This window comes from Oryza glaberrima, chromosome 5 (assembly GCF_000147395.1).
Source record: "Oryza glaberrima chromosome 5, OglaRS2, whole genome shotgun sequence".
NCBI lineage: Eukaryota > Viridiplantae > Streptophyta > Magnoliopsida > Poales > Poaceae > Oryza > Oryza glaberrima.
In genome coordinates, this window is record NC_068330.1 from 11,267,482 (window position 1) to 11,402,147 (window position 134,666).

At 42.4% G+C, this 134,666-nt stretch overlaps 5 protein-coding genes and 1 pseudogene across 6 annotated transcripts; 1 reads left to right on the top strand and 5 right to left on the bottom strand.

Moving 5' to 3' along the window:
• Nucleotides 1-7,171: 7,171 nt before the first annotated feature.
• On the bottom strand, nt 7,172-9,512 carry LOC127774599 (endo-1,4-beta-xylanase 3-like). Its single transcript, XM_052300868.1, has 2 exons — nt 8,873-9,512; nt 7,172-8,500 (listed from the first exon to the last, which is right to left on the bottom strand). Exons 1-2 carry the CDS (start codon nt 9,461-9,463, stop codon nt 7,379-7,381), a joined length of 1,713 nt encoding a protein of 570 aa, XP_052156828.1. The 5' UTR covers nt 9,464-9,512; the 3' UTR covers nt 7,172-7,378.
• Nucleotides 9,513-26,570: 17,058 nt separating this feature from the next.
• On the bottom strand, nt 26,571-35,591 carry LOC127774117 (uncharacterized). Its single transcript, XM_052300396.1, has 7 exons — nt 34,749-35,591; nt 33,877-33,932; nt 33,089-33,198; nt 32,814-32,973; nt 32,636-32,728; nt 30,703-30,834; nt 26,571-27,000 (listed from the first exon to the last, which is right to left on the bottom strand). Exons 1-7 carry the CDS (start codon nt 35,512-35,514, stop codon nt 26,983-26,985), a joined length of 1,335 nt encoding a protein of 444 aa, XP_052156356.1. The 5' UTR covers nt 35,515-35,591; the 3' UTR covers nt 26,571-26,982.
• Nucleotides 35,592-37,274: 1,683 nt separating this feature from the next.
• Nucleotides 37,275-43,212, bottom strand: LOC127774404 (uncharacterized). The gene is made up of 16 exons (XM_052300648.1): nt 43,078-43,212; nt 42,320-42,725; nt 42,114-42,236; nt 41,719-41,860; nt 41,074-41,285; nt 40,727-40,785; nt 40,559-40,653; nt 40,372-40,474; nt 40,164-40,258; nt 40,034-40,096; nt 39,707-39,782; nt 39,502-39,610; nt 39,237-39,349; nt 38,908-38,966; nt 38,053-38,161; nt 37,275-37,974 (listed from the first exon to the last, which is right to left on the bottom strand). The coding sequence occupies exons 2-16, from the start codon at nt 42,708-42,710 to the stop codon at nt 37,840-37,842; spliced, it is 1,884 nt and encodes a 627-aa protein (XP_052156608.1). The 5' UTR covers nt 42,711-42,725; nt 43,078-43,212; the 3' UTR covers nt 37,275-37,839.
• Nucleotides 43,213-57,483: 14,271 nt separating this feature from the next.
• Nucleotides 57,484-63,022, top strand: LOC127774963 (uncharacterized). 2 transcript variants are annotated; one of them, XM_052301258.1, is made up of 12 exons: nt 57,484-57,655; nt 58,192-58,286; nt 59,506-59,563; nt 59,724-59,918; nt 60,294-60,370; nt 60,662-60,744; nt 61,395-61,446; nt 61,559-61,627; nt 61,862-61,948; nt 62,048-62,109; nt 62,405-62,547; nt 62,692-63,022. In XM_052301258.1, the coding sequence occupies exons 1-12, from the start codon at nt 57,529-57,531 to the stop codon at nt 62,733-62,735; spliced, it is 1,092 nt and encodes a 363-aa protein (XP_052157218.1). In that variant the 5' UTR covers nt 57,484-57,528; the 3' UTR covers nt 62,736-63,022. The 2 variants fall into 2 exon arrangements, with proteins under 2 accessions (XP_052157218.1, XP_052157217.1); XM_052301257.1 differs by having other exon boundaries at nt 62,405-63,022.
• A 305-nt stretch (nt 63,023-63,327) lies between these two features.
• Nucleotides 63,328-65,424, bottom strand: LOC127774964 (uncharacterized; annotated as a pseudogene).
• A 4,537-nt stretch (nt 65,425-69,961) lies between these two features.
• Nucleotides 69,962-72,399, bottom strand: LOC127774691 (zinc finger AN1 domain-containing stress-associated protein 15). The gene is made up of 2 exons (XM_052300977.1): nt 70,980-72,399; nt 69,962-70,484 (listed from the first exon to the last, which is right to left on the bottom strand). The coding sequence occupies exon 1, from the start codon at nt 71,503-71,505 to the stop codon at nt 70,981-70,983; it is 525 nt and encodes a 174-aa protein (XP_052156937.1). The 5' UTR covers nt 71,506-72,399; the 3' UTR covers nt 69,962-70,484; nt 70,980.
• Between the last annotated feature and the right edge of the window lie 62,267 nt (nt 72,400-134,666).

A 134,666-nucleotide genomic window follows, 5' to 3' on the forward strand; every position in this document is an offset into this window, starting at 1 on the left:
GGCTACCTTGGCTTTAGTCTTTGTCTTGGGTTTGGCCTTAGCCTTGCACTTGTCAGGTGCTGGTGCTGGTAGTGGCATCAGCACACTCAAAGGTTCCGGTTGGTTGGATCCTGTCACTGATCTTGATCTGAAGATTGACATAAATGTAAGACAATAATCTTTGAAAGGAAAATGTAACTAAAAAACAAAATGATCAGTGAAGATGAAATCTGAAAACCAAAATACCTAATTGAATCTGATGAAGTAATAGTATGTCCTTTTTTCCCACTTTGGCAGCTTTTGGTTGGTGGGTGTGACATTGTTGGAGCTAAGCAAGGATTTTGGGCTGAAGATTCACTAGGAACAGGAATAATGCTAGTTTCAGAATGTTCATTAGTAGCCTTCTTTTGCCTTTTTTTTGGACAAGAATAAAATCTTGAACAACCCAATCCTCCTCATCTCCCTCCTCTTCTTCCTCCCCCTCACCTTCTTCCTCCCCTTCCCCTTCTTCCTCCCCCTCCCCTTCTTCGTCCCCTTCCTCCTCCCCTTCCCCTTCCTCCTCCCCCTCCTCTTCTTCCTCCTCTTCTTCTTCTCCCTCCTCACTAACCACCTCAGGCACATCAGTACGCTCATGCTCACCATCAGCAGTAACCACAAAAATTTCATCATCGGAGTAGATGCCTTCATCATCAACACCAACATGTTCATTTTGTTTAAATGGATTTGCTAAGTACTTATCAACAAGTTGTGTGCTACTGCTAGGTTGAGATATAGTAGCCTGAGATGGCACTGCAAGAGATGGAGTGGATAGCACCTCATGTATGTCAGCCGCATTATGTACTGTCCCACTAGCTATCTTTTCAGGTGTTGGCCAATCAGCAAGTGGAAGAGCTACAACTGGCTCATTGTTGCTATGAACTTGAATCAACATAGATATTTCCTTGGTGGTGGCATTCTTGACAAACATTTCTAGCATACATTGGTCTGAGCACACTTGAGGATAGTTTTTGTTTACTGAATCATAGTAGTTCACTGTTATAAATTCATTCACCCCCCATGGGTACTTCTCCCTAATGTCATCAACAAAGTCCCTGAAGTTTGTCCTGTCACTATCTACCACCTCCTCTGTTTTATAGGTGAAGTTCTCTCTACTATGATGCTCTTGGAGCCTGATTTTCAACAAATATGCTGTACCAGGATCCATCCTATACACGATGCATGCAACAAGATTACTGTATGCCACAAAACTACACCTAACCAGTGCTACCACCATATGCAAAAATCTGAACAATCACAAGAGGGGAAAAAATTGATACATACCCTTCAGGAACCCAAGATTTGGGAGTACATTTTCTTGCCTTCTCTATTTTCCTTGCCATTTTCGTCAGGTCATCACGTGCGCCTACCTCCTCTCACCGCCCGCCTACTCCAGGCGCCGCAGCTCCTGCGCGACCGGCCGCGGGCCGCAGCCCTTCCAGCGACCGCCGCCGCGGCCCCTCACCAGCGGCCGGCCGTCACCGCCGCCCCAGCGACCGGCCGTCACCGGCCATCACCGCCGCCCCAGCGACCGGCCATCGTCCCTGCTCCAGCGACCGGCCGCCGCCGCCCAAGCGACCGGCTGCCGACCTCACCTGCCACCTGCCTGCTCTGACGCCGGCGCTCCCGTGCCGCCCGTCCAGCGACCAGCCCTCCCGCGGTCGCCCCTCCCGCAACCGGCCGCCGCCTCCCTGCTCCGAACTACCGCCCTCGCCGCGCCGCCTGCACAACCGCTGCGCACAACAGAATCGCGCCGCCTGGTCAGGGGAGCCGCGCCTCCTCTCGTCCTGGTCAAGCACGATCTAGGGTTTCCCCTATTGAGGAGAGGGATGTTGGGCTTGGGCCACTTGGCATTGGGCTATTTTCTCAAGTTTGGGCCAAAGGCTATTTTTGTCATTTCTGCAAAAATCTGACAAGTTATTAGATCCTAGCAACAGTCAACACACGGTCAACTCACGTGAGTGGCATGAGAGGGTGCTCAAATTTGACTCAATGGCATATAAGGGAAGAGCCAATTTTGTGTGGCATATCAGGGACCAGACCAAATTTCAATGGCATATAAGGAATTCTCTCTTATATAAACCGTAGACAAGCATGATTCATACAGAAGAAAATAGAGCGAGCCCCCAGCGTTAGACCATAGTTGGCCTAACATCAGAAACGCTCGCACAATAGATATTGTATAAAAGACATGCTCTAGGTAAACATAATAAATTATTGATATGACAATATTGTATGATCTTGAAAAATAGGTACGATAAATTTCATATAAAATATTGCGTACCTTTGTAGATACATGCCGAATGTATCTACGAAATTAGTAGATTAATTTAGAAATCAATCTCACTAATTACCTTCTGTGCACGTGTCCGAGTAGCATAGATGTCTTACCAAACCAATTTGCATATGCACTGTGCAGAAACACGTTGGCTGGTCCACGCATGTATGCATGTTCTCGGTCTTAACCTAAGTAAACAGTGCGCCGTTGATCTCGATATGAATTGTGCCGATGTGTCCGAGGACACCTCGTCGGGAACATGACCAACTCATATTAAATCAATCTCACATGCCGTCGATACCATTGGTTTTGCGCTGCGACAAAATCTTGAACTGGGGTCAATCTTGATGGTTCCGATCTCGTCGGGGCACGTACTCTGGTCGGGTTAGACTTCTCGGATCCAAAGTAGTTGAAGTATCCCTCGTCAAAATATCCATAGTGACGATGACTTGGTGAAGCTTGACGAAGATCCCGATCCATCGGAGAACGCACTTCGCTCAAGTCGTATCACTCAATATACGAAGTCGTTGAGTAGTTTGCTGGCGAAGAATCCATCTCTTGAACCCATCTCGTCAAAATCCTGAAGCACCAAAATCCCCCTACCTGGCGCGCCACTATCGACGTTTGATATCGCGATTCCGGTATTTGCATATTATGGGGATTGTTGGTACTAGGATATATGCGAGATTGTAATAAAAGAGATGGGGACGAGGACTTTTATACAGGTTCAGGCCCCAAAATTGTCGGGTAATAACCCTACTCCTGTTGGTCGAAGCCGGTCGTTGCTCTTATTCACCATAATCACACCAGTACAATATTTGTGGTAGTCTATCTAACTGTTGTCGACTTGGCGATCTCAAGTGCTGACTCGTAGTCGACAACAGGGTAGCCTTCCTCCTCGAATCCGCATCCGGCGATATCAAAGACAGCGCTATGTCTCTCCTGACAGTATCCGTAGACACCGTAGGGGACTAGCCATGCTTATCTCTTAAGTCGATATCCGACGTCTTGTCTTGGCGCATGTTGGCTTGTATGTTGATCTTGTGTCTTGATCTATTGTTCCGTGTCCCCTCTCCTCCTAGGGGGCCTTGTATTTATACCCATAGGTGTCCCCTTGTCCAAGTAGAACTAGGGAAACCAATATGGATACAATCCGAGTACTCCTTGTCGTTTCCATGTAGAACTCCATTCATCCTTCCTTATGCGGAACTCCTCCTATCTCCGAAGGTTATTTCCGTATAAGACATGGTATGTGGTGGGTCATGCCGAGATTTAGTTAACTACTATTAGGTATGTGGTATCCATAACCCTGACAAACTGATGTCATGAAAGACTACCAGTTTGAGTGCTGCTACTTTGTTATCTATGGGTACCTACTTATCTTTAAGTTAATTGGTGTCAGCATGACCTGCTCATGTGCACATGATCTCTTTTTTATTTTAATGAGATGGATGGATTGTCATCTGTATGAATTGCATGATTGATCAAATTAATTGCCTAGGTCAGAGGTTATATATTTGGTTTGTTTTTGACACATTCATATATCTGCTCATTTGGTATGTAACATTTGAATTACTCTACCAAAACGGTGTAGGTTGTTTGCTTGCCACAGCTGATCCTCCTGTGTTAATGTTACATGCAAAGAACTATTAAATTTTCTTCCCCCATGGAAACTGGTATAGAAATGATGCAATGGGGATCTAGTGTCCATATATGCATTTATTGATCTCTCACTGCTCTAGACACTACCCATGGATACCATGGGTTGGGAATGCCCTTAGACTTCCGATTTGCTATTCTGGGGGATAACAGTGAGTCTCATTTTGTTATTAGATTAGCTGTGTTTAGCATTCATCTCGATGTATTGCATGTCAATCTGGCATAAGTCCATAGGAAAATGCAGTTGCACCAATCATTTCTTCACAGTAAATATGCTTGCATTTCCATTTTCCAAGGCCAATCTCAACCCAGAAACTATCAAGTAGTTTCCATACTGGCCATGTCATATAAGAAACTACTCCCTCCATCTACTTTTGATCATCATATTTCATCTTGGCACACAGACTAAGTATAAGTAATTCTACTTATCATCCATTTAAACATGCTACTAGTTATTCCTCGTAAACAAGCGATTCATTAATATTTACATTTCTCGATGCCCACGCAGCCAATCTTGTATGGAAGAATGGAGAGTCACGCATTAAATCCGAGAAAGCTATTAAGAGGATAGGTTGTTGGATTGAAATATGACTATCAAAAATAAATTTATCGGATTTGGAAATATGACTATCAAAAGTAGATGGAGGGAGTATATGCCTAATGGATGGTGTTTTCAAATTAAATTATCATCCAATCGTCTTTTTTCTGTATCCATTTATGCACATATCCCCTTGTTTTAATCCTTAGTTCCTATGTAGAGACAGTTTCTTGCATGAGAAATGATTTCTTTATCTTTTTACCCTTTCTCCTCATTAACTCTATTGCCACATTAGATTTTTGCTTATATGACAGTGGATTTAATGCTGTAGACACTAGCTGAGATGGAGGGCTGGGATGACCTAAAGGAACAAGATTTACCTGTGTTTTCCTGATGAAAGCAAAAATGTGGTCCACTGTTTCACGTGTACTACCTGCTGTTGAGAAATACGCCTATAGACTCCTTGATTTTCAACAACCCATTTTGGCTGCCAATTAGGCTATACAACTCCCTTAGATGAAAACATGGTTAATTTAATTGCCATCGACGGTGAGATTCAAGCCCATATCAAGTTGAGCACAAGATACAATACTCCCCATTTGTAATATACAATGCTTCTCAACCCAAGGGAATAGTTACTGCTCAAGTTTAGATATATATATATTTTAATAATGGATAAAAATCTACCTTCTATTCTACAAATGGATATATACAGGTAAATTTTATAGGAATACTTAGATTCCACCTCTCATAACTGAGGCAAAACAACGACAAAAAAAGAACTAGAAAACTAAGCTTCGATCTTCATGCTGTTTGATGAGTACTACCGTGCCAAACAACCACACTGAGTCGATCTTGATTCACAACCTAAGGTCCTATACTCCCCATCCCCATCCGCATTCCATCCACCACCTTTGATTACCTCCTTCGTCACCACTACCCCTACCGTTGCCCGGATCAAATCGGCCTAGGTTCGACAACTCCTGACCTCTAGTGCGTTTGCTCGACAACGTCATTTATTGGAGGCAAAGAAGAAAGAAGAGACCTCTCCAACGCAATTCACATTGCACGAACAACTTCAAACACAGACACCTTGGATCCAGTGAGAGTTAGGCCCTAGATCTATCGTCACACCCTCTCCACCGCCTTCACCATCAACTCGCCGATGTTGCTCCTCACTTAGCCACCTTGCTCGCCAGAGAGATAGATCTAGACACCCCGGTCGTAGTTGGCACCACTAAAGGAGCCCGCCCTCATCCTCTCGTTGCTCGCCAAAAAGTTACTTGATCTAGCCATTAGATTGTATCCATCCACCTCGGATGCCACCAGCTCCGCCTAGCTAATCCTCCATCCTTGCCACTGCCATGAGCCCACTGCTCAAGGGCATCAAGGTCAGCCTAGCGCATGGTTACCTCCTTGTTGGCCCCTTTGCTCTCAATGATCTGCTCGGTAACATGCCGATGCACGATGATGCCAGTGCTGTTGGCACTACAGTCTCATCACACCACCGCTGATGCTCACCAGCCACAAGAAGAAGGCTAACAAGTTGTACACCATCAACGACTAGCCGCAGTTCACTAGCGGAGATGCGAGTCTAGCCCGCCCTGCCGCCGTTGTAGCCACTGCTCCTCTATGCCATGCCATCCTGTCGCTGCCCCAATCATTCCAAAACACTACTAATGCACAACCATCGATATCACCTTAGATCTACTCAGATGCGGCCCTCGATTTCCCCAGCAAAGTCCTATTGTGCCAACACCATGCCTAACATGGAGTGGCTGGCAGCTGCCGCACTTGCTGTCATCGGATCCAGCCACAACTCTAGGTCCAACGAGAGATACCTTGGCCAAAACCATCCTAAGCGCCAAGAGGGACCTGAATGAGCCCCGTCACCACCATCCATGCGCCCACACAAAACTCCAATGGTGTGCTCGGGTAGCGGTGAGGTGAAGGATGGGATCGGAGAAGGCGAAGGTAACCCTATTATAGCTATTACGTGTAATTTCCATCCATGATAAACATCTACTCCATTCATACTTTAATATAGTAGATGTTGAATTTATTCGGTCTTTGATATGTATGTTAAAATATAATAACTTATCGTTTGAAATATATCATACTCTATCCGTTTCATATTATCAGTCATTTTTACTTTTCCTTACTAAGGCCCTGTTTTTTTCAGCTTTGGATTATTATAATCTAGATTATTGAGTCAGATTACTATGAGCTAGATTGTTATAATCTGTAGTAGAATAAGCGGTTAGTTGTTTCTTTTCTAGATTATTAGAGCCTAGATTATTGGGTTTGCAAGTCTAAAGATGGAGTGGGGTGGCATGGTGGGTAATTTTTCACCCAATAATCTGGAAAAAGCTCACCTAAATGAGTTTATCAGATTATAATAAGTTGAACTCCAGATTATAATAAGTTACTTCAATAAGTTGTCTGTTTCTTTCAGCTTACTCCTAATAATCTAGATTATAATAATCCCAAGCTGAAAGAAACAGAACCTAAGTTTATAGAAAAGATTAACAATATCTACAACAACAAATTAATTTCATTAAAACTAACATTTAATATATTTTAATAATATGTTTGTTTGTGTTAAAAGTATTGCTATATTTTCCTATAAATTTGATCAAATTTAAAGAAATTTAAGTAGGAAAAACAAGTCAAAAGCGACCAACAACTTCTCGTTTATAAATTTTATATCCAATCGTATCATTTTTATTTACTGAACTAATTAATCCATGTTCCATTTTTCCTTCACAATAATGTATCAAGCGCAGTAGTATATGCATGCACGTCATTATTCAGTAGTCCAGCACGATGGAGATGAACTTTAAGCTCACAGTACATTACGACTAGGACGATATCATCACATTAAACCTTCAAATTTCGATATCCAAATCCAACTCGAGAGAATTATCCCCTTTCTCCACGGTGAACGTCTTGAGCATCTTCCCCGTCGCCGTCGTCACCTGCGCGACGTACGTGCCGTGGAAGCCCCTGAACTTGAAACGGCCATCGCCGTCGACAATGCCGCGCGCGTCCGACCTCCACTCCCTCTGGAGCTGGAGGAACCTCTGCCCGGCCTCGTTGACGGTGCCGTCGGCGTCGACGAGGTAGGCGTCCCGGCGCCACATCTGCCCCTCCATGAACCCCCAGAGCACGACGCCCTCCACGGCCGGGTGCGCGTACGCCTCGCGCAGCACCACCTCCAGGTCGTCGGCGCGGAGCCCCACGTCGGGCTCGCTCACGTCCAGCTCGGTGATCCAGATGGGCGCGCCGCCCGCCGCGGCGAGCTTGTCCAGCGCGGCGCGGATGACCTGCCCGGCCACCGGGCTGTCCATGTGCCCCTGCACCCCGATCCCGCCCACCGCCGCGCCGCCGCGCCGCAGCGCGTCCACCAGCTCGACGTACTTCTCCGGCGTCGCGTTGGGGTCGTTCCCACGCAGGACGTTGTAGTCGTTGACGAAGAGCCGCGCGGCCGGGTCCAGCCGCGCGGCCTCGCGGAACATGAGCGGCGCGACGCCGTCTCCCAGCCGGTCGCGGTAGAAGCGGCCGTGCAGCATCTCGTTGTTGACGTCGTAGTGGCGGAACCGGCCGGCGTAGCGGGACAGGAGGCCGTGGAGGCGGCCCTGCACCGCGGCGGCGAGGTCGTCGCGGCCGAGGTCCTTGACCCACTGCTGCACGTCGCCGTCGACGGCCCAGAAGATGCAGTGGCCGCGCGCCGACTTGCCGTAGCGGTGGCAGAAGTCGAGCAGCTCGTCGGCGTCGCGGTAGTTGATCTGCCCGCGCTGCGGCTCCGTCGAGTACCACTTGAGCTCGTTCTCGAAGACGGCCCAGTCGAAGTTGTCGCAGAAGAAGTCGACGAACTTGGGGTTTCGGATGGCCGTCTTGTTGATGCAGGATCCGAACGGGAAGCGATTCTCCAGCTGCGCCACGCGGATTGACGCGCCAACCATGGTCGCGCCGCCGCCCAACTTGAGAATCACGTCTCGCTTGCGAACCTGCATGAGCGCATCCAGGGAATGTCATTTTACTTTGGGCTTGCTAATTCATCACTTAACTGGAGTATTTTTTTTCCCCCTAAATATCAGTCACTTTCTTAAACGGCCATTTCATTTAGAGGTTTTTTCCAAAAAGTCATTTGACTTCTTACCGCGAATTAAAAATCCAAATAAGTGACATGTTACGAATGATTTTGTTCTTTTCAGAAATTGTGATCAAATGTAATTTATATTGCCTACATGGATTGTTAAACGACACTTGTCTATATATGACTGGAGGAAATATTAATTTAGCACGTAAAGCAGTAACGAAGAAGTTGATCATGCAAACGTGCGCGCGGAGTCGGAGTGAGCTGATGATTGCTCACTCACCTTGTCAGTCTGCTCTTTGAGCTGCGTCAACCGCGCCTTGCGGTCCGTCGCGTAGACCTGCAGATCCATCACCTTAACATCAACACCGGCAGGCGCGCCATGGACGTGAACAGCCGCGACGCGTGGGCTCGCCCTGAGCCGGAACGCGCCGTTGATCTCCGCCCACCCGCCGCCCACCTCGACGCGTGCCGCGCCGCAGTCTAGCCAGCTGCCGCGCTCGTCGTCGCCGCCGTCGCCGTCCACGCGGAGGCCGACGCGCACCGCATGGTGCCTCCCGTCGCCCTGGCCCTGCACGCTGACCCACCCGACGACACGGTACGTGACCCGTGGCACGAGCGCGCCCGCCGGAACCGCGCGCCGCAGCCCGTCCTCCTCGTCGGCGCGGCGCGACGCGACGATGTACCGTCCGCTTGATCGTCTAATACGCTCATTCGGCTCCGCGGCCGACACGGCGCCCGAGATCAGCATGGCCGTGTCGCGCTCGGCGTGCGCGGACAGCGCCGTGCGCGTGCCCACCGGCGCCCAGCCGGCGAGGCCACCGTCGTCCTCGATCAGGTTCACCTCGAAAGCGACCTCGTGAGCTAAAGCCATGCTAGCTCTCTCGTCTTGCCTGTCGTGTCCACTGGCTTGACGTGGTGACTGACTGCAGCTAACGATGATCTATCATGCACGGTGGCTGCCCTGTATTTATAGGTGAAATCATCGTCGCCGGATTAACCATATATCTTGTCGTCGATAAGTCGTGCCGAACTGAACTGGTGGAATGCAATAGCAAGGAGTAGAGAGTAGAGACTGGAAGCAACTACCAGATCGATGATATCTCAAATCTCATTCCCTGTGCGACTCTGCGTGTATTTATGAGCAACTGTGTAGCTTGGGCGACGCAACAAATTCTGACTTGTTGGGTTCAGATGCCGCTCTGACTTGTGGCATGAATGGATCGGATCGAGCTGAGCTGACATGGGCGAAATGCAGTAATTGATGCACACGTCGTTTTGGCATCGTCGTCGGTCTGAACTCTGAAACCGGGGAATGTCAGCTTGGCTACTTGCTGTTCGTTACTCGATCGATCGATCTGGGACGACATATATCCACTATGGGTTAAAAGCGTTGGCAGCACGAAGGGCTGAAGGCTCTTCTATTTGTTTCTCTTTGGTGGACGCTTATAGTGTTCATGTCTTCTTGTTAGTGGCACATAGTAGGAAACTAGGAAGTGATGAGAGGAAGAAGGAATGGATATAAGAAACTTCGGCTATGGTTCATTGTTTCGTCATATTCATGTGGACCAAGAAATTCTCTTTTTAGGTCATTTTTCAAATTTTTGATCGGAACTAAGTTTTTGCACCGATTTATATGAAAAGTTTAATCCCCGCAAGAAACATGAAAACATGCCTTGCCAGTTTTTGGGCCAAGCTGGATGTTCATCTTTCTAAGCATCTTGCTCTCCGCTCATAGTACCTGTTGGAAGTATAGTCATAATTCATATGTTGGAAGTATTTTAAACTAGAAAAACAAAATACTAAACATGAGATGTGAATAAAAAGATGATCGAGTAACATGTTTAACACTAAAGTGAATAGAGTGACATACCCGGGATCCAGAGGCGGTGTTGGTGTTGGGGTTGATGTTGGTGTCACCGTTCCCGTTCGTTCTCCCCTCCGTTGCCACTCCCAGTCACAATGATGAAAAGGAAACAAAAAACACTTGGCGCATAGGAAGCAGTGGAGACGTAGCAGAGCAATCGCGCCAAAGAAGCACTTGCCAAAAACTTGATGAGAACCAGAGTATTAGGAAAATGAACAGAATAGAGAGTTCTATGTCTATCTCGGAGATGGGAGATGAAAACTATGACATCCTGGCCCAATTAGAATGAGGCCTGTACGACTCATGTGAGTTGTATACGCATGTTTAGTATACTACCTTACTAGTTTATCAAGGATGGAACCAACTTATAAGGGCTTGTCCCTCCAACCATGCCACTCCCGGATTACCCTTTTACCCGAAGCGAGGACAAAAGTGTAAATGATTTGGTTTGTGTAAGTGGGCCCACCTATCAGATGGGCTGGCTACGTGGTTCTAGAATTACTAGAATTATATTGGGCATATTTCATTTAATTCTAACAGTACATAGAGTCAAACCAGAACAAACCAACAGAGCCTTGGCTAAATGAGACCTTTAACAGTGCTTGGGAGGTATGCCTGGTACGTCCCAGTCTACCGTACATCCACCATTCAGAGGGATAATCTGGAAAAAGTTCAATGTAAATAGGGGTAGTTTACTACTTATTTAGCCAAACCATCGCTAACTCATCCCGTACCTTTTTGACGCTATACTCTCGAGCTGATCCGCTTAATTCTCATCTCCTGCGCACTTAGCTCACATCAGTGTATTTCTTTTAAGTTCCTCTTCTCCCTCTTTCTTGATCTAGTTAGAATGGGCGTTTTCTTTTTTTTTTTTTGCTTTGATAAATGTTCAATGATGATCTTGGACATCTCAAATACCCATATAGCTTCCCCGCCAAAAAAAAAAAAAAACCATATAGCTATACCCCCTAGCTCATGACGATAGTGTGTGAACATTCATTTCCATCGCTGGACGTTTTCATGCATTTTTATACTTTTTAAAGAAAACAAAATCATTGCATCAGGACACAATGAATTTCCGAAGTTTAAACAAAAGCGTCACAACTGCTGCATCTTGGTAATTTTCTCGGCCATCCATAACTTATATGTTTTATTCTCCTGTATAATTCCATCCGTCATTAGCTGCGCAGTATTCTTTCTTGTTTAGTTTGACATAGCTAAAAATGGAGTATATTCTATTGATATATAGTTCGTCTGATGAGGATAGAATATAACCGGCAGCAGCATGAATGAGCAAAGCATAGCGATAGTGAATGTATATATACTATTTACAATGAATTTGTAAATTACGTGAAATTAATTTAGTAAAAGTGGTTATAGTCCAAAGTGAAATCTACTTATTGTTTCTTCATAATATCTAATTACTAAACAGAATGCCTCATAACATGTTAAAGCACATCTTGCGCCTCCAATTTGTAAGTATAGATCCTCGCAAAATACAACACAAACGTGAAAGCTCATATACACGAGCCACACTTATTCATATAAACATACATACACGTCCTACTTCTACGACCACCTTTATTAATGAAAGTTATAACAGATGCCTTACTGATTGATGAGTACTTCACTTATCATCGAAAAAATAATTCTATAAATACAAGAACATGTCTCAAGTCTAAAACTTAAACACATGTGAACAAATTTCACCACAAGAAATCTAATAAGACGAGCCATCACATCCCTTTCCATATTTGAATTAGACACGGACACTTTGACTATAAATTCTACTATAACATATTCGCAAAACACAACAATAAATCTTAAAGCTTAGTATTCCTTCATTTTATTGCAAATATAATAGCCTGCAAATTCTCACAAGGAAGAAAAAACATACTACCTAGATAAGGACATGGTGCTCAGGTGCTGGGAATAGTTTACTGGGCTATTTTCAGGATAGTTGGTCATAAATTTGGCAACTTGCCGAACTCACGTGTTCCAACGCCAATTGAAATGTTGCTTGCTTCGACTGGTCGGTCCATCCATCAAGTTTGTTTGTGCCGTCTAAGAATGATGGGACGTCAAAGATATCCACAGCATGATTCGACATCAAAATGGCTCTCACGTTCTCAGGAGCTGATTTTGGTAGCTTGACGCATGCAAGTTGTAATATCAAGCGTTTCAACGTGGACTCAAAGCTCTAGGCTCACTTGAGCCAGGCGCAGCCTGGAAATAAAAGCCCACAAAGAGCTAGTACAAATTAAGGTTGGTCAAAAGTTCACATTAGGTCCCTCAAATATGGGTTGAGTTCCATTTCATGTCACTCAATTACAAAACCATGTATAAAGTATCCCCTAACTTCTAAAACTAATGTAAATTACATCATTCGGAAGTATTGTGGATGTTATTAAATGACTTGACTTGGTTTTCATCTCACATGGCGCATACGTTGCACTAGATGAAAAATAATAAAAAAATATCAGTTGGACCCATATGTCCAGTGGGAGACTAGCTAGAAAAAGTATAACAATTATGTGGAGTCCACATATCATCACCGACCTTCCTCGTGCTGAACGCCACATCGCTTGCTTCCCCTTCACTCCCACTATTTCCACTCATCGCCAGAGAGCGACAATCTTTGTATCCCGAACACGAACCCTACTCCCATCTCCATGACTCCTACGAACCCTAGCCTGCTCCTCCCCGTGCCCCAACCATTCCCTCCCCATCCACTACTGTTCCCGCCAGCAGCTATTAGCATCACTATCCACCGGCATAACCTCTATGCCAGACTGATTCCAACCTAGAGCACCGCCTGATATGAATCTATCAACATCTAGCGGCCGCATCATTGCCCGAGATCCCTGCATGCACGTCAGGGCCAAGGAGGGTGCATAGGAGAAGAAGGGGAGGGGGAGGAGGACATGGTTTAGACAGGTGGTCAGGGGACAAGGAGAGCTACCTTGTCGACAACGTGGAGCCGCTGCCGATACTGTTGACCGTTCTGGAGACCAAGCCAATATTGTGCAAGGAGCTTGACGGCCACCTCAGCTTAGTGTGCAGGTGGTAGAGAAGATGGGGAGAGATAGAAGGTCGGTGATGATATATTGGCCCAAGATATTTGTTGGCTATCACCTGATATATGGGTCACACTATTGTTTTCATTTATTATTTTTCTTCTAGTGCCACATAAGCATTATATGGGATGAAGACCAAATCAAACAACATATGTAGGCGCTACGTCGGTTAAAATCACCTACAATACTATCGTGGGACACAATTTGCACGATTTTAGAAGTTCGGGGCCGGGTCACTATATACCCGACACTACTAAAATAAAGTTTTTCCAAAAAGCTAAAGTGTATTTTCGCAGACGGGGGTATATATAGCAACTGCTTGCTCCAAGGTGTATGTGAAAATAGGAATTTTTGCGGGGAGCAGCACAACCTCGTGCGAAAAGGGATTTTCCCAAGTGAGCACGTTATGTCGTTTGCCTGCAAAAGGAATTTTTGAAAAAAAAAATCAAAATTCCAAAAAACAAAGATTCCAAAAACCTAGAATAAAAAGGGATGGATGCCGCTCCTGTGCTCTGCGGCCGTCGTCACCACACTGCTCCCATTCCCGATGACCGTCATCACTGTCATCACCGACGCCCTTCCCAGCCTCCCCCCGCTAACAGACCCTCACACGAGGAAGTGGAGAGACGACAGGATCCACGTGGGTAGGGGAGAGCCCACTAGATCTGTACCTCCCGTTGTCACTACTGCTAGATCCATATGCAAGGGAGGTGGGAGACGTTCCATGCATGAGGGAGGGGGAGACGGTGGGATCCAAACCAGAGGGGGAGAGCCATGCCGGATCTGCCCCTCCCATTGCCGCCACCATTGAATCTATGCATGAGGGAGGGGAGGGAGAGGTGGTAGGATCCACGTGGAGGAGAGCCCGGCCTGCTAGATCCATGCGTGAGGGTGGGGGAGGCGGCGGGATCCGCATAGGAGGAGAGCCTGCCGTATCTGTCCCTCCTGTCATTGCCGCTAGCGGATCTGACTAGCTCTCCCACCGCTGCAATTGTAGCTGCCGCCTCACTCGTTGTTGCCCTAGCCATTGCTGCACTTTTCAACGCCCTAGCTGATACTTAGAGGGTATCATATCTGATATCCCAAGTACCAAATCCGATACCTACCTATGGTATCATGCTAATATCAGCATGGTACCTATGGATATTATGTCTTGTCCTGGAGGTACCGGATTAGGTACCTATCTGATATCTACGATATCGTGCTGACATCAGCATGCAATATTTATTTCGTTGGAAAGGTATACCGTTCTATAGTATTTCCTGTTCAGTCATTGATATAACATAAATATATTATATTCTTTTAGAGATAATAAATTTTATATCATTTAGAAGGTATGGATTTTATAATATACCAGTGGAAAAACCGAGTTATATTATATACCATCGAATAACTTGTTTTCTTGCTTATATACCATCCATTAAGGGCGAGAAAATATCCATTTTACCCATAGGGTATAATGGGTACCCATGAATTTCATTTGCCATGATCCACTATTTTTTCTCATCGATGAAAAATAGGACCACTTGTTTTTCTGTTATCCAAGAAAATTTAGTGCGACATGGCATTGTGCAAAATCTCAATTTTATCCACGTCGCACGATAAAATCTCAATTTTATCCATTTTACCCATAGGGTATAATGGGTACCCATGAATTTCATTTGCCATGATCCACTATTTTTTCTCATCGATGAAAAATAGGACCACTTGTTTTTCTATCATCCAAGACAGTTTAGTGCGATATGGCATTGTGCAAAATTGAGATTTGTGAAAAGTAATCTTTTTTTCTCCCTTAACGTTTGAGTAATTGTTGACTTAATGATGATGGCATATAAGAAAAAGAGACAAGTTGTTCGAAGGTATTATAAGAATCAAGCTTTGTTGATGATATATTATAGAACACGCACTTTGTTGGTACCATTTTATAAAACCCGCTTTCAGAAGTGCCTGAGCCAATATAAAATTTCTCGCTGAGTCTCATTGGCTAACTTGTCTGCCAAAAACGGATGCATCTAGCAAAAGGTTCCTCAAACAGTCCTTGTATGCACTGAACGTACTGGTGCGGCTTGCTTGGGCAGTCGTCAACAGTCAAGACGTACTAAAGAGTGGATTAACAAAATGAATGTTTTACTAACTGTTTAGTGAACACAAGCGGGCACCTATAGTCGTAACGACCGCCGCCAAATTGCCCAGTTGCGTACGCGAGAATCGATCGATCGAGCCGATCCGATCAGCTAGAATATTCGAACGGAATAAAGAGAACATCTCCATGTCCTGATACGTGTGTCCACACACACACGTATGTACGTGTATACGTATACGTGTATATATATATACGTATATATATATACACGTATATATATATATATATACGTATATCTATATATATATATATATACGTATATACATATATATATATATATATATATATATACGTATATATCTAATAGGTCAACCTGGACCGGCGATAGCGTGACCACGTCACCCTCAGTGCTGTGCTAGCGGAGGGAATGGTTGAGAGAGAACACGAGTCGACGATAGAATTATCGCCGGCTGCAGCACGCAGTACAATGAAGAAAGAGAAATAAGCCTGATGAAGATTGGTTCATGCTTAAAACAATAGTAAAGAATGCAGTAATTAGTGGGACCCATATCAATTAAAAAATATATTTGCTGTTACCATAAATGATAATAATGACCATTGTTATATAAATAGCCTATACTAACAGACTATATATAGATGATGTTTTATAGCAAGCAAGTTAACGATATTATTAAACCTGCTCTTACACACTCTACCTGTCTAGCTCGAACGATCTGCATGCATTATTTATATTTTTTTTGCGGGGGCATTATTTATAATTAACTGATCCATCATCTTCCAGAGATAATTATCATTGTCATTACATTTACTTAGTGCATTATTATTCTTTTTTTTTCGGGGATACTTAGTGCATTACTATAGAGTACATTTATTTACCTGTTCTGCTTTTCAGCCGTTGTTCATGTCTTGAAGCCATGTATTTGCAAACGTACTACGCCTCAACTAACTCTGTGTTCCTGTACATGTTCGTGCACTACGCGCGTGCTCGTTCATGTGTGTGTAGTGTGCTGCGTGCAGTGCAATGGCATCATGCATGCGGCGGCTGCAAGTTGCCCAGTTGGGCACGCCCCGCGCCGTCATCCTTCGCGGACAAGCCCAGCACTGGGCTTAGCTTCTGCTTTTCCTTTTTTTTAAGACTCATGCACTTTATTTAATATAAAGTTTAGATGCATGGTACATGAGAAAGCACAGCAACGGAAAGAACATCCAGTTTGCAGAAAGGCTCCTCAGAAACGGTCAAATTATTGAGCATACATTGGGAATTTTGCAGAAAAGGACTTAAAAAGAATGGGAAAAATCAATCGGATTCTCTGTCTGCTTCTTCCACCGGACCAGCGATCCTGCTTGTGTTGACGGCGATGGTGAAGAAGATAGTATGGCAAGCTTCAAAACATAGAGCAGGAGCAATCCCAGTTGGGGACTCTCCGCTATGGAGGTTGAAGCTACCATGGTCAAACCAATAAATCAAAGTTGCCCCTTGCAGATCGGCGCTCTTGTGTGAGTGGTTGCTGGAAGAAAGTTGAACGGCTGGCACAACATCTTTGCAATAGAAACTGGAGAACTTCGAGTTGCGTATGCAGAAGAGTAGTAAGGCATACGTAACTCACCCGATGGTCATCAGCCATGTGGCATATGCTAAAGTAAGCTTCAGTAGGTCCATTCATGGCCGAAGAACTCCAGGACAAAGAAGGTAGATGCCACTATCTCTTTTTATTTGAACAAGAGAAGGAAAAGGAAAGACCCACAACGAGATTTACCCGACTACGAGACAAGCTCGACAAGCCCACTTCCTTGCCCCGGCAACCAATGGAGAGGAGAGGGGATCTGGCAAAGAGAAAAGTATCACCTCAAGAACATCTTTCTGGGGAAGTACTGACACGGAGAGACTTCAAGAGAGTCCACCCACTGGGCTAGCTAGCTAGTAGGCCACATGTCTCGATGCATGGGCATATAGTTTCCTTCAACTATTTTTGAATTGACCACGTAAAGATTTAATCAATTAATATTTATTAAAAATATGTAATTACGTCTAGAAATACGGGAGATAATTTTTTTTTTTGGAAATAGCTAGGGAACATACATATCCTTTTTTATTCCATAACTTTGAAGGCTTTGTTTATTTTGACTTTGAGTAAATTCCATAGTACCACAAGTACCATGGTTCAAAATTTAGAGAAAAATTGGGGTTTTAGCATATATTCCCTCCGTCTCTAAAAATAGAAACTTAATCTAGAAGGGGATGTAATCTCTCCTATTACAACGAATCTAGACATAAGGATATCCATATTTATTAACAAAGAGGGGATAGGTTGAGTTTTTTTTACAGAGGGAGTAAGTAACAAATATCTTAGTGTACTAAAAGAAATGTCAATTTTATTTCAATAGACATAAGTAAATACCCGTACGGGCTATAAGGAAAAAAGAAAAAGAAAATAACCTCTCGACCAGAAGAATCTCGCCAAACATCTCAGATAAAAAAACATGGTCAGCTTGATAGCACACATCACACACCACATCCTACAACACCAGTTAACTATCAACTAAAAGCCCTGGTAAGGTACTCTCTATTAGTAGGAGAAATAAATCCAAACCGTTGATCTGTTTTTATTTAAGGGACCGGATTTAATTATACCACCACCTTAATCAATAATAGTAGTATAAATATGAGAGAGCATAATCGTCCATAGAAATATAAGCGTGGACGGTCACACTCGTAATTTTGCAGATCAGCGTATTGGCTTTGTATTTCCGTGATACACGTATCCCCTAGTTATGATGTTCTCATCCACTGTTCCAGGATGTCGTCGTTCGTACTTCCGCAGTCGACAAACGCGATAGTTCGCTGCCATTTCGCGCCATTGACACAAGCGATGCATCTCGCAGCATCTTCGCTTGTGGTGCCGCACTGCCACCTACCCATCCATCGTCGACGCAGATGATCCTTCGAGGCCTCGTACCGTAGAAACAACTATGAATGCAAACTCCGGCAGAACCTTGCCAACAACCATGGCGCCTTGACAATGAAGCATGCATTAATGCCTAATAAACACTGAAAATTCCGGTTTGTCCTGTATGTATTGCGATGAGTTCTTGAAAATCCTAGATATCAACATGCTAGCACACTACTAGAAAATTGATTTTTCGTGACATCACCCTATTTTATTTTCTCTAGTGGTTATACGTGGAAACCACTAGCATAAATATTACGAGGGGTGGGAGGCTACGAACCGCCAGCGAAAATAGATTTTTACTGACGGCCAGATTAAGAGGACCGCTAGCAAAAATATACCTATTTTCGCTAGCGGCTCACTTAAACAACCGCTTGCGAAAATAGGATTTTCGCTGGCGGTTATTTTCAAAGGCGGCCGATAAGAGGACCGCCAGGAAAACTAAATTCCCCATATTAAAACCGTCCAAACTCGCAACCTAGCTAGTCCTCTCCTTTTCTTCCTCCCTCTCCCTCTGTCTTCTTTTTTTTTTTTGCGCAGCTAAGTCCTCTTCATCTTCCTCCTCCCTCTCAGTCGCCGGCGCGCCCCGTCTCCTCCTTCCTCCCTCTCCCTCAGTCACCGGATCCGCCACAGGTGACCACGAGCACGAGCGCGGGCGGAGGAGCTCGAGCGTGGGCGGGGAGGGCGGATCTGCCACCGTCGAGCCGCGGGGAGGGCAGATCCGCCGCTGCCGGGCCGCGGGAAGGGCGCCTCCAACCTCGTCTTTCGGGCCGCGCCATCCACCACCACCGGTACGTCCGTCTCCTCCTCCTTCCTCCCTCTCGGCCTCTCCCTTAGCCGCCGAATCCGCCACGGGTGGACACGAGCTCGGACGCGGTTGAGGAGGGCGGATCCGCCGCCGCCGTGCCATGGGGAGGGCGGATCCGTCACCGTTGGGCCGCGGGGAGGGCGGATCTGCCGCCGCCGCAGGGAGGGCGCCTCCACCGCTGCCTCCAACCTCGTCTTCCGGGCCGCACCACCACCACCCGCCGTCGCGTGCCCGCCTCCGCCGTGCGGTTCGATCGGCGCTCCGCGGTGTTCCCTCCTGTCCGCGGCGGAGACGGGCTTGTGCAGGCCAGGGCGGTCGCCGCCGCCGAGGCATCCTGAGGCATGAATCCTAGAGAGAGAGAACACTGCTGCTGCATGCATGGATGGTTTCAGTGAAGAGCTTAACTAGATGTGATTATCTGCTGATGACTTTGTGGGTGTAAATCAGATTATGTGTTGTTAATCTGTTTATGTGTTGTTGATGATGCCAATGTTGATTCTCTGTATTTGGATTGATGCCAATATTATGTATTTGTGACGCTCTAGATTTGGATTAATGCTTGAATAAGAATGATGTTCATGTCCATTTTCAAATATGGACTGTTTTGAATTTGGTCGAGTGGGGAATTTTGAATTTGGGGTAGGGGGTTTTTGGCGGGCTGGGTTGATTTTCACTGACGGTTATCTTTAAGCAACAACCGCCAGAGAAAATGAGTTTTCGCAAGCGGACGTCAACCGCTAGCAAAAAATCATTTGTCCGCTTGCAAAAATCGATTTTCACAAGTGGACCAAAACCGCTAGCGAAAATCGTGTGTCCGCTTGCAAAAATCTAACCGCCAGCGAAAATCTTATATCTTCACTGGCCTTTTTTTTTGGTGGCGGCTCCAAATTCGGCCAGTGAAAACCCAAAATGACCACCACGAAAGATGATTTTCGTAGTAGTGGCATTTCTAGTAGGCCATATATGTGTGTTCATTAACCATGGTATGATTGAAATCGTTCAATGCAAAAGAACATGGATACAATTTCCAAATCATTTCAATGTGTCGATGCGTGTGTATGGTCGTCGATCCCATGGTTACCATCGACATCCCAAACTTGTCATTATCGTGTACTTTGTGCAAGTTCGCTAGCTACGGCCAGCGAAACGACAACAGGCTGGTCCGCTGGCTATAGGCGCCGATGGCATTGACACCGGGTGACGTTTCTTGGTCATCAACTGTGTTGGCTGGCGAATGGTCCGGTCTCCGGTGGCTCCATGTGCCGAGGGCGTCAGCATTAGCGTGGTTATGCTGTGAGTCACCGGCCACGTCGGATTAACGAAAGGAAAAAAAATAATTTTATAAATTACCCTTAATCATAGAGGTTGTAAAGTTACGATATGTCCTTATAAATCGATGTTTAAGGTCGTTTCTACTGGTAGTGTAATAATATTATCAGTATAGAGCACTGTAGTGGCTCTCATCAACTAAACAAGGATACGGAGCCCAACGACACAGGGCATTGTTATGCACAGCTTGCCAAAAAAACGACACATCAGTTTTGGCTTCACAAACACATATATATGTTATCGTTGTTGAGCTTGTCACCTTAATGACACAGCAACCCCTACCTCATAGCAAACACGTCATAGGTACCAACTACTAAAATGATCAAGCAACTCCAGTTTTCCCTGGCGGACATCAGACAAAGCCAAGTGCCACTTCCTCCACATAGCCAGTACCAACACATCAAGAAAATATTACATGTGTCATTGTTGCTCAACTTCGTTGCACCCCAACAGTAAAGCAGGACCAACTCCAGCTACCAATATCAAACGAAGATGTCTAGTCATCCATCATGAAACAAGTGGAACCAAGTAGGAGATAACCTTGTCATAGGCCTAAAGAGCTTTGCAGCCGGCACAAGAGACCACCAACGACCACCATTGCACGAGGAAGATTGTCTTAAGCGGAGCCCCCACGGAGGATGCAATGTGAAACACCTCCATCATTCGTCCGTATATTGTAGCAAGATTTCATCATAAAAGATTTGGTTCAAGAGGACAGGGGCCATAAAAAAACGCCTGCAAAGAGGGAAACGCCGCCTCTGGGCATTCATCTTTAAGTTGGCCATTGGCTCGGCGAGGTTTTCACCGTTGATTCCACATCGAGTTACATACAAAATCAATCCACACAATGACCGTCGCCGGACCAACATACAGTTCCTCCAACTACCAGGCTCATGAGACGAACACTCATGAGGACCCTTAATTTTAGGACACTCACATGAGCACAAACTATTATGCATAATTTATTTTTTTTTGATAAGGAGTACTCCCTCCATTCCATTTTAAATGCAGTTATTAGTTTCCGTGTACAACGTTTAACCGTCCAACTTATTTCGAAAATTTATAAAAAAGTTACGCATAGAGTACTATTCATGTTTTACCATCTAATAATAATAAAAATACTAATCATTAAAAGATTTTAAATAAAACGGGCAGTCAAATGTTAAACATAGAAACCCACTTAAAATAGGATGGAGAGATAACTGTTTTCTGAACGTAAGGACAGGAGCCCAATCTACCAATCAGAATTAACTAGAAAGCGTTTGCGCCGTTGGTGCACTATCCATATAGCGTGTATAGTGAATTTAATATTATTTATTTGTAAAAGAGTTATATCTTAAGAAAAATCTTTTAGCAGTTTTTAAATTTTATGTCAGCAAGTCCGAGAAAACATTATGTTTGTAAACATTTAAATTACATAGCAGATAAAGCAAAACAAAGGGCGATATTAATTTATGTTGGCTGATGGTCGATTTGATTGTTATTAATAAAATCAAGCTAAAAAAATGAAGTAAACAAATTGCTTGGGACTTTCATAAATTAGAGATTTATATAATAACCCTAACAATTGACATGCTTTTTTAATTGGTCATACTTTATGGGAAAATGGAAATTATTTTGTTCCTTTCCTCCTTCCCATATTTTTTCTATTTCAGCCTATATAACCTTTTCATTCTATTTATTTCTTTTACTTTTAGAGTATTAAATCCATTATTTTGATGGTTGAAAATGTTATCATTTGTATATCTATCACTTTCTCGTTTTCTCTTCCAATATATGCTTATCTGCTTATTACTTACCAAAAATCGTCATGATCGCAAGAGGGCCACGTGGTGCACATGCTAAGAGCCACATGTGGGTTGGCGCCCCGGGGGGGGGGGGGGCGCCTCCATATGTATTTTATATACTTACATAGTTCATTCCCATTAACTTAATCTCATCCCACAATGTGTCACATCACCTCAAATTATATGGCCATTAGATCAACAATCGATGATTAAGATTCACTGATTTCCATTCTAACTACCGATGTGCAATGAAGAACACACTACACAAGAGTCTCTTTGTATGCCAAGCCATTCCATCCAGTTAAAATGATGCTAATCTTTTATGGTAAGTAATAGCCCATTTAGATGATAGAAAATTATATAGCTCTATCATCTCTTAGATCATTCGCAGTACAAAACCCTTCTATAAGGAGCCTCAAAGTGTCTTGTATGATGAGGTAACATGTTTGAAAATTGTTTATCCCACAATACAAAGTTCATGTCAGCTGTCATGTTTCTTAATTCAATCCTAACATTTTCTTTCTAATTTAAAACGTAGTCAATATTTTATACTGTGCATCCTAAAATCTCCCCTCCCTATCCTTTCCCAAATCCATGCTTACCTATTTCTAGAAAATAGGTGCGTCGGTTAGCGCACTAACTTACCGCTATGACATATTACTTATTTAACATAATTAATGTTATTCATGTTTAGAGTTCCAAATGTAGCACTTTAGAATGCTTTTTTCAAAAAAAAAAATTCAACCCTTTTCTCTTCCATTAAACAGAGTAATTGACACCTATTAACAATTGGTATAACTATACGGTTAGAGGACTGAAAACTAAGTTTTTTTTTCAAGTCTCTCTATGAGAAATTTCTTGTGCTAATCTACCCATGTGACCTACTCACATCTCTGGTCTTATATATGATATTCCGTCATCTTAAAATATAACGATCATCGGTTGATTAGCTAATCATAGGTACAATTGTGAGAGCAATATTGTTAACAATTAGAGTAATATAATTATACTTCAACATTTCAAGATATGATTTGTGAATGGGCAATTTACTTGTTTAAGCTTCTCTGTATGCCTTTACCAAGTACTTTGAAAGATGTGTCTTTTGAATTAGTAGGATTTACAAAATTTGTCAAATTATTAGAAAATTTCGAAATTTATGTATTGAATATTATTTTAGGTAAATGACTCATATGGTCAACTCAATATACAGAGACATAAAAATTTACTCTTTACTCTTTGTACATGAGATCGGTTTTGGAAAGTTGAAACTTTCAAGGTCCTGGACATCAATATGTGAGTACTAATATAGGGGCGTCCTTAAAAATATTTAGTACTTAGTGAAGTATAGAATAAAAATAATGTTAGGGGTGAAAATGAAAAATTCCTAGAGTATGATGCCACGTGCAGTGCAGGTGGCCTTTGGGAGCGGTGACCTGCTGCTCCATCCTTCATCATCCATCTCTGCCTTTCCCCTTCAATCTATCAGTTCACTTTGTCTTTTCTGCGTGAGGGAGGCAGCGGAGATGGCCAGCTCTGCATGCATGTCGGAGGCAGCAGAGGTGGCGGCGAACCGGCGATCAACAACGACAGGTTAGTAGGAGTAGCTGAAGGCCCGACACCCTCGCCTATCCCGTCGTGCTCACCGCCGGCCAGCCTGCCATCACCAACTCGGTTGTCGTCTCTGCCAGCAGCGCCGTCTATCCCCTCTATCTCCCCGGCGCCCCGCTTCTACCCTCTCCCGGCGACGCCTTGATCTGGGCGACTAGGTAAGTTCATGTGAGGTCACGGTGGTGGCGGAAGCGGCGAGCCAGCGAGGAGGTTGTCGAGGAGGCGATGTGAGCGATCTATCTGTCGTAGAGGCGGTTGAGGCTGGCGACGAGAAGGATGGTGTCGAGCCGAGCTGTTCCCCATGGATATGGCGATGGCGTGGACCCCCGCCGCCCCTACTCCTCGCTCCGAGGCGGTGCTGACCGGTGAGCTCCGGGGCCGACGCACGACAAGGCACCATGCGGGCCGGCAAGCTCTGGGTCAGTGCAGCGGATTAAGGCTGGGCGGGGCCTTCTTCCGGTGGTACATCGAGCTCGAGGTCATCGTCCCAGCATGGAGATCAGGCGAGGGGAATATACAATCTGTTGTTTTCGCTGGATTTTTCTCGCTCTTTTTTTTTTTGCTTTTTTTTTCTAGGAGTTTTTCCTCTGCTCCCGACTGTTCTAGATGAGGTCGTGCATTTTTTTTAAAAAAAAAACTCTCGTGCAATTTATATTTAGGTCTGTTGGATATATTTTTCACCATTGATTTGTCATCGGACGGTTGCGGGAGTGTGCGAATACGTGGCATGCTTCTCCAGCCGATAATACGAACGGAGCACAGCGCATGTGCCACGTGGCCCAATGAGAGGTCCGGGATTGGACCCAGAAATCGTATATAAAGATTGCCAAATCTTTGCTGCTACTCAAGCTAGATTCACTGCGGTTGCTTCAGGCAAGTTGATGCACAGAACAAACTTTCTGGCCTTTGGATACGTACGCTTCACCCACAATCTAGCACATATCTACCCGTCCAAGATTTGACGGCGCTGGCCGCCGCAACCATGCCGGATATCCCCTATAAATACGCAGCCATCTCAGTGATCCAGTGCACTCACCACCACTGCAAGCTAGACAGCAAGCAAGCCATCGAGCGAGCTCACTCTTCTTGCACTCTTAGCTCGTCGATCACTTTGCTCTCTGTAGCTTGCTGCAATGGCTTGCACTCAGGAGGTTGCTTTCGGCGTGAATCTGATCGGCAACGGCGCCGGCCCCGGCGCCGTCGACGAGCTCCTCCTCATCCTCCGCCGCCGCTGCCTCACGCTACTGGGAGGAGGAGCAGCTCGAAGCGGAGCTCACCAAGGTGCACAGCCTCATCGCCGCCGAGATGGCTGTAGGGTGGAGCGTGTGCCCCGTCGGCGACGCGCGGCAGCACGTCGGCGCCGAGCTCGCCGCCGTGCTAGAGTCCCTGAGGCCTGACGGAGGAGGTTGCGGCGGCGCTGAACTGCCGCTCGCTCGCCGCCCGCATCCACCCCTGCGCCGCACCCGCTGAGAAGAAGAGAGGCCTGGCCGCCTAGATGGTTTGGCTCGCGAGCCTAACGAGCTAGCTCGAGCTTTTAAACAAGCCGAACCGAGCCAGCTTGTTATCCTAACGAGCTTGACTGAGCCGAGCCGAGCCGACTCGCTATCCACCCCTAAGTACACCCATGCAAACGTCACATTCCGACCTCGCCCAAAAATGGGCATGGCAGGCCATAGTGTAAATTTTGTTTTGAAAACTCATGTATTTTATTGATTATAGATAACTAAGTACATATCACATGAGTTATCCCTAGTGGAGAGTCAACTGCAAGTACAAGCAGTTTTGCATAAAGGCCCCTTGAAGATTGTCAAATTGACATAAGCTCATGAAAATTGCTATGGACTTCTAAAGAAACTAGAAAAAACAACCAAGTCCTTCTCTTTTCCACTAGGTTGCAACTTGCAAGCTTGATCATGACGAGGACGGTGATGAAGAAACTATCTACAGATGAAAGTGCAAGGAAGCATACCCAAAAGGGACCTCCACTTGAAGGTTGAGGCTTCCATTGTAAAACAATAAAAACTCTCAGCTTCTCTCCTAGGCTTGCATCCAAGGTTGCCTCGCCGGAGATGAACAAAATGCCCGGCGCAACCGTTTGTGAAGCAAACTTGCTTTACTTCCAGTCGGGGAGCGTTCATGGCAAAACCCAAAGACCACTCCATGGATGGATTTGGCCAGAATCCATGGAAAAGAACTGGGACAAGAGAAACACGATGCTGATGAACTACACAAAAGCACCAAAGAAGAAGAGAAAACAATTAGGGTACGGGAAGAACTATACCCCCTTCCCCATTGCCGGCAACCGGAACCACCGGAATTGATAAAGGAAAGGGGCCGGACGGAGAGGGACCTCCTTTATCGCCTGGAGAGAGGACACCGACAGGGACGGAAAGTCCCCTCAGGCCGTACTGTAAAATGGATCGCGATCTTCAACCTTGAAGGACAATGGCAACTTGGCAAGTACTATCTGCGAGTTTAAAGAAACATCTCGTACCACGACCAAGCACCTTTGTGCTTCTGCACTGCAAAATCTTACAAAAAGAAACTGCTCAATGCAACATCTTACATCCTGTGAAACTGTCAAATGTGTAAGCTAATGCTGTATCAAAATCGGATGCCACGGAGAACAAAATGATGTGTCGGTATCATTCTTTCTTGGGGACAACATGTTCCCCCTGGAACTGTTCCTGTGGTTTGCTTCGCTCCTGAATCAGCATCTTCTGGAGACCTGATGGCTGAGGATGCCAAAATCTCCCACTACCAATCTTTTTTGGTGGCTTCGAGACTCCGAATAGAGTTGTCGCAATTAGAAGTTGGAACTAGAAAAATATGGACAGAATGAGTCCTCCAGCAGCATCTGCATTCTCATTGATCTGGTAAGCTCTGCATGAAAAAACAACCAGATAAATAGCCCTTCTAGAAAATAGAGAAACGTGTTCAAGTAAAACAACAGGAATAGGATTCTTGTGAGCAAAGGTAGGACTCTGGTGAGCCAATTAAAGAGCATATGTAGCGTAAGTTCATGATTGTTGATAACTCTAGCTTGACTGCCCATTAACCTATAAAAAAAAATAAGGAGATGCTGTTCCTCCTGACTCCTGCAAACTCTCTGTTATGAATAGCTTGTGTATTGAATAATAGCCCTAAGGAGGCAATATATAGGGCTACAAGAGGCCAAAATATGTATAGAGATAAACTATACATGTAAAGGACTCTATTTCTTAACATCCTCCCTTAAATGCAAAGCGTATGCAATAGCATTGCAATTGAAAGAGATTACACTAAGTACTAAAACTTAGACAATATAAAGCTAATACATCCAACTCTGTAAAATGTCGTCGAAGCGTGAATCCTTGAAGACCTGTCGAATGAAGCCGAAGATAAAGTCGTGACAATGGCAATGAAAAGTATCCTTGGTCAAGAGCAGCAAGCAAAAGCGGCAAAGAGCAGCAAGATGACAAAGAAAAATGATCCACTAAAGCTACAAAAAGACCTAGATGATCTTGTTGCATAGAAAACGACAAGGAGATTAACCAAACAATAAAATTGGCTAACACTGGAGGAAGACAGCAGATGACAGGAGTATGTGGACGCACAGGGCAAATATGAACTCAAACAGAAAATAGAATGTGGACACAACGGAAGAAAATTCAAAGATAAAAAGATTTGAGTATGTGGACACAGCAGAAACAAAAGAAATTGGAACCATCAAAAATCACCAGGCAACGAGGAATAGAGCCTGACAAAATACGTGGAAGGTGGATTTTCTTTTTCATTATCCTGATCGATCTAGCAGAGATGACAGACATGTAAAGCAGTGCAAACCAAAAGGCGAGGAGCAGCAGATCAAAAAGGTGCACCCTAACCAGAGAAGACAACAGCCCTACACATCCTAATCGATCTGCTCAAAGCAGCAAACTAGGAATGGAAGCAACAAAACCAGGAACCAGCGGAGGAAGCAGCGACGCTGGTTTGATGAGAAAGTGACGCAGAGACAGCAGCGACGCACGACAGCCATACACGGTGGAGAAGCACAGCGGCAATGTCAGAGACCTGGCGGCAAGGATGAGCGGCCAATAATGGGAAGAGCCATCGACGACGAGAGGAAAAAACGAAAATGGGGCCACCCCCAAGAGATCAATCTCCTGGGGGCAGCACGGATCAGATGCTCTGATACCTTGTTATGAATATAGCTTGTAATAATAGCCCTAAGGCAACATATAGAACTAAAAAGAGGCCCAAATATGTAAAGAGATAAACTATAGTACTATACATGTAAAGGACTCTATATTCCTTAACACTCTCTTGCTACTATTTGTTCTTGATATGTAATTGGATCAATCTATGCTGGTTTAGTTCATCCAAAGATTGTTGAGCACACCCTATATATCTGGAAAACATATGTGCAGATCTACATACTTCATATACCCTTTAACTACCCTAGGAACTCTTCAGCCAAATAGTTGAGTAGCATACTTGCATTTGCCACAAAGTTACTTAAATATAACTAATATGCCACAAAGTAAGTGTGAATTTGCTCCTTTGCCACATTGGATACTAAACCAGGAATATGACGAATGAGTTTATGCTCTGGAGGCTAGGGTGCACGGGACAGCATCTGGAGTTGACGCACAAGGTAGTGGCTAGCTAGGCCACAGCCATGGCCAGAATGGATGAGTGAGGGGAGATGATTGGTGCAAAATTTTCATTCCATGGTGTTAAAGAGCAAATTTTCACCGGACATTTTGTGTTATTTTAGCAATGACAATGAACTGTGGAAAATGTGAGCATGCCACTCTCTTATATGGCAAAGTAACAATTTTCTCTTCAAATAATTACTATTGTAATAGGAATAAATTCACTTTTAGCAGCCCAGATCATCCCATATTCTAATTTTCACCTCCAATTTGGAAACCATTTACTACATCCTCCAAATATCAAACCCAGTCTCTCTTCCCGAAAAGAAAAAAAAATCCAGTCAGATTGGATAACATCATAAGGTCAATAAGCTCCAGTTCTGTCAATTATGCCATGGTGGTAGCCATATGGCATCCTAGCCAACCGACCATAAACGGAAGAACATCGTGAATTCGGTAGCAAAGTCAAGGCATGCTGTTAGCTGTAAATACACTGTCCACTGCATCCAACATCCGTCCTGAGTTGCTGCTTTCTTGGCTTGCCTAAGTGTAGCCCAGTTCGGCCCAACAGCACATCACATGACAGCATGGAGGGAAAAGACAAAGTTCATAGCAATGGTGCAGAGAGAACAGAAATCATTGCTCAGTTTTGGCACCGGTTAAAACAAAATAATTGTGTAGCTTATTCATCAATCATGAAACGAGGTCACAAATTCTTGAGCATAGCATGTACCTATATTTTTAGCAATGTACAAAACAACTACTCAAAATGGCATATTCATTTTCTTAAAAAAAACATATTCATTTTGGGGATGTTTCACTTTATGGAAATGAACCTTTGTTTTGTACTGGATGGTGTTATATTACCATTTTAGTAGTACTTCAATACTGCACTTCTGCTTGCAGTATAAAGTATCGCAGTTGGTTCCCGTACATAGCATTAAGTAGCAAGCAACAGCAAAGGTCATCTTAGTAATGAGTCTTTTGGCTTGCTTGCTACAATGGATGTATATTTAGGTAAGCTAAAAATGCAGCAATTCAGGATGGATGTTGGATGCAGTGGACAAATATTTGAAGCCCAACTGCACACTATGAGTTTGCTACCAAAGTCAAGAGGATCCGTTTCCCTCACAGAAGCCCACAAAGCCCACTGGAAGGAGCCTTGCCCTAGACCGGGGAAGTGTCCACAGGCATAAGCATTGCTGCCTTGGAAGTTGGAACTTGGGAAAGGAGAAATGGGGTGTGGAAATTATAGGCATTTATTGTCCATTTCACTTTCGGTTGCTGATTGAGCATGTTTGTTGTATTCAGATGCCACATAGTTGAAAACCAGGTGTGTTAAAAGGTGGGTTTGTTTGATCTGGTTTAAGAATTGAGGACAAAACTTAAACAGTTTTTTTTTATTATTATTTTTTGTTATTGCGGGGAAGAAAAGTTTTGAAGTTGAGGGTGATAGGTATACTTTCAAAAGAGTTAAGGGACCCAAAGTAAACTTTTTCCTTGAAGTATTGGCGTTATGTATCCTGACGTCATCTGCTTATTAATGTATAAATGTCGCTTATCTTATGTATCCTCACGCATTTGGTTAGTTTGTTAGGCTTTATTAGATAAGGTTGTTCGGAGGTTTGTTAGGAGCCAGCTCTATACAAGGAGTGGCACGGCAGTCAATTGGAATCAATCAAGAAAGAAATTAAACCCTATCGCTAGCCTCCCCCTTCTCTGTTCCTCAACCCGGCTCCAGGGTGGCGAGGCTAGACCTCATCATCCCGTTGAAGGCCCAATCCCCACCCATAACAATTAGTTGTATCAGGGAGCTTTAATTTGCCCTAAACAGACAAACAACAGCACACTTTACACTCAGGTGTAGAATTTTCACTTTATTGAGCTATAATATAGCAGATATATTGTTCTACTCCAAAATAAATCATGGGTCATGGCTATTACTTACCAGGCCAAGAGCTTCTGCAGCAGTTCTGATATTACCAGCAGTACAGATGCTCCTATATAGAGATAAGAGATGAACCCTTTCCGCAACTTGTAAATTCTTCTTAAGTCCACCAGCAACCATTTCCATTTCCGCCTGTAGGGGACAAAGAAAAAAAAAGTTGCATAAATATGTTTCCATTAAGAGGATAATATGCAGAAATAACATTGAAAATTGCGAAAAATATAAAACCTGTTTTTTTTTGTTATATTAAGGTTATTTGCATGCATATGCATACAGCACAAAAAATGGTCTCATTCGCTCAAAAAAATTCAGTTAGAATCTGTTCATATAATAGCAATGACAATCTCAGAAGCATATATATCTTTCTGAAAGTAAATTTCACAAATCACAGGTTTTGAGGCACACATATCACAAAACCACAGGTTATACATTTTATTTCACAATACAACAGACTGGGGGGCAAATTGTAACACAAAACCCACTTCCACCAATTCCCGTCAACTAACAGGTGGTGGTGGTCCCTGTTCATTAGCCCCAAAGCCCCCACTTTCTTCCCCATTCCTACCTGTGGCAGCATGGTGAGAGCTAAGGTGTCATGTGAAGTGAGGTCGAACACAGGGTGGTTGCACGGCAGGAAATTGGGAGCTGGACAGCTTCATCAACGACATGGCATCTGCAGATTGCCCAAGCTCAAGCCTCTCCCATCAATTCTCATGTTGGACTACTATCTGGTGAATTTGCCCCGTGAGCTCTACCTCCATTCCAAGAAAGCACTACTGCCAGCGCCGCCGATGACTTCCTTACTGCTCTCGTCCTCCTCGCTGTCACTGTGCATCAAGGAATGACTCCATTGCTTGCCTCACTGCTCTGAAGATTAGGAAGAGGGTGTCTTTGTAACTGATTTTTTTTTCCTTGCAAATGACAACAGTTGATTTAATTCCCCTAAAAATGTGATAGCTAATTCATATATAACGGTTGATTGCTCAATGATTCGCTTCTTGTTGGTTTTCCTGGAGAAATTCCATAAATTGCCTTTTTGGGAGTTCATATTGCACGAGCTGCTAGCTCTGTATACCAGTTGCTGTCGGGGCTAATTTCTTGCTGCTGATGTTTGCAGTGATGGAGAAGGGCAAGTGTGCATAGTGGCAGGTGGCAGAAGAGAGGGAGGGGGAGGAAGGAAGAGGAGCGATGCGCTGACCACCACCTGCTGTTTGCTCAGATCCGATCTGCTAGAAAGGAACGTGAGAAAGGGATGAGGAAGAAAAAGGTGAAGCTGAGAGGTACGGCCCATGTTTACAGCTGACAGAAGTAGGGGTTTTGTTATACTCATGCCTCAAAAGCTGGGGTTTTATTAAAAAAAAATTATAGAACCCTGTGGTTTTGTGAAATTTACTCTATAAAATAAGCTCAGTTATGCTCAGGTACACAGATATGACTGAGGGAAATAACATTATGACACAACTGATCATGAAACTAGCACAAAAAAAAGGCTAAGCTTCATGCTAGAGACATAACCAGTAAGAACAAAGATAACTGTGTAGTACCCAGGTTGAATTAAATTTCTAAAGCATTCACTAAAAAAAACTACTGGTATTATGCACAGGGATGGAACATGCTAAAACATACACCAGACTCAGAAAACAACTGTAGTAAATCGCTTGGCTTTCTATGTCTACTCTTCCAAAAAGGAAAGTTGGCCTTGGTGTTAATACTTGGCTACATTGGAGTTTGGATATATATCAATATGCTGTCAGAATGTAAACAAATTCACAACATAAAATTTTGACCTTATCATGTAAAGGCATTGGGACAACAGAAAACTTGTAAAGGCATCAAGACAAGTTATACAACTAAGGGTTTTACGTGTCTGAAAATGTAAGCAGAAAAATAGTAATGCTCAAAACCAAGTTGAAAACAAAAACCAAATACATACAGAATTTTCCTCTGGAGGGAACATGTTATGAATTCTACAAATCTTTGAGAGCTCCTCTAGAGCCTCTGACCGTTTTCCTTGCATCTCTAGTGCCTGCATGCGGTGAACACATAACATCAGCATGACCATGAGATGGGTAAAAACACAATCAGGTTTGAAAATCGAGGTAAATCCGTACCCAGCATTGCAAGAACAAAGAACGTGTGCGAGCAGCAACTGATGCACAAACAAGTGTGGCAGCACGGAATTTATCCAATCCAATATTGCTAGCAAGACCAGCAAGAAAATTCCTTGGATTCTCCCCACTGATTTGTGCTGCTCCAATGTCTTGTGCTGCTCTTTATTAAGCAGAAATTATCAGCACAGTGCAGATCAATGGAGATGATAATAAAATCAATAGTAAAACAAAAGGAGGTAATAGCAACAAAGGTTGAAGCAAAAACAAAAATACACCTGCTGCAATCATCCAGAACAAAGTTTATTGCCGCCCTATAGAAAGAATCACGAGCATTCTCTGTGTCAAAAGAGACCTTTACACCTGATATCTTGCATAATTGCCTTAGCTACATTCAAAAGAAAGATATAATTAGGCAAGAGTGGAAAGCCCTATCATTAGATAAACTGTAGCAATATTCAAATAACATCTCTGGTGCACCTAAGATTGGATAACTTTGGAGTGTTCTGCCAAAAATATCTTAAATCATCCGTTTAACAACATTTAGAACAGAATAGCCAAGGATCTTAAGATCATGCCTATAAACCATATTACTAGAATATTCAGGGTTCATTTATTGACATGTTAATGCCTAACATTTGTATCATTCCATAAATTCATACAACAGATCAGGGTTGTGATGCTTTCTCCAAAGCTCGAAAGTTCTATAACAGTAGGGAACAAAACAAGAATAAATTGCATTAATAGCCATCATATTCCGATGGTTCAGATATGTCACTGATCTCAGAAACGAGGTAAGTCCACAAATTTCTGTTAGTGCCCCAAGCAAGATAATTCATTTTGTTGGCTGAATAGGTGCTTAAGTGGAACTACATGCTGCCATGACAAACAACATCCACGCAAGAGTCAGGATAAGATGGATGACCTAAAATAGTCTGGTTCTAATCCATAGAACATAGTATGAAGAGGATGCCAATGCCTCTCAATTGCAAGCATAGAAATTATACAGAAATGAAATATCATAACACTATATCCTCTATGGACTACAGGTAAAAAGAATACTAACTTGAATTGCATCATCATATTTGTAATCCTTCCCTGTGATTCTATTATCAATGATTGCTGGCACAAGGAAATATTGAAAGGTCTGAGAAATGAAGCAGCAAGTTTCTCATGAATATGGTGAAAGATGGTATAAATTACCTGCCAACAAAAAAGGTAAGATTATTAGGTATTTACTATTTTGTATAACCTACCACATAAAACCATATTTGTTCAAAAGACAGGGGAAAGAGGTATTGTAGGAGATTATTCAAATGATCATAACAAATCTTAAGGATGAATATTTTCTATTTGGATCATCATACTAACGATGAGTGTTCTTATATTCTATAAAATGCCAAGAAACTAAAATGAGCTAAAAATAAGCTAGTAGCTAAAAACAAACTATTGCCAAACTTCACATATGACAATACAATAGCAGAAGAATTCACATTTCCATTTTGATAGAAATCTTAGAATTGGTTAGGCTCGATGCCATAAAACAATAAAGATTGACTTTTGAAGATTATACCACGATTTGGTCTTGAATCGGTACTGAAGCATAGCAATTGGAAAAGTTATTACTAACAAGCTCTCATGACCTGATCCATTCTCATATTTCTGAAAATTCAAAGACTATGCTCCTAATAATGATGAATTGAATGGGATCCAAAACAAAACCTTTTTGCAGTTTTTGCATTGTTATCATCTATTAGTAACTTAGCATGAGTGATGATCATAACAAATAAAAAGATGTTAACACCACCCTCAGTATCCCAAATGTTACCACCACAAATGAATTATGGATTTGTTCTCAGTTTCCCATATGTTACGCGTATTTAATTTTCAACCAAGGTGCATCCAATGAAAGACAGCTAATATAGAACAGGCATTCACCTCGGACCAATCTATTCGCTAATCTCGCCCACTTTTCCATCCCTGGCCCCTGATCCACCACCACCTCCTCTCTCAATTCCGGCCACCATTCGGGAAGCCTTGCCTTTGGTTCCCTCCTCTTGACCTCTCTTGCCGGCTCAGGCACACGGCTGACTGGAGCCACCACCGGGGACGACGACACGGCGACCACCACCTCCTTGCCACCCAGGCTGCGGTCCCTCCTCCGCACTACGGCCGCGCCTTCCCCTCCGCGCCACCCCAGGCCCCGCCGCTGCCAGGCGCGGACGGCCCACCCCAGCAGCGCCCACGCCGCGGCGGAGAGCGCGAGCGACCAGAGGAGCGCGGCGGCGGCGAAGCGCAGGGACGAGCGGCGGAAGGTGAGGACGACGCGGTCCCCGCCGACGACGCGGGCGGAGTAGCGGAGGTCGCGGTAGGCCTCGTCGGCCTCGGCGGCGAGGCGGTGAAGGCGCAGCTCCGCCCGGCGCTGGAGGCGCCAGAGCTCCGCCTCGAGGGCACCGATGCCGCCGCCGCCGCCGCCGTCGTCGCGGGCGGCGGAGGTGGTGGGAGCGGCCGGGACGGAGGCGCGCCTCCCGCGGGGGCGGTCGCTGCTAGGGTTTACGCCGCGGAAGCGGCGCGCGGCGAACGCCACGGTGGACGCGGCCCGGTGGGCGCGGGGGAGTTGGTAGCGAGAGAGCAATGGGAGTGATGGCGAGAAGGTAGCGGCGGTCACGGAGGTCGCCGGCGCGGTGGCAGCGACGGCGGCCATGGCATGAGCTTGCGAGAGCAGAGGGGCCAAAGATTGAGATGACGTGGCACAGGTCAAAAGATTACTCGTTACATGGTTAGTCGTGTCTCGTGTGCAAACACATTTAACATGGTTAATCATACTTAGAGGAAGTTTAATAGTGTAGCCCATTACTTACTCCAATTTCTTTCACATCATCTTCATCAAACTTAAGAGGCAAATATAGTACAATAAATGGGCTATAATCATGATGCATCATATATTTATTTTATTCCGCATTGATCGTGATGCTGCATCGATCATCCTATCCTCCCGCAACTCTCGTACGCTTGGGCCCACAATTTCTCGGAACACGCGTATAGCTCGGCGACTAATTAGTCGCTCGCTGACGCGTTCTCTCTCCTCCAGCGCACAATCAAAACCAACGTGGAGCCGTTGTCACCGGCAAAAGGATCTTATTGTACCTGCTCTTATACCAAAGACAACTATACTTTATATATAGCTGATACCCACTAACTTTTAAAGTTCAACATGCAAGTGTGCCATATCATCACTCACTAGCAATTATTATATAGAGTATTCTAGATTTCATGCCAACATGATATATCATTTGTAATTTAGTTTGAACTTTTTTTGACGAAAAATTTTAGTTTGAACTTAGCACGCAAGCAATGTTAAATCACCATCTTCACATTATCTAAACATATATACGTCTATCATTTTTTATAATGTATAATATACATTCATCCACATATCCCGCAGTAAAGCGCGGGGCATCAACTAGTTTAACATGGTGCCACAACCCGAAACTCCGAATTGAAATTAACACGGTGCCTTGATATTCTACTCCCTCCGTTTCAGATTAGAAGTTGTTTTGGACTTTAGTCAAAGTCAAACTACTCTAATTTGACCAAGCTTGTTAAAAAAAGTAGTAACATTTTTAACTCAAGACAAATATATTATGAAATATATTCAATTATAGATTTAATGAACTTATTTAGTGTTGCAAATATTACTACATTTATCTACAAACTTGATCAAACTTGAAGTCGTTTGACTTCACCAAGTAAGTTTATTAAATCTATAATTAAATATATTTCATAATATATTTGTCTTGGGTTAAAAATGTTACTACTTTTTTAAACAAGCTTGGTCAAATGGATGGAGTATATAAGTTGCATAGGCTGAAAACACCGAAAGGACCGTAGAGCCAATATAGAAAAGGGCCTCGACATTACTCCCTCCATAATATAAGGAATTTTGGGTAGCTAACTTCAATAGTGCAGGTTATGGGTCCAATTGCAGAATTTCAATCCACCAAAATACTCCCTCCATTTCAGGTTACAAGACGTTTTAACTTTAGTCAAAATCAAACTACTCTAAATTTGACTAACTCTGTAGAAAAAAAAGTAGTAATATTTACAACACCAGCATAATTTCATTAAATCTATAATTGAATAAATTTTCATAATATATTTGTCTTTGGTTAAAAATATTACTTTTTTTTTCTATAAAATTAGTCAAACTTAGAGTAGTTTAACTTTGACTAGAGTCAAAACGTCTTATGAGTAGTATTGCTTCTCGTAATGTTTGACTATCCACCTCAGTTTCAATCTTAACAGGCCAAAAGGAACAAAGGATAGAGCAGCAACCTGTGGTTCTGATTTATTCAGACAGGATATCTCCGCATGTTAGAGATAACCATTGGCCCACATGGAGACTACACGCATTCATGTATATAAACTCACAATGTTGAGATATATAGTTTTACACACAATAAAAGCAGCAGGGAAGAACAGGACACCTTTTTAGAGGTCAATTTGGTCCCAACCACACAAACAATGCTCATGTCGATGCAACAAATGTAGTAATACTTGGGCCCTGTACTTGTTTGGTTCAAATGCTAGGCTACAATGTTGTTGCATGGCTGACACCACACACACTGATACTGTTCATCACCAGCTGCCGTTACAAGGATTACAAAACTGTTTTGCTTTAGGACGAAACCTGCTGCTACGATTTTAATTCCCAAACCCTGTTGTAAAGATTGCATAACTCATGCAGTTCTACAGCAAAAAGGTTATAGAAGCTCACCATCACAGGACACCTTCAACGCAAAAATGTATCCTGAACCAAAGGCCACTAATCTGGACATGACAACTGAGTCGGTATATGGTAGGAAAAGAAGCACGTATTGGGGATTTGAAACCCAGAGGCCAGGCCTATTTAGGAAAATGGATAATCATTTGGCACACCACTGGTCACCTCATGGAATGGCGTATGTGGTTGCATCGAGAAATCAACAAGGCCTCGAGAGCAATCTGCCTGTCACACTCACAGATTGATTCATACAATGGATGTGACCCGGACAGAGTTGTCTGCAGACCCAGTAATGTACATTGGTAGCGTCGGGTGCCAATCCACACTTGTAATAGATGCACTATGAGCAAGTGTCCTCAGCCCACTTTCATGGCCTTGTACCTGAGGAAAAATTATAGACGATTTGCATTGGTATCACTTCTGCAAAATGAACCTGGAAGTTTGGGTGATTGTGGAGACCTGATATATAGGAGCCCGGACAAGACCCGATGTAACCAACAGCCTCTTGCCATCAGAATCCAATGATATCTCATGCATGCGTTTGCTAAAGCTCTCTGGACTGCAAAACCTGGTGATAGAAATGCAATTAGGAAAAATGAGGAAATGGTCTGATAAGTTCACTTTGCAAAATATACTGTGTTTGCAGTCCGTTAAATACAGCATCTCCAATCAGGATTGATAAAATGCAGCTCAATCTGATGTGTAAACAATGTTTCTTTCCAAATAATAATGTATATTGCGTAGACAAATACAACTCTCTTAACTGATAAAACATACAATGTGATAAACTTCCAAATTTTCATCCAGTATCAAGAAATTTACCATCATATCAGATATTAGAATCTTTGTATTCAAGTGGAGATCTCAAGATTACTATATAAAAGGGACAATCTTAATTATCCACACGCTGTATCTAAACTATATCTAAATTCATCACCAGTATATGAGAGTTTCAAGCAATTAAACCAAAATATGTCCACAAATACTTCTGGGACTACTGGGTTTCCTCCACACAAATTTAAAGAAATGGTGTGATGTCCATGTGCCAAGCAATAATGCAATAATTGGTTGCTCAAGAGAACAGAGAGAATGAATAGATTAGCATAGAGATCTTGCCAGGATTCTAGAGCGGCTACAGTAAACACGTTTAATTTTATGCATTTATAAAATCTCAACCCCCACAACTCCCTGAATCATATCAAGTTTGAAAAATATTTGTACCAATTCTAATAGCCCCTAATGAGTAAACCTTATTAGCATTAGTTGCCATTTGAGAATCAGCAATGATTTATACCAAGTGCCACATATTCTTACCTACTGCAATCTCTTGACCAAAGAATCTGGCCTTGATTGTGCAGGCTCCACTCAAATATCTAAGAACCATATAGTTAACATTAGATAAAATAATGGGACTATGAAAAATAACAAAAGAAATAATTGTACAAGTAAAAAATGAATTCATGGACTTGTGACGTCAACATTAACCTTAACAAACGCTAGAGCAGTTAATTTTCTTACACTGATTAAGTATTGAAAAAATAAGAAAATTGTTTTTATAACCAAAGAGTCCAGTCCTTCATAAGAACGTACCACAGTGCTATACAATGTTAGAATCAACGTGATTACTAAAAGGGGCTACATACCTTTCCATCTGAGCCCAAACTAAATATACTAGTTTCAGCAGGCCCGAAAAGAACAGAGCTGACAGGGGAATCATGGGCAGGCCATCCAGTGATCTGAAGACCAGCAGACATGTCTTTGTGCAGTTAAGTAAACTATTGATATGGGATCTCATACAAACAATGCAACAGGTAGTGATACCATATTCCAGATCAAAAGCAAATAACTTAATATATACGTATGATGCTGAATGACTATTAATAAAATAATTAAAATAAAAAAGGATACCAAACATGTGAATCATCCCATCTGTTGCAGAAGCTGCCAAGATTTTTCCATTATGATTGAAGCAAACTGAAGTAATAGCAGGTGGGTCCTCCCCAAGTGGTAGAACTGTCTTCATAATAGAAGAAAAGGATATTATCATGGAGGAAGAGCTTACTAGCCGAATCCACACATAGGTTTAAGACAAGGGGATAAGCAATAGAAGTACCAGAGGTTTCCATGTTTTCATATGCCATACAGTCAAGGAAGCAAATCCTGTTCTGTCAAATATAGTTGATCCAGGCCTGAAAGTAATTCAAAGCTCAAAATAAGCAAATGCCACCTAGATTTTAATCATACAGTGGTGTAGGAAATCTAGAAGATACAACATGATAAAAGCTTTTATAAAGTTAAATGGCATGTACAATGAAAATATAACCAAAGCTTTTGTCACAAAACAGAAATGCAGTGGTCCCTGCTATTGTAGGAAAAGGAAGCTATCAATTTGAAATAACTGGAAATGGATTTCTTATGAAAATAAGGATTCAAAAAGTACCGTCTAGATGCAGCTGCAGAGACAAACACAGGTTCTACAGGGCTACACTTCAAATCTAACACACTGCAAGAGATCAAGAAGCTCCATTAGCATAAACTTAAGTGATAAGCAAGAAAGTAACAGTTGTAACCTGGGAAAGTCTTTTGATGTACTGAGGTCGCAAACAACTCTCTTTGCATCAGCATTCCAAGCTTTAATGCCACCATTAGCTGTGCCTATGAGCAGCTATTGTCAAGAGAAATGGGTGATAAAATGAAATATCTTAAATATGTTTTTTCAAAGGTCAAATGCTGTAAAAAATGATATAACAAAAAAAATCCAATATAGACATCACATACCAAGCGGTCAGATCTGCATTCCCAAGAAAGAGCACTGACTTCAGACCCACAGTATATAGTGGCATTTTTGGATGATGGTGTTGAGGAATCATATGTCCAGATTCTTTTTAAGAATTGTAAAACCAATGGATCAAAATCTAGAAACATCAGTTAGGCAACCAAAGGAAAATGGAGATGGCACAATTACCTCACTGTACCATCAACGGAAGAACTTGCAACATTTGATCCAGATGCAGAAAATCGACAGCAGCTAATTGAACTGTTATGGCCTAAAAATGTTTCCTGTTAGCAGGTTTGATTAGTCATATAGGGAATTAAAAAGGATGATATACTACTAGGAATTGATTATTGTTACCTGAAAATCCACTTTCACTTCTGGAAAGTCATCCTCTGTCACCAAAATCTGCTCGTTCTCTGCAACAAAGAAACATGTGATGCTTCAGTGTTGCCACATGTAAGAATAAATTTAGTATTGTAAATATGAATAAAGGCATCCAAAGTACTGAAGAATATGAAAGTGTGGCAATATTTTTGGATAATGCAAAAAAAACAATCCAAACCATAAGGGCATCAGAAAGGATTATGAAAATGGGAGTAAGTTTTGGTGTAAGTGAAATAACAACAGAACATTGCTCATTTTGCATAACCAATGGTAAAGAGACTTATATGTGCCATTGAAAGAATATAGAACTAAGACGTAACCTGCATTGCTTATCTGAAAAGATTTGTGCAATTTCTCATCTCTTGTAGAAGATTTCACTGAGCTCGAAGACTGTGAATCAAAACCCTGTGCAGCGCTTCTCGAAGCTGAGGATTCTTCGAAAACTCCTGGCATATCTTGTCCTTCAAGAGAAGAGTCAGCTGCACTAGTGTTGGGAACATTCATGTTGCCCAAATCAACACCAGTACTATTCCTGTATTTATCAATTGAGACATAAATTCCTTTGGGCAGAAGGTAGCGTAATGTTGACATTTATGTGAAATCCAAGAAATGAGTTTGAAGTGCTCTGAATCTAAATGCTTGACGCTTGAATATCGAGTTTGAACTGTTCAGCCACTGCGAAACTAACTTGGTAAGGCAAGCGAGGGCATGAAAACAAATGAAACACAGCAGTTTCTAGTTTCCGAGTGTGAGGCTGTGTATGTATGTGGGTGGAGGTTAGAAATCATATTTTACTTCATGCTTTACATTAACTGGATACTGAACGTAATAAGAAATGAAGGTACTGTTAGATTAATTAGTGAACATAATTTTCCTAGTTTCATCCAATCTCCACAAAAGCTACGCATGCATGTGCAAACAGATTAGTTATGCTGCAGTGTAATGTATAAAGAGCATAGATTTACCTTCTCAACTGAGATATTTCAGTCTCCTTCATCTCTAACAATGCTTGTAGCTCTGATAATTTGTTATTCAGTTGCTTTATGTCGTTCTTTAGGCATTTAATGGTATTCTTTTCAGTGCTAATTTTGAGAAGAGCTGGAATTCGTGGAAAAATTAAGGAGAAAACATTGTTGAACAAAACATAATATGTTTGTTAACCCAAATATAGGTAACAATCACATTAACAAACATACAATACAATTTACTTGATGATCAACTAGAATGTGGATAAAGGTGTTATGCACTTATGTTGTATCCCATTTAGGGAGTTCTTGCATATTATAGAAAGCAAACATGTTTACTACCAACTTGAGGAAGAATAGAAGAATAAAACAAATAACATGTTGTTCAAGGATATGAAGACCATTAAATATCCCGCTCAAAAAATTTCGGAATGAAAGAATCAAAGTGTCCGACCATTCTTTGGAGAAATATACACGGAATTGTGGATCCAAGCTTGGGCTCGTGATATATGGCATAGCTGTGTATCACAATTAAGAACAAGAAGATAAGAATGAGGTTGACACTTGATGGAATATAGCAAAAGGAACTAAGAATACGCACCAAACCATGCTTGCCAGTCTTCACGCTTCTGCAGCAGATAATTGCCATTAGCACCGAAGAATTCAACTACTTTGTCTTGTCTTCCAGATTTCAATGCATTGACAACATAATACCGTAACACCGACAGCTCCAATTTAATGAGAGCCGAGAAAAGCTCCGCATCCGCAGGTGAAGTGAAGCACTGCTTAAAAAAGGTAAACAGACCTTGCAACCTATCCAATTGGTACTTTGGTATATACACCGAGAAAACCAAATCTAGGATCTTGTCTACTTGAAAGTTCCTCCCGATCTCGGTAGACAATTCCGACTCGTACGATTGCAGAGTACTCGTGAAGCCTCTGAACACAAGAAATTCCTTGACTAGTTCTTCAGCATACTGCATGTTCTCCATTCTTGTCCAGTTTCACTGAAAAAATAGGAGGAAAACCGTTCAAAAATAGGACAAAGAGTAAAAGCGCGAAATGAAGCTAATGCAACTGCCATCGTTGCTTCCTCTCGCTGGAGCATGTGATTTGCAACCAACGATCAATACTATATGTATCTGCAAGCAGTGAAGCCTAAATTGGCATGGGTGGACCTAGACCAAATTTTCTTGGGAACAAACTAAACTGGGTATTAGTACTAGAGCTAAGGCATAAGGCAACGAGAGAAGCAGCTTCCAGATCTACTCCTGGAAGACAAGCTGCTAGGGCTAACTCAAAATCGAGCAGAAAGAGATGAGGAGGATTTTTGTGCGGAACGGATGGATGGATGCTCACCGGCGGGGCAGGCTAGCGAGGATGCGGTGGAAGCAGCAGACGCCGGCACAGGTGGAGCTCCGGTCGCGGGATGGAGATCGACGCAGGCGAGGCGGCGGCGGCGGCGGGCCAACTCCGGGAGTCGAGTCCGAGGGGTGGGTGATTGCGACTATGGTGCAAGGAGTCATGGGCCAAGTATGGGCTTTTTCTCTAGCTTGGTCTTGGATCGGCCGACTAGTGGACCAGCTGAAACCAAAAAAAAAACGTAAGTCTATTTAACCTCCCTATTCTCTTCGTTAAACCACATCCTCGGTCGCAAATCACGTGTACTCAACTTGGGCAAACTGCCTTCCTGTGGCACTCGCCGACTCTGCAGGGAGCTGGCTTTCGGGGCTTCCGCGGGAATCCATTTCGTTCCGGGGGCGAGGTTCGGGAGCGGTTCGTTGCCAACTTCAAGGCATTTACGTCTCGTCAGGTCAGGTTCTCATTCAACAACGAAAAATCGAGTCATTGAAGGACTACATCAGGGCCGAGTTCAGTTCCAAAATTTTTCTTCAAACTTTTAACTTTTTTATCACATCAAAACTTTTCTACACATATAAATTTTAACTTTTCCATCACATTGTTCCAATTTCAATCAAACTTTTAGTTTACTAATTTTAACGTGAACTAAACATACCCCTAGTGTTTCTCGGAGGCACGCAACATGATCCTGAAAGTAAGGATGAGATCGTTCTCACTGCTTTTCAAAACGGGATTTGTGATGAGTAGCTGATTTGAACATTTTCAAGGAAACCATCGACAACTGTCAAGAAACATTTTGAGATGAAGCTGAGAAACCCAGCTTTTCCAGATTCTCAGAAGCTGGCTTCCAACCAGCTGCTTCTCAGAATCTTAAGCTCTCTTAAATAGGCCCCTAGACCCTCCCTTAAATAGAGAGGCATACCTGTTATAACCGCATGGCAATTTAGTATAGGCAAAAGGTAGCGGTTGCCAACGTCGTCCGACCGAGGGTCGTTTATAACTCTGATACATTATAATCATTCAGGATCTGGGAGGAGCACTCATAATTAGTACCTTGCAGATGTAGGTTTCGACTAAATTTCGTTAGTAAATACTCCCTCCGTTTCAGGTTATAAGATGTTTTAACTTTGGTCAAAGTCAAACTACTTTAAGTTTAACCAAGTGTAATATTGTCAACCCAAGATAAACTTATTATAAAAATATAATTAATTATTAATTTAATAAAACTAATTTGGTAATGTAAATATTACTCCCTCCATCTACTTTTGATAGTCATATTTCATCTTGGCACACAGACCAAGGATAAGTAATTCTTCTTATCATCCATTTAAATATGCTACTAGTCATTCCTCGTAAACAAGCGATTCATTAATATTTACATTTCTCAATGCCCATGTAGCCAATCATGTGTGGAAGAACGAGGAGTCATGCATTAAATCCAAGAAAGTCATTAAGATGATAAGTTGTTGGATTGAAATATGCCTATCAAAAATAAAATTTTCAGATTTGGAAATATGACTATCAAAAGTAGATGGAGGGAGTATTATATTTTACTATAAACTTAGTCAAACTTCAAACAATTTGACTTTAACCAAAGTCAAAACATCTTATAAGATGAAACGGAGGGAGTATCATACATCGCTATCGTCATCCTGCTTGAATCTCTTATGACATTCTTACGTTTAGCTACCAATGTTGATTTTGAGGTAGCCTCGAGCTATTTTAGTAGCCCTAATTTCATCCGACGGCTCCTCTGTCGACTGAAGCCAGTTTGAGCAACGGCGTGTGTTGACGAAAAAATCGAACACACCGGCCTGGGAGATTTGCTTAGCTCCTGTGTAGGCCTAAATCTTGATGAGATGCGGACGTGCCAGTCAGTTTGATCCTGCAACTGACAAGATATGCAAATAGTATATCAAAACAGCCGATCAGCTGACAAGCCGATGGAGTAGTTCAAGCCGATAACCGATAATAGCCGATGCCGATACCAGCCGATAGCGATAGGGTTTAAGCAATCGGCTATATGTCCAATGTAGATAATGATATAAAGGCAATCGGATGATGATGATGTAATAAAATAACAATATAATCCAATATAAACCAATCGGCAAATAATGATATGATAAATAAGCATCGATCCGAAGGTTAAAGCACAAATCAGCTGGAGGTCCGATGTCATAAAATCCACAAGATTAGATTAAACAGTGAAACCTTTGTTGTCATCGGCTAAATCCAACTTATATGTATATGTAATCCTTATGAGCCGATGCAACGTCGAGATAACTCACCGGCTGAAACCCCGATGAAACCCTTATTGGCAATCAAGAAGCAGGCTAGAGATTATGGTTCTAAGCACGACTTAGTAGATCAAACTTAACTGATGCAGCACTAAATATGAAAAGAAACATAATATCTAGACAATCAAGCCGTTGACTGAGTTTCAGAGTGGTAGATGTCTAAGCTAATCTAATCTAGTAACACGATTTAGCCGATACCGGCAGAAATCCTAAAACGAGAAGCAGCCGATAGAGCTAAATTGATATGTTAAGACTAGATTAACAGAGACATATGTTAAATAGGTAGGCAAATATATCATCCAAACCAGAGCAATCCAAGAGGTCGAATATACTGATGCAGCCTTGAACGACGTCAACGTAAATGATACAATTGCCTGGGCCGGCGGATCATTGGACTTACCCCTAAGCCAGAGATCGAACATCGATGCAGCCCCGCGTCAGGTGCCAAGTCCCGCCGGACGATAAAATAAAGTAGAAAAGATAAAAGGTGGCGATGCACCGAATTATATTGATCGTGAAGATAAATTACATAGACCCCGAGTGTACATATTTATACCTGTGGGTTGATACAAGTCCTTGTCGGACAAGAAAGAAACTTTCCTAAAGATAAAAGGAAAACATAAAGTCCCTATCGGACACTAAACACACCTTCCTAAAGATAAAAGGAAACTAATAAACTATTCCTAATTAATAGATAAACTGACATGCCGCATTCTTCTTGAACTCGGACTCTTCTGGATAAATTCCCTTTAGTTGATTCGACTCCATCAAGAACACGATTGCTGGCGATTTGATGACTCCCATCGGCTGATTCCATAACTCTGAAGCCGATACTGACTCTAAGCCGATGATGACTTTGGGCTTACCAAATTTCGTCGTTAACAGCGTGTTATTTTGGCTGTGTTCGGTGGTGGGTGTTGGGAACCCATCACCCACGTACGAAAAACGGAGTAGTCCATTAACGCGTGATTAATTAAGTATTAGCTAATACCTCTGTTTCAAGTTATAAGATTTTCTAGCATTGCTCGTATTCATATAGATGTTAATGAATCTAGGCACACATATATGTCTAGATTTATTAGCATATATATGAATGTGGGTAATGCTAGAAAGTCTTATAATATGAAACGAAGGAAGTATTTTTTTTTTAAAAAATAAGTAGTTTGAAAAGCGTGCACACGGAAAAGGAGAAAAAGGAGGGGGGGAGTTGGTAACTCCTGCTAGCGAACACACTCACCACCCGAAAAATAAAAAACGATAGAGAGTCAGAGACACAATAATCAAAATTCGGCCACATAGACAGCCACATTAGGCAGGCACTCGGCTGATCTGGTCAGCGCCGCTACTCGCCGGACGCGATGCCTTTAGGGAGTTCAGCGCGTAGGGCCCGCCGCGGCGGACGGACGACAATGTTTTGAGGCTTTATTCGCTCACGGCAGCCGTTGATTCCCCGACCGCATCATTTCTACCCAAAAACAAAGTTACAGCACTCATTTTCTTTTTCCTAAAGAGAAAAATGAACAGAACTTGATAGAAGAACAACGTGATCGTTTCTAACTTTCTATTTCTCGGGGACACGTAACTGTTAAGGGCACTCTTAACCCTCCACCTTAGCTAATTTCTATAGCATTAAGGACATGTACAATGATTATTTATAACAATGTCTTAGCTTTTCTAATTAGAAATGCTTGTTGACATAAAATAGAGAGAGAGAATAGATAAAACATCATTGTTGCGGGTAACAACGACTCTTAGCCTCTATAATATGAAAAGCATGGCTGCATGAGGGGAAAAAATGGAAAGAATAGAATCAAAAGAATATTTTTTGAGGTAATGGTTAGAGCTTTTGTTATCTTACTGTTGTAAAGATACGATCTATAAATAATCTTATATTGTATAAGAAACTATACTTATTCACCCTAATTACACTACCACATATGTAAAGAGCAAAGATGGCAAGAGAGTTAATGAAGAGAGAGGGAAAAAAGAGTTAATGAAGAGAGAGGGAAAAAAATGAGGAAACTATTTCTTAGGAAAAAAATGCTCTACACGTAAACGAAAAATGAAAATAAAAAATAGGTGGGTAAAAGGAGAGAGAAGAAGGTGATTGGACGAGAATTTATTTTGAATAAACCACCCATTGGGCAAATAGTTCTCATGCATAATGTCTATGTGATATGGCAAGTATGAAAATTATAATATTTTTTGGAGTAAATTGCACTCATGGTACACCAACTTGACAAGTGGGTGCGATATAGTATAAGAAGTTGAGAATTGAACGTCCGAGTGCAACAACTTGACAAGTAGGTGCGTTTTAGTACAAGAACTTGATAATTTAGAATTTTGGTGCATTAATTTGGCTAAGCATACGCTAGGTGATTTTTTTTCACGTTGTCAATACGTCATTACATAGTAATCCTATGGATATTACCTTATAATATTGAATTTAATCTTTAAAAATTATACTGCACATATAATTTGCATCCAATTTGTCAGGGTTACGGATAAGGTATACCCTCTACCCTTGGATGTATGCTATACGGAAATACGATATAGCGGTGCATATACGGACGTTCTCTGGACACGCTAAGGAAATCCATCACGGAGTCTACCAATGGAAAGGTTTCTACCCGTGTAGGACTGGGTCGTTACTATATCGTACAGGGTCTGATGTCTTCGAGTCCTACTTGGAGACCGCCTGACCAGTGATATAAAAGGGATGCCCCGGGGGAACTTAGGGGATCGAATCTCATAGCCTACACAACGACCACAGCCTACGAAGCCGGAGACTACAGGAGCCAAGTCGCCGGGTGATCTAGTCGAATCAACTCGACTACGATCTCGTCGGTACCACCGAGTTCTATTATTTCCTTTGTAATCTGTGGTTCTCTCAATATAATCCCACATCAACTGGATTAGGGCTATTACCTGCTAAGGGGCCTGAACCAGTATAATCTTTGTCTCTTGTTTCCTTGATGTCGTACTACGTAGATCCTCGTACCAGTGTACCCCAATACCCTCTATATCCGGTCTATGGGTACCCACCGTCGACACAATTACCTTTTAAGAATTTTTTGTTTTCTTCACCTTCTCAAATATCAACCAAATATAATAATTTCTACATTCAGTTTAATTGAAATTCAGTTACTAGTTACTATGATAAAAATATAAATAAGCTTCAAATAATTAAGTTGCCACATAACTTCTTAATTATTGTATCAAAATCGTACCTACCTTGCAAGTTGCTGCATTTATGTGATCACTTATAAAATTCTTATACTAAATTACACCTATCTACCAAGTTGTTACACTAGATTGCTCATTTCTCAAGTTCTTGCACCATTTTGCACCCACATGCCAAGTTGATACACCGGCGATGTAATTTACTCTATTTTTTGGGTTGGATTGCCCTAATACTTTGCTTTCTTGATGATTTATTTATCTTGACTCAATTAACAAGCTTTGATCGATGGTGTTTGAAAGTTCTAAGTGTTTAGGACAGCTTAATTTTCTCATAAAGAAAACTAAAATACTAATATTCTACAGTTACGGTATTTTGTGCTTATAATGAAACGGTCAAAACTTTAATCAACATCGATCAGGTATAACTGGCATCCGGAGTATTCACAAACACTAATGGAGTTTCTATTTTAGGACAAGAAGAAAGGACAATATGTATGTCGCATTTTTTATAAAAAAAGAGCACTGCTACATGAACTTTTAATAAAAATCTTATACTCCATAACACAAACAAAGTTCACAATCATTTGATCAACTAGATATTCATCCACAGCGAGATATATATCTGACTTTATCAATCTCAAGTTACCAACTCAGTCTTCCGAAGTTACTCTTGAGGGTAGGGTACATGTACATGCACATGTTCACAGTGATGAGCGTAACACGTTTTGAATGCCTGTGTTTCTAAAAGAAAGTAAAATCTATATTTAGTCACGGCATACCAAATGAAAGTTTTGTAAGAAAAAAAGGTATCGTATAAGCGAATAACCTCTTCTTTTTAAAACCCGTCTTCTTGTAAGAAGAGTAAGAGATTAGAGAAAATCCTCTACTATGGAATCCTACCGAAAATGGTTTTGAACAAAGGTTTTGTTCTCCCTTCGCCGAGAATCTCTCGTGTCATGCTCACTGTGCTTTCCAGCAAAAAAGGGTCATATTTCAAGAGCTCAAAGGCGGTTAAAGGTAGTCCTTAAGCACTAATTCTTCAACCTGAATTGACTCGGTGTGTAGTCTTTTTATCTGATCATCTGACTTTTTAATTAATACATTTTGTGGGCACAAATAAATGAATTAAATACTACAAAGTTGAAAGTTAATTTAAAATACTATTATAAGAAACTGATATATTTTTTCAAAAAAACCATACTGTACATAAATATGCTCGTAAATCTATAACATGTAATAGGCGCTGTTAGAATAAATGGGTTAGGCCCGATTTATTTCTATTAAAATCTCAAAGGCCCATAATAAATATTAAAGATAATAATACCACCTTAGGAATTAAAAGTGGAGTAACTCAACTTAAATAGGGAGTTATTGGAGGCTCCATATTGACCGGTTGAGATGGGGATCGGAAAGCCCCGCGCGCGCGCCGAGCCGTGGTGTGGCGTCTCGTCTCTCTCTCCTTTTGCATCGGTTCATAATTCAACTCCACGAGATTACCTCTGATTCAACTCCACGAGATTACCTCTGTAACGGGCACGGGTAGGCGATTCAATACTCATTGATTGCGTCGTTACTGCGGTAACGGAAGCTAATCCTCCTCCGTGTATTCTTTCCACCGCTTGGTTCATCTTCCTCTGTGTTTTTGGGGAGTGCTTCCGCACGATTGCTCCGCTCGTTTTCTTTGTCTATGTTCTGCATCACGATGTCTACTGGTGGTGGCGTTTCTGGTGCAGCAGGAGGTGGTGCGCCAGGAGCAGGAGGTGGCGCGCCGATCGATAACACCAACGGAGGCACTGCATCGCGATGTCTACTGGTGGTGGCGTTTCCGGTGTGGCAGGAGGTGGTGCGCCAGGAGCAGGAGGTGGCGCACCGATCGACAACACCAACGGAGGCAATTCTGCCTCACAATCCAGCAGAGAGACTTTCACAGGGTATAACATCCTTTTGCTACCTTTCATTCTGTTAAATCTGTCAGTCGCAATATTATTGCGTTGTCTTATAGTTGATACTTATTTTACCTTAAACATGCTCATGGTTATGTTTAGTTTTAGTTTTATCACTAGATCATTTCACACTGTGCAAGTTATGTTTATTATCTTAATATTTTGGATTAAAATATGCCGATTTATGATCATATTTCCAACCGGCGCTTCACTTCCAATTGGTGAAATTGAGGGGAAAATTGATCGGCTGTGTACAAGAAAACAGAAAAAGAAAAAGATCACACCAACGAAAGAAAAATGATAACTACCGGTCCCACCATGTTTGCCTACGTGCCCCATAAACTAATTTTGGATCTAAATTTCCTTTTGCCTCTCTTGAAGATGAGAAAGGTTTTTGGGCCTACTTTTTTTTTTCCTAATCCATTGTTTATAATTTTTGTTATCTGTCTTGGAGATGCTCCAACTCACTTATATACATACTTAGGTATAAGGTTGTCAACAAAGCCGAGGCTCGAGAGCATTTCAAGCTCGAGCCAACATAGAAGAAATGTAAGTGGGCTAACCCGTGAACCTGTATATAGGTAAAATTAGTGGTAAGTCGCGGATTGACCCGTGAGTTACCTATTAATTTGATCTATAAATAAGTTTATGAGTCAACATATTTATATCTTGCAGCAAGCCAGACCACGACGCGAAAACCCGCGGGTTACCACTTATTTGATCTATAAGTAGACTCGCAGGTAGGCCGCTTGCATCCTGCTCCATAGTCACATGGTTAGTTGACAGCTGTATTTAGGTACCACCGTTATAGAACCCATCCAAAGCGAAGTCAACTACATACATAAATCAAGTAGGGCAATCAATTTATGTAGCTTAGATAAATAATGGACAAATGCATTTCCATATACTAGCGTGGTTTTAGCCTAAAATCTGTCCACAAAACAACGTAGTTTAGAGTGATGCAGTAGATCTTTTTAGCCACTCAACCAGTAGTATTCTCTCCTCTTTTTCTCCGCATTAATAAGGTAAATTTTGCTATATGACACTTAATGTGTCACTATTGAATAATAACACCTCCAAAAACTGATAATTTGTTGCAAGATATTACAACCATTCTTAGAGACAAATTTTACCTCTCTATTTGGTCTAAAATAATATAGAGGTAAAGTTTTCAAAAAGACAAGAATACCCCTTAGGCCACAAGCTTCTGACCTAGCGCTCAACTGTACTAATGTGTAATGTGTAGAAATGATGTATAATAACAATACTTGGAGCGTCAACGGTATATTGGGAGTTGCATCATATGTAGTTTGAAAATTTGGGGAAGAAAACAAAATTTTTGATCTGGTTTAGAATTTGGACAAGTTGCAAAATGTAGTTATTACTGCGGCTCTAGGGTTTTTGAGGTAGAATTTGGACAAGTTGTAAAATATAGTTGTCACTGCGGCTCTAGGGTTTTTGAGGGGAGACGGGGAGAAAGCCTGGTTCGACCAAACAAGCCGAATAACATGTGCTGGCCCGTGAGGCAAAATCATCATTTAACATGGTTTCTCTTTTTCATTGGATTGGAAATAATAAAATAAGAGTTGCGGTATCATCGTCCTTGTTGGTATTTCTTATGGTCACACGTAAATACACGAGCGCACGGATACTGCTGTAGCATTTTACCCAAGAGTATTCCAAGGATATCGTATTTATATTTCCGTAGGGAAAACAACGGTGTAAAGATAGAGTTCATATATTCCTTAATCAGACTATAATTATTTCACCATGGTTTGACATGGGTTAATTCATAAATGATAATGGGATAGCGTGACACACAGGAGATTCATCTTTAATAATGATACACTAGGCAATGGAGAAGAACTATAGAAAGCTAAGATTCATATGTACGTCTATATTTGTAATGTTTAGTTTACATTTAGCACACACATACTTAAGGCTAGGACTTAGTTCTAGGCACCCAGGTACTATCGAGAGACCACTCAGTACTGGTCTGCCAGTATAGTTATGTCATTGTATGAACTCTTACGTAATACCCGGACATGGAGGAATACAAAAGACGGACAGAGCTGTCATCACTTGCCACCTACCTCACTTTTCATAAGGCATACCCACATCCAACAACATTTAACTAACCTAATCACCATGCTTATATTAATAAATAATGTCACTAATTCCCCCGAGACTCCCACCCTTCGCATGGATAAGTTAGAACTAGTGCAATCCATTAAGATCATTAAACCATTACTGTAGCATAGATTGACTAGCTTAGTCGTGTGAAGCATATAAATGAAGTATAATATATTCATAGAGCACATAATTAATGAACTATGAACACAATATAATAAAGAAGATAATTCAATTATTGCAACTATTATCTTACAAGAAAAGTAAAGTACTAAAAACGTACCGGAATCTCAGAGAAGACTATAGGACCGAAGACTATTTATAAGCCAAACTCCACTACTAATAGAGAGAATATAACGTATGAAATGAGAGAATTACTCCTTGAAATGTGTGTTGCAAGTGAAGAAGCTCTCCTCCTTTAATAGCACCTGATGACGATTGCTTATGATGTTTGTTTGTCGGTAACCACCCACAACCACCATCAGGAGTGCAGGAGGAAGTGCTTTCGGCCTAGGGAAGGCAATGTCATATATGCTCGTATCCTACATGAACTGTTCGATTTCTACTTGGACAAGAAATTGCCTACACGTATAAATATATAGCCCTCAGGAAGAGGGCATCGAATCATGATCCATAGCCACAAACCACATCGAATACAAGCTAGGATGAAGCCAATAGCTAGTCACTGACTCTTAAGTCATCGGATTAGTTCTCGACGAATACTAGTTGGTAGGCTAGATTAGCTAGCTTTCTCCCCCATTGTAATTGATGTGAGATACATTTAAGAGCCATTCATATAATTTGGATTAAGGATATTACGCACCTCAGGGGCCTGAACAAGTATAAAAATCACTGTCTCCCATCTACTTTACCGCTATCTCGAGTATATCCTGGTATTAACATCCCCTATATTTAAAAAAAATACCGTTGTCAGGTATAGCCTGTCAACAATACTCTTTTAGGGACGGAGGAAATATGTATTAAGAGAAGCGACATTGGTATGAGTTAGAACTTAGTTACACATACCAAAGGAACAGAAACTCAGGCTATGGGGGTTACATTGCAACCATAAGTTATAACAATGTGACTTAATGTAATTTCTGCGTGTGTATGACTTTACCTGACAAAGTCAAAACCATAGAAACCATAAACGAATTTAGGGTGTGTTCGGAACCCCTGGTTCCCAACACTAAGTGCCCGTACGAAAAATGGAGCAGCGATTAGCGGGTGATTAATTAAATATTTGCTAATTTTTTTTCCAAATATGGATTAATTTGATTTTTTTAAGAAACTTTCGTATATAAATCTTTAACAAAAAATGCAGCGTTTAGCAGTTTGAAAAGCGTGCGCGCGGAAAACGAGGGAGATGGGTTGGGAAGAGGAGCTGCCGAACACAGCCTTAGTGAGGTTCACTATAGAAACTAGTTGTACATATGCACAACAAAAAGAAAAATGGCACGGTGTTAACGACGAAATTTGGTAAGCCCAGAGTCATCATCGGCTTAGAGTCAGTATCGGCTTTAGCATCTCGGAATCAGCCGACGAGAGTTATTAAGTCGCCAGCAGTCGGATTCTTGGAGGATTTGGTTAAGGAAATTGATCTATTCAAGGAAGCTTATCTAGAAGAGACCGAGTTCAAGAAGGATGCGGCATGGCAAGTTATCTATTAATTAGGAATAGTTTGTTAGTTTCCTTTTATCTTTAGGAAAGTATGTTTAGTGTCCGATAAGGACTTTATGTTTTCCTTTTATCTTTAGGATAGTTTCTTTCTTGTCCGACAAGGACTTGTATCAACCCATGTGTATAAATATGTACAGCCAGGGTCTATGTAATCTATCAATCTCTCGATTAATGTAACTATTCTCGGCGCATCGCCACCCTCTTTCCTGAGATTTTTACTTTATCAACTGGCGGAATTTGGCACCTGACGCTGGGCTGCATCGGCTTTTGATCTCTGGCGAAGGGGTAAGTCTTACGTTCCGCCGGCCCTGGTGAATTTATCGGCTACGTTGGTGTTATTCAAGGCTGCATCGCTTCGATCTCTTGGATCGCTCTGGTTTGGTTGATATATTTGCCTACCTGATATTTCAATTCTATCTCTAGTTGCATTGTGTTTAGAGACGCATCGGTTTAGTTGGGACTGTCTCAGTTAGGTCCGATCTTCTATCTTAGCCGATATATCTCTACAATCACGATGCTGTTATAAATAGATTTGTTATATCCATCACATTAGACAGATCTATCGGCTCATCGAGTATTAGATTATCATATACAAACTCGTGCTGCATCGGTTAGGTTCGACCTACTAGATTGTTGTCGATAATATAAGTCTTGTTAAGCCGATAGGTTCATGCTGATGTTTTATCGGAGTGCTAGCCGATAAGTTATCTGGATGTTGCATCGGCTTATAGAGATTACATATAAGTTGGACTTAGCCGATCGCAACAAAGGTTTCATTGTTTATCTAATCCTGTGGATTTAATGACATCGGACCTCCAGCCGATGTATGCTTTAACCTTTGGATCAGTGCTTATTATATCTTGTTTCTAGCCGATTGGTTTCTACTGGATTATATTGTTATTTCATTACATCATCATCAGCCGATTGCCTTTATATCAGCCGATTGCTTAAACCCTATCGCTATCGGCTGGTATCGGCATCGGCTATTATCAGTTATCGGCTGGAACTACTCCATCGGCTTATCAGCCAATCGGCCGTTTTATCTGTTGTTTGCATATCTTGTCAGTTGCAGGATCAAACTGACTGGCATGCCCGCATCTCATCAAGATTTGGACTTGCACAGGAGCTAAGCAGATCTCCCAGGCCGGTGTGTTCGATTTTTTTCGTCAACACACGGTAGCAACAATCCATAGGAGAGTGTATCAGCGAGTTGGTGACGCCAAATGAACTCAGGCATACAAACAAATTAGCAGATTTGTATATGAATCATGAAATTTGTGAAGTACATCACTATTATTGCCAATTTAGGCTTTGTCGGAACACTTGAGTTTTCTGCTTCAGATATTGTGATATCAAACTATTTGTTTTAAGAAACTAACTATAAAATTATAATGTGCCCTAGTGAAATCAAGAGGTAGACCTCCTTTTGAACTGTGAAGAGGTTTTATATAGAAATATATACTATAGGAATTTTCATAAATAATCATATGAAATAAAGGATTGGGCTTCTTTGAATCGTACAAAATTCATACATGACTTATTAGGGCTCCTTTGAAAGATAGCATTGAAAAAAAAAGGAAGGATAGAAAAAAAAGGACTTTGATAGAAATATAAGTGCATAACACACTAAAAACATAGGAATCAGATCAAAGAAATTTTTTCAAGAGGTTGAACCCTTTCATAAATTTTCTCCAAAATCTCTATCGGGATGTCCATTCCAAAGTAAATGAAAGGATTTAATCATTTGTTTCAAAGGTCTTCATAGAAATTTTGTTGTATAAGATTGAAATCTTCCAAATTTCCTATATTTTTTCTACAAATCAAAGGGATTAAAGGGGACCTTAATCTATAGGAAATTTAAAGTATTGTTCAGCATCATGCAAAAAATTATTTTGGATATTTTTCTCTCCTTGTATTCATGTACCTTTGATATGGAGTATATCCAAATGGCCATTTCAATACTTATTTCTTGTTAATTATTTGTTGTGCGCTTTTATTTTGAGGAAATTTTTATGAGTACTTAGTTATATCTTTATGTTTTAATATTTTTAAGGAGTTCATGAAGGTTTGCGAGTACTTTCTCTCTCATATCATAAGATGTTTTAGTTTTGTTGCAAGTCAAAATTTTCTAACTTTCATCAAGTTCATAGAAAAAATAATTATCATCAACAATACCAATAAATCAAATATGAAGATATTATTTATGATGAAGTTTAATGAAATTAATTTAATATTATACGTGTTGATTCAACTCTTTTATAAAGTTGGTCACACTTAGGCCGCATTTCAGAGAAAGCATTTTGGCTGAAAATTTTTATAGCATGTAAAACGAGATAATCCATTAGTATGTATTAATTGAGTATTGTCTATTACAAACTTGAAATATAGATTTATTTAATTTTTAAAACAACTTCTATATAGAAAACTTTTAATATTTAAAAAATCGTGCTAACGAAAAACAGGGAGTAGCTTCCTCCAACCGGAGAAACAAACGCATTCTTAGAGAAATTTGACTCATGACAAAACTTTACTAGAAAAAAAGAGAGTAAATTGTATTAGCGGTACATAAACTTATCAGGTGTGTGCGATTTAGTGTATGAATTTATAAAATGCTCGTTTTGATACATGAATTTGTTTGGTACGTGCAAACTAAGACTAAAATGGCGCGACAAGTCTGATTTTTCTATATTCAACATTATAAATTACAAATTAGTAGATGACTTGCATGTACATACTAGAAATATTATATTTGTAAACTTAGAATCCACTTTATCTTTCTTTGTTTGTCCCTTGCATCATTACTCATATTTTTATTTTTTATGCAATCATTATGCCTTATTATATGTTTATCCTTCTTAGACTAATGTTTACATAGAGTTTAAATCAACAACAGAATCAATAAGATTAACCTTGCAGTGCGATTTTAACCTTGTTCGCACGCACCAAACAAGTTCGTGCACCAAAACGAGCGTTTTACAAGTTTATGTACTAGATTACACCCACCTGATAAGTTGGTGTACTGCCGATGCAATTTACTTAAAAAAAAACAAAGTTAGACAACAACCCCTGAATCAGAGTGAAAAATATCGGAAAACAATAGGGATGTTACTGCAATTCACCGCTGGCTACAAATTGTAACCGAACCAGACGAGTCCACGCCCCCACTCTCCCTCCTCTTCCTCGCCTGCTCTGCTCGCGGCGGCGGCGGCGGAGCAATGGCGCGGTCGGTTGGCGGCGGGTGGTGGCGGTCCCGGAAGACCCTGGTCGGGCTGGGGCTGGGCCAACTCGTCTCCCTCCTCGTCACCGCCACCGGCTTCGCCTCCTCCGAGCTCTCCCGCCGAGGTCCGCCCCGTTGCCTTGCCCCCCAATCGCTGTTTCTTTCTTTGCTCTGATTCTTTCCGCGATTCATCTTCCCCCCAATCGCTGTTTCTTTCTTTGCTCTGATTCTTTCCGCGATTCATCTTCTTCTATCTGTTCTATTGTTTTCCTTTTCTTTTCCGATTCTCTGCTTCTTTCTTTTTCTAGAGGCGTGTGTTCTTCTTCTGATCCTTTTCAGACTACTTCACTGCAGTTCAATTTCTTCTCTCTCTGTTTTTTTTTGGTGGATTTTTGTGGAGATTGAGCAGTCATTTCCTTGGCCATTTCTTTAAATTTTTATTCGATCACGCAATGTTTCTTCTCCCTTTTTCTGCTATTTTGGTGGTTGTAGTTTTCCTTAATCACTTGCTTGTTGGAACTGCTCTCTTCTGCTGTCAATCAGTCAATGTACAGGCTGATCTTGCGTGCTGTTCGCAAGCTTTCTTGCCGTGTTATCGCCCAGAGAAATTAATTAACACAATTCTCAATGTAACGGTGGTGCTACTTGTTTACACTTGCAGGTATCAATGTGCCAACGTCACAGTCGCTGCTCAACTACGTGCTGCTTGGGGTCGTGTACGGGAGCATACTGCTATACAGAAGGAAGTCTTTGCAGGTTCAGCAATCTTTGCATTTTCATATCAATTTCACAATTTTTAGGTTTAATCGCCGAATCTTTGGAGTATGGCAATTAAAGAAATGTTGGGTTGGCAAAATGTTTGAGTGAAACTTGGTCAATGGCCTTACCAAAAAGCTACCCATCGTGAGTGCCGTATATAGTGAACCAGAGGCATATCTATGTTTGGGCATCAAGAATTCAAGTTCATTTGGTTCAGCAGTACCTCTGTTTTAAAATATATGATGCTGTTGGCATTTGGATATGATGTTTGACCATTCGTCTTATTGGAAAAAATAAACTATGTAAATATCATTTATTTTGTTGTGACTTGTTTTGTCATTTTAGATACTACTTATTTTGGTTCAGCAGTACCTCTGTTTTAAAATATATGATGCTGTTGGATTTTGGATTTTATGTTTGATCACTCGTCTTATTGGAAAAAATAAACTATGTAAATATTATTTATTTTGTTGTGACTTGTTTTGTCATTGAAGATACTACTTATATTTTTTTTCATATTTACTAGCCAAAGCGCGACTTTTGATCCTGTTTAAGAACTTTTATATATGGTCTATTAATTTACCTTAGCTCTTAATAAGGTTTTGATATAAGTTAATTTGTTTACAAAGTATCTATACTTAGCTGGGGCAATAGATACCAAAAACCTCCGTAAATTTCCATATGTTTAGCCCATTTGTGATTTTTTTTAATACATGCACTCTTTCAATCCAATGACCATTATTTATCCGAACTCTTTATCCGACGGCTAAAATATTTCTGATGATGTGGCACATCCTCGTGCAAGAAAGCTCGCTGCTTTCACTATATAAGAAGGATAAGATAAGATAAGGTACTAAAGTTTTGAATAAGAAAATTGGTTAAACGTAATGTTCAAAAGCCAACAGCATCATGCATTTAAAAACATTTTAAAACGGAGGGGGTTATTGTTATTTAGTTAAATTAGCGTTTATAACTTCAAAAGCACACGTGCCTAGTGCCTTAGTGTTACTGCTCTATTCACTTGTAACAACAGTTTGCTTCCTTTTGAAAAATACATCTATTTGTACATAAACTGTTCTCAAAATTTTAAATAAGCAATTACATATATTTTGTGGAACGTAATATCCATAACTTTATATAATTTCCTACTGATGCTGTAGTATTTCAATTTGTATTCTACTGTGGAACTGATTTATGCATGAACTAACTCTTGCAGATGAAATGGTACTACTACTTAGTACTAGCCTTGGTCGATGTAGAGGCAAATTATCTAGGTATGTGCAATACTTTGTTGGTTATTTGTTGGATAATTCAGCAGCGTGTTGACCAAAAGTTCCTGGTCATCTATGCTGAAATAACAAGACAGTCCTTCCTGTCTACTGAATAGACAGATGGTGTTACAATGTTATACTAACTCCCTCTATTCTTTTCTAGTTGTCAAGGCTTACCAGTACACATCTCTGACAAGCGTTATGCTTCTTGATTGCTGGGCTATTCCTGCTGTGATATTCCTTACATGGATGTTTTTGAAGACCAACTACAGATTCAGAAAATATAGTGGTGTGGCGATTTGTGTCTCAGGACTTGTGCTAGTTGTATTTTCTGATGTCCATGCAGGTGATAGGGCAGGTAATAGTTCGGTGATTAGTATTTATATATGTCTTTGTTGTTTCATTTCTTCTTCACTTACCACAAAAAAGTGCAATAAAACCTTTTGTATTGCAGACCATTTATAATTATGGTAATAAAATGAACCTTGAGTTCACATTAGCAAAAATAACTAGTCTGTTTTCTGAAGTAAGGAGTGAAGACTATTCCACAGTTTAATATGTTGCTAGATTAATGGATTTTTTTTTTAAAAAAAATACAGTACTCCAGTCATGCTTGACGAATATGTGGAGAATAATTTAAGTTTTGCGTGGAATTTTGGAAGTCATCTTTATGACCAGTTAAATCCTAAATGAAGTACAACTGAAATGTTCATGGTCATGTTGTTCTATGCAGGGGGTACAAGCCCAGTTAAAGGTGATATACTTGTAATTGCTGGTGCTACTCTTTATGCCATCAGTAACGTTAGTGAGGTAAAGCATTGATCTCAACTGCACAGGAAACACATTATTTTGAGATATTATTTTTAATACATATTAAAAAAACTTTGTTAATAGTCTGTGCCAAAAGCTATTCATATTTCACTTCTTTATTGTCAAAAAAGACTAAGCCAAAGAAATGGTGAAAATGACTCTCATGTATCACCTGTTTCCATATGTTTCTCATCCTTCGGGCTTAATAAGTGCAAGCTTTGTGGTGTAAGGTGTAAAACTAGCTTCACTAAGAGACCAAATCCCTCAATATATTTATCTTTTGCATTTCAGGAGTTCCTTGTGAAAGTCGGTGATCGAGTTGAGTTGATGGGGATGCTGGGACTATTTGGAGCTATCATCAGTGCTTGTCAGATGTAAAATGATCCTTTGTTTTAACCATGTTTAAACATTTTTTGTTTCATAAGCTTATTATCATAGAATTTTTAAGCAAAAATCAAAGTTAACCACCTAAAATGTTGTGGTTGTCCTGCTTAACCCCTCAAGTATGAAACTAAGTATTCTACCCTCAAAAATATGAAAACCAGTTCAAATAACTGCCGGTAGTGGTTTTATAAGTGGTTGGCTTACGTGGACACTGTGACATGGTGATGTATTCAGCTAAATATTTTTTAATTCTTGGGACGTTTGGAAAAGAAGCACATTAGTGCTTATAAGTGATTCTTGGGCCTGCTGATTGGAGAGAGAAAAAGAGCGGTTGGGTTGGCTTGAGTAATATGCCCTATTGTGCCTGCCACGTCATCTTGTACACAGTAAAATCACTACAAAACCATTCCAAGTGGTTATTTCAACCAGTTTTAAAACCTTTGAGGGGTGAATACCCATACTTAAGGGGATTAAGTAGGCGAACCAATGTGCTTTAGGCAGTTCTTTAGAATTCTCTTGTTTCCAGAAGAGTTTGTTGCTAGTTTGTTAAAATTGTACTGTAGCCTTTTTACCTCCCGCAACGTGTTTTTATTCATTCAAAAAGTTTGTGAGCTTTTTTTTTCTTTATTTGCTTATGCAGAAGCATATTTGAACGCAATGAGATAAAATCTATACAATGGAGTGTTGGTGCTGTAAGTCCTCCCTCTTTTATTTTCCTTCTAAAAATCCCCTCATTGTGACATTGGCTTTATCTGTTTTTGTGACACCAAACACACCTAATATTACTTTCTTGCCACTTCTCAGGTGGTACCGTTTATTGGGTTTGCAGTCGCAATGTTCATGTTTTACTCTCTAGTTCCAATTTTACTGAAGGTATATCAGCAAACAATGTTTCCTTTGTGCAAGTGTGTATCTACTAATTTCCTTATTCATGACTTCTCAGTTCTTACATCCCAAGTTCACTTACTGTTCCTTGCCCATCTCCTTAAAAATGGAAAAAAGGAAAACCCGACAAAAGGGATATTGTTGTACTACGAAATGGCACTGCCACATTAAGCACATGGTTTTTGCTCTTTAAGTTTCTCATATCTATATTAACTTGTGCAGATCAGTGGTTCAACAATGCTAAACCTTTCATTGCTAACCTCAGACATGTGGGCTATTCTCATCCGTTTGTTTGCCTACCATGAAAAGGTCTGATCATCGGGCCCTCAATCTGCAATTCTGCATCAAGCATACTGCAGTTTATTGTCTTACATGTAACCAGCAATTGAATACGCTTTCGCTTTCCAGGTCGACTGGATGTACTATGTGGCATTCGGTGTAGTTGCAATTGGGCTGGTTATTTACTCAGGGTACTCACCTGTTTTACTTTCTGTTGTCCTTCTCCATGAAAAAACTCAATACTCTAGCTTTATTAGTTGCAAGACACAAGGCATTCTGAAGTTTGACGTTAATCATTAGAACATTAATTATATGTTTTTAATCAAGCTGTAATTTTGTAATTAGCGGTTATTCGTCCTGCAAACTTTATAATGAGCGACTGAAAAATAAGGCAGGAATAAATTCCACTATGTAAAAAAATCCATCTTCCAAATTACACTATCACAGCTGTTCTTTCTGTTCACTAATGCTGACATGTTGATGCAGCGATTCCAACAGCGACGATGGCAGAAGGGGGCAAGTTGCTGAGGCCACTGATGTTGAGGGAAAGCTACCTGATGATGAGGAGGCTGCTGTTCATCCAAAATGCCAGGATGCAGCATCATCTGGCATCCGAAAATTCGATGATGGTAAAACTCCTCCCACTATTAGACCTAACGAGCCACATGCTCAAACATGAAAGTAACTATGGACTACAGAACATAGTGGAAACAAAAAAGAAAATCGAACAAGGAGAGATTTTGTTAACGCGGATAATTATGTTTGTGTTGAAGGAAATGGCCCCTATCATGCCCTCAGCAACGAGGAGCTGAGCTGAGAGTTATCTCGGGAATGACTAGGAATTAGGATTATAGAATCATAGTATTGGAATAAACATGTGTGGTAGGTCAGCATATTCATGCAATTTGCTGTAATGTAATTTTGCAATGTATTCTTGTCTTCTCTTTGGTGCTTCTAAAGGAAGTTCCAGTTAGCCAGAAAGTATTTGAGTGCAAAATGTTGTATTGGGGAAATTCTCTGCCATGTAACTGGGTACCGAAGATTTGATGTATCAGGTGATAAACAAGCATATTATTATGATTTTTCTCATTTTATTTTTTCATACTTGAAGATTGAAAGCATAGATGAGCAAACTGTTTCTTTAACAGCCATAACTTTAGAGGGCCGCATAACCAAATTGCCACACATACGAACCTTACATAGGGGAAGTGTTCATTTCCTATAAATTTTCTTTTTTAAAAAAATTGACCATAAGGTTGGCATTTATAAATTGCAGCATATCAGCAACTTAGGGGTTTCTCAATCGTTGACAGGAACATCATGTAATTTGTGGCATGACAGATTAATTATCTGTCAGCCAGACAGGTCACAATAGCAACAGGGTAGGAGGTGATTATCAACACCTCGAATTGAAATTCCAAACATCACACATGTTTTCAGTAACACACAATTGTGTTGAACGAAACGAGAAATTGGACATTCTGCCACTACCAAAAGAGGGTTTCGCTCAAATGCCATTCCACGGATTGGATTCGTTAAAAGGCCATCCCTAGGCGATACCAAACCTTTTCTTTGCCATATTTGCCAATTCACTGGATTTCCACCATTTTCACTTCGGTTGACCAATATACCCCTTCAGTCGGGTTCTTCTACCTCAGCCCTCCTGGCCACTCGTTGAGCTTAGGAAAGGGGACTAAATTCAGTTAATTTTAGAATCTACCATTGCAGGATACAATACCGCACTACTAGTAAATAGAGATCATAGGGAGACCATCTCTTACAACAATATTCTAAGTCATCTCTTATTCAGATAAAATATAAAACAAATAAAAAAGGATGCCAGCACTAATATTAGTCAGAACACAACATCGATGGTAGTAGCATTAGATATGTGACATTTTGATCTGTGAGGGATCATTTGGAGTTGCACTTTCCCATTGCTGCCCTTATTTGCATAGCCATTGGCATCGCCGACGTGTGGCACTACCTCCACACCTGTAAACACGGTAATTTGTTCATCCCCAAAGTCACTGTTGCTGCGGAAGAACCTAGCGATGCAGAACCTGCCTGAGCCAAGGTTAACAAGTTGAGGATCCTTGCATTCCCTCCATTCCTCTGGCAGGTTGAGTTCCTTCCAAGGGCCCACTAGCTGTGGCTAGGAGTCCATGGCAGAGAGGTCAGCCGCAGCCAAGCGCCGGGCCTCAGCAGAGAGGCCAAACCAGAGGTTGAACTCAGGCACATAATCAATCCTGCCATGGAACGACAGTGTCCACTTTCCAACTTGGCTCCATGTGTGGCTTGCTGTCTCCAGGCAGTAGGTGCCGATGCCATTGACAGATAAGCAAATGTGTGAGCCACCGCCAAGCACAGCGTAGGAGCTGATCTCTGGGCTGCTGCAGCTGTGCCAGTGCTTGGGTTCACGGACAAAAGGCGGGGGTGGGAGTTGATGGCAGTACCAGGCCTTTGTGTAGTTGGATATTGTAGGCTTGCGGTATATGAAGGCCTCAAACTGATCGCTGTTGAAGCCCAACTCCGGTTTGGGAATCCTCTCCATGACAAAGAGGCTGCTGCCATAGCCATCATAGTCATAGTCATTGTCAGCCTTGGCATTGGGGACGAAGACAGCCAAGGGCATCGACTTGGGCTTGTGAAGACTGGGCATGGTTCCTACCTGGCACGCATCAGCGTCGACGAGGAACGCGCGGCTAGACTGATCCATGCAAATCACCTCGCCGCCAGCAAGCGGGAAACAGTCCATCCTCGATTGGCCGTTGACGTTGAGAGCTGAAGCTCGGAAGGTGAAGCAGGAGAAGGGAAGCCCCATGCTATCCATCATTGTGCCCGGCGGTCTAAACTTTTGCTAGAATTCCTCAACCTTGTGTGGCGGTGGAGGTGTTGCCGGATAGAACAGCTGCTGGCGCATCAGGTCGAAGCACCATAGCGATTTGACACCAGGGGTGCGGTTGCCCACGATCAGATTAAGAAACCGCCGCGAGAAATCAATCATCGACGGAGACATACTTAAAATATCTTCAAAGCTAGGGAAATAATTAAAAAAAAAAGCGGGTGGATTATTTGCAGAGCAGAAGGAAACGAGGGGATCCGTTTGTCGAGAGGCGATTTAAGCAGTAGTACATACCAAGATCCAGGAGACAATTGTGAGGAAGGAAGGAAGAGTACCTGCAAAGTCGATTGCGCGTCCTGTCCTGCGATGTAATCGATCTTCAGCCTTCAAATCCAAGAGCCAAAGATGGCATCAGAAAAGGCTAGCGAAATAAATTCGCAGATAAGCAAATTGGCTTTCGATCAAATAGGAAGAAGATGAGGCAGATCAACAAGCGGGGAACCTGAGGGAGGCGCAAGGTCGGAGAAGGGAGAAGAGAGGGCCAGCGCCGGAGCAGCAAGCAGCAGAATGGCGCGCGGGCAGGAGAGGAGGAGCGTCTAGGGTTTAATGTAACGGAAGGAACTGGTTATGCTCATGGGCCCTTGTGTTTGGGCCTTAGCCACACGGCCACCTCTTCTTCTTCCTCTCGCCTCCTCCAACGCATCACTCTTCCCATGGTGGATGCTGCTTCTGCTGCTGCTCGCATGACATGATTGGTGATGGTGATGGCTAGCGCCGGCGTCAACATGCCGAGGGGCGACGGGGACCACTCCGCGGCCACCAAGCAATGCCGCCGCTGCGGCTTCTCCCCGCCGCCGCCGCCGCCGCGGCGTCCGACCAGGGGGACAACAACAACGTCGCTGCAGCCACAGCCGGCGGTTCCCGTTCCCGTCCCGGTCCTCTTCGGCTTCCTCCGATGGCTTGTCCGACCGCTACGAGGAACAAATAAAGGCACCACATTGTCAGGAATAAATTCCACTATCTAAAAAAATCCATCTAGAATGCTTGTCAGATGTAAAATGCTCCTTTGTTTTAACCGTGTTTAACCATTTTTGTTTCTCTTATTATAATAGAATTTTGAGTAAATTCCACATTGGACTACTTTTTCTTACCTAAGTTTCACATTGGACCATATCTAACTTAAAGTTTTCACTTAGGAAAAAGTAAGAATTACCCCCCGAACTATCGCGGTCGTCTGAGTTACCCCCCTGAACCACAAAACCGGACATTTTTCATCCCGAACTATATAAACCGGACGAATTACTCCCCTCGACCCAATCTGTGGTGGTTTTGGTCTACGTGACGTACATGTGGCAGTCCAGTCAGCATTCTATATATATAAAAAATTGTGGGGCCTACATGTCATACGCTCTTCTCTCTCTTCTCTCTCTCACTCTCCTCACTCTTCTCACTCTTCCTCTCTCTCTCACGGTCGGGAAGGGTGGGGGCAGCGGCTTGAGGGCGGCGGCCTCGGCGTGGAGGCGGCGGCGGCGAGCGACGGTGCGCGGGGGCCGAGCACCGACAACGATGACGAGGAGGAGGAGGGATCCGAGGCGAGCTTCTCCGGCGAGGAGGAGAAGGGGCGGTGACGATAGAGGTGGATTGGGAGGCGCCGTCCGCCCGCCCCCGCGCGCCGTCCGGCTGTCCGCTGTCGCCCTCCACCAGTCGCGCCCGCCGCTACCGCTCGCGCCGCCGCCCATGAGAGAGAGAGGGGAAGAGAGAGACGGGGGCGCCGCCGTCTCCATCATCCCCACCTTCGCTACCGCCGCCCACCGACCGTCCGTCCCCGCGCACTGCTGCTTGCCGCCAGCCGCGCGCGCCGCCGCTCGCCGCCGCCGCCTCTGCGCCGAGGCCGCCACCCTCAGCCGCTGCCTCGCCTGCCCGAGTGCTCGACCGTGAGAGAGAGAGGAAGAGTGAGAAGAGTGAGGAGAGTGAGAGAGAGAAGAGAGAGAGAAGAGCGTATGACATGTAGGCCCCACATTTTTTAAATATAGAATGCTGACTGGACTGCCACGCGTACGCCACGTAGACTAAAACCACTGCGGATTGGGTCGAGGGGGGTAATTCGTCCGGTTTGTATAGTTCAGGTGAAAAATGTCCGGTTTTGTGGTTCAGGGAGATAATTCAGACGACCGCGATAGTTCCCGGGGGGGGGGGGGGGCTAATTTGTACTTTTTCCTTTTCACTTGACACCACATATTTCTACACTTGATTTCACTTTGGGTGGGGTCTATTATTTGGGCCAGCCCATCCATGAGGAAGGAGGCACGAGCTACCGTCTGCGACTCAGCCGTCGCCGCTGATCTCTACACAACCTTGCTATTTCTATCACATCCCGTCAATGGGAGATCAATTTTCTCTCACCACCTCAATGACCTTGCTCTCGGAGGCTGGTCTGGCCGGAGCTGTTCTTTTCTCCCTGCACGCACTCGCTCTTGGTCATGATGCACGAAGAACACCTCCCAAGCTTTGCACCCGCACGGCAGGACCCTGAATCTTGCAGAAACTCCATTTTTGCTTGCGGCAACTCCGACTGGGCAAGACCTCCGGTGTTGGAGAAGAGAATCAAAGTATTGCTTGCTTGCATGAATGGGCCAAAGCCAGCAAAGCACCCCAAATCGCCAATCCTAGTCCAAAGTGCAATCAAATGTAAAAACATGTGGTGTTAAGTGAAAAACTTGAGTGGGACCTGGTCCAATGTAAAACTTGGGTAAAAAAAACCTAGCCCAATGTGAAATTTACTCTAGAATTTTTAAGGAAAAATCAAAGTTAACCCCCTAAAATGTTATGGTTGTCCTGCAACCCCTCAAGTATGAAACTAGGTATTCTACCCTCTAAAATATGAAAACCAGTTCAAATAAGTGCCGATAGTGGTTTTATAAATGGTTGGCTTACATGGACACTGTGACATGCCGATGTATTCGGTTAAATAACATTTTAATTATTGGGACGGTTGGAAAAGAAGCACATTAGTGCTTATAAGTGATTCTTGGGCCTGCTGATTGGAGAGAGAAAAGGAGTGGTTGGGTTGGGTTGGGTTGGGTAATTTTGCCCTATTGTGCTCGCCGTGTCATCTTGTACACAGCAAAATCACTACAAAACCATTCCAAGTGGTTATTTCAAACAACTTTCATACCTTTGAGGGTGAATACCCGTACTTAAGGAGATTACCAGACGGACCAAAGTGCTTTAGGCAGTTTAGTAGACTTCTCTTGTTTACAGAAGAGTTTTTTGCTATTTTGTTAAAATCGTATTGTGGCCTTTTTACCTCCTGCAACATGTTCTTATTCATTCAAACAGTTCATGAGCTGTTTTTTTCTTTATTTGCTTATTCCGAAGCATATTTGAACACAACGAGAAAAAATCTATACAATGGAGTGTTGGTGCTGTAAGTCCTCCTCTGTCCTCCTCTTTTATTTTCCTTCTAAAAATCCCCTCATTGTGACATTGGTATCCGTTTTTTTATACCAAACACATCTAATATTACTTTCTTACCACTTGTCAGGTGGTACCATTTATTGGGTTTGCAGTCGCAATGTTCATGTTTTACTCTCTAGTTCCAATTTTAGTGAAGGTATATTAGCAAACAATGTTTCCTTTGTGCAAGTGTGTATCTACTAATTTCCTTAGTCATGATTTCTCAGTTCTTACATCCCAAGTTTACCTACTGTTCCTTGTCCATCTCCTTAAAAATGGAAAAAAAAAAAGAAAACCGACAAAAGGGATATTGTTGTACTACGAAATGGCACTGCCACATTAAGCACATGGTTTTTGCTCTTTAAGTTTCTCATATCTATATTAACTTGTGCAGATCAGTGGTTCAACAATGCTAAACCTTTCATTGCTAGCCTCAGACATGTGGGCTATTCTCATCCGTGTGTTTGCCTACCATGAAAAGGTCTGATCATCGGGCCCTCAATCTGCAATTCTGCATAAAGCATACTGCAGTTTATTGTCTTACATGTAACCAGCAATTGAATGCACTTTAGCTTTCCAGGTCGACTGGATGTACTATGTGGCATTCGGTGTAGTTGCAATTGGGCTGGTTATTTACTCAGGGTACTCACCTGTTTTACTTTCTGTTATCCTTCTCCATGAAAAAACTCAATACTCTAGCTTTATTAGTTGCAAGACACCATTCTGAAGTTTGACGTTAATCATTGGAACATTAATTACATGTTTTTAATCAAGCTGTAATTTTGTAATTAGCGGTTATTCGTCCTGCAAACTTTATAATGAGCGACTGAAAAATAAAGGCAGGAATAAATTCCACTATCTAAAAAAATCCATCTTCTAAATTACACCATCACAGCTGTTCTTTCTGTTCACTAATGCTGACATGTCGATGCAGCGATTCGAACAGCGACGATGGCAGAAGTGGGCAAGTTGCTGAGGCCACTGATGTTGAGGGAAAGCTACCTGATGAGGAGGAGGCTGCTGTTCATCCAAAATGCCAGGGTGCAGCATCATCTGGCATCCGAAAATTCGATGATGGTAAAACTTCTCCCACTATTAGACCTAACGAGCCACATGCTCAAACATGAAAGTAACTATGGACTACAGAATATAGAGGAAACAAAAAAAAAATCCAACAAGGAGAGATTTTGTTAACGCGGATAATTATGTTTGTCTTTTAGGAAATGGCCCATATCATGCCCTCAGCAACGAGGAGCTGAGCTGAGAATTATCTCGGGAATGACTAGGAAATAGGATTATAGAATCATAGTATTGGAATAAACATGTGTGGTAGGTCAGCATATTCATGCAATTTGCTGTAATGTAATTTTGCGATGTATTCTTTTATCTTTTCTTTGATGCTTCTAAAGGAAGCTCCAGTTAGTCAGAAAGTATTTGAGTGCAAAATGTTGTATTGGGGAAATTCTCTGCCATGTAACTGGGTACCGAAGATTTGATGTATCAGGTGATAAACAAGCATATTATTATGATTTTTCTCATTTTATTTCTTCATACTTGAAGACTGAAAGCATAGAAGAGCAAACTGTTTCTTTAACGGCCATAACTTTAGAGGGCTGCATAACCAAATTGCCACACATATGAACCTTACATAGGTGAAGTGTTCATTTCCTATAAATTTTATTTTTTTAAAAAAATGACCATAAGGTTGGCATTTATAAATTGCAGCATGAGCAAACTAGAGGTTTCTCAATCGTTGATAGGAACATCATGTAATTTGTGGCATGACAGACTAATTATCTGTCAGCCAGACAGATCGCAATAGCAACAGGGTAGGAGGTGATTATCTCCACCTTGAACTGAAATTCCAAACATCACACATGTTTTCAGTAACACACAATTGTGTTGAACGAAACCGAACAAGACTTAAAAAAGAAAGATTACAATATACTACAATAAATTGTTGGATCCAATAAAATTATGACTGGACAGTACACTTGCTATCATCCGTGTGCGTGGTAGCTTGAGGAGGAGCTATGGTGTGCATCGAAGGCGGACGATGAACAAGAGGGAAGCTTTCTCCCACATCAGCCGACCCATAGATTTTTCGCTTGATGTAGACTGCTATCCTACTATGGCCTCGGCTGTATGGGAATTACTTCACAAACATGCAGATATCATGCTCTTGAATAGCTCATGTAGTTACAGCATGATTCACTTGCAGCATCTCCAGGATTAGTCTTCCATATAGTTCATAGATCATACAACCTACAAGGTTTCAATGAATGGAAATAGTTGAGGTCAATTAATGTATAACATCTACAGAAACTATGGAGAAATGGAAAAAATATATATACATGAAACAAGGATGTGCAAATGCCAAGAACAACCTAGGAACTAGGAAAAATGAAATGCAGCATTGTGCAAATGATGAGACAGGAACCAGCAACAAGAAAATAATCTCAGAAGTTAATCCAGCTGAGTCAAATAATCTCACAGTTTGGAATGCAAATAAGTAAATCAATTTGCAACTTAAAGAAATATATCATTTAGAAATACTATACATTGGAAACAAGCATCACATCACGATGTATAACTGTTAAAATGACAATTCTTATCTGCCAAACAAAATGCTACGTTGAGTGTATGGCATTTTACATCTTATAGGAACTAAGCAAGCAGGGAATCATAACAAAAAATTACAAATAATGATGTATGATCATGGGTAAGAGCAATATGACTCCACCACAGAAGTGTTTATACCTCAGATCTTAATGATCTTGGCAGCCCTGATCACAGGATTCGCGCGGGCAATCTCCTCCCTGCCCGCGGTTTTATAATCGAAGGAGCACTCATGGGTCTCGGAATGCCGGTGGCGAGGACAGAAGAGCTCCCCGCAGCGGCACCGGAATCCGGTCAAACCGACCCTCTTGCGGCACACGTTGCACCGGTTAACAAACAGCACCGGAGATAATGGCTCGGCTACCGCCGCCACGACCACGGCATTAGCATCGGTGGCGGTGGCTTCGGCTAGTTTCCTCTTCTTGGAAACCTCTATGAGAATACCTTCGCAGTTCTTGGCTGAGAATTGAGGAGCTGCTGCTGCCGATGCCGCTGCTGCTGCTGCCGGTGGTGTTGGTGGTGTCGATTGCGGAGGCGGTGGTTCTGTCATTTGTGCTGTTGGTGGCGATGGGGAGGCTGTGGTTGGGGAAGGAGAAGGTGAGGATGATGATGATGGCTTCAAGATCTCAGCCTCGTCCTTGTTGAGATCACAGCTCTCCTGCGCCATCGGATTTAACGCGGACGAACAAATCAAGGGAAGTGGAGGCGAATCCCAAGCTTGGACAACCAGATCAGGACGAATTGGGCGTAGGAACAGCAAGAAATGGAGTTTGTTGAGGTAAATAAAAGGTTCGGAAATGGGAAAGCAATGGCTTTTTTTTTTATTCCTTGATCGAATCGGTGCAGGCCTTAGACCCAAAACCAAAGAGGAAAACGAGATCTACGCAGGTAGAAATCAGAGAAATATTATTCGGAAAAAAGAAGGGTAAAAATTCTAGCTTTTCCTGCACCAAATCAAACGTGGAAATGAACAGAAAATCGGGCTGAAATGTTTACAGAGTAGGAATTTTCCCCCCTGATTTAAACGCAAGAACAAAAACACAAAATCTACAACACGCAATCGAGCCAGGAGAAGAGAACACGCGCAGATCAGGGGGAAAAAACCCAAAAAAAAAAAGGACGACCTTTTCAGCTCATACCAAACGCACCGAACCACGGATTTCTCCCCACCGCCCAAATAAAACCCAAATCGAAACCGCGGGAGATGGATCGCCGCCGCGCCGCGCCGCGCCGGCTAAGCTGCCGGCGAGGGATCGAATTTCGAAGGAGAGACCAAAGAACAAGAACCAAAGGATTGGGGAAGGAAGAATCCGAAGAAGAAGAAAAGCTCCGAAACAAATCGGCGGGAGGGGGGCTCCCCCGGCGGCCGCGTGGAATCGACACCGAATCCGGGCAGATTCGACGGATCGCGCCGCGGGAGAGCGCCGAATTGGGGACGGAATTGGGCGAGGAGGCGAGCGCAGGAGGGAGGAGGAAGGGAAAGGTGGGAGCTTTGGGTGGAGGAGGAGAGAGACCGAGGTGCGTCTCTCTTGAGGTCCCGAAAGGCCAAAGGGAAGGGAGGTAGTGGAGAAAAGTATTTATTTACTCCTCCTCTATACTTATCTATCTATAGTTTATTCTTTTTTTCTATTATTTTGTTTTATTTTATTTTTATTTGTGTGAAAGGGTTTTGTGTGTGTGGATTTTGGGTGTCACACGACGCCATCTTTTTTTATTAGTTTTTTTTTCTTATGGCTCACCTCACCTGCTGTTTCTCCCTAGCTTCTTTTAATGACCACATGTGTTTTACTACCAACGAGAATGGGGGATGTATACTGGTGGTAGTAGTACTAGTCTATTGTAGCTGTATCTTTCATTCTTTTCTACTCCTAGCTGGAGAAAATCTGGTCAGGCTGGCTGCTGGTGGAGTTTGTGCTCCTTGGAGGGAAGTAACGCATATAGGATTCCAATTAAAAAAATACTTATCGCATTTGGAGAATTTGGCTCATTTTATAGGGAAAGAAATCAGGAATTTTGTAAGAGTTAGTTCAATACCTACGAAAATCCCTCAAAATCACGTTATTATATCAAAGTATTCCGGATGAGTCCATGGGTCGGACGCCCGATCGGTTTAGAGAAAAATCGAGCGCTGATGGCAGCACGACATCAGCACCCGATTTACATGCAAAAACTATTTTAAACTGATTTTTTCTCTTAAATTACTTATCCAAATCATAATCCGATTGCACCATTAAAATTCGTTGCAACTAAATCTTTAAAACAATACCACACATGGATATATTCCGACGAAAATTTTTTTAGCTTACTATTGAATTTTTTTAAATGTTGCACGATGTTCCACCAGGTATATCGGAATTGTTTCACTAAGTAGATTAAAAATGTTTCACTCGTTTTATCGGGTGTTGTTTCACCTTATATTAAAACAATGTTTCAGCAAATAGCGAAAGAATGTTTCAGTTCACTGCAACATTTGATCCATACATAGTGAAACATTATAAGTACACTAGGTGAAACATCTTTTATGGAACAAGGGGAGGGACAAGTAGGTGGGTCCAGCATGGTGCGCGCGTGGGGGGAGGGGGAGCGACCGATTTTCCCACCTCTCCCCGGTCGACCGATAGAGAGCATTTTCGTACTATTCCTCTATTGCTCGAAGAAGGTATATTAATATTTTAGAGAGTATTGTTGTTCCATGGTGTACCTTTCGAAGTCTATATGGTTTGCGCTGTTCTTTTCTGATAAAGATTCAGATTTTATCTTAGTTTCGTTAGCACGTTTTTGAAACTACTAAATGGTGTATTTTGTGTAAAAACTTTCTATATAGAAATTACTTTAAAATATCAAATATATCAATTTATCAAGTTTGTAATAATTAAAATTTAATTATTCATGTGTCAATATCTTTCTCATTTTACGTGTGCTAACTTAATTTGCATCTTCATCAGTTTTGAATACTAGTTTTGCAAAAGTCTAAATGTTTTTTTTTTATAAAATGGTTGTCATCTGTTCCTTGTGTTTTAAATAGTCTTTTTTTTCTTTCATTTATGTTGCTTTTAGTTATGTTGTCTTTGTAACAAAGAAAAGAAATATGCATTCCACCTATTGGATTTTCATTTTCTTTTAGAAACTGAAGTATTGTAAACTGATGCAAATTTCATATAAAATATGACGCTTTCAAGTCATTTCACATGTTTTCCCTACCTTTCTATTGTTTACATTGTTATCATGTTTGGACATGCTGCATACATTATGTTCTCCTCTTAGGCTGCGTTCGTTAGCATGGGTTGGGAACACATAAAACGAAGCATCTGTTTAATGCATGATTAATTAAGTATTAGGTAAAAAACTTAAAAAGGGGATTAATATTATTTTTTAAAGCAACTTTTTAGATTTTTTTTGCAAAAAAATACCCTTTATCAGTTTAAAAAGTGTGTGCGCGGAGCACGAGGGATGTGAGTTGGGAAAGTTGGGGAAAGAACTCAGCCTTAATATTACTCGAAAAATTCTGGCGGCCAGGATTTTTTTTCATCTGGACAAACACTTTGACTTTTCATTTCTCAAACTGATTATGATAAAACAATCATGGCCTTTTTACGTTTATCATTGACTTTGCTAGGCTATGTTAGGGAGCTGGAGATTACAAGAAGCCGCTATAAACAAGCATCCAACTAGTGGTAATATGTTGAAGCTCTAGGTTCCCTAGCCTCTAGCTATTAGCTCATTACTGGATCCTAGAACTATCGGGTTTCACAATCTAAAGAGAGGATTCAGATTGTTATTTTAGGGTAGTTGTAGCTACTCAAAACACCCTCCCAAATAAACATGCATCAACTTGGTGACCACAATTCCACAACTGTAGTCGTTTCCAGTGACATGCTCTTTCAACGATTTCATACAAAATAGTTGCATATCGAGTTTGGTTCGTTTTGATCATCAAAGAGATCTATCTGTATGTTTGAGAAATGCACTTGGCCAAAATGGATTTTCACCATCATAATATATCCTGAAACTCAGCATAATATATTGCATTGTTTTGAGGTTAAAATGTGATACTAAATAATTTCAAGTTCACAGTACCAAATTATGATCCATTACTGTAGAGAATCATGTCCTATAGGATAGAGAGAGTTTAAAGTTACCAATATATCATAAGAATAAGAACAAGAATATAAGAATAACAGAGTAGGTTAGTTATGATGCTTGTCTCTACTTCAGTGCGTCAGTGCCCATCTAAAATTGTCCCTAAATGAGTGCTTCTAGAGATGGCCTTTTATACAAACTAGGAAGGTAGCCCGCGCATTCACGCGGACTTGTACTGTATGTAGGATAAATTTGAAAAACCTATAAAGGCGGTATAGCAGCGAAATAATATCTGCAACGTTTCAAAATTGTGTTTTTTTTCATGAATTTTCTTCATTAGAATTGCATGACGAATTTAATTGTTATTTATAAAATTACCTATTGGAGATTAGGGTTGATAACTTACGGTATAAAAAATGGTACCTAAGACATATGACTCTTGAGGTTCCATAGGGAAAGAGAGAAAACATAAGTTATAAAAGACATTACATATACAACCATATATAATTAATGGCTCTACCCATTTTTTATAAAAAATGATAATTAATTTATTATTTGATGGCAAACATCGATTGGTCATAGCTATGGATAATTCTTCATAGGAAATTATGAGTTTCATAGGAAAAGAGAGAAAACTTAAGTTATAAAAGACATTACATACACAACAATATATAATTAATGGCTCTATTGATTTATATTGAAAAATTGATAATTAATTTATTAAACAAAATATATGACCCTCAATTTTAGACCATTATTTCTAACCATTGGATATGTAGATGATCTAACATATTGTGCAGAGTCAAGCTAACCAAATTATTCGTCTTCCCTCACCACGGACGGTGGACATGTTAATTCGTGCCTCCGGCAACATGCTCGCATCATCATACTTAGAAGAAAAAAAAGTGCCCTGCATGTATTGCATAATACATGTAACTATCTCATGCCCCTTTTTTCATCTGAGAAAAAATATTATATACCCATGCATGCACACCGGGATGCACCGGCCAGCCCTCCAATTTGTTTACTCCATGGACATTATGTTCCTTTGTTCTAGTGATTAGATAATTTAATAAGGATAATAAGTATCTAAAATCAATTTTTATTAGTAAAATATCCATAAGGACAGCTCTGTAGACACCATCTCTCCTTCTTCTTTTCTTGGTGTATTAGTTGGATTTGAGCAACGTGATATAAGTATTTTGTGCTATAAGTTAATGTCCAACTTCCAAGGGATTAAGGTTTCCCAACCTTCAGCGCCGAACACAGCATAAGATCGTTCATTTATCCTTAAAAAAAGATCATATCTTTTATCAAGGCATTGGGATTAAGTAAATAGCATCCACATAAACGTTGAGAGATATAATTAAGTTGGTTATGAGTCAATAGGTCCATTGATGCTATAATTAAAGTTAAGGTTAATGGTTTATAGGTTATTTTAATTTTATTAAAAAAATAAGGTGGATATTTTGATTTTTAATGATAACTTTTAGGATTTTTTTTTGGTATGGATGTGGGTCCAAAATATAATAATTTTATAAGCAATTAAATATAGTTGGTATAGATATTAAACTATTGATTTAATTAAAAAATACAATGGTTCAAACAGATCATAAATTGAATATATAATTTAAAATTTACAGCTATTGAAGATTCTTTATTTATTTATAAAAACATACCAAGATCAATATGTATGAGGTATATTATCTATGTCTATATTTGCAAGTGCATGCAGTCTTTGAAAGTGCGATGAAATAACTTAATTACCTTGGAAAAAAAAGGGTGGCGAGCGAGGAAAAAATCACACAGACTCTTATCATGCGTATGGATGGAAACATGTACGTGCGTGCGCGGACTCGTACCGCCAGATTGATCTTAAGTTTGTTACTAAAGATAAATCTAATGGTATCTGAGGTATATAATAATAATAATAATAATAATAATAATAATAATAATAATAATAATAATAATAATAATAATAATAGTAATAGTAATAATAGTAGTAGTAGTAATAATAATAATAATAATAATACTAATAATAATAAGAGGTATATTATTATTATTTTCATATATAATAGGTGGTTGTATATGAGATATAAGTACGTACGTACGATCTACAGGGCTAGGTGGGGTTAGGTTTGGGTTGTTAACTTTTTCTTTAAGATAAATCTAGTGGTTGTAAATAATGGGTCCATCAAATATAATGAAAATCAATGGTTATTTGTTAGAGTGGCATGTGGCAACTTAGGAGCATTTCTAGGATGCCACGTGACGACTTACGAGTGTTTGTAGAAAGTTTCGTGGACTTTTAATTAATACAAATCTAATAACGACGTAAAATATTGTGTTCATCGATTTTAGTGGAAACCAATGTTTGGATGTTTCTCTAATTTAAGAGTGCCACACACGCGTTTGATGTCTTTTTGTGGGGGTATTCTTTTCGATAAAGATAAGTTCAATTTTAATTGTGTTGGAAAAAGAAAAGAAAGGAACAAAGGGAAAAAAAAGAGAATGGACAGATGGAGTAGTATGTGCGTACTGCACGGAGGTGGGGCTGGTGGGAGGTTCTGGTTTTGAAGATAGATCTAACAATGTAAAATAATGGTTCCACCGATTTAAATGAAAATCGATGATTAGATTTCTCTATTTTATTAGAGTGCCACGTGGCAATATGAGAGCGTTTTGAGGGAGCTACGTGACAGCTTGAGAGCTTTTATAGGGAGTTTAATGGACTTTTAGTATATAATAGATAGATAGTTTTCTTTTACTTTCTAGGAAAGGAAATTCACTTAGACATGTCTCTATATTTTTTTTTTTTTGAGAACGGGGGCATTGTGTTCCTAGTTTATATTAAGAAGAATAAGGAATCGACCCAGTCTATGAGGAAAACCGGATATGAAACTAAATAGTCGGCAAAAACACACATGGAAAGCAGGAAAAGGAAAAGAAAGAGCCTGTGGCAACACCACTACTGAGACCCGACACAAATTATCGTTACCAAGCTCATCACAAGACAAGAAGCTCTGACTTCCTTCAACAAATAACTGTCTCAAAACCACCTAGCACACCAATTATTAAGTAGGACCTTCTAAGCAAAGCCTCCAAGGAAGAAAACAATGTCAAAGACGTTGCCAACACCCATCGAGAACTAGACTAGGGATGCCTCCAAGGAGGAAACGACGCCCACAAACGTCGACATTGCCGGCAATGGTCATATACCAAGCATGGCTTTCACCCAAAGCTCTCACATTTGTCGAACACCTCTAGCGTTGCCAGAACAAAGGTATTGTGGGTTATCGTTGCTCAGCTTGCCACCCGGCGCAGTAGCTCCGCCTCCACGACAACTCAATCGCTCTACAGAAGCCATCAGCACTACTCCACCTAAAAAACCCTTGCCGCACAGCCAGAACGAAAATAGTTGAGAGTTATCATTGTCAAGCTTGCCACATCGGCCAAGCAGCTCTGCTTTCGCCACCAACACATTAATGCATGGTTGCGCAATCGGAACTGCTTGCATCGCCACCTCTCTCATACGGGAGAGAAAACCCACACGGGATCCCTCGCTGCCACAAGCCTCGTGAAAGCAATGTCAGTGTCATAGACCACCTGTCCTCCACCACATGGAAATCCTCTCAGTCTAACGGTAGTCCCCTTACATCCCTCAGTGCTTCCCACGATCGAAGTTTGAAAGCAAACTAGCCATTAGAGGGGAAGGAGCACCAAGAAGAGGGAGGCGGCCTAGTTGGCCAAAAGAGGACCAGCTCGCTGTCATCCATGCCGCCAACCGTACTGATGACCGCCATGTCCAACTGATCGAGCCACCAAGCGATCGATTAGCCTACAAGTAACACCGTAGGCCATGAGCTCCAACGGCACTGCATCAAAACCACAACACCACCGATGCTGCTTGTGTTAGTGCCTCGCCATCATCCGGCCCATCTAACTGTCTCTAGGAGCCGCCTACACCAACTGCACCACATCTGCACTGAGCAAACACCCTCAAGTCCATCTCAGACCCAATGCAAGAAGCTTCCTCGAAGTGGCGCCCACCCCAACTTCCCAACGGCCACCTCACCACAACTTCTTGGCTACCACCCACTCAGGCTTCCTAGGTCAAGCCGGCCTCTGCCGACCTTTCTTCCCTAGCAGAGCAACTAACTCGTAGCATCACCTCTTGTTTGCTTGCCCGCATCGTTAGTCGGTCCGTGCTACCTCTCCCGACCTGAGGCCTGGACCAAAACCCTCCTTTGACCAAGTGCTCGCTCGCCTGCGGCCACTGCTGAGTCGAGTCCATGGCCATCTCCTCACCACCCCAACCACCATCGTCACCATGGGAGGGATAACAGGTCCTAGATACATGTTGCAGCGCTAGATCTAGGTGAGGAAACTCCAGATCCAACCGCTGTCCATCTGTCATCGTCGCATCTTGCCGCAACTCCCACTACCACCGTGGTGGACACCGGCTCTCACATTAAGCTGCCCCGGTGTGGTGCCCCCGCAGCTCGCCATGCATCGGCTGCCCACTGTCACTTGCTCGAGGAAGAAGAAGAGGCCCCGTCGTTGCTGTCCTTGCGGCCGTGTGGTTCCTGGAGGCTTGCTCTGGCGGCAGCGAGGGAGGGGAAGGGAGAAGGATGGCAGCCGGTGGGATGGAGCACCGCCCATGTCACCCCGTAAGGAGCGACGCGGGAGAGGAGTTTTTAGAATTCCAGACATGTCTCTAATGATGTGCTAGTATATTATATTACAAATTTAAATTTTTTATCGTCTCATGAAAATTTTCTCAAAACTCTCAATCCATCCTTTATCTTCCATTATCATAAACAAACAAAGCTCCGTTCATTTTCTTCCTCTCCTTGTCCTTCTCTCCTCATCTCCTCTCACTTAGCTCCTCTGCTGTGGTTATAAGTGGTGCGTGTATTCTATGATGACCTAGCCATAGCACATGTATATAGTGTCCAGACTTGTAGTATTAGGTTATATTTAATTCAATATTAGAGCCAAATTTATTTATCAAGGTTCCCAACCTTCACTCCCTCGTTTTCCGCGCGTATATTTCCCAAACTGCTAAATGATACGTATTTTGCAAAAAAAAAAAGAATCTATAGGAAAGTCACTTTAAAAGTCACATTAATCCAATTTTTAAGTTTTTTTAGCTAATACTTAATTAATTATGTGTTAATCTCCACTCTATTTTTCATGCGTGGGGATTAGTTTCGAAACTACACTAAAAACAAAGCTTAGATCGCTATATTTTAGAAGCGAGAGAGTAGAAAAGTAAGATAACCTAATAACTAAATTTGTACTGATCATAATAAAGTTGTCTAGTTTTATATACTTTATTAAAAGGAGAGCCACCATGTGGCATGAAGAACACCAATAGAAATTAAAGGTGATCGGTGGTGCCATATCGTGTGCAAAGGATTAAACAAGTACTCGCTTGTATAATTGCATAGCACTAGTTGGAAATTTTGGTAGAAGATGGGATCAATTTTAAGTAACAGGACAAGATTCGAACTACAGTATTGTGCGCCTTTTTTTTTTCATACATTTAGAAAAAAAGTTCAAGGGGATCTGTGGCAAATTTGATTTTAGTATATAAATCTATATAATCAACATATATAGTTGGAATTATATTTGATTCTGATGATTGTCTTGACCAAACTAGAAGGCTGTTGACAGCAAACAAGAAAGCCGCATGACGGAACGAACGATCGAATCGTCAAAAGATGATTGAGAACAAAGATAGAGGAAAATATGAATATTTTGACTGGTTTTTGTTAGCTCGCCAGCTGGTGATCTGGGAGAGGATACTGTAATGATGTCATACAATATTTTTCATTTATGTTAGTTTGTCACCTCAAACTGTGGCATGTCCTAGTAATGATGTTACCTATATTTTGTTTACTATCGTTACCTATATTATGGCCCTGGTTAGATCTCATCCCAAAATTTTACACCAGATCACATCGAACATTTAACACCTACATCAAGTATTAAATATAGGCTTAAAAAAAACTAATTATACAGATTGCGACTAATTGCGAGACAATCTTTTAAGCCTCTATGATTTGACAATGTGGTGCTACAGTAAATATTTACTAATAACGGATTAATTAGGCTTAAATTCGTCTCGCAGTTTACTTACGGATTCTGTAATTAGTTTTTTTATTAGTGCCCGAACACCTCATGTGATACCCTATATAATACCCGATGTGATACACCAGAACTTTACATCCTTAAATCTAAACACCCCCTATGTTAGTAATGATAGTAAGTCCTATCTCACATATCATAGACGGATTCAGTATCGATCTAGTACATTAGTACTGCAGAGGTAGCTACGTGAAAATGAGTCTGGCACATTGTTTAAATGCACACACATATATAAATGTATCAAAGGTATGTAATGCAGGGCTTGTTCACTTTGCTACCATTTTCAACCTTACATTTTTTTGGCAAAGTTACTAAAAAATAGCTACACTTAGTTTGTTGCTAAATTTTAATAAGTACATATGAAATCTTGTCACAATTTGACAACCTTACCAAAATTTAACAATGTAAAACTTGAAAAGGTTGAAAATGGTAGCAAAGTGAACAAACCCGTAATTCTACCGTGTGAAAAAAATAAAATTGTAACTGTAACATCGAGATTGTAGGGATATGATTATCCTCGGGCGACCGGGCGGGGGAGGAAAAATCGGGCGCTCCCCCAGCCCCCCGCGCGCGTGCATGCCTGCACTCCCCCTGGCCCACCACGTGTCCACACATAAACAACTCTATTGCAACAAAAAACCCACATATTTTGGAAACACTCTATTAAGGGAATTTGGTTTATTTTTTGGTCCACCAAAAATGTTTCACCTAGTATACTCACAATGTTTCACTATGTATAGATCTAATGTTGCAGTGAACGAAACATTCCATTGCAACAAAAAACCCACATATTTTGGAAACCCCTTATTAAGGGAATTCGGTTTATTTTTTGTTCCACCAAAAAATGTTTCACCTAGTATACTTACAATGTTTCACTATGTATAGATCTAATGTTGCAGTGAACTGAAACATTCTTTTGCTATTTGCTAAAACATTGTTTTTATATAAGGTGAAACAACACCCGATTTAAACGAGTGAAACATTTTCGATTTACTTACTGAAACAATTCCGATATACCTGGTGGAACATCGTGCAACAATTTAAAAATAATACAATAATAAGCTAAAATTTTTTTCGTCGGAATATATCCACGTGTGGTTTTGTTTTGAAGATTTAATTGCAATCTGATCATGATTTGGATAAGTAATTTAAGAGAAAAATCAGTTTAAAGTAGTTTTACACGTAAATTGGGCGCTGACGTCGTGCGCCCGATTTTTTGAAGTTTTCGATCGGGTCCCTAGTCACCTCCAGATTGTAGCAGATAACTTGAACCATCCATATCTTAGTCGGATGGTTAATTTGTAACCTCAGTATGTTTCACTACATCGTCCACGTAAGACCATGGATACATTTCTGTCATAGACATACTACAGCAGAACTAGGTTCTTGTAACACAGCTATGTGCTACTACAGCCCTTAAAACGTGTGTAGGTAATTTTTTTTTTTATCTTTTGAATTGATATATACGTTCATGCTGTGTTTCAGCATTTGATTGCCCATTGCTTGCCTAACAAAGGCTTATATTAGTTGAAATGTTTGCTAAAAAATATAACATTTTACATCTAAAAAAACAAAGTCTGCTCTAAATTGTATGATCAGATAATATCTGTGCTTCCTTTACTTATCCACAGCAACACTAGAGTATCAGTTGGTTAACTGGTCATTCCCTTCCATTTCTTTTTTTATATACTATAGAGTATGATCATGATCTATGTTGGCTCATATATCATACAGATGGAAGTTCTACATTTCCGATGGTCACTCTGCAATATTCTTTTTGTATGGAAGTCACTCTGTACTGTTGACCATATTCACATGTCTAGATTGACAACATGGTACGTTAAGATTTAGTTAAAAAAATACTAGGTAAACTAAATCGGTTTTGTATGGAGCATGGTCATCGACTTCTAGTGAGTGATAAATATAATCTCAGTTTTTTATTGAACTAGTACTGACCAAAAAGGCATTTACCATATGTTAGATTAATTTGTATATGCTCTAATAAAATAAACACTAGTTTTGCATATACAAGCGAGCATGCTCTTTGAAATATATTCTGCTTGAGAACCCTGATCATGGGTGATTCTTGGGTTTATGTTTGTTGGTAAGCTGGAATATTTTTGGCCTGCAGGACCATGGAGATCAAGCATAATTTGGCTTGCAGACCTTTGGAGAGTTGGGGAACTGTTATACTTGTGCATAGTTTGGTTCTAACTGCTTGTACCAGATGCATGTTTTTCTCATGACTATAACAAATGTGGACCAAGGTGCTTTCAGCAGAGCACAAGATGTCTCGAAACTGCCTTATGTAATACTGGCACTAAATTGGCCCTTGGTGCTATCAACTACCCACATGCTTCAATTAATCGGTATTTTTCTTACATGATTGAAATGCTCTTCCTACAAAGCATTTGATGGTTTCTACCAATTTGTACCTCAACTGTCAAAGAAATACATATGTATTTTCTATTTTGTGAAAGCTTCTTATTTTCCTTAAGAGTAGCAGTTTAGATGGATAACACTAGCATTAAGTCCCAATTTGCATTTTGCTAAAACTGAAAACAAGACCTACCGAAGAATTAGTCCAAGCTGTAAATTACATTCTTATAAAATGGTGATATGCCTCAAACGCATCAATTGACCATGCTTAATATATAACAGCGAAAGTGAACAAGGTTTAGTTCTTGCTTTCATAGATAAATATATTGATGAATATAGTGCATCCTAACTATTTTTACATTATACTGATTCTGGTATCCTGAATTTTTAATAGTGCTTGTCGTGGGGCTACCCAAACTTGCTTCTGATTCACTAATCCATTGATCATAACTAGGTTCACTGTCAACGCCTGTGCTGTACAACTCTCCAGATGCAAGCTTATATAAGTTGTGAAGAGATCCTTGCAGCAAACAAAATGAGGAGAATGCCACAAGCTTTATTTGTAGCCTGTGTATTTGTTCTGTGCAGATATGTGGCACAAGTTTTAATCTACAGATAGTTTCAGAAGATTCTTTTTTTTTTTCCCAATATGAGCACATTTTTGTATTCTATCATGGGAACTATAGGTTATTTCTTAAACTATTTGTTATTCTTAGTTAGAAATTTGTATTTTCACATGTATGCATTTATTTTGTTTTGTTTTACATGAATGTCAAGTGCGCACCACGTTTTAAAACTTATTGTTATTATATCTCAAGGTTTAACATGCTGGAGTAAATATTTATTGGCTCTGACATACGCACGAATGGTTTAGCCTTTCGATCTTCATAATTGATATAATGTGCCTTTGGGACATATCCTTTGTAACATATATTTTGTGATCCTACTAGTGCATTCCTGGAAAAAAATTTTCTTTCTTATTCCAATGTGTTACAGACTACTCTTGTAGCACATATGATGTGTTACTGTGATATTTCCTAGCAGCACATCTATTAATATGTTACAGGGTTATGTTAGTAGTAGTGACAATGGTAGTACTAGATGTATTAATCTTGCTTAGTACTACTAAAGGGAATTGAGGGGGCAAACCAGGGGTTGTCAGCAGAAGTAAAAACGAAAGGGATTGTCGGCCGTTCAGAACTGGAACATTTATAGAAAATTAAGTCGCTTTTGTCGTCCCATGTGAACCTACAGATCCATCGTTTGCTTATAGACTTATTGGTGAAAAATTTAAATTCTACTAAAACTTAACTTTACAATTGATTATAAGTTTTTTCATCGTAGTTTATTTTTTATATTGGATTTTAGATAGCAAATGATAAGCTAGTGAAACTTGAAACTCCTGATTAATCGGCGTTAGAAAACTTGATAAAAATAAATAAAACATTGGCCTTCTTGGATCATCAGAAACAAAGGCTTTATTTAGAGAAGTTTAGCTGTAGCTTATTTCAAAATCGTCGATCATTAAAATCTTCTCTAAACAATTTAGATTGTTATACCGATTATGAGAATCCAAAATTATAGAATTTAGAAAATAAACTAGAAGCCAGAAAAGAAAAACCCAGCTTTTTCACACTTTCACTAGCTAGCTTATTACCAGCTAATTGACTACTTCTCAAAATCTTAAATTCTCTTAACAGGGCTAAAGTTGCCCACTCCCTCAGCTGGATTGCACTAGAAATCTTGTTTCTTTAGTTGGGCTCACCTACGTATTCGGTTAATGTTTTTGTTTTTTGTTTTTATTCTGTGGAAGGCACCTGGGCGCACCACCACAGTCCACAGAGTCACACACATCAATAAGAGCTTCATTTTAACCGTTAACACACGCTTAAGGGTGAAACACTTAATTTTTATCTTCATCTTGTTAAAATAATAAGCATATAATAATTTAATTTATTCCATAAATAAATCATGACATTGCATATGTAAACTAGCATGAACGCATCATTGCATCTACACATATAAACTAAGTAAAAAAAATATGAACAGATCAAATATGCGCAACATGTTAAACACGTACCTAGGTTGCCGAAACATCGGTTGCTCAGTAGGAATTGCTCGTGGTTGCGGGCGTTGATGAAGGTGCGCAACACGCGAGCGAACAGGAAGACGAGCCGTCATGTACGAACAGGGAGCAGTCGCGTGAAGCGCTTCCCAAAAACCTTATTGCCGTCTTTTCTCGGTGCAGGACGTCGAAGGCAGAGGTTCCGGAGACCTGCTTTCCCGATCGCCGGTGCACGCCAGCAAGCGGGATGGAGTAGTCTACGAGCGATGGCACGGCATAGAGTAGGAGGCAAACCTTAGATTGATTTCACGTATGTTGCGTGGAGGCGGTGGCTTGGTTTATATAGAGAAAGGTCACTTGATCAGGGTGCCCGCACGATCTCCACTCCACGTAACCGAACCGGATAAGTCGCGCGTAACTTATCCGGACTCCACGCCGTTTTCACGTAACGGATTTTTCGGAATGTTTCCAAAACAAACAAATCCGAATTTCCCGCAGCAAAACAAAACTGCAAAAGGAGGCTACATCAGCGCAAAGGTGAGGAACCAATTTTGCGGACCATTTGACGTGTACATCGTGCACGCCCTGCCAGGCAAGCGAGCGCGTGCGTGTGTTCCCCCTCTTCTCTCCACCTCATTTGCTTCAAGTGGCTAGGAGGGCATCCTCCCTTTTAAGGAGGTCACCCTCTCCTAGAATAAGCAATGTGGTACTAAACTCCCTATGCATGCTACCCCATAAGGTGGGTTTTTATGATTTTCCAAAGAATTAATCTTCGAGTGGCCTAAGACCCATCTATTAATTCCAACACATCTTCATCTTCAGAAGATTCAAACACCACCTAATACCTAGTGCCTGTCTTTTTGTCATTTCACCGGTTTCTTTTTTTTTTCTATTCACGATCTTGCTTTTTCATGCTATCTGCAACTTGGTGATTTTCACCAAAGAACCAAATCCAAATTGCTATAAATCACACTAAATTCTACAATTAAAGATCAAGAAATAAACATATAGGTGAATTGAGCCATGCACGACAGATTGAATATCGCATGCCTATGGTACTTCATTGTCCCTCTGTTTTGTGCATGAGGATAGATGACTTCTAGCAATCGAAAATGAAATTTATAATTTGAGGATGCAGACGGGTCTCATTGTCTACTCCTTGGTTTATCTGCGGTAACTAAAATTTAATTTTAGAGTTAATATAGGTATCTTTCATCATAATCTATTTTTCAGCATAAAGTTTTATGCATAAATTTTATATTTTGTATTTGTCAGTAATTTTTTTATATCTATATTTTTAGCAATTTAAAATCTAATGTTGCCAAAAACGATTTTAAAAAAAAACTTAAAATCAAAATTTTCAAATTAAATTTAGGCCCTATTTAGTTTCCAAAATCTTTTTCCCAAAAATGTCACATCAAATCTTTGACACACGCATGGAGTACTATATATATAGATAAATTAAAAAAATAACTACATTGTTTGCATGGAAATGGCGAGACGAATCTTTTGAGCCTAATTAGACCATGATTAGCCATAAATGCTACGGTAACCCACATGTGCTAATGACGGATTAATTAGGCTCAAAAGATTCTTCTCGCGGTTTTCAGGGAGTTATGAAATTTTTCATTTGTGTCTGAGAACCCCTTCAGATATCCGGTCAAGCATCCGATGTGATATTCAAAAATTTTCTTTTCACGAACTAAACAAGCCCTTATATTTCAAATTTCTAACAGCGGTTTATAAGATGAAATACAAATGATCGTTCTTTTGTTATTCCAATGGGATTTCAAAAGACTCATTAAGTCCCAAAGTATATAAAAAAAATATTCCTAGAATTCACAGCCGACATAAATTTTAAAAACATTTTTTTTTCAGAAGAAACCCTAAAACTGAAATATCTCAACGAAAATGGGAGTACTCCGTCTAAAAAAAATAAAACATAAGACATGATATAACACATCTAACTCTATAAATCTAAAAAACTCTCCTGTTCAAAAATCATAATAGTACTCTTTTCGTTCAAATATAAAAATTTTAAGCTAAAGATATCTAGCTTTAAGAATAATTAGAGTTTCAAACGTGACAATAGTACAAGTAAACCCCAGTGCCTCAAAATCCTTTCTCCGCCGCCGATGTGAGGAGACCGAGGAACGGGCGGAAATAAAACCCCGCACGTGCTGCTGCAGTGAGCCAGTCGGTCAGCCGTCAGCCAGCGCCGCCTGCCGCAGCGCCACCCCGGCGGTACAAGCGGGTAGTATATCCAGGGAAAAGCAGCAGCAGCAAAAAATAAAGAAAAATAAAAGTGACAGGGACCGGTGAAAAGGCAGTGGGACGCTGGAAAAAAGAGCTCCTCGCAAAAATGCTCTCGTGTCCTCGTCCGTCCGTCCTCCCCTGCTGAGCCTGCAGCCTTTTGTGGACCACCCCGCCCCGCGCAAGCGCAACAGAAGAAGAAAGAAGCACAAGCAGTCGCTACTAGTTCGCTACCGCTTGCGCTGGTGGTGATGGCCGAAGGACCAGAAAGAAATACGATTCATTCATGCCAAGCCAGTGTTGAGGCCTTGAGGAGGCCCAAAGAGGGCAGTTTTGCTGCGGGTTGGGCTTTTGTTGTAGCGGCGATGAAACGTCCTCTGCCTTCGCTTTATTTCCTTACGCTGTGTTTGAGAGAGAGAGAGAGAGGGGGGGGGGGGGGGGGGGGGGAAGAAAATACTTTTTTACAATTTTTTTTTCAAAAACACCGTTTAGCATTGGCTTGCGTGTAGTGGCGTATGTGTGGGTGGTTTGCATGTGATGATGTGAGTTTATGCATAAATTTAGATACTACATAGCTTATACTTGAAGGGCTGATGCATAAAAAAAGAGTTTTCATGATGTCATTCAGAGTTCAATTTTGATCTCTTCTACTCCATTGAAAAAAAGGATCGGTTGCAATGCGACAGGAGAGAGGTTTTTTTAGTGGCGTGCATGTGATTGTGAGGATGTTTGCTACAGAGCCATCCTTAGCATTTTGGGGTCTGTGCCAAATATAAAGTAAGAGCCTTATCTTTAGAAAATACTATTATATAATATATTATAATTATATAGTATTATTTATAACACATTGGGTTGGATATCTGCAACTACTGTTATTTTGCTTGATCGAATGCAGTCAATGGCCTTCTAACCACGGCAGGAAAGCCGTCATTAATCTAACACTACTTTCTTTAGCTATATCCTATTATCAACAAGCATAAATTGTTTTTAACCAATTATAACTATAGCTATATCAAAGAAGTTCACTGATCTATCTATCGTATAGTTCAATAAATGGTTTTACTTATTCATCGTGTGACATATCCAATGATCTAAAATCATTCTGTGAGTTGCATCCAACATCACATAGCTCGCCACGCTCCCTCCCTCCCTTCGATCTCATTCCCCTGAAATCACGCAAAATCACGCCTAACTGGTAACAACCAAATTTGGTAATCCAAGTATCCGAAATAAAGATAGGATCGAAGCAGAATTTGAGATGGAAATTGTTCCGAAACAGAGTAAGGATTGGCTGGAGTCCGAATCGGCTGCGACTGGGATCGGCAGAGTCCGAATTGGACAAAGTTAGCTGATTGAGCCGAATCCGACAATGTGACACGGTACACGCTGTCGGGTTGAGTTAACGTGCTTCATGAGGATTGCTACGCACGGATTGAGTCCTGAGAAGGCAATTGTATCTATTAATTAGGATATTTCATGTAATTTCCTTAGAGGTATGTTTGGGCAAAAGTCTGCCGGAAAGACTTATGGTATCTTAGAGTTTGTTAGAGATAAGAGTTGTATCCGACACGGACAATTATATTGTAATCTTGGGTATAAATAGACCCCGAGCCCCATGTAATACAACAATACACGTTCAATAAAATCTCGGAGCATCGCCACCCTTTTACTTTCGTTTTGTTTCGACGAGTTCTCGCTTTCGGGTTGAGCTGCATCGGTTTCGATCTTCAACTAGAGGTAAAACTTGTTGTGGCGGCTTGCGTTCTCGAGATTAGTGCTTCCATCTTTACGATACTCTAATCTTGTTTATGTAATTCGTCGAGTTACCATATATTCTATATAATCTTTGACAATATTGTTATCTAACCTCTAGTCGGCTAACATCTGTTGCTAGAAGGCAGCTGATTAGGTTGAATACCAACGTTGACTTAGATTATATATGATATTTACCACTCTATGAAACATCCAACGGCTTGATTGTCTAGATATTGTTCTTCTTTTCATACTTATAGCTGCATCAGTTGAGTTTAACCTTATAAGTCGTGATTAGAATCTCAATCTCTAGCCTGCTTTTGGTTGCCGATTAGTGTAGCATCGGGATTTCAGCCGATCTTACCTGATTTAACTACTTTCATCTCATATGCTTGATTGACATGTTAAATCTGCCTTTTATATTAAGATCTTGTTGCATTTAAGTATATTAGGCTTTTGTTTAGTATATTCTACTTGCTTTAATATCTTAATATAGAGTAGTATCGGAGTATTAGCCGATACATGCTAGATCTATCTGATCGGCTATGCTATGAATATATATAGTCTTGTTGTTAATATATATTTCGATCTAAGTGATTTATACTGTCTCGGCATAGTGACCGATCTATCCCAATCACTTGATTTAAGTATATATCGACATAAGGATTATATATTATTAATATCTATAGCCGATCGAGTAGATTTAGTTCTTTCTTATTCATTCATGATTGCCGATCGATTCACATATGACATCGGCCAAGAGATAAATGATATGTCATCGGCAACTAGCCGATCGACTATCATTTATGGATTTAACCGTGGTCTCTTTGTCTTTATTTCTTGTTGATTGCAGGATCAAATTAACCGGCACGCTCACACATCTAAAGGCAAGCTTTTGGACTTGCACTGGAGTTAAGCAGATCTCCCAGGTCTCGTGTTTTTACATCAACATGCTTTTGGCACGCCTGGTGGGACCATTAGAAGTCAGATATGTCAGTAGACAAGCAAGCTTCGAAGTCAACATATCCTCAAAACAAGTCTCCGAATCCAATTGGGTCTGAAGTTCATAAAGAAAATATTGTTCCAGTCACACTAAACAAGTTGTCGGCTGAACACAGGCAAGAGCTTGAGTAGATGATGAGTAGCGTGAAGGACAAGTTCGTGAATTCATTCCAAGAAACCTGCAAAGGAACAATTGTCAGAAATACAAGCTAAAAGCAGTTGCTGCCGATGAAGTCGGCTCGAGCTCAGCTCAAGGCGATAAAGGTACTGCTGGTGAACCAGGCGACAAAGGTAGTAATTTCTAGGAGGGTATGGTTGAAGACCTTGGCCCAGATGGCAGCGGATTACAACCACAGTTTAACAACTTCCAAGATCGAATTGACTACGCTGTACAACATGCTTTGATCAATCAGTTAGGAGTCTTGGTCAATACTTTAACCAACATGGTGAAAACAGTGGTTGATGGTACAATAGCTGAACATCAAGCTACGAGACCAGTTTATTTGCTAGGTGGTGTTTTTCCAAACTATAGGCCTTTGGTTACAGGCAATCAACAGGTTTCTTCCAATGCACCATCAACTCAGCCGATGGCGTCGGCTACAGCTTCTGCTCTAGCTGCACAAGTTGCACCATCATCAGCGTCAAGACAAATAACCAATCCTAGGTTGCTGACCAGAGAGCAGCCACAGCATGGTGGACAGAACATCAATCGACTGACTCAGGAACAGGTGGCTGCCATGTTCTTGCCAAATCCACCAGCTGTCGATCTAGCATTGCTGAGCCAGCAAACTCCACCAAGGCAGCAGATTACTCAGCCGACGACAGCAAAGTTTGCTGAATGCATCGGCTAGGTTAAGGACACCTGATAATAAACCAAGGCAGCATGTTGCAACTCAAGTTGTCCCCGGGCATTTGGTTCATAATGTGCAGCCAGATCAATCAGTGATACCTCAAATTATTCCCAAACATTTGGTGCGTAACATCCAGCCGAATACTCAAAATTACAACGGGGTCATTTGAATTATCATTATCAGCCTCCTTCACCCCATGTCCACCAAGGGGGGGTCACCTCAGCCTCAATATGCTCCTCAGTTCAATCAGTTTGAGCCGATACAGCAACAAACACAGAGGGTGCCTCAACAGAGACCTTGGGGCGATATGATTGCAGATGTGATGAGGGAGCAATTTGGGCTTAAGGATACTGGGAACTTATATCGGCATCCATACCCTGAGTGGTTTGAGAGGGTTCCATTGCCTGCCCGATACAAGGTTCCAGATTTCTTGAAATTTTCAGGGCAAGAGAATGTTTCGACTTATGAGCATGTCAGCCGATTCTTAATTCAGTGTGGTGAAGCATCGGCTGTTGACGCCCTGAGAGTTAGGCTATTTCCTTTGTCTTTGTCCGGATTGGCTTTTACTTGGTTTTCTTCTCTACCTTACAATTCTGTCAATGGTTGGGCCGATTTGGAGAAGCAGTTTCACAGCTATTTTTAAAGTGGAATTCATGAGATGAAACTTTCTGACCTGACAGCAATTTGGCAAAGACATGATGAATCTGTGCAGGATTACATTCAGAGGTTTAGAGAGACAAGGAATAGGTGTTATAGCTTGGCTCTAACAGATTCTCAGCTAGCCAATTTGGCTTTTCAAGGTTTGATAGCTCCGATTAAAGAAAAGTTTTCATCCCAGGAGTTTGAAAGCTTATCTCACCTTACACAGAAGGTGACTCTGCAAGAGCAAAGGTTTACAGAGGCTAAGAAGAATTTCAAGAAAATCAATCATGTATATCCTTACATGTATGGTTCTGATGAAGAGGATGACACCGAAGTAGCAGCAGCCGAGTGAGTTAGAAGCAAAAAGGTTGTGCCATGCCCATGGGTGAGGAGTTGTGGAAAAGAGGAAAGATTTGACTTTGATATCACCAAGGCTGATAAGATTTTTGACTTATTACTTCGGGAGAAATAGATTCAACTTCTTGCTGGTCATATTATACCATCGGCTGAGGAACTGGGCAAGAGGAGGTATTGCAAATGGCATAATTCTTGTTCTCACTCTACTAATGATCGCAAGGTTTTCAAACAACAGATCCAGCTGGCCATTGAAGGGGGAAAGATTAAATTTGATGACTCAAAGAAGCCGATGAAGGTTGATGGTAACCCTTTCCCTGCCAATATGGTGCATAAATCCAGAAGGGCGGCCGATGGAGGCAAGAATAGAAATTTTCAGATGAATTCGGCTAGAATTATCAACAAGTATCAGAGGAAATATGACAAGCAGCAGCAGGAAAGATATTATAAGGAAGATGATGATGGTTTTAATCCTCATTGGGACTGCGAGTTTTTCAGATTTTGCTAGAACGAAGGTATGAGGCTGCCATCTATCGAAGATTGTCCTGGATGCAGTGATATTGCAGAAAGTTCAAGTTGATCTCACAATAGAAGCAATCGGCTGAGGCAAACAAGAGTTTCTGTTCATCAAAGATTGGGCCCAGTAAACCAAGATCGGGATCAAACGGACGATGAGGGCAGAAAAACTCAATGGTGTCCTTCTGGTATTTTTACAAAGAATCAAAAGAGAAGGGTTCAAAGGTTGAGGAACAAAGAACGTTTTCTTGAGGTAGAGCAGGAGATCAACCATCGACTGAAGAAAGCAAAACCCAGGCAAGTATGGTGTGTTAAAAGACAGGATCCAACAGCCAATGAGGTTAAAGCTGATGAAGCAAAGAGGTTAGCCAAAGGAAAGAGTGTCGTGACTGCATCGGTTAACATGGTTTTTACACTGCCTGCGGAGTTTGGAGCTAAACAAGCCGATGTTGATGAAGTTGAGGAAGCTTCTGCTAAATTAGTTTTGTCGCTAGAGCAAGCAATCTTTGAGAAGCCAGAAGGGACAAAGAATCGGCACCTTAAACCGTTGTATATAAACGGCTATGTCAATGGGAAGCCGATGTCCAAGATGATGGTTGATGGTGGGGTTGCTGTGAATCTGATGCCGTATGCTACATTCAGGAAGCTAGGCAGAAATTCGGATGATCTCATCAAGACAAACATGGTTCTCAAGGACTTTGGTGGCAATCCATCGGAAACAAAAGGAGTTTTGAATGTGGAGCTGACAGTCGGCAGTAAAACCGTCCCTACAACATTTTTTGTCATCGATGGGAAGGGTTCCTATAGCTTGTTGCTTGGAAGGGATTGGATTCATGCTAATTGTTGTATTCCTTCGACCATGCATCAATGCTTGATTCAATGGCAAGGTGACAAGATTGAGATCGTGCCAGCCGACAGGTCAGTTAACATTGCCAGTGCCGATTTAGCTCTTTGGGAGATGGACGGTATTGATTGCTTGTCTGGAAAGATTTGGGAAGGAGATTTTGTAAAAGTGTCCGATTGTAATATACAGCCAATTGAAGACGAGGAGCCTAAATTATTGTTTTGAGGGCGTCATGGAGGGTTCAAACGTCTACACCAAGGACATAGTAGATGATCTCGATGACAAACAAGGACAGGGTTTCATGTCGGCCGATGATTTGGAAGAAATTGATATAGGTCAAGGTGACAGACCAAGGCCGACATTCATTAGTAAGAATTTATCTCCTGAACTCAGAACCAAGTTGATAGAGCTGTTGAAAGAATATAGAGAATGCTTCCGTTGGGAATATTACGAGATGCCAGGACTCAGCCGATCGATTGTTGAACATCGGCTTCCTATCAAACCAGGGATTAGGCCATACCAGCAGCCGCCAAGGAGATGCAAAGCCGATATGCTCGAACCTGTCAAGGCTGAGGTTAAACGTTTGTATGATGCTGGTTTTATTCGTCCATGCCGATATGCTGAGTGTGTTTCCAATATAGTTCCAGTTATCAAGAAGAATGGCAAAGTTAGGGTGTGCATTGATTTTCCTGATTTAAACAAAGCTACCCCAAAGGATGAATACCCAATGCCGATTGCTGATCAGTTGGTTGATGCTGCTTCAGGACACAAGATATTGAGTTTTATGGATGGTAATGCAAGTTACAATCAAATCTTTATGGCAGAAGAAGATATTCATAAGACAGCTTTCAGATGCCCTGGTGCAATCGGCTTGTTTGAGTGGGTTGTGATGACTTTTGGCCTAAAAAGTGCTGGAGCTACATATCAGAGGGCTATGAACTACATATACCATGATCTAATCGGCTGGTTGGTTAAAGTTTATATTGATGATGTGGTTGTTAAGTCAAAGGAAATAGAGAACCACATAGCCGATTTGAGGAAGGTTTTTGAGAGAAATAGGAAGTATGGCCTGAAGATGAATCCGACAAAGTGTGCTTTTGGCGTATCGGCTGGTCAGTTTTTGGGATTTCTTGTTCATGAGAGGGGGATTGAGATAACTCAGAGGAGTGTTAATGCAATTAAGAAGATTCAACCTCCAGAGGATAAGACAGAGTTGCAGGAGTTGATCGGCAAGATAAATTTTGTTAGAAGGTTTATATCTAATTTGTCTGGGAGATTAGAACCTTTTACACCTTTGTTGAGATTGAAAGTCGATCAAGAATTTACTTGGGGGGCAGAGTAACAGAAGGCTTTGGATAATATTAAAGAATATCTTAGCTCTCCTCCAGTTTTAATCCCTCCACAAAAGGGGATACCTTTTAGATTATATCTATCGGCCGGTGAGAAGTCAATCGGCTCAGTCTTGATTCAGGAGCTTGAGGGGAAAGAGAGAGTTGTGTTCTATTTAAGCCGTCGGCTTTTGGATGCAGAGACAAGGTATTCTCCTGTTGAAAAGTTGTGTTTGTGCTTATATTTCTCTTGTACAAGGTTAAGGCATTATTTATTGTCCAATGAATGCACTGTGATATGTAAAGCCGATGTAGTTAAGTATATATCGGCTCCGATTCTGAAAGGAAGGGTTGGAGAGTGGATATTTGCTTTGACAGAATTTGATCTTTGGTATGAATCACCGAAGGCAATTAAGGGGCAAGCTATAGCCGATTTTATTGTTGACCATCGTGATGACTCAATCGGCTCGGTTGACATTGTACCTTGGACTTTGTTTTTTGATGGATCAGTATGCACTCATGGTTGTGGTATCGGCTTGGTTATAATTTCTCCTCGGGGGGCAAGTTTTGAGTTTGCTTATACTATTAAGCCCTACGCAACCAATAATCAGGCTGAGTATGAAGTGGTTCTCAAAGGGTTGCAGTTACTCAAGGAAGTTGAAGCCGATGCTATTGAGATTATGGGTGATTCCTTGCTGGTGATTAGCCAATTGGCAGGGGAATATGAGTGCATGAATGATACATTGATGGTTTATAATGAGAAGTGCCGAGAGTTGATGAAAGGATTTCGGCTGGTGACCTTGAAGCATGTATCTCGAGAACAAAACATTGAAGCTAATGACTTGGCTCAAGGGGCATCGGGTTACAAGCCGATGATGAAGGATGTTAAAATAGAAATTGCCACGATAACAGTCGATGATTGGAGGTATGATGTACATCATTATTTGCAGAATCCATCTCAATCGGCTTCTCGGAAATTGCGCTATAAGGCCTTGAAGTATACCTTGTTGGATGATGAGTTGTATTATCGGACGATTGATGGAGTGTTGCTTAAATGTTTGAGTGCCGATCAAGCCAAGGTTGCAACAGGTGAGGTACATGAAGGAATTTGTGGAACTCATCAATCGACTCATAAGATGAAGTGGTTTCTTCGGCGTGCAGGGTATTTTTGGCTGACAATGTTGGAGGATAGTTTCAAATATTACAAGGGATGTCAAGATTGTCAAAAGTTTGGTGCAATTCAAAGAGCACCAGCATCGGCTATGAATCCTATCATCAAGCCATGGCCATTTAGAGGTTGGGGAATTGATATGATCGGTATGATTAATCCACCATCAAGCAAAGGACACAAGTTTATATTGGTGGCAACCGATTACTTTACCAAGTGGGTAGAGGCGATTGCTTTGAAGAAAGTTGATTCTGGAGATGCTATACAATTTGTTCAAGAGCATATTATTTATCGATTTGATATTCCTCAAACCATTACAACCAATCAAGGCTCGATCTTTGTGTCCGATGAGTTTGTTCAGTTTGCCGATAGCATGGGTATCAAATTGTTGAATTCTTCGCCATATTATGCACAAGCTAATGGGTAGGCCAAGGCATCTAACAAGAGTTTGATCAAATTGATTAAGAGAAAGATTTCCGATTATCCTCGGCAATGGCATACTAGATTGGCCGAAGCATTGTGGTCCTATCGGATGGCTTGTCACGGTTCGATCCAAGTTCCTCCTTATAAACTTGTTTGTGGACATGAGGCCATTTTACCATGGGAAGTTAGAATCGGCTCAAGAAGGACCGAGTTGCAAAATGACTTGACAGCCAATGAATATTATAATCTCATGGCCGATGAAAGGAAAGACTTGGTTTAGTTAAGATTGAGAGCTCTTGCAAAAGTTACCAAGGATAAGGAACGTGTTGCTAGACATTACAACAAAAAAGTGGTGCCCAAATTTTTTTCTGAAGGTGAACTTGTTTGGAAGTTGATTTTGCCGATAGGGACTCGAGATAACAAATTCAGCAAGTGGTCACCGAATTGGGAAGGACCGTTTCAAATCCACAAGGTTGTATCTAAAGGAGCTTACATGCTGCAAGGACTTGATTGAGAAGTTTATGGACAAGTGCTAAATGGCAAGTACTTGAAGAAATATTACCCAAGCGTTTGGGTTAATGCATGATCGGCTGGTGTTGCCGATACATGATAGCCGATGTGTTTACATCGCCTTCAGATGGCCGATATAGTTGTATCGCCCTTAGTTATTTTGTTCTTGTAATCGGTTGTGTTTTGCCGATGTACAATGGCCGATATGGTTATATCGCCCTTAGTTGTTTTCTTGTTGTAATCGGTTGTGTTTTGCCGATGTACAATGGCCGATATAGTTATATCGCCCTTAGTCTACATTATAATTTTATCATTGCCTTCATCATTGTAAAATTAGGGGGACACATATATACGAAAAGTTGCAAATTTTTGAGCAAAATTTTGAGCAAATTGAGAGGTTCTATTAATCGGCATAGTAATTCAGTAACAAAAGTATCAAAGTTTCTTAGCCGATTACAAAATAAGTTCTCCTATTACAAGACCAATCATCCAGCCAAGTAACGCTGGATAGCCGACACAGCCCGTTGTCTAATTTGATCTACTTCTTCAATGGCTTGAATGTCTTGGGTGTCGGTTCCAGAGATAATCTTGAGGGACTTGGTCATATCAACCACATTTTTGATAGCCGATTTCAGTCTGGATTTTTGTTCTTCACCAGCACTTGGAAGGTTGGCTAACTTTTGTTTCTCTAGATCCAGCTCGGCATTGCATTCTTCAAGTTGAGCTATTAGATCAATCTTGCGGGCTTCGAGCCAATCTATGTTCGACTGAATTGGCCCAGCAGAGAGCTGATCTAACTTGGTTTTCTCTTCATGCACAAGCTGCCGATTGGCTTGGATAGTGGCTTCAATGTCCTTCTGCTCCCGCCGGTCAGTTATCCTCTACTTAGCCTTCTCCAGTTTATATTGATGTTGTTCAAGGAACACAGCTGGAGTAATGGTGTTCGCCAAATCATCTGGGATTAGGGCTTGGATTTCTGCAAATCTTGCCCGGATTGAACCACAGTCGGCCACCAGATTGTCTAATGATGACTCTAGCCGGAGGGATATATCTTCAAGTGTTTTCTTGACGGTTTCATCTAGAGGGGCTAGAGCCTTGCTTGTGGTTTCTTCTTCTGCTTCTTCATCAAAATAATCCTTGATGTCAAAAGAGAAAAGATCGGCTAAGGCCTGCAAGGGAGAAATTCGAAGACAGTTAAATAATCAAACAAGTTCAGCCGATCTAAAATCTTATTATAGAGAGCGACTTACTGGGATAGCAGGAGCGGCTGGTTGCTCCTCTTCTTCAACGTTGTGACTTCCTGCAGCCGATGGAGTTCGGTCACTTGACATTTGCTGAACAGGAGAAGGAGGAGGAGGAGGAGGCTAAAAAAACAAGTGTTAGTCCACATAGGTTATGATTTGAGTTAAAGGATTTGTGTAGAAAATATTACCGGTGGAGCTGGTTTAAGTGTTGTTGCTGCCGATTTCTCCTTCACAGCAGTCTTGTTCTGAAAAGACGGGATTTATAAGTGATCGGTTATGAGTAGCATGAGTACAAGATGGAATCAAGGTGAAGTGGTTTACCCTTGAGAAATGCGCTGGGGCAGCAGGAGTTGGAGGAGTTTGGTTGGGTGAAGCCGATGGTGTTTTCTCTCCTTCGCTCAATTCGGCTGCTCCCTAATCGACATCTTCCGCGATTTCTTCTTCATCCAAAGCTTGCTCGATAGACAGATCTAAGGCAGGCAAGTCATCGGCTGGCTTGGGTTTATGCTTCTTAGCTTTCTTCTTAGGAGCTAGAGCCGATGGATCAACTGCCGGTGCCTTGGTCTTTCTCTTCCTGCCGACATCGACTGGTTCTCTAATCTGCCCTTGAAGCAGACTTGAAGTTCTGGGGGCATGATAGCCGATGACCGGAGGGGCTAATCCACCACCATTTGGCAGAAGGCCTAGAGCATATCCTATGTCTCTGCCACTATTGCTTTTGTGAGGAGGGGAAGATTCTGTTGTCTGCAAGGTAAAGAGAGAAGTTAGTCAAGATTCAAGTCGGCTAACAATTATTCAAATAACATTGGTTAAGTAAAGATGTACCTGAGGGACAACATCAGGAAATAGGTCTGTCATATACATAGAAGCCGACTGATGGAATATATGTCGCTTCCATTCTCCCTACGATCGGTCAAAATTTCTGCTCCTAAACCTTGCCAGCTCTATGTTGTCAATGTTGCCCAGAGGGGGTCCTGGGATATTGAGTAGCCGATCCATCATTAGTGTGGATGAGATCTCTCCTCTGCATTGGATTTTATCAGCAAAGAATAAGCTGATTGGCATCTGTCCCATTTCAAATTGTCTAGCTGAGCTCATTGGGTGATAGAACTCATAAGACACCTATATATTTCTTCCTTGATGGATGCCAATAGGAAGAATGCATGGACTATTGGTACCCGAGAAGACTTCTCTGGATTTTTTGTACTTTTCAGAGTTGATGTCTTCAAATCTGAAGTCTCCTGGGAGATCAAAGTTTATTGAGTCCTCGTATGGAAACCAGACTCGAGCATCTCTTTGGAAACCCTCATAGAAACTGCAAAACCAGTCTTTGAGCAGTTCGGTCGATAGCTTTGCTCCTGAATCGGCTGGTGTCGATGCCGCCTCTCCATATGACATGCATCGGCGGTGGGTGACCTCTTCCCCATCATCATTAGTAGTGGTTTCCAGCCTCGGGAATTCAGCTTCTGTTAGGGGTGGCCGATTCATAACTTTCATGACAACAAGGTTAAGCTATGTTTGCAATAGCCACCATGGTCCGCCCACACCCACTACTGAGCCTGTAGCTATCTTAGTCGATGCATTGCTCAACATCTGATACAGATAGCTGAGGAGGATTTTGCCCAAAGGAAATTGCTTCTTGGTTTCTTGGGCTTCGGCTAAGATTGCTAGTTGGTAGCTGGACCACAACTTGATCCGCAGAAGAGGAATTTTTCAAGCCACATCAGAAGAAAAGCGGTGTGCTCTCTGGGGGTGACAGATCCCTTGCCCATGTATGCCGCTATATAGCCAGACCAGCCACCTATACTCTTGGTCCTGAAGTCAAATTGGTTCTTGGTATTCAGGCTCATGGGATTAGCCGATGAGGTCACATCTAATCCGGTAATCATGGTGATATCGATCAGAGTTGGAGTCATCGGCCCTTGGTTGAACAAAAAGGCATTGAGGGTATTGGACCAAAAATATGCTGCGGAGGCCACCAGGGATTCATCCTTGGCTGAATTTGCTAAAGTGAGAGCGAGTGCTTGGCCGATTCCTAGTTCGTCCCAGTGAACCTGCTTGCTAGCCGATACACGCTTATACCACACAGCCCAACTTTTCTTAGCGCAGGTTTTCTCAAGAGAAGGCCAAGATTTGAATGTATTCTTCTAGTGACCTAGATTCGGGTTGGCTAATCTAAAAGGGATTCTATTAGTTTCAGCGATGATGAATTCACTGGGATCAAGATTGCCGATCGGACCAAGAAAATAATGGTGTTCATGTGAGAAACTTGGAATCGCGACCAGATTGGACAAGTGCTACAGATGTAAACAAGAGTAGAGAAGAAGAAAACAAGATAAGGCAATGAGGAACCAATCTATTGCGAAAAGAGAAGATCTAGCCGATGGATACTTACCTCTGCGTATTCGGCCGATGGCGCGACGGACGGACTAGCGGAGGACGACATCTCCGCGGGCGGAAGATTTGGACGGAGGGGAAGTCGCCTTGAAATCGCCTTGTGCACTGAGCGGATCGCCGGAGAGAGAGAAGACAAGGTTGGCTTAAGCGATGAAAACGGAGCTAACGGTGTGAAATTTCTCGGGGATGACAGTTAGTATTTAAAGCGATGCGGTAATGGTCGGAAAAATGGCAATAAGTGATACTCTCAGAGACACGGACATGGCAAATCCGAAACATTACCAAATATTCCGGACTTGGGGGGCATGTGTTAACAACCAAATTTGGTAACCCAAGTATCGGAAATAAAGATAGGATCGAAGCGTAATTTGAGATGGAAATTGTTCCGGAAATAGAGTAAGGATCGGCTGGAGTCCGAATCGGCTGCGACTGGGATCGGCAGAGTCTGAATTGGACAAAGTTAGCCGGTTGAGCCAAATCCGACAATGTGACACGGTACACGTTGTTGGGTTGAGTTAACGTGCTTCATGAGGATTGCTACGCACGGATTGAGTCCTGAGAAGGCAATTGTATCTATTAATTAGGATATTTCATGTAATTTCTTTAGAGATATGTTTGGGCAAGAGTCTGCCGGAAAGACTTATGGTATCTTAGAGTTTGTTAGAGATAAGAGTCGTGTCCGACACGGACATATATTGTAATCTCGGGTATAAATAGACCCCGAGCCCCATGTAATACAACAATACACGTTCAATTCAATCTCGGCGCATCGCCACCCTTTTACTTTCGTTTTGTTTTGACGAGTTCTTGCTTTCGGGTTGAGCTGCATCGGTTTCGATCTTCAACTAGAGGTAAAACTTGTTATGGCGGCTTGCGTTCTCGGGATTAGTGCTTCCATCTTTACGATACTCTAATCTTGTTTATGTAATTCGTCGAGTTACCATATATTCTATATAATCTTTGACAATATTGTTATCTAACCTCTAGTCGGCTAACATCTGTTGCTAGAAGACAGCCGATTAGGTTAAATACCAACGTTGACTTAGATTATATAGGATATTTACCACTCTATGAAACATCCAACGGCTTGATTGTCTAGATATTGTTCTTCTTTTCATACTTATAGTTGCATCAGTTGAGTTTGACCTTATAAGTCATGATTAGAATCTCAATCTCCAGCCTGCTTTTGGTTGCCGATTAGGGTAGCATCGGGATTTCATCCGATCTTACCTGATTTAACAACTTTCATCTTATATGCTTGATTGGCATGTTAAATCTACCCTTTATATTAACATCTTGTTGCATTTAAGTATATTAGGCTTTTGTTTAGTATATTCTACTTGCTTTAATATCTTAATATAGAGTAGTATCGGAGTATTAGCCGATACATGCTAGATCTATCTGATCGGCTATGCTATGATTATATATAGTCTTGTTGTTAATATATATTTTGATCTAAGTGATTTACTGTCTCGGCATGGTGATCAATCTATCCCAATCACTTGATGTAAGTATATATCGACATAAGGATTATATATTATTAATATCTATAGCCGATCGAGTAGATTTAGTTCTTTCTTATTCATTCATGATTGCCGATCGATTCACATATGACATCGGCCTAGAGATAGATGATATGTAATCGGCCACTAGCCGATCGGCTATCATTTATGGATTTAACCGCGGTCTCTTTGTCTTTATTTCTTGTTGATTGCAGGATCAAATTAACTGGCACGCTCACACATCTGAAGGAAAGCTTTTGGACCTGCACTGGAGTTAAGCAGATCCCCCAGGCCTCATGTTTTTACATCAACACTAACTGTAGAAATGACGCCGCCGTCACCACCACTCGGATTCGGTGCGCCACCTCGCCCGTGAGCCCCTCCACACATCGGCGCCCCCTCTACCCTAAGGTCATTGTTCCCCTTGTGCTAGCGGAGGCAGTGGCCGGTTATAGGACCAAGGTCCAAGTATGCGGCAGCGGCATATGTGTAGGATGGATTTTGTTCGGTCTGGCGGGCGGCCGTGAAGCGGCGAGAGAAGGATGCGGTGGTCGAAAGGGAGGCGTCCAGTTAGCGTTGACACGATCCAGGCAACAAGGTAACCTTGCCTCGACCGCGTCCACGCCCCGCCGCGCGCCAGTCGCAATCCGTCATGACCACGTTGCCCCCGGTGTCCTCTCTCTCCTACATCATCTCTGTCTCCCCTCCCTCTCGTGCATCCTGGCGGCGGTGAGTTCTTCAAGCACGGCAGCACATCTGACACCCTGAGATCAATTCAATCTTACAAGAGGTAAGCATATAAGAACCATACGATTCACCATTATCAATATCTTGTCCAAGATTCATGCTTCATGCGGGACGTGGAAGGAGTGGAGGAAGAGGTCAGAGGAGGTAGTCTGTTCGGCACGAAAATCTCAGGAAGTACGGGCAAGGAGAATGGTCCCTGGTGAATCCAAGTCCGTTGAGGCCTTAAGCAGTAACGAAATCCATCTACTGCTATAATTGCATCTATTGTTTCTGTATTGCAGTGTGCAACACAGTGCTGTTTGTGTATGCACATAACAAGAATGAAATTAAGGTTGGAAACAAACAAAAAGTGTGGAACCTCTTTCGTTCTAAGCTGACATCCGCTGAAGGAAATTGTGGCCTCCTTTTTTCTGATTCCTTTTCTATTTTGTGCTATCTTTTTTCATGTAGGGGAGCAGCTCTGGTGCGACGGGGAAGTTGGCAGCACATACGCATTTCATTGAGCACATCTTGAGCGTTTTAGATTTCTTGAATGTTTTATATTGTGATCAGACCAATAAGGTATTCAACTGGCATACAGTTTTCTCATTTGGGCTTAAGTGATTGGATTGGTTTATTGTATCTTGCAATTTGTTGTGTTAAAAAAATGTTATAGTTTTATTGCTAAAAGCAATCTATCTTTTCTGTCATCCAGATGAAAGCAATTACTTGTGGTATCTTATGTTAGTAGGCATAATTATGGAAGAACTGGATTAGCATGGATAATTAATGGACTACATTAATTGGCGATGGTTTTTGGTTTAGTTGAATTTTCTATGCACAGTATCTTCTAGTAACGATGATTGACCTTTTCCATTTTAAATTAAGTGAAATGAATCATTAGGGCTGCTATGGACACATGAGTACATTTGCATGAACTATAGCAACAAAGCCTGTGCTTTGCAAGTTGCTGGTATGGACATCCAGTGTTTCTTCACTCAAATCTTGCGGACACACAAGAGTCCAATTTTTCACATATTTATTTTTCTTTTTTGTCTCGATGGACAAAAATTACAATTTTAACAAGTAGTGGGGATTGAATTTGTGTAACACAAGAATTCTCCAAAATGGCACACTGCTTGATGAGATCCACATTGTCTGAAACTTGTTCTGCGTGATACTCAGTATGCTAATATGAATACTAGGTTTTGGTAGTGTCTTGGCTTAAATATTTGTTTGGGTAAATCTAAAACCACTAATAGTAATTTTGCTTTGTTGATCCATTTGGGGAAATAAATGAGATAGGACAGTACAATGATGCCAGGTACGTATCATCGCCAGAGGCTATATAGGATTCTTGGTTTCCCACAGTTCGATATCTATCCAACTATTTTGCAGCTCCAACTTCATCTTCCTAACATACAGTATGTCACGTATGATGAGGATGGTAATATCAAGGATGTTGTCAATCGTTCATCTTCTTATATGGCATTAAATAATCTCGAGGATGGTTTAAATTTAAATTTGTTGGATGGGCAGTATGAACGGTCTATATGCCCTAACCTTTTGTTACATATTGGGAAAAAAAAGCTATGTGTAGAGATCAGATGGACTTTTCCTGTGCGAAACTCTGGATTATGATTCATGTTAGGCATGTTTTTTAAGGTTAATATCACACATCTCTTTTTTTTTTTGCTTTGTGTTTGATAAATAGTTTATTTTAGTATTAGTTTGTATTCATATTAAAATGGATATTCCATTTTAATTTTTTTTATGTATAACTCTTCGAACCAATAAATTTATTTGTCTAACGCAAGGTAGCTAACTATTCAAATTTCTTAGTACCTTGTCGGGTTGTATCATACATCTCTTTATGCGTGCCTTGAAAATTACTTTATATTATTTTTATTTATTTTATAAATAAATGCATTTGTAGGATATTAATAAGCTAAGGCAACAATTTTTGCTACATATACAAATGTACCAACAAAATGAGTGCGAAAGCAACATTCCTAGCGATACATGAGTGTCAGGTTACAGATAAGGCATACCTTCTATCCTACGACTTATGGAATATACCAATAAGGCATACCTTCACGTACATGGATTGTTTCCGTATACGTCGTTAGAAATTTATCTTAAATTACAGAAAATATCCCTATGAGTTAAGAAACTACCAAAGTCCTACTCGGAGGGGGATAGAATCTCTGTTATATCGTATCAGATTACATACCTCCAGGCCTTACTTGGGGTTCAAGATAATCCACGGTATAAAAGAGGACCCCTAGGGGGAGGTGAAGGACATCGAATATCATCGCCAACACACCCACCATACCTTACGAAGCCGGAGTATTCGGAGCCAAGTCACCGGGAGATCTCGTCGAATCCATCGACTACGATCTCGTTGGTATCGTCTGTTCCATCTACTCTCTTTGTAATCTGTTCTCATCGTCATCAATCTTATATAAACTGGACTAGGGCTATTACCTGTTAGGGGGCCTGAACCAGTATAATCCTTGTCTTTTGTTTGCTTGATGTTGTACTACGTAGACCCTTGTTCCAACGTACCCCAATACTCAACTTATCCAGTCCGCGAGTATCACTCGTCGACAGTGGCGCGCCAGGTAGGGGGACTTGGTGCTCAAGGATCTACCAGTATGACTTCAAGACTTCCCGACAACAGAACCATCTCCAGCGTCAATCAAGGAGCTTCTACCTCGACATCGCTGGTTTGGACTCAAGTCGGATCCATTGTCTTTCCGGTCTATACCGTTACGCCAATCTCGGCTGGCCCAATCATCATCGGGAATGAGAAAGGCACGGTAACGACTTAGAGAAACGACGCCCCGCCGACAATTCCTCCCACTCAGGTAGAGAATGGAACATCGATGGCCCCAACACTCGGGAGGAATCCTCAGGCGGCTGAATTTTGTCCCCCATACAAAAGATCAGAGCCGACAAGGATGACCACCCTAAGACCGAGATCTTGGTGTCCTGTGCATAAGACATCCAAGCATACTCTTGAGGACTGTTCAGTGATACTCCACGTGCAAGCTGAACTCTACGCCTATTGGGAACGTGGGATTCAGCGTACTTCATCGACAGGAGCCACCTACTGTCCGATCCATAGATCCAAATCTCATGATCTCACAAGCTGCAGAATCTTCCTTAGGACCCTCAAACCACCGCATCATCGTGTCCAACAACCACGAGTTCAAACTCCGTGCGTTGCCAAGGAACCAGATGCAGCCCCAATCCCGTATCGGTTCGTGGGATACATCGGTGATAACGAGCCATCTGATTTACACCTCTTGGAAGGCTACGAATCCTCTTCGGAGTCAACACGAGATGTAAACGTGGTCGACAACACTGAGACAAGCGCGTCCGCGGCAGAGAGAACGCCCGCTCACCAGTTGCGAAATCTAGACGCGATATTGAGGGAAAGTCCTTTTGATCCAGCGACAAACCCAGACGCTGGCCAATGGGCAGAGCGACTGCGAGAGACCGTGACCAACCTCAATGCCGTGTTTGCCGAAGCAGCAGGTGGCCCAGAACCGCGTAGGAATGAAGAACAACCTACCGAGGACGCGGATGGAGAAAATCTCGCCAGAGGACGTCTCACCGGTGACCACTCACCTCGGCAGGAATGAGATCCTACTCCGCCATGCCGTGAAAATCGCGATCTCCGTGAGCAGGAGGGATCGTGACAACAATGACCGCCATCGACATCGCTCTCCTTCTCATCGTGAGGGCGACACCATGCATCGACAACACCGTCATCGCTCTCCTCCATGGCAAGAAAGGAAAGACGGCCGAGGGAACACCCCCAATGAAGACCGAGACTGTCGACTCCACAATGACCGACGCAACAACGACAACCACCGAGATTAGGGGAATGATCGCCGAGGCCAAGAGCGGGACGGTGACAACCAGCGAGATCGAAACTCCCAATCTCCACACCCGAGTCAAGATTGAGGACGCGATCATCACTCGAGAAGCCGAGCTCCTGAGCCAAGCAACCCCTCGTCCTCATCTTCGTCATCTTCTTCATCAGATCGGCCTCCTCGATGGCGTCGCAACCACGGGCCACCCCCCGTCCTAGGAAGTGGATGCAGGGCATTCACGCCCATGCTCCGAAACGTGCGATGGCCTGAGAAGTTCTGACTGGGAGCGATAGAGAAATATGACGGAAGTACAGACCCAGAAGAATTTATGCAAGTCTACTCCACAATTCTCTACGCCGCTGGCGCAGACGACAATGCATTGGCTAATTATTTGCGAGCCGCGTTGAAAGGCTCTGCTCGTTCATGGCTTGTCCACCTCCCGCCCCGCTCAATCTCTTCGTGGGAAGACTTATGGCAACAGTTCGTCACCAACTTTCAAGGGACATACAAGCGCCACGCGATCGAAGACGACCTGCACGCTCTAACTCAAAACCCGAGTGAGTCATTGAGGGACTATATTCGACGCTTTAACGAGTGCAGGAATACGATCCCCAAGATCACCGATGCTTCTGTCATTCGAGCATTGAAATCAGGCGTCCGAGATCGATATACCACAAAGAAGCTGACGATGCGCCGAATTATGTCTGCCCGAAAGTTGTTCGAGATCATTGATAGGTGCGCTCATGCAGACAATGCTCTGAGGCGCAAGGAGGGAAAAAGCAAAGCGGGAGAGGAGAAGAAATTGACCAATAAGGATGCACCAGAGTCAAGCAAAAAGAGAAATTGCAAGAGTGGGAAGTGCAAGTCCTCGGGAGAGGTCCTCGCCACTGAGCAAAAGGAATCACCTAGGCGCCCTAACCCCCAGAACGACGACTCACGCAAGACTTGGTGTCCAATCCACAAGACTAGCAATCACGCCATGGAGGATTGTTACGTTATCAAAAAGGAGCTTGCGAGACAACTTGCAATCGAAATGGGGAAGCGAGTACGTGTTATCGAAATGGCGGAAGAAGCCGCCACCGGTGACTCTGACTCCGCCTTCCTAGAGTACGACCTACATGTCTCCCACATCTTCGGCGGTTCCACGTCGTACACCTCAAAGAGGGAGTACAAAAAAGTGGAACGCGAAGTCTGCTTCACGTCGCAGACGACTACAACCAAGATGAAGTGGTCTCAACACAAGATCGAGGTCTTTTGGATCACCCCAAGATCGCGACTACGCCTGGCAGATATCCGACTGTGGTTGAACCCACTATACGGAACATCAAGGTGGCGAGAGTCCTCGTTGACAGCGGGAGCTCAATCAACCTACTCTTTGCCAGCACCTTAGACGCGATGGGAATACCTCGAAGCGAGCTAACGCCCATTAATCAGCCCGTCCATGGAATTACCCTGGAATCATCGTCTAAACCATTGGGCAAAATCACGCTACCCGTCACCTTCAGACAAGCTGAGAACTTCCGAACATAGCAGATCACCTTTGATGTCGCAGAATTCGACACCGCCTATAATGCCATCATTGGGAGAACTGCGCTCGCAAAGTTTATGGTAGCGTCACATTATGCTTACCAAGTGCTCAAAATGCCGGGGCCAAAAGGGACAATCGATATCTCGGGGAACGCCAAGTTGGCGGTACAGTGCGACAAGCGGAGTCTCAACATGGTCGAGCATACTCCCAACCCGCCCGCCACAACCAATTCGGAGTCTCCCATCACGATTAGTCGCTTGGCGCCAAGTGCACAAAGGCTACAAATGCTCTAGCCCTGAGTTAGCCAAATATCTCGCCGAGGTTAGAAAACTGGAACGCAGATTCGATGGGATCGAAGTTCGACATGTCTACCGAAAAGACAACGTCGAACCAGACGACCTCGCACGACATGCTTCCAGGCGAGAACCGCTTGAGCCCGGAAAGTTTTTGGACGTCCTAACAAAACCATCCATCAAGGACACGGACGACGAAAGCACCACAACTGATACCGGCGTCCCGCAGGGGGCTGCAGAGGTCACAAACGTCGTCACAAATGCAGAGACGACAAACGACTGGCGCACTCCGCTAATCAGATTCTTGGAGTCAGACGAGCTACCGGACGACGACACAGAGGCAGAGAAACTATCTCGTCAGGCCAAGATATATTGTATGATCGGCAACGATCTATACAAAAAGGATCCAAACGGAATTCTCCTCAAGTACGTATCATCCGACGACGGAAAAGCTCTCCTCCTCGACATCCACTAAGGCATTTGCGGATCACACGCCGGCGCGCGTACTCTGGTCGGAAAAGCTTTCAGACAAGGTTTTTTCTGGCCAATAACTCTCAAAGACGCCTGTGAAATAGTGCAACGATGTGAAGCTTGTCAATTCTTTAGCAAACACACCAAGTTGACAGCACGAGCGCTCCAGACTATCCCCTTAACATGTCCGTTCTCATGCTGGGGGCTCGATATACTCGGGCCATTCCCACGAGGACAAGGGGGCTACAAATTCCTGTTTGTGGCGATCGACAAATTCACCAAGTGGATTGAAGCAGAGCCGACAAGAGAAATCGAAGCCGACAACGCCATAAAATTTATCAAGGGAATATTCTGCAGATATGGATTGCCTCACCGCATCCTCACAGATAACGGCTCCCAGTTCACCAGCGGTGATCTCCAAGATTACTGCATGAAACTCGGAGTCAAGATATGCTTTGCCTCAGTATCTCATCCTCAGAGCAATGGACAAGTCGAACGGGCTAATAGAATAGTACTCCAGGGGATCAAAACTTGCGTGTATGATAGCTTATTAGCTACGACGCAAAGTGGGTTGAAGAACTCTCGTCGGTTCTATGGGCCGTATGAACTACACCAACGACATCCAACAAGGAAACACCCTTCTTTCTCGTATATGGATCTGAAGCCATGCTCCCAACGGAGCTACAACATCAGAGTACACGAGTACAGAAGTATGCTGACGAGGAACAGGATGAAAGGCGAAGCGACGATGTGAATCTACTCGAGGAACATCGAGAACGAGTTGCCATCCGAGCAGCCACATATCAGTAGGCCCTACGCCAATATCACGAGAAACACATCAGAGCTCGCACACTTGCCATCGGTGATTATGTCCTCCTACGAGTTCAAAACCAGGCAGAGCGTAACAAACTCTCGCCTAAGTGGGAAGGACCATACACGATGGTGCAAGTCCTGCGACCAGGTGCGTTCAAGATTGTAGACGGCGATGGCCGCGAGTTATCCAACTCTTGGAACATTGATCAATTACGTAAATTCTATGTGTAAAGTCAATGTATCTCAAATATATACAAACCGACTATCCAAAGGTATTTTGATTTCTTCATGAAATACATTAGTGTTCTTCCCGGAGATCCCTTACCACGATAACACCTACTCTTGAAATTGAACCTACTGACCCTTTACGCTGTTTCGACAAGCCTCCGAGAAACCTACGAGAATTTCGGCTGGGGACGCCCAGAGAAGATAAGGTCTTGTCGGATTCTAAGAGCCGAACGACCATGTAAGATCTAATCATGTAAGAGTACTCAAAAGGTGTATTAACTAAGCCGTGTAATCGGAAATTGATTTTTCCAACTTCACGGCTAGGGGCTAGGTAAATTGCATTTTCAGCTAGGCAGGTTACGGGTCATTGAGCCTTCCCCTCCGAGAACAGGTTTCCCCGAGGACAAGGCTTAGGGCTAGGGAGAGTACCTCACTCGACAACGGGCCAAAGGCAGCCTGTAAAAAGAGTAGTACTCGCTCACAACACAACCTGTTTAAGCATTTACTAGACAGATTTCTACTTTGATTACAAGTTCTTAATAGAGATAACAATGTATTATAAACCCCCTTTTAGATATTTTTCTACAGGGAATGAAGCCTACCACGACGGCCACTGCCAGTTCATGGAAGCGAAAACGTCCTCGGCTAAAGGAGCAAGGGATCACGCCAACTGGTCGATCTCATCCGCCGATAACCGAGAACGGCGAAAACCCCCGCGCAAGAATCTGAGGTCCATTTGCGAGCGGCGATCTTGGATGCAGGCGAGGACGTGACCTCCGTCGTAACGGCTGGCGCGGCGACACTCCTCTTTTAGGCTGATGTCGATCCACTGTCCAATGCCTTCAAGCTGAGCACACTGTTGATGGTCGTTATCAATCAGTTTCGACCATCAATATTACCAAAATAGAGGAGAACTAGTGATGGTTGCAATGCATATGCTTGTTAGAATAATAATATTCCACTAGTATTAGGTTTACTGTCACACCCTAAAAATCCTAAAAATATAAATTGTTGTTTAATTAGAATTATTAGAAATGATTTTAAAAGTCTAGAAGATAAGATCTTTTTTTAAATAATAAATTCCAATATAAAATGGGGCTAGATAAAATTTCATTAAATACTTTGCTTAATTCTATAATTCCTAGATTTTTCTGGGATTTAATTGAGCTAAGGAAGTATTTTTAATAAATGGAATTGCATTTAATGAATAATTTAAATTGGAAAAGGTTTTAAAAAGTCTTCTTTTGGCTTTGGGCGGCCCGCCCAAGTCGGCCTCCTCGGCCCAAGTCGGCCCAAGTCAAGCCGAGCCGCCCGCGCGCGCTCGCTACCGCTGACAGGTGGGGCCCGCCTGTCAGGTTGTCGTCTACCTCCGGCCGGCCGCCGCCCGAACCCTAGCGCCGCGCCGCCGCCGTCTCCTTCCAAATCCGGCCGCCCCTTTCCTTTTCCGGTGAAATCAATAGAGGGGAAATGATCCTCGGGATCTCCTCTACCTTTTCTCTTTTGGTATCGTCGGCTAAAATCGTTTGGAAAGCGGAGGATTCGATCTCGAATCGGATTTCTCTTTCTCTCCGAACCCTAACCTTTCCATCGCGTCGCCGGTCACCGTGGGCCTTCGCCGCCGCCTCCTTGCCCCTATAAAAAGACCCCCAAGCCCGCCGCTTCCCGTCGCCACCCTTGCCTTCGTCTCTCGTCGTCCATAGCGCCCTAGCCCCGTGAGACCTCGCACCGCCGTCGTCGCCGCCGCTTCAGCCGTGCTCCGCCGTCGCTCTCGTCGTCGTCGTCGCTCGGGAAGGCCGCCGTCGTGATCGCCAAGCCGTCGCCGACCTCGTCCGCCCCTCCGCCGTCGCTGTCGACCGCTGGAACACCGCCGTCGTCGTCAAGCCGAAGGTCGCCGCCGCTTCTTCCTCGACACCGTCGCTGTCCGTTGATCTTCCGCCGTTGCTTTGGTCACCGGTGAGTTCGCCGCGTCGCCCTCTACGTGTTGGTGTCCTCCGTTCGTGTTGTCGCGCCGTCGTTCGCCGGCGAGCTTGAGCGCCCGAGCCGCCGCCGGTGATGACGTCATCGCCGACGTCATCGTTGCCATCCGTCGTGGCCCGGTCGTAGACCGTTAGATCTTGGCCGTCCGTTGTGGATAGGATCGATCTCGGCTGTTCGTTTCCGTGAGCCGCCGCCGTGCACCTGGTCCACCGCGAACCCTAGCCGCTGACGCAATAATTCCCTTTTCCTTTTCAAAAATAATTCATTATTGCGTCATAATTCAATTAAAACCTATATAAGTGTTTTAATCTGATTTAATCTTTAAAAATTCATAACTAATTCATCTTAGCTCGGATTTAGTTGGTTCAAGTCTCTAAATTTTTCTAAAATTGAGATCTACATGTTAAAAATATCCACATGTACTGTTCATGCTTGTTTATGTGTTGTTTTGGTGATTTTGCTCTTTTCTGTTTAGATTCCGACGTTCCCGGAGAGTCTGAGTTTGCAGGAGAAGAATTTGAAGAGTTCCAAGGCCAGCAAGGCAAGTCACACAGATCCCAAACAACCCTTTGAGCATGTTGATCCCGTTTAAAGCTATTGTTTCTATTCAACTATTGCATTTATTTTCGAATGTCATTGGGTGGAATTAACCTATTATTTGTTATAGCCCTTTTGTTCTTGATTACTTTATTCCTTGATACCTTGGGTTATTGTAACTTGACTAGTTGAGCTTTATATATTAGTTCAGCTAGATAATAGATACGATTGCTTAGCCATGCTTAGAAACTTTAGCACACTATTGGGATAACTTATAATTCACTATTATTTAATGATGGCTTAATGATAGCTCACGATGGTCAATCGTGATTGGTTAATTAATTAAATTGCCAACTAAAACTTGATAATGGTGGGTTGTGAGCACATGGTTTTGATGGTCGTGCTCATGACAATTAAGGACCGGTTCACGAGTTTCGGTTGTGAAACATTAACCGTGCCAACCACAAGCCAGCGTGGGCAACGGCTTTACCTTTTGTATAACATGGTTCATTGCGGGGCACCAGACTGAGAAGTGGCGGAGATAAGCCCACGGGGGTCGCTGGGGAGTCCATGCCTTATTTATAAGGAGGTGATTATGATCCAAGAACGGTGCGCTGTGGTGGATTGTGTTGTGCGAGGGGTACTGTCACAGCTCCTTTCCGAGGTACCATGGTGGTATTGAGGGGCATGGTGACATGTTGTGGGGCTGTGTCTTGTGGGTACAGTGGTACATCTCTGATCAGAGTAAAACTATTCGAATAGCCGTGCCCGCGGTTATGGGCGGGTCTAACAATGTCTTTCGTGATTAGTTTCACACTTCTCACCATAATAAAAGATGCTATAACTGGAAATAATTTGATTAGCTCCTGGTTTGGAGATAGAACTGTGCAGCCGGGATGGTTGTTCAGAATGGTTGGGCATATGCAACAGGGTATGTTGTATAGCGTTGGTTTAATATTGTTTAATTATTATTTAACTGTTTTATTAAATTCTGAAATGTTTATTAAATGCTATTTATGCAAATGAAACCCTACTATGCCATCCTTTGTTATCCTGTGCACTTGCATATTTGCTGCGTGGCTTGCTGAGTATGTCATATACTCACCTTGCAAACATTCATCAGAGGAGGAATTCTACAGTGATGCTGATGGTGTGGAGGATTAGGTGTAGCCCTGGTCAAGCTGCCTGTGGAGTGGAGTCGTCTGCGCCGTTTATCTTATTTTTCCGCTGCTTAGATCTTTATTGATTGAGAGGAACTATCTACCTCTGTAATGACATTTTATTCGCTTATTAATTAGAGTAATAATTGTACTCTATTATCAATTTGTTATTTTGTGCCTCGGCTGATTCCTGGACGAGGGTTCAGCACATGTAAGCGTTTGGGATTTTGGATAGAAATTCCGGGCGTGACATTTACTAACCTTTTGCAGAGAATAACAATAAAGTGAAGGAAAATCGAGATCAACTCCAACGATAAATCAATCGGACGATGTCGAGAACTAGACTTGTGTATGAATGGGCCAAGAACTCAGAATTGACACGACAAAATGGGCCAAAATTCACAAGTCTGCGGAGAAGAACAACAGAGGAGGCCGCCAGCCAAACCTTGGGCTGGTTGGGCCGGCCCCAGGATCGGCCGAACCTGGTGGTTCGGCCGAACCCCCCTCATCGCCGCTGGATGCAGGGTTTCTTCTAGATAGTGTGGATTAGCTCCCAATGACAGTTGGAGGGTATTTCCGACCATTCCAACCGTCACAACCGTCATTGGGAGGCTATATAAACCCCTCACCTTCTCATTTCACTCACACACCTCAAGCAAGAGCTCTCTCGTTCCTCTCAAGTTTAGTTTAGTAGTATATAGCTGGTGGAATAGAATTAGAATAGGAATCATGAGTCCGGAAGCCTTCGGAAGAGTTCGGGTATGGCTCTAGTAGCTTTCCTTTCCTCTTTTGTAAGCTTTGTACTTTTATTAGAATACTCTTCTAAATACATTTCTGGTATTGAAATACTTTCCGAGTATACGAGTACCAACTTTACATTATGTTCTTGTTATACTGAATATATTGCTAGCTTATCTGGGAGATGCATGCTTTGGTGCAGGTATAGTGTTTGCTTATGCAATTACTCTATGTCATGACGATGATATTAGAGTAGTATCTGGTAGTTTAGACGTGGTGTCTAGATTACAGGATATCATTATTTGGGGTTATATATTGCGGATGAGAGGTGGGCCGCTGATGGTGACAGCTCAGTACGGGTATTCCTCCACGCCTATATATAATCCTAAGTTAATTTCCTGGGGAGGGTACTCCTCCGTATTTAGCCTCAGTTGGATGGTCATGACGAGCTGTCGTAAGGAACTCGGCAGTCAGGGGTGGCTTCTCGAAGTACCAGGAGGGCATCGGATAGAAGGTATTAGCTAGTATATCAGTTAACTAGAATGTATGTATACTATGTATATTAGAAGTATAGAAATAGATTCTCTTTCTCTTTTCTTTTCGCCTAGCTTAGATTATTTATTATGAGGAGTAGTAATGCTTGTGTGTCACTCTACCCTTGGATTATCTTAACCCCTGCTTAGAATATGATTAGCACAAGTATTATATAAATTATTAGTTGAGTTCTCTCTACGTGATCTTCCCACGGGATAAAATGAATACGATACCCTTGGAATACTCTCGGGCGAAATGCTACAATGGTATATCCGTGCGCTTGCGGATGAACTCTGTAACCATAATATACCAGAAGTATTTCTGCGCCATTGCTGGGAATTATATTTCTAGCAATGTCGTTAAGAAATACCAACACACACGCCCCCCTCAGCTAGAACAAGTAGCCCGTCGTGTTCTCCTCGGGGTCCGCGCGATCGACCCTCAGCTGGTGGTAGATGTCGGCCATGGCATTACAACAGCTCTTGAGGTACGAGTTCATCCAGACCTCGCGACCTCGGAGAGCCTCCACGGCCTTGTCTTTTTTCACGATCACGAGCGATAGCCCAAGTTTGGTGACCTCAAACTTTGTCCTCCAAGAAGCGATGCGTTTGTCTCGTTCGGCGATGACACCTTCGAGATCTGCGAAGGACAAGGATGTAGGAGATGTTGCCTCCTAAATGAGATAATAAGCTCAAAGGGACAATTTCTCTATGACATCACACCTGAGTTCTCGCGAGGGAGCCCGACTATGCCCGGACTAAATGGGCCAGAGGCCGCGCCCACGCCTCCGAGCACAACCGCATCCGTAACGACATCGGGAGCAGGCATATTGCCCAAAGAGGGCAAGTCGATCATCGCGACATCGGGACATCCGCATTGCTGGACATCCTCGGAATCCACACAGCTATGAAGAATAAAAGACGCTACAGATTAACAAGTGACGTGAAGAGAAGGAAGTCACTCCGCCTAAGAGATTAACAGAAGTACTTGTACAAAAACTACAATACAAGGTAAAAAAAAGTTTACTCCTCATAAAGGGGGAGGACGCACTCCCCGAGATCCGTCACACTAGAGACATGTCCTCGCGCGTGGCATCTGCTGCCACCTTCGACAAGATCTCCTTGAGATCGGTGTCAGAGAGAGCCAGCTTCACGCACGCGAGGACGTGACACGCCCCTGTGTGAATCCCGTTGGAGATTTCCTCCGAGACCTTGGTAGTATGCCGCGACGGGATGACCTCCATCTCGCCCACCAGCTCCGACAATGCCAACGTCAAGGACGTCTCGTCGAGGTGTGTCGGGATAGAAGACATCACACCGCACGCCAAGGCTAGCTGGTGAAGGCCTATGAAGCTCTTGCGGAGGGAGTCGCGGAGGGAGAAGAGGTGGTCCTGCAGGTCGTTCATCTTCTTCTCCAAGCCCTGGTGCTGCATCTTGTTGCTGGCGACGATCTCCTTCATCTTTTGAAGGTCGTCGTGGGCGACTTCGAGTTCAGTCTCCAGCCGGGCCACCTTTCCGTCCGACGCTGTTGCACGGACCACCGCGCGATCCATCTGGGCCGCCACCTCCCGAGAAGTGTTCTCGAGGAGGCGGTGGCACTCGGCCATCATATCGGACCAAGTTGTTAGTTCGGGCGACGACGCGGCCACAAGCGCGACAGCAGGCCCGGCGGACTCAGTGACAACAGGAGCGACCTCCACGCAAGGAATGACAACGGCAGGAAACCCACTGGTCGCCGCCTAGTCCCCGCTTTGCGCGGAGATCGCTGAGGCTTTCCTGCCAATGTCAGGGGACATCATCAGTAAAACTTACAGATGTGACGATGGAAGGAATCAAGAGTTTCACTTACTTGCTGGCGGGCAGCTTTAGCACCCTCCTCTTCGGAGGAGGAGCGGGACTGCTCATATCCTGAGTAAGATGGCAAATTATGACCTCATTCTAACACTTCAAGAAAGAAGCTAAAGGACGACAATGATACGCCTTACCTCGGAGCCACTGGATTTCTGTCGAGAACCGGCGGGAGCGCTCGACCTCGCCCAAGGCTTCCTCTGGGTCCCGCTGCCTCCTGCGATGGCGGGAACGGAGGGGATGTTGGCGACTTCGTCGGCAACCTTGTCCTTCAACGAGGCGGAGGCCTGGTGGTCGACAAGGGGGCCGATAACGTCCGTCAACGGCAGAACCTACAGGAGTTGAAGTCACTTTGGGCCTTCAGGGAATAGAAACATGAGGAGGTCTGGTTCTCATTTACATTGATAGTAGCCGCCTTCTCGACTGCCGACTTGCCGCAACGCGGAGCCGGTGTTTCATCGACCGTAGAGGAAGGACTGATCAAGACTTCCTTGACCCGCTGCGCCACGATGTTGGCGGGGAGATCTGAAATAAATGAAGATATGAGGATGAGTTAGGCTTTGGCCTTGAAATCATCGTCGAAAGCAGGAAGAAGATTACAACATAAGGACAAATACCCCGCGAAGAGATTCGAGTTATATCCTCTGCTCCCGTGTAGTCGAACACGGGGTGAGCATGGGCTTGTAGCGGTTGGATCCGACCGTTGACAAAGTCCTTAACAACTTCATAGCCGGTCAATCCTTGCTCTCGAAGGTCGCTCACAGCGTCGACAAAGGCTTGGAGAGAGGGTGTCAACGGAGGTTTAGAAGTCCAGTTCTCGGAATGCTCCGGCTGAACCTCGGGTATGACAAGAACCGGTTCAAGTTCTTTGAGCTCTAGATGGAACCATCTCAACCTCCATTGGCTCCGGGATGTGTGGCATTGGAAAGAGATGTATCTTGCCTTCATGCCATCACGAAGGCGAAACCATCAACATCCTAAAACCCGATTGGCTTCCATCCACCGGAGTTCATAGAAAAAGCGAAAAAGATCTAAGAAAGGCACTACCTCGATGTAGTCCTCGCAAAGGTGAGCAAATATGCTCAAAAAGGCAATGGAGTTGGGGTTTAGATGCAAGAGAGAAAGGCCGTAAAAGTTCAAGATCAATAAAAGGAATTCAGAAGGAGGAGGCAAAAAACCACAGCGGACGAAATCCTCTAGAGCTACCATGCGACCTAGGATGGGGGAAGGATCAAAACCTCTTGCTTCCCTAACCATGGTCTGCTTCAGAGGGACGGCCCCCTCGGTGTACAGCTTCTTCAGCGCGGCCGCATCGGAGGAAGATTGGTCGAGGTCCGCCATCGGAAGAAGATCGTCGGAACAAGATCGCCAGTGGGAGACGTGGAAGATTAGGGATTTTAGGGAAATGGAAAGTCCGAGGAAGCCGAGGAACAGTGAGGGTTTTTTGGCAAACAGACTTGAAATGGATCCCAGAATTCCATTAAATAGGCGCACCACCTAACGGTTCGTATTTTGAGGAAAGGAGAGAGATTGCCGCCGAAAATTTCTAAGGCCCGTTGGAGGTAGTTGTTCAGACTTCAATTTAAATTCAAATTTTGCACCGTTGGACTCCCTCTAGCGTTGTCGATAGCTCCATGTCTCTACGGTCAGTAACCGAGATCGACCTAGCGAGCACGACGAGACGCTATTAGGAGAAGTCGTGGGTGACAACATGAATTCATTTAAGTTGAAGTCGGGGGCTACTGTCAGGGTTACCGATAAGGCATACCTTCTATCCTACGACTTATGGAATATACCAATAAGGCATACCTTCACGTACATGGATTGTTTCTCTATACGTCGTTAGAAATTTGTCTTAAATTACGGAAAATATCCCTACGAGTTAAAGAAACTACCAAACTCCTACTCAGAGGGGATAGAATCTCTGTTATATCGTATCATATTACATACCTCCAAGCCTTACTTGCGGGTCAAGATAATCCACGGTATAAAAGGGGACCCCTAGGGGGAGGTGAAGGACATCGAATATCATCGCCAACACACCCACCATAGCTTACGAAGCCAGAGTATTCGGAGCCAAGTCGCCGGGAGATCTCGTCGAATCCATCAACTACGATCTCGTCGGTATCGTCTGTTCCATCTACTCTCTTTGTAATATGTTCTCATCGTCATCAATCTCATATAAACTAGACTAGGGCTATTACGTGTTAGGGAGCCTGATCCAGTATAATCCTTGTCTTCTATTTGCTTGATGTCGTACTACGTAGACCCTCTTTCCAACATACCCCAATACTCAACTTATCCGGTCCACGAGCATCACTCGTCGACAATGAGAATTTCTTAAGTGTATCCTAAATGATAAACATTAGGGTAGTTATTTATCTACGGGGTATATTCTATATATGTATCAAATGCTTTATTTTTGTACTTGTTTATACCCATAACTATTTAATGGAATAACTCTATACTTTTAACATTTTTTTAGAACTTTAACATATTTTCAAACGTATATCGCCCTCGTATATTGTATATTGAAGTGATTATATGTTACTAATTCTTGCCAAGATTTATTCTACCCACACAATATCATATTATTATAATTTGCGTGAAATATATTTGATATACGACATAAAATTAATTAAAACTCAATTGCACAGATCATATAAAATACTTTTTGCTAACATGAAATTTTAAAAGTTATTAAAGATAAATAGAATGCACAGTAGTGTTTAGCATGGGCATATTACTAGTATATGTAAATGACTAAGTGTTATGGCTATTTGGCTAAATAGAAGAAAAAATGTTGCAACAATATATACAGTTTTCAGTACTACATATGAAAATGGAGTCCTTATTACCTAGAAGGTATGTTTACATTATCACGAGATATAGTTTTTTTATATATATTCATGACTGCCATCGAATACTTACCATAGTAGATAAAAGAAGTAGCTCCTTCTAGCTGACTTAGTGGAGAAAAAGAATTAAATTTTAAAAAACAAAACCAAGAGATTCTAAATATATCGGAACGAATTAGCTTAAATTAATACACACGTGACCAGGGACGGGCTGTTCGGTGGCTCCTTTTTTTATTTTTGAGGAAGACCTAGTATTCGGTATTTCGTTATATTTCATTATAGATATGTACTATTTTTAAAGCTTCGATTAGACTAATATGAGTGCTCATTCATACGATGGACCGGGCTGTGACTGTGCGCACTGCTCTGGGTGGACAGCATATATATTGATCGATCTTATTTATTTTTCATGAGAAAATATAACATTTATTTATGGCAAGACGTTATTCACGTCAACTATGGCTGTGTTAGGGAGTAGCACTCTAAACGAAGCCGCATTTAGCGCATGATTAATTAAGTATTAACTAAAATAATTTTTAAAAATAATTAATATGTTTTTTAAAACAACTTTTATATAGATTTTTTTAAAAAAATACACTATTTAACGGTTTGAAAAACATATGCGTGAAAATCGAGGAAAGTGAGTTGGGAAAGTAGAGATAAGAATTTGAGCCTATATCTATCAGTCAATGTGGTACTCCCTCCGTCCCAAAAAACAAACCATGTGTTTTCGTATCCAACGTTTGACCGTCCGTCTTATTTGAAAAAATTATGAAAAAAATTAAAAAGACAAGTCACACATAAAGTATTAATCATATTTTATCATCTAGCAATAATAAAAATACTAATTATAAAAAAAATTCATATAAGATAGAGAGTCAAACATTGAATACGGAGACTCAGCGTTTTTTTTTTTTTTGACGGAGGTAGTATATAGTAGTACAACAATGCAACAGCCAATTTCCAGTTCGATCAGGCGTGTGCGTGCCGTTGCGTCCAGCTAAACTCCACGACTTAGATGTCGGCTCGTGTGTCAAATGCAAAATTCTCAAGAATCTGCCGCAGCCGATCGATTTCATCGGATTCTTCGTGGTTTGCGTACGTCGTGCGTTGTACTATCGCGTGAGTGCTAACGAGCGCACATCCAAAAAATAGAAACTGATGCAGTTCTCCCGTACGCGTCTTTTCAAGAAAAAAAAGAATCGCGCAACGCAACTGCGATCCTACCCTTGTGCGTGAGTTTTTCTTGCTAGGACTCTCTCTGTAAAAAAAATCAATCTCATACTATGATGTGACATATCATATACTCTCTCCGTCGAAAAAAAAGGCAAATACTATGTTTTCGTATCCAACGTTTGATTATCCGTCTTATAAGAAAATTTTTTATAATTAGTATTTTTATTGTTGTTAGATGATAAAACATGATTAATACTTTATGCGTGACTTGTCTTTTTAATTTTTTTCATAATTTTTTTCAAATAATACGGACGGCCAAACGTTGGATACGGAATCCCAGGTGTGGAGATTATAGGTACCCCATACCCACACGGCATGGTTATCCGACTGGTTAGGGGATAACTTATATCTATGAAATATGTAACAGATCATGACTTGGGTATTACGTTTTCCCGTATATTATAGAACGGCCTAAAGTCCTGGTTTGATAAGATTGTAAAGTAGATTTAGGAAACCGATACCGTATTGGTTAAGGTTTCTATCTTGTAATTCAGCCCCCATCCTATATAAGGTGGGCAGGAGGCCCTCTAGGGAGCATGAGACACAACTAGATCGTCAGATCTATACTACACCCGGCGGATTCAAATCCCCAAACAGGAGTAGGGTATTACCTCTCATTGAGAGGGCCTAAACCTGTCTAAATCCTTTGTCTCCGCATCCATCCACTTGTAGGTCTCGTGCGCTACCCCTTTTATTATTGCCTAATTCATGTTTCGACAGTTGGCGCGACAGGTAGGGGTGCATCAAATTACCCATCGAAAAGTGCAATGGAATCAACTACAGAAGAAACGGCGAGATCAATCTCACCGACGTCGATGGCTCAACTCTTCAGCCGGGTTTGTCGTTTCAATCTATCTAGTGTTTTTTAACAATGTCTATGACAGATTGATTTCCTGGTGTACTATTATTATTGTAGTACTACTGTCGACGAGATCGTCGATAGCATATGGAGCCACCTGGGAGTATACACGGCATGCTGCAACCCCTATCCTCGGAACAGGCGTAGTGTGCGGTTGCCGGTTGGTTGCGGATGTTTTGGCCCGGCCGACTGCTTTGATTGCCAAAGTAACAGTCTAGCACGCTTCTCCTCGCGGCGACGTAATCAGGGGCTCCGGAACAGCTACGTTGATCGCATGCATCTACTGATCACCGCCATATATGCAAGTATACATGCCGGCCAACAAGCCAACCAATCAGGAGTCCTGCGTTTATAGGCTGCTACCAACATGCACAGGCTTGAATCCAATTATTCAATAAGCAGCTATCGACACATATGAGTCAATTAATATATAGGAGTGTATGTAGTTGTATGCATGCATCTTCTTTTGTTTACTAATCTGATTTGACTCGTATTTACATGTACTTCCATGGATCGATGGCCATGGCCCTGAGATATCGTTCTGATCCAACAAGCCGGTAAAGCAATCCTTCTACTATTGCTGAGTGGGTTGTCTTCATCACCGGCCACACATTGGAGCAGCTGCCTACAATTTACCAGATGGTGATCATATGACAAATATCGTCATGCCCGCAACTGGCGCCGTCAACTCATCCAGTTTTATCTCTTCCAACTTATTGTTCTATATTATTAGATTGATTTCTAATTTTAGATTAATCTCTTGCTATTTTTGTTGTTGTTTGCATATAATTACACGGCACTACTAAGGCGATTGGCGTTGGTCATGGACTCGAAGTGTCTCGCTATGCGATTAGTTGGCCATGAGTCTACTCCATTGGCTTGCCTTCACCACCGCCGTTGCTAATGGCAACAACGTCTTCACCGCCGGCCTGCCTCCGTCGCCGCCGACTGGTGTCCTCGCCTATACGATTGGTTGGTCACACCACCGTTCATGGGCGTCTACGTCTTCATCGACCGGCTGGCCATTGCCGCCGCCGACTGGTGTTTCCGCCTGCACGGCCGGCCTATTATGCCGCCGTTGTTGGGCGTCAACGTCTTCACCGCCGGCCTGCCTCCGTCGCCGCCGACTGGTGTCCTCGCCTATACGGTTGGTTGGTCACACCACCGTTCATGGGCGTCCACGTCTTCACCGACCGGCTGGCCTTCACCGCCGCCGACTGGTGTTTCCGCCTGCACAGCCGGCCTATTATGCCGCCGTTGTTGGGCGTCTACGACTTCACCGCCGGCCTACCTCCGTCGCCGCCGACTGGTGTCCTCGCCTATACAGTTGGTTGGTCACACCACCGTTCATGGGCGTCCACGTCTTCACCGACCGGCGTGCCTTCGCCGTCGCCGACTGGTGTCTCTGCCTACACGGCTGGCCTATTATGCTGCATTTGGTAGGCATCTTCGCTTTCACCATCGACCACCTTCGTCGCTGCCGACTGGTGTCTTTATTGTTATTGATGGACGACTTTGTTCCCACATTGTCCACCTCTGCCATCACCAAGGGGAATATTACAAAGCTAAGCCATCATTAATTTTCTTTATATGATATTTTCCTTTTGCTCTGCCTCACTACATCAACTGGTTCGCCGTTGACTAGTGAGTCGGGGGACTATAGATGTTATATCATATTTTTTAACAATTTTTCATAATATTTATCTTGATTGCTTGCGAAATAATCCGAGTAACAATAAAGTTCCTATCAAGTTATGGAGTTCTATCTTCCTATACTTTCCGTTTGGTTTGTCGATGGATAGTTGCCTTTGGGCCGATTCCTAGCACCCGGGGGCTCGTTGGATGGACCGAGTAACGCAAGGTCCTAAGTATTATTCGGAATAAATCAAAAGCATAGAGATAAGATAAATTTATTTTCTACTCTTACAATTGCAAAAGTACCCAAGTAGTAAATTCTGATTCGTGAAACTTTGTTCCATTAATGATGAACTCATGTCACTCATATGCATGTTTGGGAAGTGCCTAGACCGACTCCCGATGCTTGGGGGCTATGACTAGTCGGGCGGAGTGTTTAAACGTACGGAGTCATCTGCTCAGGGAAATCAAAATTGACAAGAGGAGAAATACATATTTATAAATATTTTAAAATACTTGAATTTTTCTCAAGTACTGTGCTTGCATAAGATACTACTCATTCTATATGTTTGTTCTGTAGGATCCAGATCCAGATATGCATAGTAGGGATTCATAGCTTTAAGTTTATCTCCTATGCTTCAGGAATGGATCAGTCAGAATATCACCATTGGCTTGCTGTCGTCGTCGCCGACTGGTGTCCTCGCCTATACGGTTGGGTGGTCACATCACCGTTATTGGACGTCATCGTCTTCACCGCCGACTTGCCTTCGCCGACGTCGACTGGTGTCTCTGCCTGCATGGCTGGCCTATTATGCCGCCGTTGTTGGGCGTCTACGTCTTCACCGACCAGCTTGCCTTCGTCGCCGCCGACTGGTGTCTCCGCCTGCACCGCTGGCCTATTATGCCGCCGTTGTTGGGCGTCTACGTCTTCACCGCCAGCTTGCCTTCGCCGCCGCCGACTGGTGTCTCCGCCTGCACGGCTGGCCTATTATGCCGCCGTTGTTGGGCGTCTACGTCTTCACCGACCAGCTTGCCTTCGCCGCCGCCGACTGGTGTCTCCGCCTGCACGGCTAGCCTATTATGCCGTCGTTGCTGGGCGTCTACGTCTTTACCATCGGCTTGCCTTCGTTGCCACCGACTGGTGTCCTCGCCTACATGGCTGGCCTATTATGCCGTCGTTACTGGGCGTCTACATCTTCACCGACCGGCCGCCTCGTATGACACCGACTGGAGCTATCGTCTTCACGGCTGGCCATATTGCCGCCGCTAATAGGCGTCATCATCTTCAACGCAAGCTGTCTACGTCTGCTGCTGACTGGTCTCTTCACTTACATGGCTGCATGATTCTGATATTGTTGATTGGCCTTATCGTCTTCACCGCCGGTCGTCTCGTCTGCTGGGATTCGAGCCCAGGTCTCCACGACCACAACGTGGAATTCTCACCACTAAACTGCTGCCGACTGGTTTGTTCGCCTCCATGGCTGCGCATCTTCGTCATCATTAACTGGCGTCATCATCGCCGGTTTGCCTTCGCCGCCGTCCATGGTGTTTTCACTTTAATAGCTGGCCTATTTTGCCACCGTTCATGGACATCTTTGTTTTCATCATCATACTACTTCTTCCGTCGCCGACTGGTTATGTCGCCGCTGACTGGTGTGTTTATCTTCACAACTACACGCCTTCGCTACCGTTCGCAAGATTTGCTACTTCACCAATCACGACATCTACAAGAGCTTCGACGTCTCGACATGCGTCACCAAATATGATGCCTTATTATTTTACTATAGCAAGTGGTGTTCTAATCATCAATATTTCTACTCGGACATCTTCAACACGTATCTTCACTCAAGCAATGGCTACTCGACGACAAGCTACAGTTCTCGACTCTATGTTCAGTTGTTTTCCAACTAACCAAAGAGTCGGGGGCTACACAAATACAAGGCTCAAAAATCAACATGTTTTTTGTCAAAATGAAGCAATCAATGAATCAACAAGTAAACTTTGGGAGTTATTATCTTGGTCTTCGTTTCAGAGCCGACATTTTACTTCAGCGACTCCAGTTATTTCGTCGATTCAATGAGTTGGACAACATCATCTATTTTCCTTCAAGTGAAGCATCTTCTACAGCTACAACACCAAGTTCTACTGTCATCTTCATAAATCAAGAGGCGTTGCATCAATCTACATTACGCGCACTCTAGCGTCAACGAAACTACTCGAGCTTCGATATCTTCTCAACAGTTTGATGGATTATTGTCACTGACCTCATTACCAACGCCTCTACTATATCGACCCTGACGTCTACGCCGTTGCTAATGGGTGACTACGTCTTCGCCTTCGGTTTCTTACGTCATTGCCGACTTGTTATTTCGCCTTCATAGTTGACCTACTACGCAAACGCTGATGAGCGTCTTCGTCATTATCATCGGCTGCTACACTGCTATTGACTGGATCACCAACTTGTCATCTTCATCACCATCCTGTTAAGCTTCTTCGACATAGCCTACTCTACTGCTATCGATGGGCAACTTCGTCATCATAGTCGATCATGTCTGTTGCTGCTAATCGTCATTACCGTCGGTTGCGTTTGCCGTCGCCGACTATTTTCTTCATCTTCATGATTGATGGATTTCGCCATTGCCATTGATGAGCGTCTACGTTTTCACCACCGGCTTGCCTCCGCCGCCGCCCATGGTGTCTTCGCTTTCACGGCTGGCTTATTATGCCTTTACTGATGGGCGTCTTTGTCTTCTTCACCGGCTGTCTCGTCTGTCTCCGACTGATTATTTCATCACCATGGCTACAAAACTCCGTCGCTATTGCTGGGTGCCTTCATCTTAATTGTTAGTTGATCTGTCTACCGCCGACTGGTTTCTTCGCCTCCATGGCTATGCGACTTCATTACTTTGATTGGTATCATTGTCTTTACCACCACCAACATCTTCGTCAGCTTTGATGGGTGATATCATCTTCATGTTAGTCATTTCATCTCCATGTCGACTGTATCAGCTATTGCCAATGGACAATTTTGACTATGACAGAAGGACAAGCTATATATGCTCAGGGGCTTATCAACTCAAACACTAGGATCATACCTTCAAGTTGGATTTTGTTCTGAGATTATTTTCTATGCTCGAAGACTGGACCAATCATTATTCTCCGTAAGGGCTATCAACCGAATACTTGTGCCAGTCGGGATTCAATTTTTATATCTATTTTGGAGTATCCCATAAGGGATAATCACTCAGATCAGAAGCTATTCATATGAGCTATACTTGGTCTATATCACCCGGAAGATTTATTACTCGGGAGCATGTTATATGCGTCATCCTTTAAAGGGTGTCGAAGGCATTTTTTTTTTGGCATAGGCCTAATATGTTTGCAGCCCATATTTTCATGTGTGGCCTATCACATTCTTTTAGAGACTTAGGCACTTTTTGCTTAGGCCAAAGTGTGCGTGATCAAGTGCCCAATACCTTAAAATCCTTTTATACCACAGTTACTCAACTTTTTAGGAGTTGGTTCAATGCATCTTAAAAGGTGTCAAACAGTAAACCTTTATATAGCTGCTCCGCTAACTTTTTTATATAAGTCAAGGTGTTGTTTGGGTTTTTAAGCAATCGATTGGATACAATTTCATTGCTTTTTGCCACGTAAGTGTGCGTTTTTATTGACCAATATTATGGCTTAGGCTGATTATATATCTTGGTCATTTTCCAGGCGGTTGGTAAATCCTTTATGAGTTTATTTACTCGGATTTTACACCACATATGCCGTATATTTCCGGGTGTGGTGAAACCATGTGTCTTTTAGGGACTTAAGCACATCTGTTAAAGCAGTGTGCGCATGGCGTATGCCCAATACTTTGGAAATTTCTTTATTCACAACATTCAAGCTTTTTTATAGCTGTTTTGCTATGTGTATTTTCAATGATGTAGTCAACTTTAGGTTGCTCTCATCAATTTTTACAAAGCAGTCGGTATATCACTTGGATCATGTTATTCGGGGATTCACACCGCATATGCTATATATCAAGTCATTTGGTTGATTACAATTATCAAAACCACTCGGTTGGTTGGATTATTTATTCCTTGACTATACGCTTAGTTTGTTCAGCTAACCACATAGTCGGGGGCTACACCTATTAGGTGCATCTAGTCGATGCACCTGACTTTATTTTCCAGCCCTCCACAGTCTTCAGATTTGGTAAAAGTACTCGGGAGATCATGGCAAAGATAATTGAAGCACTCGGCTTTGGAGTAATATAGTTCGAGAGAAGATTATTTTTTCGACTATGAAGGTCTCAAGGGCTACTGTGGAGATTATGGGTACCCCATACCCACACGGCGTGGTTATCCGACTGGTTATAGGGGATAACTTATATCTATGAAATATGTAACAGATCATGACTTGGGTATTACGTTTCCCTGTATATTATGGAACGGCCTAAAGTCCTGGTTTGATAAGATTGTAAAGTAGATTTAGGAAACCGATACCGTATTGGTTAAGGTTTCTATCTTGTAATCCTACCCCCCATCCTATATAAGGTGGACAGGAGACCCTCTAGGGGGCATGAGACACAACTAGATCGTCAGATCTATACTACACCCGGCGGATTCAAATCCTCAAACAGGAGTAGGGTATTACCTCTCATTGAGAGGACCTGAACCTGTCTAAATCCTTTGTCTCCGCATCCATCCACTTTTAGGTCTCGTGCGCTACCCCCTTTTATTATTGCCTAATTCATGTTTCGACACCAGGGTTTGTCTTTTTTTTTTGGAACGGATGGAGTGTTCAGATTCATTGTACTAGTCACATTATAGTACTAGGGCCTCGTTTAGTTCCCCAATTTTTTTCCCAAAAACATTACATCGAATCTTTGACATATGCATGGAACATTAATTATAGATTATTTTAAAAAACTAATTGCACAGTTAGAGGGGAAATCGCGAGACGTATCTTTTGAGCCTAATTAGTCCATGATTAGCCATAAGTGCTACAGTAACCTACATGTGCTACAGTAACCCACATGTGCTAATGATGGATTAATTAGGCTCAAAAGATTCGTCTAGCAGTTTTCAGGCGAGTTATGAAATTAGTACTTTCATTCCTGTCCGAAAACTCCTTCCGACATCCGGTCAAACATTCAATGTGATGTCTAAAAATTTTCTTTGCGCGAACTAAACAGGCCCTAGTTGTCTATTTTTTTGGGACGGAGGAAGTACTTGCTTGTGAGCCTTTTTGTTGCTATAGCCCAAATTACCCCGTGTCCGTGGCCCATGAAAACCAGTCGCTTCCGTCCTCCTCTGTGTGTCGGGCATCATGTAGGAAGTCTAGGAACGTATTTACACGGTGCACAAAACACTCATCAATTCTAATTAGTGCACACATTGTTTAACAAAAAAGATATAGCATATCTTGTCAACAATACAACGAATCTAGACAATGGGTAGTCTAGATTCGTTATTCTAAAAGGGGTCGTATCCCCTCAGAGATTGAGTTTTCTTTAGAACGGAGGAAATAGGTGGCAGTAGAAGGCCAAAAAGAAGAGGGAGGTGGTTCAGCCCATCCATTGAAGCCCATGTTTGTCAGCCACCAAATCTATGAAGCCAAGAGTAAAAGATTATTATCTGTCTTATAGTCCATGCATTCCTCCATAAAACCAATATATGATTCATATATTGATCATAATTCCTCATTACTAGTAATTCGCTAGTACAGTTGAGTGCAAAACATATTGCTGTCCACTGTTATAAGGAAGTAAGCTAAGTATTGAAAGGAATACGAATTAAAAGTAAAGAGAGAAAAACGATAGGAAATTCAAACATAGATCCGGCGAGTTTTCTCTGAGGTATAAGAGATTCGGCAATCTCCACTAATACTCGTTGGAGCACTCTACACAAAGAGTACACTGTCTCTGATAGTCACGAAGTCCATTGGCGCTCTCATCATGGTGGTTCTTCTCCGCTCTGAAAGGTGAACCCCGAAACCTCCACAACCACACCGGCTCTCCCACAATCTTCTTGACAGATCACCGGGTTGCCTTCGAGACTGGCTAGGCATGCCAAGATGCCAATAGTTAACAGGAAGAGAGCCACTCTTCCTGTTAAGAACAGGATTCTTGTTGGTGCACACTAAGCCACTCTTTTTTGACGTGAAACAGTAGGAAAATATAATTTACAGGGAGGGTGGCAAGCACCAGAAAAAAGCATACTCTCAACTCAAACTAGCACTAAATTAGTGAAGAAAATTATCACAATTAGCTCAATGATGCTCTTAGACTCTCCCATCAATTGCTCAGCTCAATAGGGTTCCAAAGGACACCGGGGAGTCAAGCCAAGGGATGTATAAAGCCCCAATCAAGCTCCCTAGCGGTTTGCAGCCATCGTAAAGAAGCAGCCAAAACTGCAAAGCGTCAAACAGTATGGCACCGACCCGAACTATTCTGCCCTTCATACTTTTCTGATTGTAACTGGGCAAGTAGTTGTTGGGCCATAAAGCATCGGACAATCCAACATCTCCTAGATTGCCCAGGACCCCTTTGTCCACATGGTGTCGGACAATCCGCAATGTTCAAAAACCAATGACCAGTAACAATCGAATGAACATGCCAGATTAACCGACGTCGTGTCGAACTGTCCGCTAGTTGCCAAATTAACTAGGCATTAGACAATTCGAGAGCTGCCGGACAGTCTAGCCAGTTCATTTCCACTATCTAGTCAACATGGTCAGACAATGAACTGGCTGAGGATGTTTCTTTTGTTGCGTACATATGATTGTAAGGATGTTCAGTGCAGGGTTGTCCCTAGTAATTTGGGGCCTCGTGCCTAATATAAAGTAAGGCCTTACCTTTAGAAAATACTATTATATAATAGATTAGAATTATATATTATTTATAATACATTGAGTGGGTATGCCCTCTCACAGCTCATGAGTCATGAGGAGGAAGAGCGGATGGTGGGTCCCAATCATATGATTCTCACAACTAGCATACCCCCTCATCTACTCTAAACGAACCTTTGGCTGCCTATTGCATTCTTAAAGTAAGAAACAACAATAACAAACACCTTCCCTGAATCGAGTGGACCTACTAGCCAGAGCCTTAGATGGTACAAAGAAGCCCATGATGAGGAGGAGGTAGTCCAATCCCTGTATTGAAACCTATGTTATTAGTTTTTTTTTTAAAAAAAAAGGAAGAAACATATGCTATTAACTATTAGATGTACTCACCTATTTTACCTTTGTATTAATATATTTGCCGTATAGTTGACGCATTTCAATGTAAACCAGCGATTCAAATATTGATTTTTTTGAAAGATCCAAATATATAAACATTACTACCAATCTGTCGTTGAAGATAAGTCAAAAACAAATTCCCATCCACCTATTTAAGAAGGTGGACAAGTGGATGGTTGGTAGGCCCACCAACGTGCCCCCTCACACCTCCTGAGTCACAAGGATAAAGAGCGAACGATGGAGCCCACTCATACACTTCTCACACCTTGCACACACAACACAACCCATCTCTTTTAGCCGGACCTTTGGCCGCTGCACTATTAAAATGTAGAAGTAGTGCAACCCCTATTAAAACCCATGTTATTAAATACTATGTCTATTCAACCACATTAATGTTGTATTTATATTTTTCTCTATAGTCGTTGTATTCTAAAGTAAACGAGTGATTCATAAATTGAATATAATTTTTCAATAGATCCAAATATAAAGTCTAACAATAATTTGTCACTACATATGAATCCAAAACAAAATTTTCATCCACCCATTTAAGGTGGAAAAGCGGATGGCTGGTTGCCCCACCAACATGGCCTTCACACCTCATGAGTCAATGAGGAAGAGTGGACGGTGGATCCCAGTCATATGACTCCGACAACTAACATACCCATTCATGTAGTTTAGATAAACCTTTGGCTGCCTAGCAATATCAAAATAAAGAAACAACGTTAACAAACACATTCCCTGAATAGAGTGGACCTAGTAGCCAAATACTTATTAGGTGGTATAAGGAAGTCCATGGTAAGAAAGAGGTAGTCCAATTCCTCTAGTCAAACCTATGTTATTCACTATTAGGTATATTCATGTATCTTATCTTTGTGTTAATTTTTTTATAATTGATGAAAGTAAACCAACGATTCACTAACAGATTTTTTTTGAAAGATCCAAATATATAAAGGATACTAGTAATTTGTTGCTAAAGATTAGTCCAAAATTAATCACCTATTTAAGAAGTTGAAAAAGTGGACGGTTGGTAGGCCCACCGACACACCCCTCGAACCTCATGAATTATGGTTGTGTTTAGTTCACACCAAAATTGGAAGTTTGATTGAAATTGGGACGATGTGACAGAAAAATTGGAAGTTTATATGTGTAGGAAAGTTTTGATGTGATGGAAAAGATGGAAGTTTGAAGAAAAATTTTGCAACTAAATACGGCCTATGACGAGGAAGAGTGAACGGTGGGGTCCACTCATATGCTTCTCATACCCTGCACACCCGCCCATATGTTTTAGCCGGACTTTTTGGCTGTTCTGCTATTAAAAGAAAGAGTAAATCTTCCACGACGTGTCATAAGCAGGATGGCATGTACTAATCATATGCCTATTATAACTAGCATACACACTTATCTAGTCTAGAAAAACCTTTGGCTGCCTATTACATTCTAAATTAAGAAATAAGTAACAATAGTAAACACCTTCCCTTGAAGACCTAGCGTATTAATAAGGAGGTAGTCCAACCCCTCTCGTTGAAACCTATGTTATTTAACAATTAGATATACTCACCTACTTTACCTTTGTATTAATATCTTTACTGTATAATTGATGCAATCATCACATATTGTATATATATATTTTTCAAAAGGTCCCAATATATAAAGACAACAATCCGTCACTAAAGATAAGTCCCAAAAGAAATTTCTATCTACCTAACTAAAAGGGGTAATTGCACATTGACCCTCTTTTGAAAGCTAACTATCAATTTGACCCTCTTTTATCAACTTTAGTTATTTAACCCTTTTCTTAAAAATTGAAGATATGGTATGACCCTATTCTGTTAAGGGCATCTAATGATGTTAACTGAAGCACAAAATGTCCCTTCTACCCTTACTCATTTGACCCTATTACATGTGGGACCCACGCATCAGTTCTCTCTTGTCCTCTCCTCCACAGCTCCACACGCAGGGAGAAGGCCGCGAGCAGCGAGAGGGCGAGCCAGCGCCGACCGGCAGCTGTGGAGCACCGCCTCCACTCCTCGTCACCGCCGAGCCGTCGTCGCCCCTCCCTTGCCGGATCCAACCATCACAGCTCTATCGCTGGGTTCGCCACCTTCCTTTCTTAGTGCATGCCGGTGGCGCCTCCTCTTCCCTCCGCGCGCTGGCCGCCGCTGCTACCTCCCTCCTTCCGTGCGCCTGCCGCTGCCGCCGCAGCCTCCTCCCTCCTTCAGCACGCCTATCACCGCCACCGCCAGGCCCGGCTCCCCTCCCTCCCTTCGCCGCGCGCCGGCCTCTGCCTCCCTCCTCGCTGCGCGCGCCGCCGCCTCACCCGACGGTGCGCGCAGCTCCACTGCGTGCTGCTGCCGCCACCGCAGGGGAACAGTCGCCGCCGTCACAGAGGCTCGGCGCAGCCGCTCCCTTCCTCCGCAAGCCGACGCCGGCGCAGATCCCTCCATCCATTTCCACCGCCGCCGCTCCTTCCCTTCACAAGCGTGTGCCAGCGAGGATCCCCTCCACGCGCTTCCCATCACCGCCGCCCCTGCCTCCACGAGCGGGCGCCGCCGCGGATCCCCTCCGCGTGCTTCCCGCCAGCGCCACCCCCTTCCTCCCTTCAGACACCGAGTGCCACCACCGCAACTCGCTGGCAGGAGAGAGAGAGATACACATGTGGATAGGGTTAGGGATGGATATGGTTTCCTCAAGGGTATTTTGGCATTACGAATTTTATTTATATTTCTTTGTTTTTTTAAATCAAATTTTAACGGTGTAGTGGAAACAGGGTCAGGCGGAAGGTTCGTTTTTGAAAAACATGATCAAATAAGCAAACTAAAAAAGTAGGGTTAAATTGGTAGTTAGACTTCAAAATGGGATAAAATAAGCAATTGTCCCTATTTTAAAAGATAAACAAGTAGACAGTTGGTAGGTCCACTGATGCACGCCCCCTCACACGTCATGAGTCATGATGAGGAAGAGCAAACGCTGGGACCCACTCATATGCCTCTCGCACCCCGCACACCCACCCATCCACTTTAGCTGGACCTTTGGCCGCTCTACCCTCCAAAACAAAGTAGGAAATAACAGCAGCAACAACAGCTCACAGCCGTAAAAGCTCACACACCTCCTCCTCCTCCTCTTCCACGCGCGTCAGTGGGCCGCGCTGCACCGCGCATTGCTTCACCTCCGCGCACCTGAAACCGAAAAACTCAATTTGGAGTGAAGCAGGGAGAGAGAGAGAGAGAGAGAGAGGAGAGGAGAGGTGTCGTGGAGGGAAGTTTTTGAACAAAAAATTTCCCCAACCCATTGGGCACGATGCCGTCATGACCCCCCCCCCTTACCTCACTGCCAAAAAAATTTCAATATCTCACCCAAATTAATCACCTTCCTCACGAGTCTAACGAGCAAAAATCCCATTTCATCATCATTCATATCAATCCTCTCGGTTTCTTCCACATCGCCGGATTCTGTTTCCTCATCCTCCCCCATCTCGATCCCTCCTCCTCTTTCCCTCGCTCCAGCGCGCTCGTCGTCGCCCGCCGCCCGCCAACCATGGAAGCAGCTGGACTGGAGGAGGAGGAGGAGGAGGTGATGCCATGGTGGTGTTGCCGCAGCAAGAGGAGGCGGCGTCCGTCGAATCCAAGGGAGTCCACGTCATCGGCAGCCGAATCTATGAACCGGAGAACCTACAGGTGGTGGCAACTAGAGCCTACAGGCGGGGTAAGCTCTACTGCGATAAGTAGGGACGATCTTGGCGGGGGCTTGGTTTGATGGAGGGGTTGGCGGCGGTGTAGGAAGGTGACTGGGTAAGGGGATGTGACTG

Excerpts from the sequence above, each read along its gene's own strand:
- LOC127774599 (XM_052300868.1), bottom strand. The coding sequence starts at position 9,463 with ATGGCTTTAGCTCACGAGGTCGCTTTCGAGGTGAACCTGATCGAGGAC. Across the intron at positions 8,501-8,872 it reads TCAAAGAGCAGACTGACAAG|GTTCGCAAGCGAGACGTGAT; the intron begins GTGAGTGAGCAA and ends GCGCTCATGCAG.
- LOC127774117 (XM_052300396.1), bottom strand. The coding sequence starts at position 35,514 with ATGGCCGCCGTCGCTGCCACCGCGCCGGCGACCTCCGTGACCGCCGCT. Across the intron at positions 32,974-33,088 it reads GTTCTGGATGATTGCAGCAG|AGCAGCACAAGACATTGGAG; the intron begins GTGTATTTTTGT and ends TGCTTAATAAAG. Across the intron at positions 30,835-32,635 it reads TCCCTCCAGAGGAAAATTCT|GCGGAAATGGAAATGGTTGC; the intron begins GTATGTATTTGG and ends TGTCCCCTACAG.
- LOC127774404 (XM_052300648.1), bottom strand. The coding sequence starts at position 42,710 with ATGGAGAACATGCAGTATGCTGAAGAACTAGTCAAGGAATTTCTTGTG. Across the intron at positions 42,237-42,319 it reads AGACTGGCAAGCATGGTTTG|CTATGCCATATATCACGAGC; the intron begins GTGCGTATTCTT and ends TGTGATACACAG. Across the intron at positions 40,654-40,726 it reads AAGTGAAAGTGGATTTTCAG|GAAACATTTTTAGGCCATAA; the intron begins GTAACAATAATC and ends ACCTGCTAACAG.
- LOC127774963 (XM_052301257.1), top strand. The coding sequence starts at position 57,529 with ATGGCGCGGTCGGTTGGCGGCGGGTGGTGGCGGTCCCGGAAGACCCTG. Across the intron at positions 58,287-59,505 it reads ACAGAAGGAAGTCTTTGCAG|ATGAAATGGTACTACTACTT; the intron begins GTTCAGCAATCT and ends TAACTCTTGCAG. Across the intron at positions 60,371-60,661 it reads CCATCAGTAACGTTAGTGAG|GAGTTCCTTGTGAAAGTCGG; the intron begins GTAAAGCATTGA and ends TTTGCATTTCAG.
- LOC127774691 (XM_052300977.1), bottom strand. The coding sequence starts at position 71,505 with ATGGCGCAGGAGAGCTGTGATCTCAACAAGGACGAGGCTGAGATCTTG.